Genomic DNA, 144,179 nt, shown 5'->3' with positions numbered 1-144,179 from the left:
ACAGGGCAATTGTGATAAAAACTGCATGGTACTGGTATAGAGACAGACAAGTAGACCAATGGAATAGAATTGAAGACCCAGAAATGAACCCACACACCTATGGTCACTTGATCTTCGACAAGGGAGCTAAAACCATCCAGTGGAAGTAAGACAGCATTTTCAACAATTGGTGCTGCCACAACTGGTTGTTATCATGTAGAAGAATGCGAATCTATCCATACTTATCTCCTTGTACTAAGGTCAAATCTAAGTGGATCAAGGAACTTCACATAAAATCAGAGACACTGAAACTTATAGAGGAGAAAGTGGGGAAAAGCCTTGAAGATATGGGTACAGGGGAAAGATTCCTGAACAGAACAGCAATGGCTTGCTCTGTAAGATCGAGAATTGACAAATGGGACCTAATGAAACTCCAAAGTTTCTGCAAGGCAAAAGACACCGTCAATAGGACAAAAAGACCACCAACAGATTGGGAAAGGATCTTTACCTATCCTAAATCAGATAGGGGACTAATATCCAACATATATAAAGAACTCAAGAAGGTGGACTTCAGAAAATCAAATAACCCCATTAAAAAATGGGGCTCAGAACTGAACAAAGAATTCTCACCTGAGGAATACCGAATGGCAGAGAAGCACCTGAAAAAATGCTCAACATCCTTAATCATCAGGGAAATGCAAATCAAAACAACCCTGAGATTCCACCTCACACCAGTCAGAATGGCTAAGATCAAAAATTCAGGTGACAGCAGATGCTGGCGTGGATGTGGAGAAAGAGGAACACTCCTCCATTGTTGGTGGGATTGCAGGCTTGTACAACCACTCTGGAGATCAGTCTGGCGGTTCCTCAGAAAACTGGATATAGTACTACCGGAGGATCCAGCAATACCTCTCCTGGGCATATATCCAGAAGATGCCCCAACTGGTAAGAAGGACACATGCTCCACTATGTTCATAGCAGCCTTATTTATAATAGCCAGAAGCTGGAAGGAACCCAGATGCCCCTCAACAGAGGAATGGATACAGAAGATGTGGTACATCTACACAATGGAGTACTACTCAGTTATTAAAAAGAATGAATTTATGAAATTCCTGGCCAAATGGATGGACCTGGAGGGCATCATCCTGAGTGAGGTAACACATTCACAAAGGAACTCACACAATATGTACTCACTGATAAGTGGATATTAGCCCAAAACCTAAGATACCCAAGATATAAGATACAATTTCCTAAACACATGAAACTCAAGAAAAATGAAGACTGAAATGTGAACACTATGCCCCTCCTTAGAAGTGGGAGCAAAACACCCTTGGAAGGAGTTACAGAGACAAAGTTTGGAGTTGAGATAAAAGGATGGACCATGTAGACACTACCATATCCGGGGATCCATCCCATAATCAGCTTCCAAATGCTGACACCATTGCATACACTAGCAAGATTATGCTGAGAGGACCCTGATATAGCTGTCTCTTGTCAGAGTATGCCTGGGCCTAGCAAACATAGAAGTGGATGCTCACAGTCGGCTATTGGATGGATCACATGGCCCCCAATGAAGGAGCTAGAGAAAGTACCAAAGAAGCTAAAGGGATCTGCAACCCTATAGGTGGAACAACATTATGAACTAACCAGTACCCCGGAGCTCTTGACTCTAGCTGCATATGCATCAAAAGATGGCCTAGTCGGCCATCACTGGAAAGAGAGGCCCATTGGACACGCAAACTTTATATGCCCCAGTACAGGGGAACGCCAGGGCCATAAAAGGGGAGTGGGTGGGTAGGGGAGAGGGGGTGGGTGGCTATGGGGGACTTTTGGTATAGCATTGCAAATGTAAATGAGCGAAATACCTAATAAAAAATGGAAAAAAAAAAGATATTTACTTTATTTACATTTCAAAAAAAAAAAAAAAAGACAAGATGTCTTTTCTAGAAGTTCTTATATTGGAAATTATAGATAAAATCTTTTGTAACATGATGTTAATTGTCTGAGAATATGTTTCCCATCTGTACCTTAAATACTAGATTAATTTAAAATGTTAACTGTCACTAAACAACATTAATAACTATTTTTCATTCCATTTTTTCATGCAGGTTATTGAAGACTAAATAAATAGTCTGATGTTATGCTGGGCATGGTTGTGCACGCCTTTATTCCCAGCACATGGGAGGCAGAGACAGGTGGATTTCTTAGTTCGAGGCCATCCTGGTCTACAAAGTGAGTTCCAGCACAGCCAGGGCTATAGAGTGAAACTCTGTCTCACAAAACCAAAATAAATAAATAAATAAATAAATAAATAAATAAATAAATAAATAAATAAATAAATAAATAAATAAATAAATAAATGAAATAAAAATTAAAAATAAAAATAAAAAAGAAATCTGATTTTATTGTGTGAATTGAAGCATTTAAAATTAATGCAAAATGTAACATATGATTACTCCCACAATAAAGATATCCATAAGATATCTTATGTGATAAAATGTTTTAGCAGTGAACTATATTTTAACAGAGAGATCATTGAGAAGCCCTTAACTTGTGTCCTTTATTATCTGAAATAGGGTGTATTATGTGTATGTATGTATATATGTATGTATGCATTGTATGTGTGTGTTTTTCTGTGAGTGTATTTGAACTTTGTGAGGGTGCGAAGAGAAAGCATTATGAACCAAGCAGTCCAGGAATGTTTGGGTGGGGAGTCTCCTCTGGAGTTATACATCCCAGTATTTGGCTATATTTGAAGACAGCAAACTCTAACAATAGTCTTGCTAATATCCCCTTCTAAATTTGAATCATATCTCTACATCCATTGCCCACATTGTTGCTGTATGAACAATATGGATGCTGTAAATACAAACTCTGCCCTTGTGATTCAATAACAATCTCAGTTAACTACTAAGACATCTCTTTAGATACTCTTTGGTGAACACAGACAAATAATAAAATTCTTCTAGTTTTAGAGCTTTATGATAGCTATGAATTTCAACAAGATATCATAAGGACCTCTTAATGATTAGAGGTTTGGCAAAGGTAAGTGCTTGATCATGGACCATTTTCCACTTTGGTTAATGCCTCACATGTTGAATTATGCCATATTAGAATATACATGAATATTTGTCTTAAGCATTACACAGTATAAGAAAATAAACAGAATAGGAAAGTGAATGGAAGATAGTTTTGACATTACTAATTAATTTACAAAATTATTTTTAAGATGGAATTTAAAAAGAGAGATAGTAATGGTTAGTGAATTTGTTAAAAAAAAACGAAATTTTTTGTGTAGAAAATAATTGTCTACACTAGATCTTTAGGCTAGTCTGTTCCAATAGTGGAAAATAACTGGTTTTGGTAAGACATAATTTTTATTTGCAGTATTCAGTAGGCTAATGCAGAAAAATCATACTTTCCAAGGAAATTTGAGCTATGTAGTGAGATCCTATGGCTTAATAAGTGTTCTATTAATACAAGATACCATCACCAGGAAAATATTGTAAAATGAAACCATTTAATCATGACTTGCTTACAGTTTCAGAGATTTAGTTCATTCTTACTGTGGTGGGAGTGCAGTAGCATGTAGAAGACATGTTAATTGAACAGTAGTGAAAGAATCTTCAGGTAGAAAGAAGAGAGAAACTCTGGTCTTGTAATGGACATTTTGAAATATCCAAATAATACCCAGTGTCAATGCTTCCAAAAATGTTATACCAATTTCAACAAGGTCATACTTATTCCAACAAGGCCATACCTGCTAACTTTTTCAATAATGTTACTCAGTACTTATTCAAATATATGAACCTTATGGGGGGCATCCTTATTAACACTGTTTCTAAATACTTTTTTTTAATTGGACACTTTACTTATTTGCATTTCAAATCTTATCTCCATTCCATGTTTTCCATCTACAACCCCTATATCCCATCTCCCCTTACCCTGATTCTATGAGGGTGCTCCCCCAACCACGTACCCACTCCTGCCTCACCGCTCTAGCATTAGGCATAGAGTGTGGAATAACCACGATACAACTCAAAAACTACATGAACTTCAGGAGGAAGTAAGACCAAAGTGTGGATGCTTCCATCCTAATTAAACCGGGGAACAAAATAATCAAGGGACGTAGACGATGGGAGGGAATTGTGAAGAAGAGAAGAGGGGGGGCAGAAAAAGAGGGGAAGAATCAGGTATGGGAGAAGACAGGAGAGTTGTTCAGAGCGTCAGGACATTGAACAGGGGTGTATAGCAACTGGGGGATGAGGAACTGTTGGTAAAAAACAGAAAGTCCCAGATGCTAAGAAAGCAAGGGCTTCCCAGGACTCCAGAAGGATGGCATTAGCTAAAATACTCCCACAAAGGGGACGGGAAAACCTGTCGAGACTAAATATATTTTTTAAAGAGAGATAATAAAGTATTCTCTCCCTTCCTCTTTCTCTGTTTCTGTCTGTCTGTCTCTGTCTCTGTCTCTCCCTCTCCTTTCCTTCATCTCTCCCTCCATCCCTCCCACTCGGTGTGGAGTGGTATGGTGGTGGTGGTGGAGGTGGAGATGGTGTGTGTGTGTGTGTGTGTGTGTGTGTGTGTGTGTGTGTGTGTGCATGTGAACACACACATGCCTGTGAAGAAATGCCATGGAGTGCATATATAGGTCAGATGACATCAGAAATCACTTTTATTTCTCTACAATATAGGACATAAGAGTCAAACTCAGGCTGTCAGGGTTGGCAGGAAACACTTCACCAGTTGAACCATCTCTACTGCCCATAACATAAAGGTCTATATCTATTTTTGTTTAGTCTACATATAGTTAGCTGACTATGGATTTACTTTCTTGCTGTATCCTGGCATAAAGACATTCTTCATATTTCTTGAGTAATTGAAAGAAGGAAAGAAGGAAAGAAGGAAGGAAGGAAGGAAGGAAGGAAGGAAGGAAGGAAGGAAAGAAGAAAAAAAAATTATAATTTAGAAGTGGTATGTATTTTAAAGGATGTGATATTTGAAAAATAATTGTCCCACATATGTTCAGATATATGAACTATTGGCTCCTCCATAGTCTGAGATATAAGAACTCTTGGCTTCCCCAAACCCTCAGAAACATTAGTATCCCAGGTGGTGCTGATTGATAAGATTATGGAACTCGTATGTCTTAAAGCCTTGCTGGAGGAAGTATGCCAATAGAGACAGGCTTTGAGAGTTTATTACATCTCCCCACATCCAGTTCCCTCTCTGTTTTCTGTATGTGGCTGGAGATGTGATCTCTCACCTTGCTGCTATCCCTGCCCAGTGCCTCTCCTGCCATTGTGAACTATCCCTCAATATTAAACAAAAAAATAAAAATATCATAAAATAAAATAAAATCCCGATCTTCCATAAATCACTTTATGTCATAGTATTTTATCACAACAAGGTAAAAACTAAAATTGAAGACTTCCTTGGAATGTAAGCTGCTGTACATTAAGTTAAAATTATGAAGTCATGTGGCAAATCAATGATATTACTGAAAAAGGACTACTGAAATCCCCATAATATTATACATTAGCAAGTAGTATAGTAGAGATGTTACTTTCAGAAATGTACTATGGTTATTTAAAGTATTACTATTAAAGAAAAAAATAGATAAATGGTATATGAGAACTCTATCCTGACAATGTTTCTGAATATATAAAATTAATCTAAAACCAAAATTGAAGATTAAATAATTAAGCTTGATATATTTCTTCCTTTTATGAATATTCAGTAGGGACGTATAATTTAGGAGAAATAACAGATGTTTCAAGCCTTTGTTTCATAAGGCTTCTGCTACTCTGAAAATGTTTATGCAAAATGAAACGCCCAAAATAAAAATCAGTAAAGAAAATTGTATTTAAACACTGACATTCTTATTATGAACCACACATATGTAAAAAAATTAAAATAGTAACATAAATATTTATCTTGCTAACATTTAAAATATTGAGTAATGAAGTATTTGTGCATATTTTACTGTCTTGAAACAGAATCTCAAAAACTACCTTAGGTTGTTTTTTTAACTCAAAGGCCTCATGTCTTAGTCTTCCAAGTATGGCTGTAGCTATGAGTATTAACTACCACACCAGCAAGAATTGTTTTAGATATTTACAAGAAAACTATTAGCTGGGATATAGGTATCTGCACCGTAGATTTTCTAAGAGAAAGAAGAATAAAATATTAATAAATTAGAATATGTTAAAAAAATTCAGTTTTGTTGCTCATTTCCTGAACAGAAAAAAAAAATCATGATTTATATACCATATATCCAGGATTATGTGTATAAGCTTGTGTGTATTTGTGTGTGTGTGTCTGCACACACATGCACAGGCACACACTTGTGCACGTATCTAACTTATTTCTAAACATATAGCTTACATATAACTCTTCAAAATAAAATATCAGTTAACTCACAAAATGTCATGTTTACAAGATATTAGTTCAATTTTTAGGGAAGAAACCTAGATGTCAGAAAAGTTAGTATTTTTTTTTATATTATGAATATAGTTATATACCCTTGAGTATGTTTGACTTTTTCCCTTTAACATAGAAATGAATAATGGTTTGAAAAGTTGGTACTCTTTTTCAAACTTTTTGTTTGATCTTCCTGAGTTTTAAATCATGCACCCAGTCCCACTTATCTCCTCATCACCTTGTATCCCGCTTCTACCATTGCAACCACCCCAACAGAATAAGAATCTCACTGTGGAATTTGTAATGCCACAGTGTATATCCCACAGTGTGCCCTTATATTTACACTTCTTTGTTTCCAAGTTGTTCATTTTAATGAGTCTTAAGAGGTCTCTGCCTTCTACTATACTATCAGTACTAATGCATAACTGTAACTCCTCTCAGATATCCTGTTGTTGCCCTTTGTCATGAAGATCCTGTAGTATGGGATCTGTAGGGTGGCCATTTTAATCTACTTCAGCAGTTCACCAATGGGGGTCAATGTTGTGGTGGGGCAATTCAAACCCCAGGATCTGGGCCTGAGAGGGATCTGGCTAATCAGACCACCAGCTCTGCCACACTACCACCATCTGGGAGAGCTTTCCTGCCCTTCCCAAGCTTCCCTTTCAAAAGTTGCAGCCAACAAGGGGCAGAAACAACTTTCATGCTACCATACCCTCAGTGCTGTCTCATTTGTGCCCCTGCCATTAAAGCCAGATTTATTGTGCTGCCCAGACAAGGTAGAGGGGTCATACTCTACAGTGCTACAGCAGATAAGGAATGTAGCCAGGTCTCTAGTTCTCACTCCCTCTGAGCATGCTCAACAGTAACCCCCAAACCAGGGCCAGCTCCTCCCTGCTGCTCAGATGAGGTGCATGGCCTAATTTCCCAAGTGCTGCAAGAAGTGATTTGGACATTATTCCTGGGCTCATGACCCCATCAGGGACAGCTCTCCTGCCAACGGTGGTGAGGGCAAAAGAGAGGGAAGGGGTCTCTCCTTTGTCCAAACCACTGCACAGCACACAAGAGGCAGGACCAGTTTTCCCATGCCCATGCCCACCAGGCAGCTGATCAGAAAGCCCAAAATCTAGGGCCAGCTCTACTCTGCTGCTCAATCAAGGAAGGCTGTCACTAGAAGCAGGTTTTGAGATCATATATGCTCATGTCTGGCCAGTGTGAAGACAGCCTCTTTTTGCTGCCTGTGGATGAAGATTAGGAGCTCTTGGCTTCATGTCCGGCTCTAACAAAAGATCTTCCTGAAAACTTCCATGCTTCTCAGCAAGACAATAATGAAATTAACCTCTGAAACTGTAAGTCAGACCCATCAAAGTTCTTTGCTTTATAGGAATTACTGTGGACATAGAGTCTCTTCATAACAACAAAACCCTAATTTCGACACCTTCCATCTTTACACTCCAATTCGTTCTCTAAATTTCTTTCTCACATTCACATTTTATTTTATACTCTATGATAATGATTAAAACGTCCAGGTAATAGTAAATAAACAGTAAATTACTAAGATTTCTTTTTGTGAATCTATTCAACATTTTATCATTTTTATCATAAATGTAACACTGTTCTTGTTTCGAATACAAATAAAATCTCAAAGTAAAATGAACTGTAATAAGAGGATATTAGCCAAAGAAGTTCAGATTTCCTAGGATACAATCCACAGAACTCAAGAAACTTAACAACAAAAAGGGTTCAAGTGAGAATGCTTCAATCAGACTTGTAAGAGAGAAGAAAGAAATCACACGAGGCAGAGAGAGAGAGAGATAGAAAGACAGAGAGAGAGAGACAGACAGGGAGAGAGAGAGAGAGAGAGAGAGAGAGAGAGAGAGAGAGAGAGAGAGAGAGAGAGAGAGAGAGAGAGAGAGAGAGAGAGAGAGAGAGAGAGAAAGAGAGAACTGGGTGGGAGTTGAGAGGGGGAGGAAAAAAATGAACACATTCAGGTATGGGAAGGCAGGAGAGAAGCCGTGAGGGTTAGCAGCTCTCCCAAATCTGACTGCCCAGAGCATAGGAGGAACTCTGGCCAGATGTGGGCTATCCTCCCTACCCCTCCTTCCCCTGCCCTCATTAGTTTCCACATATTTTGTTCTAAATTTTCATTTTTTAATAAGTCTATGACAATCCTAGAACTGAGGTATCACAAAACTGGTTCATCCTTGTTTTCTGCAATGATCACTTTTCATAATATTAAAAGAGCTGGAGTTCTATTCATCCTTCCATGTTAAAATTAACTAGGTCCTAAGATTGCTGTTTTTACTGACTGCATGTGCTGCTGTTCCCAGTCCATGTCTCCATTCAGAGATCAAAAACCCACAGCTCCCTTATGACTTGACTAGGACAATTGAGAATCCTGAAATGGGATACTGGGCCCAACTGGCTAATAAAGAAAAGCCACTTGGGATGTCATGGTTTCCATATTTAACGTTTGATCTGTGCCGGCTGGCTGATAACTCATGGCCTGACACCCAACAGATTTTACAACATACATACACTAAGTAGACTTAGGGAGATGATTTTATATGTCTGGGGAAAAGAGAACTTTGACATATGGGGAACCAGAACAATTCTATTATGCTTTTTGGGGTTGTGAAACATCGGGATGGAAGGCATCAATGGAAGATTTTATCACAGTCACCTGACAGGGTAGGAAATCTGAAGTTCAACTTAATTTCACTAGCCTAGGAAAGAAGGAAAAGGGCTGGGAAACTGGGAAACCTTGTTGCCTCCGATTTTATATTATTGGGGGGAAAAAGCTCAAACTCATTTTCACAATTAGTCTCCTGATAAAACCAATAGTAAACCCCCTGAATGTGACTGTATGACCAAACCGAATTCTGGCAAACACTAAACCTATAGCAAGAGGTCTTGCCATGAAAAACCTATGCCAAAGTCTGTTCTCAAACCAGTGTTTGTTGACCTCCCAGTCCTTCCCCAGCAGGCTCCCCGCCCCCGTAGATCTGCTCTGGTCAAGGATGCTAAAAACCTTTCAGATTTTGACCAGTTCCCAACCAGAGCTAACCATCTTCTGCTGGCTGTGTTATTATGCCAGAAACCCTTTTTATGAAGATGTTGGATTTATGTCTAAATATAAAGAGTCTGAGAGAGACACTGCATGCATATGGTCCCAAGAGAAGAAACTTAACCATATAGACCATATCAGGACAGGGGACCTTCCTGGGAAAAGTTCCCTTGTCACATTTGTAACCAAAATACCCCCATGGTGCATTCCAAATGGGTTATTTCCCCCGAACTGGCATGGTGGGCCTGTTCAATAGGGTGGACTCTGTGTGTGCATGGAGAGGTTCTTAATTCCCCTACTGCAAAGGAGTTCTCTATTCTAGTCCAATTGGTGCCATGCATAACCTATTATGCAGAGGAAATAGTGCTGAAGAACCTAATAGGGCATGTTGGAGGAGACCTCAAAAGACAGAAGAGAGAAACTATTTCCCTAACATTGGCTATAATTTTGGGAGCAGGCCTACCTGGTGCAGGCACTGGGATAGCAGCCCTAACATTGTAAGAGAATAACTATACAGCCTTAAATTAGATACAGATCAAGACAGCCAATGCTTAGAAAAATCCATTGCACACCTAGAGTGAAATGTAGATTCCCTGGCTGAGGTAGTTGAACAGAACAGACAAGGGTTAGACTTTGTGTTCCTGCATCAGGGAGGCTTGTGTGTTGATGTATTCAAAGAAGTTGGTTTTATGTAAATCACTCTGGCATCAAAGAATTACTAGCTAAGGTTAGAGAAAGCATAGAGAGGTGCCAAAGAGAACAAGAAAACTCCAAAATCTGGCATCATTCCCTATTTGATAATTCCCAATGGTTAACTACTCTCATTTCCACAATTACAGGGTCCCTTATAATTTTTTTTTGTTGCTGCTCACATTTGGGCCATGCATAATTAAAAAGCTTTTGCAGTATATAAAGCAGAGATTAGGGACTATTCAACTAATGGTGATGAGGTCCCAGTACAAACCAGTTAGCACAGACGATTTAGGCCTATAAAGAATCCAAGATTGGCCTCTAGGGTCACCAAAAAGAGGGGAGAATGTTGTAACCCTCAGATTACTAATACTAGAGAGACTTCAGTGTTGTAGAGACAGAGGCTCCCATCCTCCTTTCCCCCTTCCCCCTTCCCCTGTGGCTATGCAGATAGCAAACAGGTGGTTTCTGTGCTGCATCCTCCTGCAGCAGACTGGGCTGCCTCTTCCTCCCCTAGAGTTACAATGAAAGGGCCCATAATGAGGACACATTCTCTCTGCCTCTGTGTCTGCAAAAACCAAAACCCCTGCTGGAAAGAACTCCAAGTAACTATCCTTGAGACCTTAGAGAAAAATCAAGCTCAAGGGACACCATGGAAAAAGTAAAAGGTAAGCAGATGTCAGGTCACAGACAGATAAAACTGGCCATAAAGTTAGTCCTTGAACAGACACTCATTACCGCCCTCCCACTTCAGTACTATTACACCTTCTAGTCACCTTTTCTGTAAATATTTACACAATTCCTATACTGTATATAAACCCAATGTTTTTTGGATTCAGGGTCACTTGCCAGCATTCATGCAGTAAATGCTTGTTGGGCAAACCAAGGTTGAACTTGAAAATAAGACTTTTTGTGTGAGTTTCAGTAGAGTTTGTAATTCTTTGGCTCATCTGGGTTTCCTGTGGACCCAGAGCATAACATACTTAGCTGTCAAGAAAGAGGACATCAAAAAAAAATCCAAAACCAACTACAACAACAACAACAACAAAAACAACAACAACAAAAAACAAAAACAAAAAACAAAACAAAAAAAAAAAATGAGGACATCCTGAGATTAACAGGCATACAGATGGAACCAGAAAATACCATGGTTAGTGAGGAAACTCAGACACAAAAGAACATTCATGGTATGTATTCACTAACAAATGGATATTAGCCAAAAACCCAAAACCAAACAAAACCAAACCAAACAAACAACAAAAAAAAATACAGAATACATAGGATACATACAGTCCACAGAACTCAAAGAGCTCAACAAGCTGGCGTACCCAAGTGAAGTCGCCTCCGGCCTAATTGGGAGGGAGAAGAAAGCAACCACAAGTTGGGAGGGAAGAAAGAACATGGAAGGGAAAGTGGAAAGGGGTAGAGTGGGGGATGGTTTCTGATCTGGTATTGGATAAGGGAAAAAGACTGAAGCCTTGAGGGCCAGCAGAAATAAGGGAAATAGGCAAACTCAGGAAATAGGATGTTTCAAGGATGCCCTATAATGCACCAGAGACCTGGGAGGTGAGAGATTCCAGCTTCCGGCTATTATAAATTAGGCTGCTATGAACATAGTGGAGCATGTGTCCTTATTACAAGTTGGAACATCTTCTGGGTATATGCCCAGGAGAGGTATTGCTGGATCATCCTGTATTACTATGTCCAATTTTCTGTGGAACCACCACACTGATTTCCAGAGTGGTTGTACCAGCTTGCAATCTCACCAATAATGGAGGAGTGTTCTTCTTTCTCCACATCCCCGCCAGCATCTACTGTCACTTGAATTTTTGATCTTAGCCATTCTGACTGGTGTGAGGTGGATGGAATCTCAAGGGTGTTTTGATTTGTATCTCTCTGATTATTAAGGATGTTGAACATCATTTTGCTTCTCATACATTCTGTATTCCTCAGTTGAGAATTCTTTGTTTAGCTCCGTACCCCATTTTTATTAGGGATATTTGATTTTTTGGAATTCATCTTCCTGAGTTTTATATATATATTGGATATTAGTCTCATATATGATTTAGGATAGGTAAAGATTCTTTCCCAATATATTGGTTTTCTTTTTGTCTTATTGACATTGTCTTTTGCCTTACAGAAGCTTTGCAATTTTCTGAGGTCCGGTTTGTGAATTCTTGGTCTTACAGCACAAGCCATTGCTCTTCTGTTCAATAATTTTCCCCCTGTGCCCATATCTTAATGGCTTTAATCCACTTTCTTCTCTATAAGTTTCAGTGTCTCTGGTTTTATATGGAGTTCCTTGATCCATTTAGACTTGAGCTTCTTTTTCTTTCTTTTCTAGATCTATTGGATTTTTTTGCTAACATTCATTATAGAACAATATGTGAAATGTTTGTAAAAAACATTCCTAAATGTTCCATAACCTTCCCAAACACTGTCTCTAGCTGGAGACCAACTATTTAAATATATTAGCCTACTCACAATATTATATATTCGAATCATAATAAGACTGAAGCTATGGTGACAGCTAGAGGCGTAAATTGCTTCTGAGTAAAATTTTCATACTAAATGGACAACTTTAACCATAGAACAGGCACTAAGTTAACATGTCAGTGGTGGGCATAAATATACCACTTCTTGTTTAAACGTGTACACTGTGTTTAAACTGTAAGATAGACTTTGCAACACCTATTCTCTTGTTTGTCTTCACAATATTTTATTATTGAACAAAGCTTATTTGTATGAATTTTATTACTTGTCTAATTGGTTGTTATATAGAGATAGGTTGCCAGGCATATTACTTCTATGACTTCTACCTTTGTGATTGCTAGTCTTAGTTGTTAACTTTACTGAATATTGAATTAACTAAAAGTGAATAGCACTGGATATAAGTGATTTTTGGTTCATTGCCTCATTTGAGGTCTAAAAACCTATCCTAACTCTGGGACACATATTCTTGTGCTAGCCTATGTAAAGCACATAGAAGACCCCTTTGGTTTTTGCCTGCTTGTCTTCATTCTCACAGGTATGCTTGTTCTTTTGAAGGTTTTAGAGTATATTTCTTTGAGAGTCCAACATATACTGAAGAATATCTGGGAAATTCAGTCTTGTGGACAGAATATCTATTGGATTCCTTGACTTTCTTTCTATAGACATCTATTTTTAAATACCTGGGATAGACCACAGTATATAAATCCCTCTACAAACACACACACACACACACACACACACACACACACACACACACATAATTATTTCAGTTTTTTCTTTAAAGAATTTTGACTACCATACCTAAAATCTCTAAAATTAAATTTATCTTCCTATATCCAATTCCTTTCATGCTCCTGTTTTAAAGATATTCGAAACTATGACATACTATCCATTTTACTAATTGTTTTATTTATTTATGTTTCAAATATGATCCCCTTCAGCATACACCCTCCATGAGGCCCCTACCACACTTCCCTCCTCTCTCTAAAAGGTTTCACTTCCCACCCACCTCTCTCTAGAATTCCCCTTTTCTGGGGACATAAAGCTTCCACAGGACAAGCACACACCCTCATCGCACTGAGGCCAGACAATGCAATCCTCTGCTACATATGTGTAGTAGGGGTTATGGACTAGTACATGTATGCTTTTTGGTTGGTTGCTTAGTACCTGAGAATTCTGGGAAATCTAGTTTTTTCATGGTGTTGTTCTACCTATAGGGTTGCAATTCCCTTCAGTTCCTTCAGTCTTTGCTCAAACTCTTCCATAGGGGTTCCTGGGTTTAGACCAATGGTTGGCTGTAAATATCTGCATCTGTCTCAGTCATTTGATGGCATAGCCTCTTTTAGGACAGTCATGCCATGTTCCTGTCTGAAAGCATATTTTGGTCAATTAACAAATGGGAACTCCTGAGACTGAAAAGGTTCTGTAAGGCAAAGGACACTGTCAATAGGACAAAATGGCAACCTAGTAATGGAGAAAAGATCTTTACTAACCCTACATCTGATCGACAGCTAATATTCAAAATATACAAAGAATTCAAGAAGCTAGACTCCAAAAAACACCCTAATGAAAAAATGAGCTCTAGAGCTAAACAAAATTCTCAATTTAGGAATCTCAAAAGCCTGAGAAGCACCTAAAGAAATGTTCAACATCCGTATTTATAGTGAAATACAAATCAAAACCAAACTGAGATTACATCCTAAACCAATCAGAATGGTTGAGAACAAAATGTCAGGTGAAAATAACTGCGAGAGCAAATGTAGATAAAAAGAACACATTATCTTTGCTAGTGGGATTGCAAAATGTTTTCCAGATTCCATAATCTGGAAAATATTCTGGCATTTCTTCACAAAATTGGAAATAAGTCTATCTGAATACTCATATATACAACTTCTGGGCATATACCCCAAAATGCTCTACCATATCATAAGTAAACCTTCAGTGTTTACACAGCAGCCTTAATTATAATAGTGGAGGTTCAGGGACTATGCAGAACTTAGGAAATTAATCTGAACAGATGAGAAGGTACACCACAGATCCAGACAGCTTCTGGGACAGGCGGAGCCACAGAACTGCTGAGACAGCACCCTTTTCGGGCCGCAGCCAGCCAGCCACCAACCCAACCAAAGGACAGGTATCTGCCTGGTTCGGAAGGCCTCAGACTCAAGAGCAGCAGGTGCAACCTTTGTTCTGGTACGCCACCGAACTTAGGAACTAAGTCTGCACATTTCAGAGTGTGCACCACAGAAGCTGACAGCTTCTGGGACCTGCCAAGCAACACAGCTTTTGGAAAAGGTCCTGTTTTGGGCCCACTTCTTCAGCCAGGAGGAGGTCCAAACACAAATTAATCTGTGCACCTTCCCTGTAAGAGGAGAGCTTGCCAGCAGAGAGTGCTCTGAGCACTGAAATTCAGAGGAGAGAGTCTGTCTCCCAGGTCTGCTGATAGACGGTAACAGCATCACCAGAAGAACAATCTCTAAACAGAGTCAACTATAACAACTAACTCCAGAGATTACCGAATGGCGAAAGATAAATGTAGGAATATTAATAACAGGATCCAAGACCACTCACCATCATCAGAACCCAGCACTGCCACTTCCACTAGTCCAGGGCACCCCAACACACCCGAAAACCTAGACCCAGATTTAAAAGCATATCTCATGTGATGTTAGAGGACATCAAGAAGGACTTTAATAACTCACTTAAAGAAATACAGGAGAACACTGCTAAAGAGTTACAAGTCCTTAAAGAAAAGCAGGAAAACCCATCCAAACAGGTGAAGGAAATGAACAAAAACATACTAGACCTAAAAAGAGAAGTTGACACAATATAGAAAACTCAAAGTGAGGCAACACTGGAGATAGAAATCCTAGGAAAGAAATCAGGAACCATAGATTTGAACATCAGCAACAGAATACAAGACATGGAAGAGAGAATCTCAGGTGCAGAAGATCCCATAGAGAACATCGGATCAACAATCAAAGAAAATGGAAAATGCAAAAAGATCCTAACTCAAAGTATCCAGGAAATCGAGGACACAATGAGAAGACCAAACCTACAGATAATAGGGGTGGATAAGAAAGAAGATTTTCAACTCAAAGGACCAGCAAATATCCTCAACAAAATTATTGAAGAAAACTTCCCAAATCTAAAGAAAGAGATGCCCATGAACATATAAGAAGCATACAGAACTCCAAATAGACTGGACCAGAAAAGAAATTCCTCCCTACACATAATAATCAGAACAACAAATGCACTAAATAAAGATAGAATACTAAAAGCAGTAAGGGAAAAAGGTCAAGTAAATAATAAAGGCAAGTCAATCAGAATTACACCAGATTTTTCACCAGAGACTATGAAAGCCAGAAGATCCTGGACAGATGTTACACAGACACTAAGAGAACACAAATTACAGCCACGGCTACCATACCCAGCCAAACTCTCCATTACCATAGATGGAGAAACAAAAGTATTCCATGACAAAAACAAATTCACATATTACCTTTCCACAAATCCAGCCCTTCAAAGGATAATAACAGAAAAAAAAATACAATGAAGGGAACCTTGCCCTAGAAAAAACAAGAAGGTAATACTTCAACAAACCTAAAAGAAGACAGCCACAAAAACAGAATGTCAACTTTAACAACAAAAATAAGAGGAACCAACAATTACTTTTCCTTAATATCTCTTAATTTCAATGGTCTCAACACCCCAATAAAAAGATATAGACTAACAAACTGGCTACACAAACAAGACCCAACATTTTGCTGCTTACAGGAAACTCATCTCAGAGAAAAAGATAGACACTACCTCAGAATGAAAGGCTGGAAAACAATTTCCCAAGTAAATGGTATGAAGAAACAACCTGGAGTAGCCATCGTAACATCCGATAAGATTGACTTACAACCCAAAGTCATCAAAAAATACAAGGAGGGTCACTTCATTTTCATGAAAGGTAAAATCCTCCCAGAGGAACTATCAATTCTGAATATCTATGCTCCAAATACAAGGGCAGCCACATAAATTAAAGAAACTTTAGTAAAGCTCAAAGCACACATTGCACCTCACACAATAATAGTGGGAGACTTCAACACACTACTTTCACCAATGGACAGATCAAGGAAACAGAAAGTAAACATGGACACATTGAAACTAACAGAAGTTATGAAACAAATGGATCTGACAGATATCTACAGAACATTTTATCCTAAAAAAAAAGGATATACCTTCTTCTCAGCACCTCATGGTACCTTTTCTGAAATTGACCACATAATAGATCACAAAACAGGCCTCAACAGATACAAACATATTGAAATTGTCCCATGCATCCGATCAGATCACCATGCACTAAGGCTGATCTTCAATAACAAAATAAATAATAGAAAGCCAACATTCACGTGGAAACTGAACAACACTCTTCTCAATGATATTTTGGTCAAGGAAGGAATAAAGAAAGAAATTAAGGACTTCTTAGAGTTGAATGAAAATGAAGCCACCTCATACCTAAACTTATGGGACACAATGAAAGCATTTCTAAGAGGAAAACTCATAGCTCTGAGTGCCTCCAAATGGAAGCTAGAGAGAGCATACATTAGCAGCTTGACAACACACCTAAAAGCTCTAGAACAAAAGGAAGCAAATTCACCCAAGAGGAGTAGATGGCAGGAAATAATGAAACTCAGGGGCAAAATCAACCAAGTGGAAACAAGAAGAACTATCCTGAGAATCAACCAATCGAGGAGATTGTTCTTTGAGAAAATCAACAAGATAGACAAACCCTTAGCCAGATTCACTAGAGTGCACAGGGAAAGCATTCTAATTAATAAAATCTGAAATGAAAATGGAGACATAACAACAGATCCTGAAGAAATCCAAAAAAAAACCATCAGTTCCTTCTACAAAAGGCTATACTCAAGAAAACTGGAGAACCTGGATGAAATGGAGAAGTGTCTAGACAGATACCAGGTACCAAAGTTGAATCAAGATCAGGTTAATAATCTAAACTGCCCGATATCCCCCAAATAAATAAAAGCAGTCATTAATAGTGTCCCAACCAAAAAAAGCCCAGGACGAGATGGGTTTAGTGCAGAGTTCTATCAGACCTACAAAGAAGATCTACTCCCACTTCTGCACAAACTATTCCACAAAATAGAAACAGAAGTTACTCTACCCAACTCATTATATGAAGCCACAATTACTCTGACACCTAAACCACAAAAAGACCCCACAAAGATAGAGAACTTCAGACCAATATCACTTATGAATATTGATGCAAAAATCCTCAATAAAGTTCTTGCTAACCAAATCCAAGGACACATCAAAACAATCGTCCATCCTGACCAAGTAGGTTTCATCCCAGGGATGCAGGGAAGGTTCAATATATCCATCAACGTAATCCAGTATATAACAAACTCAAAGACAAAAAACACATGATCATCTTGTTAGAAGCTACGAACGCATTTGACAAAATCCAACACCCATTCATGATAAAAGTCTTGGAAAGATCAGGAATTCAAGGTCCATACCTAAACATGATAAAAACAATCTACAGCAAACCAGTAGCCAGCATCAAAGTAAATGGTGAAAAGCTTGAAGCAATCCCACTAAAAACAGTGACTAGACAAGGCTGTCCACTCTCTCCCTACCTATTCAACATTGTATTTGAAATCCTAGCCAGAGCAATTAGACAACAAAAGGAGATCAAGGGGATACAAATTGGAAAGGAAGAAGTCAAAATATCACTTTTTGCAGATGATATGATAATATGTATATGGGACCCTAAAAATTCCACCAGAACATCCTAAGCCTGATAAATAGCTTCAGTGAAGTAGCTGGATATAAAATTAACTCAAACAAGTCAATGGCCTTTCTCTTCACAAAGGACAAACAGGCTGAGGAAGAAATTAGGGAAACACCACCCTTCTCAATAGCCACAAATAATATAAAATACCTAAGCGTGACTCTAAGGAAGTAAAAGATCTGTCTGACAAGAACTTCATGCCTCTGAAGAAAGAAATTAAAGATGATCTCAGAAGATAGAAAGGTCTCCCATACTCATGGATTGGCAGGATCAATATAGTAAAAATGGCTATCTTGCCAAAACAATCTACAGATTCAATGCAATCCCCATCAAAATTCCAACTCAATTCTTCAACGAATTAGAAAGAGCAATCAGCAGATTCATGTGGAATAACAAAAAAACCTAGGATAGCAAAAACTCTTCTCAAGGATAAAAGAACATCTAGTGGAATCACCATGCCTAACCTAAAGCTGTACAACAGAGCAATTGTGATAAAAACTGCAAGGTACTGGTATAGTGACAGACAAGTAGACCAATGGAACAGAATTGAAGACTCAAAGAAAAACTCACACACACATGGTCACTTGATCTTTGACAAGCAATCTAAAACCATCCAGTGGAAAAAAAGTCAGCATTTTCAACAAATGGTACTGGCACAACTGGATGTTATCATGTAGAAGATTGCAAATTGATCCATTCTTATCTCCTTGTACTAAGGTCAAATCTAACTGGATTAAAGAACTCCACATAAAACCAGAGACACTGATACTAATAGAGGAGAAAGTTGGGAAAAGCCTCGAAGATATGGGTACAGGGGAAAAATTCCTGAATAGAACAGCAATGGCTTGTGCTGTAAGATCGAGAATCGGTAAATGGGACCTCATAAAATTGCAAAGCTTCTGCAAGTCAAAAGATGCCTTCAATATGACAAAAAGACCACAAACAGATTGGGAAAGTATGTTTACCTATCCCAAATCGGTAAGGGGACTAATATCCAATATATATAAAGAACTCAAGAATTTAGACTCCATATAATCAAATAACCCCACTAAAAAATGGGGCTCAGAACTGTACAAGAATATGCCCCAGTACAGGGGAACGCCAGGGCCATAAAGGGGGAGTGGATGGGTAGGGGAGTGGGGGTGGGTGGCTATGGGGGACTTTGGTAAAGCATTGGAAATGTAAATGAGCTAAATACCTAATAAAAATGGAAAAGAAAAATAAAGAAAAAGAAGTATCATAAAATTCTGAAATATATAATCTAAGGTTGCTCTTTACGTTCTTGAAAAATATAAAAACAAAAGTTATAGTAAGAAATAATAAAATCAAAGGCAGACATGAATGTGAACTAGAGCACAGAATAAGGCAACTCAAACAAAAATTACATTCTTTAAAAGCTTAAAATAATAAAATCAAATAAAAAGTGTAAAATACAAACGGGTGTGGTGAGTGGGAGATGCAAGATATACAAATGACATGAGAAAGAGAGACCAAGAGAGATGAAAAAAGGATTTTGGAGCTCTCCCAGGAACAGAAGGAAATTTGGAGATGTATTGCTTTCTCTTTGGCCCATACAGGAGACATCCATAATTCTGGTTACATCAAGTTCTCTACCCTCTCTGTATTGTCTGTGTTTGATGCACCAGTCTTTCCATGTGTCAATTCCTGTCTGTTTTTGTCTTGTTTTCTGAACAACTGTTGTTATATTTCATGTTGAATAAAAACAGGTAAAACTTAAAAAAAAAAAAAAAAGATTTCTCACCTAAGGAATACTGAATGGCAGAGAAGCACCTGAAAAAATGTTCAACATCCTTAATCATCAGGGAAATGCAAATCAAAACAAACCTAAGATTCCACCTTCACACCAGTCAGAATGGCTAAGATGAAAAATTCAGGTGACAGCAGATGCTGGCGGGGATGTGGAGACAGGGGAACACTCCTCCATTGTTGGTGGGATTGCAGGCTTGTACAACCACTCTGGAAATCAGTCTGGCGGTTCCTCAGAAAATTGGACATAGTACTACCAGAAGATTCAGCAATACCTCTAGTGGGCATATATCCAGAAGATGCCCCAACTAGAGGCATCTTCTAAGAAGATGTGTCCATCTAAGAAGGACACATGCTCCACTACGTTCATAACAGCCTTATTTATAATAGCCAGAAGCTGGAAATAACCCAGATGCCCCTCAACAGAGGAATGGATACAGAAAATGTGTTACAGTTACACAATGGAGTACTACACAGCTATTACATAGAATGAATTTATGAAATTCCTAACCAAATGGATGGACCTGGAGGGCATCATCCTGAGTGAGGCAACCCAATCACAAATAAACTCTCACAATATGTACTAACTGATAAGTGGATATTAGCCCAGAAACTTAGGATACTCAAGATATAAGATAAAATTTGCTAAACACATTAAACACAAGAGAACGAAGACCAAAGTGTGGACACTTTGCCCCTTCTTAGAATAGGAAACAAAACACCCATGGAAGGAGTTACAGAGATAAAATTTGGAAGTGTGACGAAAGGATGGACCATCTACTGATTGCCATATCCAGAGATCCATCCCATGATCAGCTTCCAAATGCTGACACCATTGCATACACTAGCAAGATTGTGCTGAAAGGACCCGGATATAGCTGTCTCTTGTGAGAATATGCCAGGGCCTAACATACACAGAAGTGGATGCTCACAGTCAGATATTGAATGGACCACAGGGCCCCCAATGGAGGAAATAGTGAAAAAACTCAAGGAACTAAAGGGAACTGCAACCCTATAGGTGGAACAACAATATGAACTAAGCAGTATCACGGAGCTCTTGTCTCTTGCTGCATATGTATTAAAAGATGACGTAGTTGGCCATCACTGCAAAGAGAGGCCCATTGGACTTGCAAACTTTATATGCCCCAGTACAGGGGAACGCCAGGGCAAAAAAGGGGGTGTAGGTGGGTAAGAGAGTGAGGGGGGGCTTCGTATGGGGAACTTTTGGTATAGCATTGGAAATGTAAATGAGCTGAATACCTAATAAAAAATGAAAAAAAAACTGACTGACCATAAATTTCACCAAAGTAGCAGGTTGTAATTTTAAGAAATAAAAACAAGTGGATGTACCATTAAACAAAGAAAAAAAATTATAATAGCTGAATGCTGGAAACAACCCAGATGCCCTTCAATGAAAAATATATACAGAAAATGTGGTACATTTACCCAGTGAAAGACTACTCAAGAGGCAGGCAGATTTCTGAGATCAAGGGCAGCCTGGTCTACAGAGTGATTTCCAGGACAGCCAGGGCCATACAGGGAGATCCTATCCCGAAAAAACAAAAACAAAAAACAAACAAGCAAACGAAAACAAACAAACAAATAAAAACAAACAAAAAAAGACCACTCAGCTATTCAAAATGAGGATATCAGTTTTTTGTTTTGTTTTTGTTTTTCTTTCCAGGAAAATGCATGGAAATAGAAAATACCATCCTGAGTGAAGTAACCCAGACACCAAAGGAGATATGTATGAATATATGGTATGTACTCACTGATAAGTGGATATTACCCAAAAAGTTCAGAATATCCATGAAGAATTCACAGACCATATGAAGCTTAAGAAGAGGGAAAGCCCAAATGTGAATGCTTCAATCTCCAATCTCACTTAGAACATGGAACAACATAATCATTGGAGGCAGAGGTATGGAGGGACATGTGTGAAACAGGGGAGGTGGAGGGAAGAAAAGGAGGCAATATCTGGTATGAGGGAGACAGAAAAGAAGCCCTGAGGGCCAAGAGAATGAATGGAAATATCTAGTAGTGTGACATGGGGAATGGGAAGAACCACTACTAAATCCCAGACAGCATGGTTGTGGGAGGCTCTCAGGACCCAATGAGGATGACATTAGACGAAATGCCCAACAGCAGTGTGAAAGAACCTGAAGAGACCCTTTCAAGTACAACGTAAAATGGTTCTATTTGAATATATAGAAACGTTCATATAATTTTTGCCCTTAGATATGCATAGGTATTGTATTATATTGTTTCATGTGTGGTAAATTATGATTATGAGGGCATATCTCTGATGTAGATCCAATTTGATTATGGTGATTTTTTCTAATGCAGTATGAATCTTTTTTCTACTAAGTTTGCAAACCTGGAAACCACTTTTGAAATGAGAGAAACAGCTTCTGAAAGTTGTCCCATGACCTGCACGTTCATGATGTGACATATGCAACCACAGAAATGAAAGTATATACAGAGAAACACAATGTAGTTACATTTACAAAAGAAATTCTGTAGTCTGGTAGAACTCATTGTTAAATCCATTTAGTCCTGGACTTTTATGGTACTTTCCCTGCCATGCTACCATTACCACATTTCAAGAACATGAGTTCTTATATTGGTTTTCTTTTATCCCCTTCATTTAAATATGTAGGTAATATATACCTATAATTTTTTTCAGTTTCTTCAAGATTTTATACTATTTGTATTATTATTTCAGAATATTATCTTATGTTTCATTGCATTTCTTTGGTATATGTTGGACTATATATGGTTTTGTTGACTTCTGTACTGTACTGTCCTTAGCAATAAACTGCCATCTAGTAGTATCATTTCTACCCCTGAGAATAGAACTACCAACCACCATGTCTTCCATAGTCCACATTTAAATTTTCTACAAAATTTGTGACATGTTCACTCCTCTAAGTTATAGATTATTTTACTCAAACTTTCTGCATAAGATTACTCCAGTGACTCAGAATTACAATTCCTATGATTTTTGAATCTGCACTGTAGCTCAATCTGTAAGGAAGAAAAAAAGAAAAAAAAAAGAAAAACACATCTCAAGATGGACTCAGGTTGAGCATCCAGAGAAATGTAAATGATGTAATGGATTTTTCTCTTCTTTAAGAGAGAATCTATGTGATGAAAATATCTTTGTAACTGATTCAAACAGTAAGAGATTGCATTTCTGGCTCAGACTACATGTTTATGTGTGTGTTTGTGTGTATAAATATATATAATGAATTTTATTATGCTTGAGGTGTGCAGTTTCCTTCTAACTTGTATAATCCATGTGATTTTTCTTAAAGGTGAAATTCTGGTATTTATATTCATTGTTCATAATAAAGGGTGGAATTTTTTAAATATCATATTTGCATTTCTAAGCACATGCTGAATTTACAATGTTGCTTTTCTTAGATTTGCAATTTGTGTTATTTTGACTTTGTTTTTTACCTGTCTGACTTCCAGAGATGAATATTAATTATCTATATTGTTTCCCAAGTTTTCCTGACTCTAAGCCTAATATAGATATAATATTTCTATATTGTATGTAGAAAGGAAATAAAAATTACCAACTATCCCTGTATTATCCAATTAGAATGAATTCTAAAATTCTCGAAGTATTAATTGTCATTTCATTGATGAGATGAAATATTTGAATTTAGATTCTACTTTCTGAAAAAAAAGTCCACCTATCTCTTTTATTCATTTTTATTTTGCTGTTTCTCTTCCAGAAGTATCTGCTGTGGCCAATTTCTGAATCTTTAAAGTTTTGCAACACTGGCTGGATTGGCTCTGGACATTCCTCACCATCAAATTTGGATTCAGTTTTTCTTCTTGGCTCAGTTGTTTATTTTCCATTCATCTTTCAAATTACTTTGTTATTTCATGTGAATTCACAGCTGGTCACTTGATATTAAGTAACTAATTTGGTTCCTTTTTTGGCAAAAAAAATAAATCAGTCACTATTTATAACAAATTTTAGATTAATAAAGTCAGTGGCTTTTATAAAAATTATGAACTGAATTGTAGTGAGTTTGACCTAATGCTGCTTTTATTATAATTTTCTGCATGTAAAACACTGAGGGATTCTGCTCTGAGTTGGTTTTGATTGGTAAATAAAGATTCAACCAGGTAATGGCTGGCCAGGGCAGACAGAGGTAGGACTTTTAAGGTTCCAGAGCTTAAAACAGAGATGAAGTAGTACAAAGGAGATCCATCAGGCTGGGAGAAGAAGAGGTGAAATGCCATACCTGAGAAGAGTGGAGGGCAGGAGTCAAAGCCAGCATTTGAAGGTGCTGGAGAGGGCGCACAGTCGTCTGACTACTGCCAGGTACACACAACACTCGCCAAGCGATCTTAAGACCTCTGGTGAGTGGAACTAAGCATCTGCTCCAATCCAACCTCACGGGACTTGACACTGCATTAGTCAGGGAAGCAAAAACCTGGTCTGAGTAGGGGCACAAGCCCCTTTTGGTCCGAGCAGCACCAGGGTAGCTAGGGCTCACAGTCGGCTGACTACCACCAGATACGCACAACACCAGCCACGCCATCTTAAGAATTCTGAGGATTGGGATCTGCCCAGCACAGGAGCGCTTTGCCGAGTATTGGCAACAGACATCTTAGTTCTGGGACCATGCCAAGTGTATCCTGCACAGCTCCAGAGAATACCAGATGGCGAAAGGCAAACGTAAGAATCCTACTAAGAGAAATCAAGACCACTCACCATCATTAGAACGCAGCACTCCCATGCAACCTAGTCCTGGGCACCCCAACACAACCGAGAAGCTAGACCCAGATTTAAAAGCATATCTCATGATGATGATAGAGGACATCAAGAAGAACTTTAATAACTCACTTATAGAAATACAGGAGAACACTGCTAAAGAGTTACAAGTCGTTATAGAAAAACAGGAAAACACAGCCAAACAGGTGATGGAAATGAACAAAACCATACTAGACCTAAAAAGGGAAGTAGACACAAGAAAGAAAACACAAAGTGAGGCAACGCTGGAGATCGAAACCCTAGGAAAGATATCTGGAACCATAGATGCAAGCATCAGCAACAGAATACAAGAGATGGAAGAGAGAATGTAAGGTGTAGAAGATTCCATAGAGAACATCAGCACAACAATCAAAGAAAATGCAAAATGCAAAAAGATCCTAACTCAAAACATCCAGGAAAATCCAGGACACAATGAGAAGACCAACCTACGGATAATAGGAGTTGATGAGAATGAAGATTTTCAACTCAAAGGACCAGAAAACATCTTCAACAAGATTATTGAAGAAAACTTCCCAAATCTAAAGAAAGAGATGCCCATGAACATACAAGAAGCCTACAGAACTCCAAATAGACTGGACCAGAAAAGAAATTCCTCCCGACACATAATAATCAGAACAACAAATGCACTAAATAAAGAGAGAATATTAAAAGCAGTAAGGGAGAAAGGTCAAGTAACATATGAAGGCAGTCCTATCAGAATTACACCAGACTTTTCACCAAAGACTATGAAAGCCAGAAGAGCCTGGACAGATGTTATACAGAAACTAAGACAATACAAATTCCAGCCCAGGCTACTATACCCGGCCATAGTCTCCATTACCGTGGATGGAGAAACCAAAGTATTCCAGGACAAAACCAAATTCAAAAATTATCTTTCCACAAATCCAGCTCTTCAAAGGATAATAACAGAAAAGAAGCAATACAAGGATGGAAATCACACCCTAGAACAAGCAAGAAAGTAATCCCTCAACAAACCAAAAAGAAGACAGCCACAAGAACACAATGCCAACTCTAACAACAAAATAAAAGGAACCAACAATTACTTTTCCTTAATATCTCTTAATATCAATGGTCTCAACTCCCCAGTAACAAGACATAGACTAACAGACTGGCTACACAAACAGGACCCAACATTCTGCTGCTTACAGGAAACCCATCTCAGGGAAAAAGACAGACACTACCTCAGAGTGAAAGGCTGGAAAACAATTTTCCAAGCAAATGGTCTGAATAAACAAGCTGGAGTAGCCATTCTAATATTGGATAAAATCGACTTCCAACCCAAAGTTATCAAAAAAGACAAGGAGGGACACTTCATACTCATCAAAGGTAAAATCCTCCAAGAGGAACTCTCAATTCAGAATATCTATGCTCTAAATGCAAGGGCAGCCACATTCATTAAAGACACTTTAGTAAAGCTCAAACCACACATTGCAACTCACTCAATAATATTGGGAGACTTCAACACACCACTTTCATCAATGGACAGATCATGGAAACAGAAACTAAACAGGGACACAGTGAAACTAACAGAAGTGATGAAACAAATGGACTTAACAGATATCTACAGAATATTTTATCTTAAAACAAAACAATATACCTTCTTCTCAGCACCTCACAGGACCTTCTCCAAAATTGACCATATAATTGTCACAAAACAGGCCTCAACAGATACAAAAATATTGATGTTGTTCCACGTACCTATCAGACCACCATGGCCTAAGGCTGATCTTCAATAATAACATAAATAATGGAAAGCCAACATTCACTTGGAGACTGAACAACACTTTTCTCAATGATACCTTGGTCAAGAAATGAATAAAGAAAGAAATGAAAGACTTTTGAGAGTTTAATGAAAATGAAGCCACAGCATACCCAAACCTATGGGACACAATGAAACCATTTCTAAGAGGGAAACTCATAGCGCAGAGTGCCTCCAAGAAGAAACGGGAGAGAGCACATACTAACAGCTTGACAAAACATATAAAAGCTCTAGAAAAAAAGGAAGCAAATTCACCCAAGAGGAGTAGACGGCAGGAAATAATCAAACTCAGGCGTGAAATCAACCAAGTGGAAACAAGAAGAACTATTCAAAGAATTAAAAAACGAGTAGTTGGTTCTTCGAGAAAATCAACAGGATAGATAAAAACTTAGCTAGACTCACTAGAGGGCACAGGGACAATATCTTAATTAACATAATCAGAAATGAAAAGGGAGACGTAGCAACAGATCCTGAAGAAATACAAAACACCATCAGATCCTTCTACAAAAGGCTATACTCAACGAAAATGGAATAACTGGATGAAATGGACAAATTTCTAGACAGACACCAGGTACCAAAGTTAAATCAGGATCAAGTTAACGATCTAAACAGTCCCATATCCCCGAAGGAAATAGAAGCATTCATTAATAGTCTCCCAACCAAAAAAAAAAAAGCCCAGGACCAAATTGGTTTAGTGCAGAGTTCTACCAGACCTTCAAAGAAGATCTAATCCCAGTTCTGCACATACTATTCCACAAAATAATAGTAGAGGGGACTCTATCCAACTCATTCTATGAAACCACAATTACTCTGATACCTAAACCACTGAAAGATCAAACAAGTTAGAGAACTTCAGACCAATTTCCCTTATGATTATCGATTCAAAAATCCTCAATAAAATTCTTGCTAACCGAATCCAAGAACACATTAAAGCAATCATCTATCCTGACCAAGTAGGTTTCATCCCAGGGATGTAGGGATGGTTTAATATACGAAAATCCATCAACGTAATCCATTATGTAAACAAATTCAAAGACAAAAACCACATGATCATCTCGTTAGATGCGGAAAAAGCATTCGACAAGATCCAAAACCCATTCATGATAAAAGTCTTGGAAATATCAGGAATTCAAGGCCCATACCTAAATATGATACAAGCAATCTACAGCAAACCAGTAGTCAATATCAAAGTAAATGGTGAGAAGCCAGAACAATCCCACTAAAATCAGGGACTAGACAACGCTGCCCACTTTCTCCCTACCTCTTCAAAATAGTATTTGAAGTCCTAGCCAGAGCAATTCGACAACAAAAGGAGATCAAGGGAAGACAAATTGGAAAAGATGAAGTCAAAATATCACTTTTTGCAGATGATATGATAGTATAAATAAGTGACCCTAAAAATTCCACCAGAGAACTCCTAAGCCTGATAAACAGCTTCAGTGAAGTAGCTGGACATAAAATTAACTTAAACAAGTCAATGGACTTCTCTACACAAAGGACAAACAGGCTGAGAAAGAAATTAGGGAAACAACACCCATCTCAATAGCCACAAATAATATAAAATACCTAGGTGTGACTCTAACTAATGAAAGGAAAGATCTGTATGACAAGAACTTCATGTCTCTGAAGAAAAAAATTAAAGAAGATCTCAGAAGATGTAAAGATCTCCCATGCTCATGGATTGGCAGGATCAACATTGTAAACATGGCTATCTTGCCAAAAGCAATCTTCAGATTCAATGCAATCCCCATCAAAATTCCAACTCAATTCTTCAACGAATTAGAAGGAGCAATTTGCAAATTCATCTGGAATAACAAAAAACCTAGGATATCAAAAAGTCTTCTCAAGGATAAAAGAACCTCTGGTGGAATCACCATGCCTGACCTAAAGCTTTACTACAGATAAAAACTGCATGGTACTGGTATAGAGACAGACAAGTAGACCAATGGAATAGAATTGAAGACCCAGAAATGAACCCACACACCTATGGTCACTTGATCTTCGACAATGGAGCTTAAACCATCCAGTGGAAGAAAGACAGCATTTTCAACAATTGGTGCTGGCACAACTGGTTGTTATTGTGTAGAAAAAATGTGAATCGATCCATACTTATCTCCTTGTACTAAGGTCAAATCTAAGTGGATCAAGGAACTTCACATAAAACCAGAGACACTGAAACAGCAGGAAATAATCAAACTCAAAACAATAAAAAAATCAAAGAGAACAAGACAAAGAATCAGGAAAAAAAAATATTTGGTTCTTTGAGGAAATCATCAGGATGGACAAAACTTTTTTCAAAACTAACTAAAAGAAAGAGAGCGAAAGCATACAAATTAACAAAATTAGAAATGAAGAGGAAGACATAACAAAAGACACCGAGATCATTGGGTTTCACATCAAAAACCTGTACTCCAGAAACATGGAAAACCAAAATAGAAAAAATAAAAAGGACAATTTTCTCAATAGATACAATTTGGTAAAGCTGAATCAATATCAACTTGAATAGTCCTATAGCCAAAGGAAATATAACCTGTCATTTTATATCTCCCAAACAAAACCAGACAAGGTCAGATGGTTTTAGAGCAGGATTATACCATACTTTCAAAAAAGTGCTAATACTGATACACAAAATATTTCACTAGATAAAAACAGAAGGAAAGTTGACAAAATTTACTTTATGGGAATACAGTCAATGTGAGACTTAAGTCCCACAAAGACTCAACAAAGAAAGAGAATTTTGGACCAATTGCCCTTATAAACATCGATTTAAAAATACTCAATAAAATACTTGTAAACAGAATTCAAAGATATATGAAAAATATCACCCATATGATGAAGTAGAGTTCATTTTACATATCCAGGGATGGATCAACATACCAAACTCTTTCACTGTAATCTACCATGTAAGCAAACTAAAAGGAAAAAATACCGCAAAATTATCATAGTCAATGTTGAAGAAGACTCCAACAAAATCCAACACTCCTTGATGATAAATTCTTAAAGAGATGAGGGATACATGTCACATGCTTGAACATAATAAAGCCAATACATTGAAAGCTGACACCCAATATCAAAGTTAAAGGAGTGAAAAAAAATATTCCCTAAAAAGCAATAATATGGTAAAAGTATATATTCTCTGTATCTATTCTGTATAGCCCCTGAGGTTTTAGCAACAACAATAAAGAAAGGAAGAAGATCAAGGTATACAAATTGAAAAGGAAAACGTCAAACTATTGCTATTCAGATACAGTAGTATACATAAGTGACATGACGCAAAATTAACTGAAAATAAAGAGTATACTTCCTAAAAACAGTCTCTCTTCCTATTGATGCCTGATAAGGCCATCCTCTGCTACATGTGCAGCTGGAGCCATGGGTCCCTCCATGTGTTTTCTTTGGTTGGAGCTTTAGATCCTGGGAGCTCTGAGGAGTCTGGTAGGTTGATATTGTTGTTTTTCCTATGATATTGCAAACCTTTTCAGCTCCTTCATTCTTTCCCCTAACCTCTACATTGGGGTCCCAAAGCTCATTCTGATGGTTGACTGCAAGCATCCACATCTGTGTCGGTAAGGATTTGGCAAAGTCTCTCAGGAAACATCTATATCAGGCTCCTCTCAGCAAGCATTTGTTGGCATCTGCAATTGTGCCTGGGATTGGTGGCTGCATATGGGATATATCCCCATGTGGGGCAGTCTCTGGATGGCTTTTCCTTCAGACTCTGCTCCACTCTTTGTCCCTGTATTTCATTTCAACATGAACAATTCTGGGTTAAAAATTTTGAAAATTGTAGGGCACCCATCTTTCAACCAGACCCAATTCCTAACCTCTGGATATGGTTTCTACAGATACTTTCTCCCCTTTGTTGGGGATTTCACCTAATGTCATCCCCGTAGGGTCCTGTGATCCTCTTGTTACCTGGAATCTGGAACTTTCTGTTGGCTTCCCCCAGTTCCCTATCCCTAGTTTCAAGCTGTACTACAGAGAAGAAGCGAAAAAGACTGCATAGTATTGGCATAAATACAGATAGGTTGATCAATAAAATGATGTGAAGACACAGAAGTGAGTCCATACTTATGAACACTTGATTTTAACAAGACGCCAAAACTATACAATGGAATAGATGAAACATTTTCAACAAATGATGCTGGTAGTATTGGATATCTGCTTGTAGAATACTACAAGTAGATCCATATCTATTACCCTTCACAAAAGTCAAGTCTAAATGAATCAAAGATCTGATCAAGAAACCCTCATATACTAAGTCTGATAAAAGAGGAAGTGGAGAATAACCTTGAAATCTTTGGCACAGGAGATGACTTCCGAAACAGAACTCTAGTAGTTCAGCCACTAAGATCAACAATTAATAAATGAAACCTCATTAAACTGAAAATATTTTGTAAGTCATAGGACACTGTCAATAGAACAATATGTCAGCTTATAGAATGGCTTAACCAACTCTATATCTGACAGAATGTTGATATCCAAAATATATAAAGAACTCAACAAATTAAATATCAAAAAAGCAAATAATACATTAGAAATTGGGAACAGTGCTAAGCAAAGAATTCTTGATAGAGGAATCTAATGGCTGAGAAGCACTTAAAGAAATGTTCATTATCCTTAGTCATAAGGTAAATGAAAAATGATATGACTGAGATTTTATCTTATAAACATCAGAATCGTTAACATCTAAGACTTAAATGACAGCACATTTTGCCTCAGGGACAAAGACAGACACCACATCAGAGTAAAAGGCTGGAAAACAATTTTCCAAGCAAATGGTCTGAAGAAAAAAGCTGGAGTAGCCATTCTAATATCAAACAAAATCGACTTCCAAACCAAAGTTATCCAAAAAGTCAAGGAAGGACAGCACATTATGTTGAGGTTGTGGAAGAAATGGAAGACTCCTTCATTGTTGGTACGATTTAAACTTGTACAACAACTTTGGAAATAAATTTGGTGGCGTAACAGAAAATTGGGAGTAGTTGTATCAAAAAAAAAAAAAAGAAAATCAAAACAAAAACAAAACAAACAAAAAAAAACAAACAAAAACAAAAACAAAAACAAAAAAACAAAAAACAAAACCCCCCAAAAAAAACAAAACAAAAAACAGCTATAACACTCCTAGGTATATACCAAAAGGAAACTCCATCCTACCCCATAAGAGTACTTACTCAATAATGTTCATAGAGACATTATTCATAATAGCCAGAAACTGGAAACAACCTAGATATCCCTCAATCAAAAAAAGAATAAAGAAAATGTTGTACACTTACACAGTGGAATACTTCACAGCTATTAAAAACACAGACAATTTGAAATTTGTACAAAAAATAGATGGCACAAGAAAATATCACCATGAGTGAGGTAACCTAGACCCACATAGGCAAACATTGTACATATTCACATATATGTTGGTACTGATTATAAACGATAACAATGTTGTAATCCAAATATGCCAAAAATGATATCTCACTGAGATTGGAATATAGACTAGGCATTTTCATTGGACATGGGGATAGCACTGGACAAGAGTTGGTGTTTGGATGCAAACCAGAAGGATCATGTTGGGGAAAGAATTGAGGTAGGGAGTACTGGAAGAGACAACTGAATTGGGGGAATTCATCTCTGGAATGAGCTAGAAACCTACAGAAATAGAAATTCCTCAGAATCTCAGACAGTGAATTGAGGGTAACAAAAACTAACCCTCTTTGCAATGGGTAATATGAAGCCTGAAATGTCCATCTCCTGTAACCAGGAAAGATTTTCAATGGAGGGAATGGGACACCAGTCCTAGTATAAAAACTTCATCTTCCAATTTCTCCTGCTACAAGATGTGCAGGGGTAAAGATAGAACAAATATTGAGGGGATGGCCAACCAATGACTGGTCCAACTTGAGATCTATGCCAAGAAATAGAGCACATCCTTGATACTGTTAACAATGTTCTGCTATACTGGCAAATAGGAGTCTAGCCTAACTGTCATGAGAAAGACTTCAACTAGCAATTGATGGAGGCATATGCAAGAACCACAGCCAAAAATTCATTTGACTTTAGGAAATCTGTGAAAAAGGAAGAAGGTTTACTGGAGTCAAGGAGGTCAAGGAAACCACAAGAAAATTCACAGAATGAACTTACCTGAGTTCTTGGGGCCACACAGACACTGAGCCAACAAGGTAGCATTCATGAGAATGACCTTGGCCCTTGGCACATATGTAAAATTTATGTAGCTTGGGATTCATGTGGAACTCTTAACAATGTGAGAACAGTCTCTCCCTGTCTCTGTAGCCTGCCTTTGAGACATTTTCAGCTGATTGAGCTGCCTCTTCTCGCTTTAATAGGAGAGGATGTTCCTAGTCTGTAATTTGATATGACAAGCCAGTTTTATATCAATGGGAGGTCTCTCCTTTTCTGAAGAGAAAGAGTGGAGGAATGGATGTGGGGAAGGTGAGCTCCTCGGAAGGACTTCAAGAAGAGGAGGGAGGGGAAGCTATATTTGGGATGTATTTTCTGATTACAGTTTCCCCTAACAGTTACTCCTTCTAGTTCTTTCCCACTTCTCCTCTAATCCAGATTACTACTGCCTGTCACTATTTAGGAAACAAATAGTTATCTAAAGAATACTAATGAAATAAACCAAACTAACTGAATAGGACAAAACAACCAAAGAAAATAAACAAATGCACACACACACACACACACACACACACACACACACACACACACACACACACACACACACACACACAAACATATATAGATACAGAAACACAAATTCACATACTCTATCTAACCAAAACCCCAAACCAGAAAACATAATATACACAAAGAACCTGTATGATAGGAAAGCAAACAAACAAAATACCCAAAGTTAACTTTCTTAGACAAAGAGGCTCTAAAGATGCTGTCTTAGGGTTTTACTGCAGTGAACAGGCACTAAGACCAAGGTAAGTCTTATAAAGGACAACATTTAATTGGAGCTAGCTTACAGGTTCAGATGTTCGGTCCATTATCATTAAGGTGGGACATGGCAGCATCCAAGCAGGCATAGAGTTGGCACAGATGAGAGTTCTACATCTTCATCTGTAAGGCTGCTAGTGGAAGACTGACTTCCTCACAGCTAAGATGAAGGTATTAAGCCCACACATATAGTGACACACCTACTCCAAGACCACATCTCCTAATAGTGTCATTCCCTGTGCCAAGCATATACAATCACAGATATCATTAAGTGGAATCCATACTCAACAATGCTTGAATGGCCAAGAACCTGAAACTAGAAATGCCAGGGATCTAGAGAAAGACCAAATACTACTATTCTACTAAAGGAGTATAGCAGTTAAATGACTCCTGTTGATATTTTGCTATACTCACAGATCTGTATCTTGCTCATTCATCATCACAGAAGTATTCTCTTGCAGCAGATGGAAACAAATACAGAGACTTGCAGCCAGATAATATGCAAAGCCTGAGGGACCTTCTAACATTCACTCCTACAAGGGAGGTCACCATCAAATCTCCACCTCAGTGTTCAGGAAACACTGTAATAAAAGACAGAAACAGTGTAGGATCATAAAAACTATCTTGATTGTAACTACTAGAATTTAGTCCTAGCTACCCACTTTTATTAAAAAACTAACATCAATGAAATTTATATTGTAGAGTTGTTTCTACAACAGAAAAAACGATCTACATTTGGGGTTGGTCTTCCTATTTCACATAATCAAATCAGGAAAAAAAAATCCTCACAGGTGCCCCAAATTCCCAGAGTTTTAGTGAATTCCTAATATTATCAGGGATACAACCAAGACTAGCCATCATAAGTATACCTCTTGTCAATAAGACATACAATCATATCTCCTTATATTATATTAATTTCCAAAGGAAAGCAATAGTTATGCCTAGCATAGTATCCAATATCCAATATCCAACTGCAAATAAAGTATATGAATTTCCAGGGCAGAATCATGCTTAACATGAGATAAAATTTCATATACAACTACAATCATATTTTATCTTTTAGAATAGATTACAATTTCTTAATTGTAACACCATATAAAATCAAATTCAAAGCATTGTTTACTTTCAAAGTACACTGACATGATTATACATTCTCATTCAAAATAAGAGGAAAAGAAACATAAACAGGGAATACTGGAAAAATCAAGATCAAATCTAGCTAGACCAACCCCAAATCCTAAATGTATGTACATTGTGGCTTAAATAGCACTTCCTATCTAGTTTCATGCCTACAATATATTTCTCTGTCTTGGGCTGGTTCCATTCTTTGTGTGTAGCTTATTTTGAGAGATATCCCACAGCTGTGGACCTTCTTACATCCTGAGTGCTATATCACAATATAGGCTTCTCTTTCATACCTTCACAAAAAGCCTCTCTAGGCATCTATTCAGGGACTTCGCTGCAACCTGGATGCCCTCAGTGTCTTTTCATAACCACATAGGAAGACTCCATGGCTCTTGTACTTCTGTATCCTTCATTAATCTGACGAAAGAACTACATGGTGGATTTTGCCAAGTTCTTTTGCCTGCTTTAGATAGAATCTGCCTGCTTCCTTGAATACTTTTTCATAAATTTGATATGTTGCTTTTCTGCTATAAACAGACAAATCCTTAGGACATTTCTTTGCACAAGTTGCAGGATTAGCTTGGTGGATTCTCACCTCCAGGAAACAATTCCCTTTATTACATTACTCCTTTCAACACTAGCTATGCCTCCCACAAAAAAATTTCTGGTGCTCTTTTTTTCTCCAAACTTAGTTCTAGCTCATCCCTTGAAGAATGAGTACAATCAGGAAAACAAAAGACAAGAAGCATTAGCGATGTGGGAATAAAGTACAGCTCTACTGCTGGTGGGTGTTTAAGTTGGTACATCCAGGATAAAATCAGTGTGGAATTTGCTAAAAATATCTAAAAATAGAAATAACTGGTGACTCACCTATATCACACTTGAGTGTAGAAAAGATAGCATGGTTATCTAGTGATACTTGCTCAGTCATTTTTGTTGCTTTTTTTTTTTCAAAATATCTAGGAGATGCAATCAGTTGTAACTAAATTTGCTAGAGAGTATATAAAACTTGAAAATACTATATAGTAAATGTGTTAACTCAGGCCTATAAAGAGAAATACTATGTGTCTGTAATCACATTTGGTCTAGCTTCAAGTTTTAGATTTTATGTTTAACTTGGAGTATCTGTGGAGATAAGGAACCCCAAAGTGGCACATGGCATGGAAGAAAGGATGAAGCCTTTATGGAAAGAGGGAATGACAGAACACATGCAACATAATAGGAGGAGGAAACATTAGAGATTACAAGTTTAGGTAAGCATGAGGATAGGATTATGTCTGTTATCCCGTTAAGGAATGCCACAATTTAGGAAGTTTATTTAAAATATTACAGTTTAGTGGCATTACTCTTGGTTACAGTCCAACACTTGATACTACAACACTTTTTGAAGAAACCACATATTCGAGTAATAGAACATGAATAAATAAAGTTATAACCAATCTTGAAATTTAATTCTTACGGCTTGCTGTTATATAGTGGCAGAAAGTTCTGTTTATGCTACTAGCAGAGAAAGTAATCAAGCATATTACACATCTGTGATCCCTGACAACAAGATTAGTGACTCATTTGAAATATACTGTGTACATATATATCATCTAGGTTTAAAGTAATATATTCCTGTTGTCTATTTTTCTGTGTTTACTTCTAGATTATAGGAACTATTTTACTGTTACCTAGAACTGATTTTAGAACGAGGAGAGAATACTTTGTCTTAATAATTTCATGCCTACCTAAACATAAATACACAATATTGTTTAAAAATAATAGTTATAAATATTTTCTATCTGCATTGGGTAGTGCCATAATAAGTTCATATTTCAAACTACTGATTAATAATATGAAACAAAAAATGCTAAATTTTAGGATAGATAATTATAATACTTCATAAAGTTGTCAACAAGTTACACAGGGAAGGAGAAATAGAATACATCGGTTTCTCCATCTATGGTTATTGAGATTTTGGCCAGGTATAGTAGCCTGGTCTGGCATTTGAGTTCTCTTAGTGTCTGTATAACATCTGTTCAGGCTCTTCTGGCTTTCCTAGTCTCTGGTGAAAAGTCTGGTGTAATTCTGATAGGCCTCCCTTTATATGATACTTGACCCTTCTCCCTTACTGCATTTAATGTTCTATCTTTTTTTAGTGAATGTGTTGTTCTGATTATTACGTGTTGGGAGGAATTTCTTTTCTGGTCCAGTCTATTTGGAGTTCTGTAGGCTTCTTGTATGTTCATGGGCATCTCTTTCTTTAGGTTTGGGAAGTTTTCTTCTATAATTATGTTGAAGGTATTTGTCGCCCCTTTAAGTTGAAAATCTTCATTCTCATCAACTTCTATTATCTGTAGGTTTGGTCTTCTCATTGTGTCCTGTGTTTCCTGGATGTTTTGAGTTAGGATCCTTTTGCATTTTGCATTTTCTTTGATTGTTGTGCTGATGTTCTCTATGGAATCTTCTACACGTGACATTCTTTCTTCCATCTCTTGTATTCTGTTGCTGATGCTTGCATCTATGGTTCCATATATCTTTCCTATGGTTTCCATCTCCAGCGTTGCCTCACTTTGGGTTTTCTTTATTGTGTCTACTTCCCTTTTTAGGTCTAGTATGGTTTTGTTCATTTCCATCACCTGTTCGGATGTGTTTTCCTGTTTTTCTTTAAGGACTTCTACCTGGTTGTTGTGTTTTCCTGTTTTTATTTAAGGACTTGTAACACTTTAGCAGTGTTCTCCTGTATTTCTTTAAGTGAGTTATTAAAGTCCTTCTTGATGTCCTCTATCATCACCATGAGATATGCTTTTAAATCCGGTTCTAGCTTTTTGGTTGTGTTGGGGTTCCCAGGACTAGGTGGGATCGGAGTGCTGTGTTCTGATGATGGTGAGTGGTCTTGATTTCTGTTAGTACAATTCTTACATTTGCCTTTCACCATCTAGAAATCTCTGGAGCTAGTTGTTATAGTTGTCTCTGGTTAGAGCTTGTTCTTCAAGTGATTCTGTTAGCCTCTATCAGCAGACATGGGAGACTAGATCTCTCCTCTGAGTTTCAGTGGTCAGAGCACTCTCTGCAGTCAAGCTCTCCACTCATGGGAAAGGTGCACAGATATATGGCCTTAAGACCTCCCTCCTGGCAGAAGACGAAGGCCCAAAACAGGACCTGTCCTGAAGCTGAGTTGCTTTGGACTTTCCCAGAACGTGTTAGCTTCTGTATTCTACACTCTCACATGTCCAGAAAACTCTCGAAGGAGTCCTGGAACCAAGATGTCTGCAGCTGATGCTCAGGCAAAGCACTCCTGCACTGGGCAGACCCCTTTCCTCTGGCTGGGAAAGTGGCCAGATGTCTGGGATCTGTGCAGAATAATCTCAGCTGGGTCCCGGAACCAAGATATCTGCTGCTGATGCTCAGTCAAAGCGCTCCCTCACCGGGTGGACCCCTTTTTTCTGGCTGGGACAGTGGCCAGCTGTCTGAGGCCCGAAAAGGGGGCTGCTTTAGAAGCTCTGTGGCTCCCGCCTCTCCAAGAAGCTTTTGGCTTCTGTAGTCCGTACTCTCACCTGTGCAGAATACACCAGGCGGGATCCCAGAACCAAGATGTCTGTTTGCCGATGGTCAGGAAAAGCACTTCTGCCCCGTGCAGACCCCCTTTCCTCTGGCCAGGAAAGTGGCTGGATGTCTGGGGCCTTTGCAGAATACACACGGCAGGGACCTGGACCAGTCTGGCGGTTCTTCAGAAAATTGACATCGAACTACCAGAAGATCCAGCAACACTTCTGGGCAAATACTCAGAAGATGTTCCGATGTGTAATAAGGATTCATTCTCTATAATGTTCATACCAGCCTTATTTATTTATTTTGTTAATATTTTTATTATTACATATTTTCCTCAATTACATTTAGAATGTATATTTAGAAAGTCCCCCATAACCTCCCCTCCACTTCCCTACCCATGCATTCCCATTTTTTTGTCCATGGCATTCCCCTGTACTTTGGCATATAAAGTTTGCATGTCCAATGGGCCTCTCTTTCCAGTGATGGCCTACTAGGCCATCTTTTGATACATATGCAGCTAGAGTCAAGAGCTCCAGGGTACTGGTTTTTCATAATGTTATTGGAACAACAGGGTTGCAGATCTCTTTAGCTCTTTGGATACTTTCTCTAGCTCTTCCATTGGGGGCTCTGTGCTCCATCCAATAGCTGACTGTGAGCATCTACTTATGTTTTTGCTAGGCCCCAGCCTTGTCTCACAAGAGACAGCTATATCCAGATCTTTTCAGCAAAATCTTGCTAGTGTATGCAATGGTGTCATCGTTTGGAGTCTAATTATGGGATGGATTTCTGGACACTGCAGTCTGTAAATGGACCATCTTTTGTCTCAGCTACAAACTTTGTCTCTGTAACAGTCTGGCTGTTCCTCAGAAAATTGGACATGGTACTACTAGAGGATCCCACAATACCACTCATGGGCATATATCCAGAAGATGTCCCAACCGGTAAGAAGGACACATGCTCCACTATGTTCATAGCAGTCTTATTTATAATAGCCAGAGGCTGGAAAGAACTCAGATGCCCCTCAACATTTGAATGGATACAAAAAAATGTGATATATTTACACAAAGGAGTACTACTCAGCTATTAAAAAATGAATTTATGAAATTCCTAGGCAAATGGATGGACCTGGAGGGCATCAACCTGAGTGAGGTAACACAATCACAAAGGAACTCAAATGATATTTACACACTGATAAGTGGATATTAGCCCAGAAACTTAGTATACCCGAGATATAGGATACAATTTGCAAAACACATGAAACTGAAGAATGAAGACCAAATTGTGGACACTTTGCCCCTTCTTAGAATTGGACACAGTCACCAGCCTTATTTATAATAGCCATTTGCTCGAAAGAACTCAGATGTTGCTCAACAGAAGAATACATGGATACAGAATGGATACAAAAATTCTGGTACATTTAAACAGTGGAGTACTATTCAGCAGTTAAAAACAATTAACTTATGAATTTCCTAGGCAAAAGCATGTATCTGGAGGATATCTTCCTGAGTGTGGTAATCCAATCACAAAAGAACACATATGATATGTAATGACTTATAAGCAGATATGAGCCCCCAAACAGACTACTCAAGATACAATTTGCAAAACGCATGAAACTCGAGATGAAGGAAGACCAAAGTGTGGATACTTCATTGGTTCTTATAATGGGGATCAAAATACCCATTGAAGGAGTTACAGAGACAGTTTGGAGCTGAGAAAAAATAAAGGACCATCCAGAGACTGCACCACTTGGTGATGCATCACATAGACAACCACCAAACCAAGATATTATTGCATATGCCAGCAAATTTTTTGACAGGACCCTGGAATAGCTATCTCTTGTAAGGCTATGCCAGTTCCTGGCAAATACAGAATTGGATACTCACAGTCATCTATTGGATGGTACTCAAGGCCCTTAATGTGGAATCTAGAGAAAATACCCAAGGAGCTAAAGGGGTCTGCAACCTTAAAGGAGGATCAACAATATGAACTAACCAGTAACCCCCTGAACTATGTATCTAGTTGCATATGTGGCAGAGGATGGCCTAGTCAGCCATCAAAGAGAAAAGAGTCACTTGGTCTTGTGAAGATAATATACCCAAGTACAGGGGAAAGCCAGGGCCAGGAAGCAGGAGTGGAAGTTGGCAAGCAGGGTAGGGGAAGGTATAGGAAACTTTCAGGATAGCATTTGAAATGTAAATGAAGAAAAATATCTAATAAAAATGAGTTAAAAAATATAAGCAAAACCTTATATTAGCACGTTAAAAGCACATCCTAAAGATCGCAAACACAAAGAAGAAATGACACCCAAAAGAAGTGGTGGCAGGAAATAGTAAAACTCAGGGTGAAAAAAAATAAAATAGAAAGAAAAATACAAATAAATTTTTGGAACAAATATTGGTTCTTTGACAAGATCACTAAGATCAACAAACTATTATCCAAGTTAACTAAAATAAAAAAGATAATATCCAAATTAGCAAAATCAGATATTAAATGGGTGGGGACATAACAACAGACACTTGATAGGTCAGAAAGTTTTGCAAAGTGCTTCTTCCTCCTAGAAGCACACTTGCTCAACCATATTAATTGCTGCTGTATTCATAATTATCTGCAACTGGAAACAACCTACATGTCCATAAACTAAAGAATGAATAACATATATGTTATATTTATACACTGGAACATTACAAAGCTGTTATGAAATGGATGGAAACAGAAAAAAACAAAAAACAAAAAACAAAAACATAACCTGAATAACGTATCCCAGTCCCAGGAAGATAAATATGCTATGTGTTGATTTATATGTTGACATTGACTGGGCTGGATAGTTTTTTGTCAACTTGCCACAAAGTAAAGTCCCCTGAGAGTAGGGAACCTCAATTGAGAAAATGTCTCCATAAGATTGTTCTGTGCAGGCAAGACTGCAGGGCATTTTCATAATTAATGATTATTGGGAAGTATTTCTGCCCATTGTTGATACTGCCATCAATGTGCTTGTGGTTCTGAGTTCTTTATGAGAAAGCATGAAACCATGGGGAACTAGCCACTAAGCAGAATGCTGCAGACACTCTGAGCCCCTTTGTCTGCGTGGAATGGATTTCTAGTCACAGGTGGGCAAAGCGTTGGATGAAAAGATAGACAGATACACACAGGAGAGGTTGTGTAGAATCTGAATGTAATGTGTCAAATTGAGCATCAAACTTTTTATACAGAAGAGAATAGGGAAGTTGGGTGACACACAAGCAAGGTACAAAGAGGTTACTGGATTCTTACAGAAAACGGAGGAATACAAACACAGAAGGTCTGGCAGGAGACACCTGGGATACAATTCATTGTTAACAACTGAGATTAAAAAGAGCTCCACCAAAGATCCACTTAATCTTAGAAGCCAGGGTCAATGGCTTCATGCCCTTGCTATAGTTCCTATTTTAGTCTATTGTATAGTCCATCTTCCCCCTAGGCCATTGTAAATATGCGTAAATGTGTAGAACTCAGCAATCTATAGTTCTAAGTATGTACTCTGCTTCCTCCTTAGGTCTCAAACTTCCTTCTTCCTAGATGATGATAAATTCCTGTGTAGGGCAGTGACTTAGCTTTTATTCAAATTGGTAGTATAATACCAGAGGCAATTCTGAATGTCACTGAATAGGCACCATTCTTACTGAATTCCAAGCCCATTGTCAGCTCAAGGACTTTCTAGGACATTGGAACACTGGCAAAAGCTTAGCTATATCAGAATTCAATCTTTAAAAGCACTTATAATAAGATAACACTAAAAGAGAGCATGTGGATCCATACACCAGACTAACGCGGGAATAGGGGATGAGTATATGGGTTAATGAGAAGTCCAAAACTCCAGAAGGTGAGCTTCCATGAAACTCTTTGCCTCATGAGCACTTCCAGGCCTCTAGGCCTGTCAAGCTGACTTGACTGGTGTGCGTGGCAGCAGCACCCATCCACGGTCTCTGTATCAGCTCCTGACTCTAGGTTCCTGGCCCATTTCAATTCCTGTTCTGTCTGTCTTCAGATGATGAATAGCAATGAAGAAGTGTAAACCAAATAAGTCCTACCCTCCTCAACTTGTGCTTGGGTTATAGTTTTTGGTGACAGCAATAGAAACATTAAGAAATTCTACATTACATATGTGATGGCTTGTCTACAATCTGTAGATCCAGTGAAGTTAGGTATAGAGGAAGGGACTTGGGTGCATACATGGATGCCCATGGTATGGAGAAATAGAATGGATTTTATTAGTGGACAAAGGTGGACAAGAAGGAGAAGATCAGGTGGCATGGTGGAGGGAGATGGGGTTGAATAAGGAAATGCAGGAAGAGATATTTGAAAGAGAAGTATTTGATGAATGATGACTTAAAGGGGGAGGAACTGAAAATGAGAGGATGGGAGGTAGTAAAAGAACCGTGGGGAGTAAAATATGGGGGGAGTGTAAGCAGGGTCTATTAAATGAGAAATTAATATGATTTTTAATTTTACTAGAATATTAAGCATGGCAGAGGGGCTCCCAGGCATGTACATTTTACCTCCAAAATACTGGGCTTTGATGGATTCTTGGTGAGGTGAACCACTTAAAAGCTCTTACCACTCTTAAACACTTAAAAGCTGGTACCACTCTGTTACCACTCATGCTGTTGTAGAGTTTCTCTCTACTTACTGCCCACACATCACATCCCTCATAATCTATGGATTGTAAGAAAATTTAAGGGGGATTCCAGCCCCTCACTGGGCAATATCATTGCCACCCACAGTGTTAGTTAGATCTAACTTTCTCAAGGATTGCAGCTGATGCAGATTAATACTTCAACCATGATCTTGGAAAGAATAACTACAAAAAACATGCCTTTTTTTTTTCAAAGTCACGCTGGTGTTCAGATGATTATTATTTCCTTGTACCTATTTCCTCATTCTGATTCCTGATATGATTTAAGAAAAACATGGTTAATGAACAGATGTGTACCCTGAGGATTCAAAGTAGAAAGGGATGATAGGTTTTTATATAAAAGTTTAGTTTTGTGATTCTTTTAAGATTTTTGAAGGATTAATTTTTGAGATAGATAAAAACTAATCCTTTCTGTATAACAGCAAATTTCAGTCTACCTGTAAGAGAAACTGGCTGAAAAAAATTACCTTACTTGCTTACAACTTGTTAATCTATAACAAGGTTTTTAGTTAGAAATGTGTGTTGGTTCTTGGGAATAATATTGGATATTTATAAACATAATTTATAAATAGCTCATCATAAAAGTATAGTGAGAAGATGCTTTTCCTCATATATACTCATAATTATTCACTATAAGAAAATAGAAAGTAACCAGTATAAATTTTATACTAAATGAAAGATTGTGCAGAGATATATAAGCAGTGTGAGAAAAATAAAGTTGGTGCTTTGTTCCATCCACCAAATATGAGTATATATGGAAAGTGGTTGAAGTTTGCACCGTCCAACAAATGTGTGTGTGTGTGTGTGTGTGTGTGTGTGTGTGTGTGTGTGTGTGATGGTTTGTGCTTCTTAAAGCTTGCTTCTTCTACCATGTATGTAAATGTGTCTTGCCTGCTTTATATGCCATCTAACCAATATCCCCTCCTTGAATCATTGAACACTCTATCACAGCTACTCTTGGAAAGACAGAGAGACAGCAAACACACAGAACCCTACTGGGCATAACTTGAACATGTGTGAGACCACCCACCTCCTCCAGTGACACCCTTCCTCCAACAAGGAAACACCTAGTCCATCAAGGTTACTCATCCTAATACAGCCTATGGGCAAATGGGAACCAATTATATTAAAACTACCACACCTACCTAGCTACATGCATGCATATATTCATGCATAAGAGATAAACAGAGAAAGAGGGTGAGAGAAATAGAAAGAAAGAGAGAGTGATAGGTAGATGATAGTGAAATAGTTGCATACATATATACATAAATACATTCAATAATTACTTCATACATACATACATACATACATACATTCATACATACATACATATATAGATGACAGATAGACAGATAATTATATGTGAAATTAATCTAAACACTAAAGACATTAATTCACACACACACACCCTGAGCATTGTTTACAATCCTCAATTAAGACATAAAGGTTGGACATTGGAACTACAAAGACATATAAAACAAACCCACAAAACCCACAATGTTCATTTGGTGTGCATAGATTTGATTAATATCTAGGATTTCCTTTTTTTCTGTATATTATGAGTGATTACACCCTAAAATCTTTCTCAAACTTGTTCATTATTTTAGTTACTACTGTGTACAACCTGATACTTATAATCCACTAGATAGTAATGTTACAGAAGGTGTTTATTGTGCTGAAGATATTCAGCCATACCCCTCAGCTCCAAAATATATCCTTTAAAGACACATAGTAAGGAACGATCTTCCAAATGACCTCAAATGAAACTGTCACCTGGTGGAAAATAACACAGCACAGGAAGAAGTTTACACATAAAATTTATATTCATGTGAATATTGGTCAAAATGATTATAATTGTAAAGTTGAATTACATAGTGGTATGTCTTTGAAACAATAGGAAAAAATGATGCGCATACATTGTGTTTTCCAAAAAGAGTAGGAAATGTAAAACATTTAAACAGTGGGATGTTGGTTTATAATGCCAGGAGATGACTAACATAGCAACAGACTAATAAAGTATCCTCTTCAAAAGTTAAAAGAAAACAGCAACAACAAGAAGAGAACAACTATCACAAGGAACCATGTCATCCGTGGCATCTTCAGGAGGATGTGCAGCAATCTGAACATTGTTCCAAGGACGTTAGTAGATGTCTAGTTCTTTATCAGCCTGACAGATTTGTTTTCAACCATATATGTCTGTATACTAAGTTTGGAAACAATCCATCGATGATGAGTGACCTAAAGATGATGAGTTCTACTCCCCACTCCCCTTGCTGCTCTGGAGACTTCAAACCTGAGGGGAGGAATGTTATATTGATGAGTATGAGAATGCTCAATGCCTCTTTGTCTACATTGTGTAAATTTGGCATCTCTTTAAGTGAAGTATAAGACCTGCTTAGGCCAGAAGGTACAACTAGAGGCCTGTTGAATAAAGATGCTACTATAGAGACCCTATGTAATGACAGAGGTCTTTCTGAAGTACACTTGGACAGAGGTGGAATTTAAGATCCAATTATTCAGAAATGGCATGTAGGCACTATTGTTGGCCTTAGTGTCATACCGAGAACACCCCCAACACTAATCAGAGATGTATGGCTAGTGGTCAGAAGTGAGCAGGTATTGGACATTGGGAAGAAATGAGACCCTATGAGCCATGAAAAATAGATAGCACATCAATGGTCAGAGGGGAAATACACGAGGGCATCTTTGTGAGAATTTGGAAATCTAAAACCCCTTTGTACAGGTAAACTAGTATGTTTGGTTGGGTAGAGTTCAAATTTGCATGTTCTTTCCTTGACATGAGATCAAAGACACAACCTACCTCATGCAGTGGAGCCCATTCCAGGTTCTTCCTAACAGCTAGCAACTCCTCATCAGAGACTAGAGCATCTGTCCACTGTAGTAAATGTGGTGCCGGATCAGGAAGCAGTCTGAGCACTCATCAAAAACCTGGCTGACAGTTCCACACTAGTTCTCCTTCTCAGGCATATGTTCATCTCCTGGATCTAGGTATGAATGGTGAGGAGTACATCATTTTAGTTTCTGCCTTGAGGAAATGAGCTTTTGTTCTGGGCTGTACTTCTTAATGTTCGGCTCAGGTACTTTAAGCGTGGGTGGTCTGGAGGTTCATTTGGGAGTTAAAATTGGAGGGGGGGTGTCTAAGTGTCTGCATCAGAGGAGAACATTGCAAGGTCATTATTGGTCAGAAAGGCATATCTGATGACCACTTGGGGAAAATGAGATCTGGGACCCCTGGTAACTAGGAGTCAGTAGATTGAAATCCTTTTGATCAAAGCAGAAGGATCTGAGGCCCAATTAAATAGACTTAGTAAGTTTACTCCCATAAGGGCATATTTAGAATGTCTGAGAACCCTTTGGGTATTGGTGGACTGTAGCTCTCTATTAGAACAGGGAGGGCTGGTAGATCCTTTGGTGAAAAGTAGAATATTTCAGGTATAGTCTAAAAGCCAATTCAGTAAAAGACAGTAAGTGGAATACTTTGGGTAAGGGGAGACATATGCAGTATCCCTATGTGCAGGAGAAGAATTGTTTCTGCCTGTCTCAGGATTAGTGATAGATCTAAGATTCTCTAAAATAGGAGGATGGTGATAGGAGCTTCATAGGATTGAATAGAATAGTTTTATCCTGTTATTCCTTTGTCTGCAGCACTATTGAGCAGAAATTGAACACTGATTGATACCTTGAGAATTATAGGACGTTCCAGGTACTTACTCCGTCATCAGCTCCAAACATGAAATCACAATCAAGAATACACATCATCTGAATGTCTCTGGTAGGCATGACAACAATCTTAGAAGTCTTCTAAGAGGGTGTAATGTAGTAGTTTCTGGTTTAGTGTCTTCCTTAAATATATGTCCATCCACACATTCCTCTGCATGGAGGCCAGGATGTCTCTGTCTAAGGGAACAAAACAAAGATAGTAATCTGATTTACCCTTACCTTGATACTCTTCTGTTTGAGATTTCAGTCCAGAGTTTTCTGAAATCTCTTAGGTCAGAACAGTGCTTCCCAGACCATGGAAATTAGAAGTTTTAGGTAGGACATACACTGTGAAGATGGTGAATCTGGGGGATTTCCAAAAACACACTGTGCTCCACACAGGTTGGAGCACTCTCTGTTGTGAATGTCTAAATCTTCTAAGTAAGATAGGGGAGGAGCTTGGGCAGTTTTGCACAGAAGTAGGATAGTTGTGCCCTTCATCAAAGAGGTAATGTGGCAAACTTCATGAGAATAAGGAAGTTTAAGCACTCTGGTCATAAGCAGCATTTCTGTGACACTTTGCAAATGTGAAATTCTAAACCTACTGGTAAGAGGGGTAAAATCTCTGGCTACTTTCAATAAATAAGAAAGACCATTTCACATTGGAGAAAATGCAAATACCTTCTGGAGAAGAGGGAGTTCCAGTATTGCTTGATCAGCTTCCAAATCTTTTTTGCAGAATTTAGGAAATCCATATATTTTATGTCTTGTGTGGACAGCAGGCAGCAATTGTTTCAGTATTCCAACAGGTTGGATGGTTATCTTTGGTCTATGAAACCTTTAGTCAGATGACATAAGAGCAAGGCCACTTTCCTTGAATGGGGGAATGTCCTCGAATATTTGTAGCAGGAAGAAGTTTGGAAGTAATCTTAGACAGTTGGGATATAGCAGGCACACATAGTCAATACGACAAGATCTATTTACACTTTACAAGAGAGCATAGGTATGAGTCCACCACTGAAAATAAAAGGAAATATTTCATTCCAATGTGGGCATTTGAGAAGGCTTTGTTGCCCAATAGACAGAGGGAGAACAGGAAATATGTATGACTAGATGTGGTGTGTCTGAGGCTCCCATAGGGAGAGGGAGAGGCACTGAAGCCCTGGTATGACTGGATGACATTTATAGACCTCTTTGACAGAGGATGTGAATTTGAGAACTGCTGGAACAAAAAGATTCATTCTGGTGCCCCTTTCAAATGAGGAGTCCGATGTGAGACACAGTTAAATGGAAATTTTTGCCCTCCATCAGATAGAGAATAGTTTGTGATTCTTTCTAGTCAGAGAGGGTAATTATTGAAGACCTTTTGGACTGGAAGTGAAGTTTGGGGCCTGGGGCAAGTAGAGATGATCTCAGGCCCATCAAGCTTACAAGACAGATATTGGACCCTCATGTATACAGAGGGTGCATTTGATATATAATGGACACAAATTAGTGGTCTAAGTATTGATGTTTAGGGGTAGAAGATTAAAGCAGAATTAGAGTCTGCTTAATGTCCCCAACCTCTTTAGGGTTAAGGGAGTGACCTAGCCTACCTTAAGCAGGAGAGGTAGGACTGCTTCAAAACTTAGAAGAGTCCCATCTTCACATACACCTTGGTAAGCCTGGCAGCAATACAAGCATTATGCATTCGGCATGACAGTAAGTCTCTAAGCACTCTTGAAGCTTATAATCAGTTATATGGGTGTTTGCATGAAGGATGGTACGAAGGATAGATGACCTAAGTTTCAGGCTCTGTTAATGCATGGCAGAATTAAGTGAAGTATAATTTCCTAGAGACCATGGTTGGAGAGAAATGATCTAAAGCTCATGAATGGAGTGTTATATTTGAGGCCCATATGTATGTAGGGATGCTCTTAGGATACCTGGATTTTGGTACCCTTGGGAAAAATGAAAATTCTGAGATTCCAATAGTAAACTCCAGTCATAATTATAACTGACCTTGGTCAGAAATGGAAGGTTTTGGGTATTGTTGGTAACAGCAGAAGGTCATGAAGGCCACCTATCCCAAGTAAAATTCTGATGACCCTTCATCCAAAGGTGATGGTGTGAGATACCTTGAAAACAGGTTGAGTAGCATTTGTTCATACCTGCAACTTCTATGGCCTTCCTGAACTGTTTTGCTTAAAAAGAAAATACCTGGGGTTGGAGAGATGATTTAGTGGTTAAGAACACTGACGGCTCTCCCAGGGCTCCTGAGTTCACAAACATCTGTAATGGTATCCAGTGCCCTCTTCTAATGTGCAGGCACACATGCATAGAGAACACTGTATATATAATAAATAAATAAATACTTAAAAAAGAAAGGAACAAAGGAAGGAAGGGAGGAAGGAAGGAAGGAAGCAAGGAAGGAAAGAAGGAAAAAAGGAAAGAAGGAAAGAAGAGAAAGAAATTAAGGAGGGAAGAAAGAAGGAAGGAAGAAAGAAAGAAAAAAAGAATGAAAGAAAGAAAGAGAGAGAGAGAGAAAGGAAGAAAGAGAGAGAAAGAAAGAAGGAGAGAGAGAAGGAGGGAGGGAGAGAGAGAAAGAGAGAGAGATAGAAAGAAAGAATCAGTTAGTGAGAGAGAGAAAGAAAGAAAGAAAGAAAGAAAGAAAGAAAGAAAGAAAGAAAGAAAGAAAGAAAGAAAGAAAGGAGGGAGGGAAGAAAGAAAGTAAGAAAGAAAGAAAGTAAGAAAGAGAGAGAAAGAAAGAAAGAAAAAGAAAGAAAGAAAGATAGAGAGAGAAGGAAAGAGAGAGAAAGAGAGAGAAAGAAAGAGAGCGAGAGAGACAGAGAGAGAGAGAGAGAGAGAGAGAGAGAGAGAGAGAGAGAGAGAGAGAGAGAGAGAGAGAGAGAGAGAGAAAGAAAGAAAGAAAGAAAGTATGTAAGTGAGTTTCAGGCCATGATTAACAAAATAGCAGGTCAAGTCACCTCACTGTGCAAAAGGGAAAAATCTAGTTTATCTTGGGTAGAGGGAGAACAGAATGGTAGTGCATTGTTTGCTTCCATCTAGTCTCCCCACCTTCCATTATCCATATATTGTATATACTGTTGGGAAGAATACAAGGAACAATTAGCACACTCGTCCAACAGCGAGAGTGTTTGTCTGACCTGAGGTTGTATTTGTCTGAACCTATCTATAACTGAGAGACAGGAACACAGCATTTCTGACAACTAACTCTAGGAAGATCGGATGTATATTACTTTTCCTTTCTATGTTCTACCCTCTGCCCTACACTCAGAAACATGTGAGAGCCCACTGTGAATTTGCAATTGTGTTTGCCTTGCAATCTTTCTAATAGAGAGTGGCACTGAGGTAATATGAGTTTAAGTCAAGTTTAAGGTGCCCTTGAAATGAATACACTTGGGCATCCCAAGAGGCAATATCTGAAGCTCCTATGACTACAGGTAGAATAAATGAGACCCTCTTGGCCATAGGATCCAAACCTGAGGTCTCTGTCAACATTGCTCCATGGCACATACACTATTGGCCAGCAATTAGATGTCTATGTTCCTTGAGGTTGAAGGAGGAAATTATAGCCCCCTTTTGTACTACAATGAACTGCATGTGAGTGGACATAATTCTACCTTTTTCAGTGGGAATGTCATGAAGCTTACTTGGTCTGGGGCATCTTTTTTTAATTAGATATTTTCTTTATTTACATTTCAAATATTATCTACTTTCCTAGATTGCCCTCTGAAAATCCCCTATGCATTCCCCCTCCCCCTGCTCCCCAACCTACCTACTCCTGCTTCCTGCTCCTGGCAATTGCCTATAATGGGGCATAGAGCCTTCACAGGACGAAGGACCTCTCTTCCCATTGATGACCTACTAGGTCATCCTATGCTACACTTGTGGTTAGAGCCACAAGTTCCACCATGTGTTTTCTTTGATTGGTGGCATAGTTCCAAGGAGCTCTGGGGGGTACTAGTTAGTTCATATTGATGTTCCTTCTATGGGGCTTCAGTCCCCTTCAGGTCCCTGGGTATTTCTCTGGCTCCTTCATTGTGGACCTTATGCTCTGTCCAATGGATGACTGTGAGCATCCACTTCTGTATTTGGCAGGCAGTGGTTTGGGGCATCTTTTGTCACAAGGGAAATGACTGAGTCCCACTTTCAACGAAACTGAAAGTTTGAGAGTTTTTTCACTAAAGTAGTACTTTAGACAATCTTGGGCAAATAGAGAAGGTCTGCAGGAGGCTTAGTCATAGGAGGAATGTCTGACATTCTCTTCAGTGAAAAACAAAACAAAACAAAGGACTGAGGTAACTTGGGAAGAGAGGAAGTACTGTGAACTTAGGAGTAAGAGAAAATAATGAGACATGGTTGTACAATGGTATGCATTAGAAAAAACTTGGAGAGGGGGTAAGTGCCATGCAACATCCTGTTATGCCTGAATGTCCCTTTTACCTTGATCAGTAAAGGAAGTCCCTCCACTGCTCTTCAGCTTCCAAATCTTCCTTAGTTGGTAAAAGTTTCACATCCTGTGTTTAGTCTGGGGGAGTTCAGACAACAGTCCAAGCCTTTTGAAACAGCCTGGATGTCTGTCCCTGGCTAGGTTGCCTCCTTCAGTTTGTCTTAATATGTACATATATAGGCAACAAAAATTCAATTAGATTGCAAAGCATAACATAGGATCCAGTCAATAATTTTATATATAGGACCTGGTACCACAAACCAGAGAAAAACAATATATTTCCCCTGCCATCTTATAAAAGGGAAATGCTTGAATCTTACTTAATTAGAGAATATACATTTGATATAGTTCAAAGTCATAAGTGAATGCTTGAGGATACAAGGCACCATGCACTATTATTCTAATGGCATTTTTGGAATAAAGAAAAGTGTGACCTTCCTTTGGTCAAACACAGTGGTTAATGCTCCCCTCCCTTGCAAAAGTGAACAAGATCCAAGGCCATATTTTGGGGGAAGGAAAAGACTGAACCTCACTCAGCCTCACCCAGGTTAGTTCTCTTGGCTACTTCAAAAAACAAGGAGTGTGAGAGGAATCTGGGGAACAGAGGAGTTCTGAGAACCTCTTCTCAGAATGGTAAGTTCTAAGACCGCCTTCAACAGAGGAGAAATCGTGAATGCCTTAGTTCCTAAAGTAGAGGTCCCCAAGTCATATTTTGCAGGTCAGAAATATCCAGTTCACCCATGGTCTGCAGGGGAAGTTTCTAGGCTTCATTGCGTACTGGAGGAATGTTCAGCCTCTGCCTCACTAGCTTCCAAGTATTTCCCCCATATGCATACCCTGTGTAACATCTTTGAGAGTCCAGTCAGTGGTCACAACAATCTCCCAGCATAAGTAGTTATGCAAGCATTGATGTTTCCTCGAGGCTGTGTTCAGCTGCACACATCTGTGAATAAGAGATAGGAATGGTGCATTTTGATGACCATTTTTGAGGCACAGGATATGAGAGCCATTTTCAGATTTCCATTTTCTGTCCTATGATCTAAAAGGATCGAAAATGTGAGGTGTCATTGGTCGCATATGTATTGTATGGATATGTTTAAAGCAAACTTAATTAATAGGGGTATTTGTGAGGCACAGCCAGAAGAGAATCTCTGGTGGTTCAATAATTGCACAGATGGACCTGAAGTGTCCTAATACAGAGAGTAGAGGTCTGAAACGCCCCTTTGACACAGGAGCTAGTTCTCAGAGTCCTTTCAAAAGTCTTTGATTTCCCAGGACCCCCTTTGCAGAAACTGAAGTTCTAAAATCCACTTGGTGAATTGAAGTAGACAATAGGCCCAGATTCCTACTGGGAAGAAAGGGAATGTTAGATTCTCTTTTATGTAGAATGAGTGGTGTAAGTCTCCTATGGTCTGACATCCCTTTAAGGAAAAATGATTCAAAGCTACTTGGTATGATTAGTAATATTCCTTATAAGGCATAATACATGTTTTAGGCGACATTTGACAAATAGGGTCTAAGGCAATGTTAGCCCTAGGAGAGTTCTGACATTCTATTCAGTGTAGTGAGAAAAAAATGAGTTACCATGGGGAAATGTGTGCCCCATGTAAGAGAGGAAATCTCGAAGGCCCTACTGAAAGAGGAGGGCAGAATCCTCTTGAGGCAGAATGTGAAATTGCCATATACACTTCTGTCAAAGGTAAAGGTCCCTGGTACCTTATAGAGTGGAAAATGTTTCCAGCCATGATCATAAGTTTCCAATTCTTATTCAGAGTTTTGTATTTTCATAGTTTGTGTTCATTCAGGAGAGACAAGGTAGCAACATATTTTTTTCTTCCAAAGGCTTTGAATGACTTTTGATGACTTTGTTCATCTATCCAGGTCTAGGCAGAATTAATGAAATTATTACATTTCTATTGACTTGCCTAAAGGCAGATGGCACAGGTACTTTGCTCTGATTTGTAACTTGGACTATGGGACCTCAAACCAGAGTGGATTAGGGTACCTTGTTTACAGAAGGAGTCACTTTCGGAAATATGGCTGATCAGCTAGGTATAAACCTACTTTGATGTATACATTCACATATATACTTCATATATGTGAATGTCATTTTTGAGAAAGAGAATATGTTCGGTGGATAAGGAAGAGCAGGAAGGTCACAGAATCCCTCAGGAAAAAGTTTACCTTGGGAATTGGAAGATGTCAAAAATAACTTATCAAGTGCAAATGTCCTCATAATCCAGAATACCCATGTGTTCTGAGACTTTGAGTTTTGCTTGCCAACAATCAGAGCATTTTTCTTACAAATTGTTTGGTAAACTCTAGCTCTATGTTCCCCATAAGCTGTACAGCAGCATCCCAGGCATAGGCACCAAAATGGAATTGATCCATTTCAAGTGACAGGCTTAAAATTAAAAATTAAATTAGGGTTCATATAATTACTGACATGCCCTGGACATCATTTCAGAGTGTTTGGCATCCCTTCTTTTATTTGAGCATGCCTGGCCATCCAGGTCTGAAGGGAAACTTTAGGACCTCCTAGAGGAATAGACCTCATGGTTCTATGGATAAAAGTGGATTTTCTGAGGTAAGCATAGTCAAAAGAAATTGATTTAAAGTTTCCTTGAGGAAAAAAAAAAGAAAGAAAAAAAAAAGAACATTGGCTTGATTTTTTTCATGTCAGTGGCTTTTCAATAGGCTCCATAAGCAGCAGAATTTGTATTAATCCCCGGTCAAATTTAAGGGTGAATCTATATTTCCCTAATTCAAAGATAAAATGAAAGTTTCTTCCTTGACAGAGTATCTATGTCAAAGATTCTTCATTGAAACCTTTTTGAACCTAGAGTTTACCTTGAACTCTGCAAAACTCTGGGAAACATTAGAAAAAATATCTAAGGTTCAGTCCATAATATCAGCAAGTTTTGTGGGATTCCTCGACCTAAATGAAAGTCCAAGCCTGCTTTTGACAAACTGGTATGATCAGAGGCTCCCTTTGCTTCAGTGGGAATATGTGATGCCTCCTTAAGCAATGGTAGAAGGAGTGAGTAGCCCTCGGGGAAAGGAGGTGCTGATATCCTTGTAACAGGAGAGATGATCAGAGTATAAAAATCCCCATAGTATTTTGAGCAAAAATTATTTTGCTTACCTTAGCTCATGAGGTCCTAGCATTGCCACACCTTCTAACAGTTCTTCACATCCTGGGGTATCCATATCCTTAGCTGAATTAGCAAGGCACCAAATAGAGATACCATGATTCATGAAAAGCTTGGGATTGTATCCTCAGCATGCTTGCCTCCTAAAAATATGTTCAACCAACCAGAACTGAGTTAGAATGATGAATTCACACGATGTCATGTGACTATACTCAAGGAAGTGGCATAAGGTTCCAGGATTGGCCTCCTCCTCTTGATTTCTGTGAACTTTGAGCAGAGGGATCAATTCTCCTTGGTCAGAGGTAAAATATCCCATGGGTTCCTGAACAGAAGGGATTTTTATGAGAGCCCATTGCATCAAAGGTGAACATTTTATGACCTTGATCATCACAGGAAGGAAAATACTCTAGGTTTGGAAAAGAGAAAGTCCCTCAAACCTGTGTGACAGTAGGGGAGTTGTCCTGTTCACCTTCTGTAGAGGAGTTTGTTCCAGACACTCCAGGCCTCCACATCTTCAGAGAACTCTAAAAAATTCTTATCTCTGAGGACTCTATGCAGATTTGACAGCATTCAGAGGTTTCTTCTGACAAGTCGGCTCATATTCCCTAGATTTGTTCCCTATTAAACTTACAAGGAAGCACACAGGTGTGGTTGTAGAGTACAGTTACCTTTCTGATGATCAGCTTAAAGAGAGCCTTGGATCCAGGCTGAGGTTTTCATACATTGGCCATGGGACTTGACTCTGGAGTTCTCTGAGGTTTGTTTTGTTTGTTTGTTTTTGGTGGTAAAAAGTATATTCCCTAACCAATAAGGTCTGAGGGAGAAGCTCTTAGTTGAGTGGTAGACCTGAGTCCACCATGAACAAAGACCAAAGCTGTTGTGTATTCTTGGTACCAATGATTCAGCCTGAAGCACACTAGAGCTGAGCCTGAATATTTGAGATAAACTTCTCACTCACAAGGTCAGTTCTATACCTTGCTTCATCAGAGAGGCATGTCTCAGACCCTTGCAGTGCAGAAGGAGGAAGAATAAAGCGTTTTTCTCAAGGCCGGCTGACCCCTTTGGCATATGCATAATGTCAAGGGATACTATGGTTAGAGGAAGGAAGGTTTAGGCCCTCTTCAAAATATAAACCAACTGGGTGTCAGCCCCCTTGAAGTTATGGGATACTTTACATCTGAGGGGGCCTGACATGATGGAGTTGATATTTATGCTGGAGGTATAAATTATCCTGGGTCTAGCAGGGTACATCTGAGTCCCCATTGTAACTTCATTAATGCTATTGCATGCTGATAGTAAAAGAGCCATCTTCGTGGCCTTCTTAAAATGTTGTTGAGGTCTGAAGTCCTTTGTTTATCATGTCATATGGATCAAGGCATCTTCAGTTATTGAGGACCTATGTGACACCTTTGTTCTGAAGTGGTAATTCTGAGGGGAATTAAAGAATTTCTGAGTTTTCTGGTTCTCATATGTTAATGCTGCCTTCAATACTGGGGAGTTTCTAACAATTTGATTTTGGGGGTTACATCTGAAACCCCCTTGAGTTATTGGTGGAAGTTGTGGGTCACATCGGTTCTTTTTCATGTGTGTGGGTATACTGATATTGTCTTCAGACACACCATTAGGTGGCATCGGGTCCCATGACAGATTTTGTGAGACAACAAGAGGTTACAGAGAATTGAACTCAGGACCTGTGGTAGAGCAGTCAGTGTTTTTAACTGCTGAGCCATCTCTCCAACCCCAGCACATTGGTTCTAGACATGTAAGTTGAAGTTCACTTAGGCTATTGGGGATGATCTGAGGATCCCTGGTTAAGAATGGGCAGATCAGAAGTCCCCTTGGTCCATACAGTAGTTTATAAGATCTGTGTTTCTTAAGCTGTAGGTCTGAACCTTACCAGAGAAGAATGCCTGGAGTGTTTTTGAATTCCTAATTTAGACAAAGTGTACCTGATGATTCCTTGAGCCACTGAGAGTGATTTAAGCTCCACTTCAAGCATGGGGGGAACGTGTGAGTCTTCTTGGTGCTGAAGGAATAATTCTGAGGTTTCTGTGTCAGAAATAGGACTTGGAGGACCCATTGACAGAGTGATAATGTTGATGTATCCACAAACAATCTATAAAGGATGCCATCCTTTAGAGGCAGAAAGGTTCACACCATGTTGGGGAAAGTAGAAATGCCAAAGACTCTTGTATCTGTACAAGATCAAGGGTCGATTTGGAGAGGAGAGAGGGCCTGAATATTTCATTATCGAGGCTTCCTGGGAACCTAGAACACGCATATCATGCAGGACATGGAACAGCTTAATCAATCTCCAGTATGCTAGGAGGCACTTCACAGCTAGTTCTCCTGATAAATCTGCTGACTGCTTCTGAAAATGGCAAGGCTTTCTCGTTTCTGCTGGCCAACTTAATGTCTATGTCCTGGATTTATGAACTTGCTGGCTACTCTTAAGCTCTGAGACTTCAGGCACCGGTGTCCTGATCCTTGGACAGAGTAATTAGGTCAGAGGATCAGAATAAGAAGCACTTGGTGCACCTTAGATCAAGGGAGTCGAATTGTCATGGACTAGACCAGATCTATTAGGTAGGTCTAGGTCCTCAATGATCAGAAGAATCACATAATACTATCCATGAGGTGAAAATTATATAGCACATACTTCTGGCTACAATTGTGAGCTACTCTTAATCAGAAAGGGGATTCTTGTCCTGCTTTTAGTCACAGGGGCATAGATGATGCTTCAATGTGCATCTGAGGCAGCTAGGAGTGTAAATTGTAAGTTTGATAGACTGTTGATGAAAAGAAAATGTTCTAAATTCCTGTTGCTCATAAGGGGCACAGAAAGGGAAAATATGAGGGCAGCTTCTGGATCAAAAAAGAACTGAAAATGCCAGGGTAAGAGAGAGTAGGGCCCAGGTCACCCTCTTGAGATAGACTGCCTAACAGGTTCCATTTGGCAGGCTGGGAAGCTCTGGTGCGTCCCTGGGCAGAAGGGGTAAGTCGGAAGCAAGGAGTAAGTCGTAAGCCTCCTAGAGCATTTTCGATATCTCTTTTGTCATAAAAAGTATCTGTGAGGCACAGTTTTTTAGATGGGGCATTTGAGAGGCCACCCCTTTCAGCCTGAAGCATTCTGAGACTTTCTGAAACAGGGATCACATAGCCAGAGTCCCTCTGGTGAGAACTGGAAAGTGTGAGTCCACATTGGTCTGATTGAAAAGGTCCGACACCTCCTTTAGGAGAGCGGAAAGAACAACAACTCCCCTTTTGCCGTGCAATCCTATTGAGATTGATTTTCATATGACGTGTATAATTGTGGCCTCCTAGGACAGAATGGTCACAAAGGGGGGACCCAAATTCATATAGTAATGACACGTCTCTCCAAGGACAGGAGAGAGCAGGTACCACATCCTCTGCTTGAAGTATTGTACGTCTGTAATATCTTCGCATAACAGGGAATGTTCCAAAAGGGAATGTTTTATTCCCTTTTGGAGGTATAAATCCCCATAGGATAGGCACCAAAGCTATGGGCTCCAGTTTGGCACTTCTGCAAGGTTTCTCTCCCTCTTGGACATTAGGAATATGTTTTGAGCCCTCCTTAGTAGAAACAGAGTGCCTAATAACCTCTTGGGGTGATGATGAGAGTTTCACACCTCTTCGGGGACTGTCTCCATCTGGAGATGACTCAATGCATTCTTGATCTGTAGGGGAAGTTTGCAGGGCTCCATGGGTAACAGAGGCTTTCCTCTGTTTCCTTCTGGTAGAAGTAGCATGTCTGGGAATCTCATGAGGAGAGGTGGGATGCCTGAGGCTGTATTCATGAGAAAGAGTGGTTTGCATGCACTCTTCTGTAAGGATGGAGGATGGCTTGTCAACCTCATGCTCTGAATTGGAAGCTTGGGTGTCCCATTGGTCAGAAGGGGCTTTTTCTGATGGGGTTTCAGTAGACATGGATGGTCTGTGAATGCGTTGGGTTGATAGGGGACTTCGGAGGCCCACCTCATGAGATGGTGAGCATCTGCAGGCTCCTTTAGCAGAATCAGAAGTGGCGAAGTTTATGTTAGTCACAGTTTTAAGCTTTACACCTCTTTTCTTAGATTTGGAAGCTCTGACCCACATTTTGGAAGAATGGCAGTGTTTCCAGCCCTCATGTTTTGAGCGCACAGATTTCAGACCCTCTTGATCTACAGATGTAGGGCTTGGTCTTGTTTTCCGCAATTTCGAAGGTGTGGGGCAATCTCCTGGAGGAAAGAGAATGACTGAGACCTTTTTTACAAAGGATACTAGATCTGAAACTCAATTGTGATGATTTTAAGGGGGAGATGCTCCTTTGAGGAGTAGAGGTAGGACTGGATTTCTTTTCTGCATACTTGGAAGATGTGAGGCTACTTTCAGCAGAAGAGATACATTTTAAGGCATCAAGTTCTGAAAGGCAGTATCTGATATCCCCTTCAGGAAATGGGACATGTTTCAATATCCTTTGGTTAGATTTGAAATGTCTAGGGCACTTCTTGAGATAAGAGTAATTTCTCCGGCCATCTTCATGAGGAGGGGTAGGAATAATGTCCCCTTTGGCACAAAGGGACAGTCCCTTAAACTCTGTTGAAAAGGAAGTATCCACGGTTTCTTGGGGAGATGGGTCAGGTTTTAGCGGCCCCTTGGCTGGTTGAGAAAGTTCTAGACTTTCCTGGGGAAATGCTGTTGTTCTCAGGATCCCTTGTTCAGATACTAAAGGGCCCATAGCACCTTCATTGGGTTTAAAAAAAAACAGAGACCCTAACACAGATGCCAAAGCTTCTGGAGTCCCTGGCACAGATTCTGAACTCTTAGAAATGGATTGTGTATATGTCAGAGGTTCTTCTGCCTCTGGACTAAGTGGTGAAGGAGCTGGTAATTTGGGAGAATCTTGTGTTGCTGACAAAGATTCTTTGACCTCTTGGGTGACAGGTGGTATTTCTGCACTATTTTGCATACATGCCCGTGTTTCTAGTGTGTCCTGGGAAGAATCAGAAAGTCCAAGATCTTCTGGATTTGATGGTGAATATCCTAAAGCCTTTTTTTCCAAACAGGGTCCTGGAGGCTCTTTAGGTAACAAGGAATTTTCTGTAAGCCCTTGGGAAGATATTGATGTTTCTAGTACACCTTGGGCAGACAGGGAATGTCTCAAAGACATTAAGACAGAATGTGACACTTTCAAATCCAATTGGAGAGATGGTGAAGGTCCTAGACTCACTATGGTAGAGGCTGAAAATTCCAAAGCTCCTGGTGAAGCATTGGACATTCCTGGCTTTCCATGTGTACAGGTACACCCTTCCAGATTCCCCTGTAAAGACAGGCAAGGGCCTCCAGCAGATAACAAAGCTCCTAGATTCACTTGAGCAGATAGGTACATTGCAAAGGCTCTAGGGCAGATGGTACAGATCCTAGTGTTCCCCGTCCAGATAAAGAAATTACCATGGGTCCTTTGGAAGAATGCATAGATCCTGAAGGATCTGAAGCAGATGGATCTGTTTGTTGAACCCTTTCTGGAGAATTCAAGGACTCATTTGGTCCCTGGAATAAAGTTAAAAGTCCCTCTGTAGGTTTAGAGAGATCTAAAGGCTCTTCTGTGGAAAGTGAAGGATCCAAAAGGCTTAGGGAAGAAAATGAGGAACTAAGTTGAGCAGAAATTGCAATTTCCAGAGGTGATTCATTGGATACCACATTTCCTGGGGTAACTGTTGAAAATTTTTGTGCACCTGATGCAAATGATGAATATCCTAGAGTCCCCTGTGGAGGTGGCAAAGGATCTACAGAGCCTTGTGTAGTTGCTGAAATCCTCAGAGATCCCTGGTCAGATCTCAAAGTCCTTGCTGTATTTTGAGCAGGGTGCATATATCCCTGACACACTGGGAAAGATGGTGAGTCTGCTACTGTGTAGTGTTTAGATGTGGACTGAGTTCCTATAACTTGTGTATGTAAAGAAGGACTTGAAAACCTTTTGGAAGATGTAGAATGTTGGGTAGACCTTTGTGGACATGGGGACATATGTACAGTACCCTGTGCAGAGAGACCAGGACTCACACCTCCATGAGCAGGATCAGAAGATGCTGGAGTCCCTTGTTCTAAGGAGGAAAGACCCAGAGGATTATGAGAACATTCAGAACATTGTGATGTATTCATCGTTGCATGGGCTGAGATAGAAAGTTTCAGAGGCCCCTGGGCAGATTGCAAAGGTGCTAGATACCCTTGGGCAAATGGGAAAGACTCTGCACCTCCTTGAGTAGAAATGGAAAGTCTACGAAGTGTAGGAGGTGATGGGGCCAAAGTACCTAGAGCTGCCAAAGTAGACTGAGAAGATGCTACAGCCTGCCTCACTTGTGGAAAAAGGCTTAAAGCACTCTGTGACTCTTCATATTGTGCCAATATCCCTGTGGCATCTGTTGAATTTTCCAGATTTCTTTGGTTGGGGATAAAAGAACTTTGCATGGGCAAAGTTCCCTCTTCTGACCTGGAAAGTACCTTTGGCTTTTGAAAAGATGACAATGTTTCTAGAACCACTGGAGTAGGTACAAGATGCTCCTGAACACCCAGTACAGGTGGGCAATGTCCTATATCTGATGGTGAAGGATAAAAGGTTTCTTGAGATTTCTGGCTAAGTAGGGAAGTTCCAGTGTCCCTTGGGAAATCTGGGGATCTTTGTGCAAAATGACGGGCAGTTGGAGAAAATCCTACATCTGTCTGACAAGAAGTTGGATGATGCAAAGTATCTTGAGCAAATGAAACACTTTGTGTATTCCCCTGTTTAGAAATGGGAAGTTTTAGAGACCCTTGAGCAGAACAGAAATGTCCAAAAGCCTCTTGATAAAATGAAGAGCCTAGGGTTCCCTGTGAACCTAGGGTTCCTTGTGAAGATAAACAAATTCCCAGAGGCATCTGATCAGATGACACAGATTCTGACAGCAACTGAGTATTTTGGGGAGACGCCAGATGTCCTGGAGTGGGAAGCAAAGTTCCCACAGTCTCCTTTGCAGACAGGGACGCTCCTACTGTGGCTTCTGGAGATAAAAAATCCCCTCAGTGCCCTGAGCAGATGTGGAAGACTCTAGAATTGTTTCTTTAGATTTAGTCACTTCTAGACGACATTCTTCCGATATCCCAGAGTTCCTTGCTCAGATCTCAAAGATGATGGTGACACCTGTAGTGATGTAGTAAGATCCAGATGCAGTCCAGACCATTTGCTTGGAAAATTGTTTTCCAGCCTTTTACTATGAGGTAGAATCTGGTTTTGTCCCTGAGGTGGGTTTCTTTTATGCAGCAAAATGCTGTGTATTGTTTATATAGAAAGTCTGTTAGTCTATTATTTTTATTGGTGAATTGATTCCAGATTAAGGCAACTTCAGACCAATTGCTCTTATGAATATCAATGCAAAAATACTAAATAAAATTCTCCCCAAACTAAAAGATCTATTAGGTCCTTTTCTGATAGTCAAAGCTGCAATGAGAACTGCCAGTTTTCCAAGTGTCACTGACTTATTGCTCTTAGATAGTAACTAGGCTTTCTCCTACTCAGAGCACATTCCAAGAGGTTGTATAACAATTAAACAAAGGTCATCAGAAGGGAACTAATGATTTATTATAGGTTCTAGGGTAAAAGATAAAATATGGATTGGGTTTACCTATACAAAACTTCACTAACATCTTAGTTATGGTTTGATACCTTCAGTGAACCTGTTGATCTGAGACAGTTGGTGAACTTTGTAGCATGTGGTCATGTATTCTGAAATATGTATAAGTGCTGAGGACAAAGAGACGAAGAAAATCGAGAGAGAAGATTTTTTTTTTTTTTGCCTTTCTCCACTTGACTATTTTTTTTTTCCTTTTGCCCACTTGGAAGAATTTTTCCCTTTCCCCACTTAGGATATTTCTGCTTTTCCCCTTATATAACTTTCATAGGAATTTTTTATAACTTAGTAATAACTTCTATAATCACTTCTCTAAATTCCTTCTCTTCCAGTGACATCTGGCTAGTAGGCTCAAAATTAGAGCCCAGCAATTCCTGCTGAGCTAGAAAAAAGGCTGCATTGCTTAATCCTCCTCTGTTAGGCTACAGGTGTTAATCACCTAAGCCAGCCTACCCTCAGAAAGACCCAGTACTTTTTAGAAGTTATCATCAGCATTTTAGTACAATGAGAGAGCTAGAAAGCCCTGGGACACTTACATTTTAAAGCCATTGCCAGGGTCCTACTCTGTGACTCCACTGCTATCCTGGGTCAGAGCCATCCTGGACCTCAAACTCTAATATAGAGAAGAAGTGAAAAAAACAAACAAAAAAAAAAACTACATGGTACTGATACAGAGACTGACAGATGAATCAGTGGACTAGAACTGAAGATCCAGAATGAAAACCAAATATTTATGGACACTTGATTTTTGACAAAGAACCAAAAAAAAAAAAAAAACGATGGAAAAAAGAAAGGATTTTCAATGAATGGTGCTGTTCTAATTTGCAGTCTGTATATTGAAAAATAAAAAAAAACCATACTTATCACCTTGCACAAAGCTCAGTTTCAAGTTGAACACGATTATCAACATAAAATAAGATACACTGAATCTAATAGAAGATAAACTCATTGACACAGAGAGGGAAATGTCCTAAACACATCTCCCATGGTTCATGCTCTAAGATGAACAATTCATAAATGTGACCTCATGAAACTGGAAAGCTTCTGTAAGCAAAGCATATAGGCAATGAGACTAATCATCAACCTACACACTGGAGAAAAAAAATCTTAACAAACCTCACATACAATAAAGGGCTAATATACAAAATATATAAAGAATTCAAGAAACGAAATTAACCAATCAAATATGGGGTATATATCTAAATAGAGATGTCAATACAGAAGAGTCTAAAATGGCTAAGGAGCACTTAAAGATAATAATAGTGACACTTAAAGATCATAATTGTGCCACATCCCATGGGCAATAGATATTCTAATCAACACACTGCATCATAGGACATAAAGAAAGATACTGCATGATTGCATTCCTCTATTCACAGGTGCTACATACCTACACCCTTATATGCACACACACACACACACACACACACACACACACACACACACATGCCCATTGGATATGCAAGTGCATACAAATATATTTGTCTATTTACTTACTTACTTACTTACTTACTTACTTACTTACTTACTTAGTTACTTATTTACTTAATTTGTTTTAAATTTGTTGGGTAAAAACTTTCTGCATACACATAAATGAGTTTTAGCAAATTCATCCATATCTTCTCCTCCTTGAATTGTTGCCCATTTCTGCTGTATCACTTTTATCCTTAATTACATTTTCATTTTTGTATAGAAGGCTGTGTAGTGCCATGCCCCAAGCAATCGCTGAGAAGAGCCATGCATGCCACGTGCAATCGCCATTATAAATCAGTATTTACATGTTTCCATTGACACCTGCAATGGTGTAATGTTTGCCACATCTTTAACAGGGGAAAAAGCCTCTCATGTTATACAGCACTGCCTAGAAGTGTGGAGTGCTTGGGGTAAGCCCACAATTCTTAAAACGGATAATGGGTCAGCATATACTTCTACTAAATTTCAACAATTTTGTCATCAAATGGATGTCACTCACTTGACTGGCCTTCCTTATAATACTCAAGGACAAGGCATTGTGGAATGTGACCACCACACACTCAAGTCTTATCTTATAAAACAAAAAGGGGGAGTTGATGAGACTCTGCCCTCAGTGCCAAGAGTAGTGGTATCTATGTCTCTTTTCACACTTAATTTTATGAATCACGACGATCAGGGATGTTCTGCAGCTGAGCAACATAGCTCAGACACTGATAGACCAAAATGAATGGTCAAACAGAAGGATGTTTTAACTGGTCTGTGGAAAGGCCCAGATCCTATCTTAATCAGATCCTGGGGAGCTGTTTGTGTTTTTTCACAGAGTGAAGACAACCCATTTTGGCTGACGGAATGACTCACCTGCAGGATATTCACCAAGGATGGTGCAGAAGATGCTGACCTCCCGAGGACTGTTCCTGATCCTGACAATGCTGAACTTGTCTCAGGTTCCTAGTGAACAGATATGTGCTATTCTCTCGACTTTCCCTAAACCAATGTCAGTTTGCCATGATGCTATAGTTTTTCCAAAATTCTTTACTACTAATAAAACAGTGGATTTGCCATATTTACCCTATGTTCCCACCTGAGCACCATTATGAGAAAATCACTCTTTACTAGAACAGGGTTCTTTATGTTTTCAAATTAATGGACCAGGAAATTGTATCAATCTCCCAGCCCGAGATTTAGGGAAGTTTAATGAGCACCAAGGAGGTTGGGTGAGCACAACCCAAGATACTTCCAATGTAGATATAACCTTTACAAATCGGACCTTTTGGCATTTGGCAATTTGGGTTAATGGTACATTTCTACCACCTAACATTTCAGACAAAGAACATCCCCACCAAACAAAAATAGCCCCTCATTGTATCTTGGAAGATGAAAGGCTGATCCTGCCTTTGTCTGATTGTCGATCCTCCATCACTTGTTGGGCAGATCAGAGTAAAACTTTTTCCTTTTCTTCCAACATGACAGATGACCCAGAGAAGGAATTTGTTATGAAAAAGAGATTTTTCATACTGGACTTTAGAATGCATCCCTTTCACATTGGGTGCTTTGTGGAGCCAATGGCAGTTGTACAGAACTAAATCCTTTGAATTTTATCCAGGGAGGAGCAGTTGGAAAGGCTTCTTTTACTGGCATCTCAAGATTTGCTCAACATTGGGGAATACATGATGCCTCCCAGGATTCTTATGAACATACTAATATCAGTGTAGAGATCACTGGGTTCAATAAAACTTTGGTAAACCAGATTAATTATACATCTACCCCAGTCTGTGTTTACCCCCCTTTCTTGTTTATATTCTTTCAAGTGATTCATTTGAAGTCTGTTCCAATGATTCTTTTTGGATTTCTCAATTTTGGGATGTAACAAAGAACACCCGTGCCATGGTGGCACGGATCCCACTTTGGATCCCTGTTCCAGTGGAAACACTCTCCACCTTGAAAGTAAATGGGAGAAATGCCCTAAAGATACATGAAGTACACACTAGATTATTTAAAAAATGGAAAAATTAGGTGATAAGAGCAACTGTTGTTTGGGCAGTGGTGGCTTATGCATTTAATCCCATTACTTGGGTGGCAGAGGCCAAGAATTTGTGAGTCCGAGACCAGCTTGGTATAAAGAGTGAGTTCCAGGACAGCCAGGTCTACACAGAGAAACCCTCTCTAAAAAATTAATAAAACAAACAAACAAACAAAAAGCACCTGTTCTATGAAGAGGACCGGGCACAATGCACCCTCATAGTGGCTTACAATTTATGCACAGCCACAGTTTTAGAGAATCACTGCTGTCTTTCAGCCTCTGTAGGCCATAGAGGCATAAATGAGAGAGAGGGCATGAGCACTCTAGCACATAAGGGAGAAAAAGGGGCTGGGCAGCCTAGCACATAAGTGATGGAGAGAGGGCCTGCACATCCTAGCACACTCTTGTAATCAAGCTCACTACTAGGTAGGTCAAGGTGGGAGTTTATCAGGGATTGTAGGTAATCTGGATGTTCTCTTCTGATCTATTAGGACAGCATGGACTCTTTTGTTGTGGATATGTACATACAGAAAAAGTGCACACATTTTAATTTTTATGCACATAAATAAATTACAAAAAATTACAGTTGAAATTAGTAGTGCCATTTTCACTGCTTTCATGTTACACATTTGTTCATGTTTTTCAAGTCTGCAAATGCTTATCAACCTAGAAACTGGAAATCATTTGTCTTAAAGATGGTAGCTTATTTCCACCTCCTGAGAACTTCCTTCCAATCAATGGTACCTGGTACTCCATGACAGCATACACAGGGTATATTCAGGCAAACAGTGAAATCCCTGGATAAGACCTGTTGTCTCCATCTGGCATCACAAAGGGTCCTCAGGGTACTCCATCTGGGTCTCTCCTGATAACGTTTTGTTTGTTTGTTTGTTTGATTGTTTGTTTCTTTTTTTTTGGTTTTGTTTTGTTTTTGTTTTTCTCTTTGTTTTGTTTTTTATTTGTTTTGTTTTTTATTTGTTTTGTTTTTTGTTATGTTTTTTGTTTTTGTTTTGTCTTTTTTTTGGTTTTTGTTTTGCTCTGTTTTTGTTTTTGTTTTTGTTTTTGTTTTTTGTTTTTTGTTTTTTTTTTCATTGAGCAGCCAAGCAAAGAAGGGTGCGGTTGTGAAGAAGTTCACTTCTGAATGACCTGGAACTGATATCCAGCTTTGATTAGGGTATTTGGACTATTAACGGATGTGTGACTGGTGGGAAATCTCAGTCCCAGGAGGCCACTATGTGAGGAAAGGCCTCCCGATCAGCATTTCCTATGGCTTCTGAGGGTCAAATGAAGGAGGAGGATCATATTCATTGCACAGGATTGAAAAGGCCAGGGGCTTAGAGGATTGTAAACCCTTGGAAGACACAAACTTGGGGCCTAGGGGGAGGCTCAGAGAGCCGGCTGCAGGACTGGGGGTCAGGGGATCAGGATGCCATTGGTGAGGAGTCTTGGCGATTGTCCTATGTGCTGTAAGAGGCCTTAGGGTCGAAATTGGCACTTGTCCTGTGTGTAGTCCAAAATCTATTAGAAACACACTGAGGATTCCTCTACCCTCACTGTCTTCTCTAGTGTGTATTCCTTTGGTAGAGACTGTATGGATACTGCAGAAAATGGAGTGGCATAGGAAGAATAAATGAAAAGAATAAGAGCAGACAATGCAGAAGATTCATAAGTCTTCTAAGATGGATTCTGACCACAGATCCTCCCCTCTAATTCCCCAAGTATTTCTATTAAAGACTTGCACCATGGAGATCAGCCTTTACTCTCAGTTTTCCTTCTGTAGGATGGGTTCTTCGTTTGTAGCTCAGTCTGTCTTGGTTTGGGCTGGCCTTGGACTTACAATCTCCAGATATTTGAAAACCTAGGCTTCCCCAAATCCCTGCTTTCTCCAATATAAGGTCTTTCTATGTGGGTGCTGGTGCTGGTGGGTGTTTATTGTAGAGGGAGCTTTGGGTCTTCTCAAATGAATATGCAGTTACCATATTCATTATCTGTCTTGATAGCAGTGTGAGTTCATTTAAAGATTGAGACACACTGATAAACAAAATTGCTAATGTTTTGTTTAAAAAGAATCTGTGGGAAATAGGAACAAGATTCAGATGACTCAGAAGTTAAATGCAAATACATTTTGCTCATCGTCTTTGGGTAGTTAAGAAGTCTCACATATTCAAGGCTGGCCTTTTTCCCCTTATTTAAACTGAGATCTGACATATTGTTAACTCTGGTTCTAAAGGAGTTTTTTAAAGAAGTAAGTTAAAGAAGATTTTAAAACAATGTTGTGAGGGAGAGGGACATGATAAATGGGATACATGGAGGAACTGGAAATGGAAGTGCATGTAATTATTTCATTGTTGATATTTTTAACTACTTAAATGATACCTTTGGATTCAGATTAATAAGATTTTTTTCTTTTTTTTCCATTTTTTTTTAACTAAGAAGACATTATAGTTTTTAAGAGAAGAATGGTTCTTAAGAAAATGATGGTGATTCCAAAGGAAGATTACTTATTACTTTTGGACTTTGATGATGAAAAATACGACATAAATATTTCGGAGGAGTCAATTTTTGAAGGTTATTGCATATTCAGGGTTGGGTATTAATTGCGTGTCCTGCAGTTCACTAGACTTTTACCTAGTCACCTGAAATGGAAGAAGTCTTTTCTAAGAGATTTTATATACTTCATTTGAAATTTTATATATATTATTATACCCGAGTTTTAGCAATACATATAACTACTCTTGGCACTGTAGTCACAATATGTTGATAAAAAAAATTGTTATTATTTTGCTACCAGAAAATACCTGAACATTGTTATAATAATATGTTTGCAAAACTTGAATTTATTTCAATACAAATTACAAATAATTTATTTCATTCTTTTTTATTATTTATTTATTTATTTATTTTTTACATTTCAAATGTTATTCTCTTTTCTATTTTCCCCTCCAAAAATCCCAATCCTCTCCCCTCTCCCTGCTCTCCAACACACCCACTCCCAATTCCTGGCCCAGGCATTCCCAAAACTTGGTCATAGGAAATTTACAAGAACAAGTGTCTCTCCTCCCATCAATGATTTACTAGTCCATCCTCTGCTACATATGCAACTTTTGATGGAAAAGATCTGCTTTCCATCAGAGCCTGAATTTGCCCATCTAATGGTAAAAAGGCAAGTCCCAGCTCCCTATCAGTAGTAAAGAAATGTGGAAACACTTGTGCACTGTGCATGACAGGCATGGGCAGGGGAAAGGTGGACATAATACCCCAACACAATTCCCCTGATATACTAGGAACCAGGATCTCCAGTAGAAGTGTCAGTATCCATCTTGCTTCAGTTTTCCCTCTTTTGTCCACATCTTCTGAAGGGGAGATCCTTTAGATGAGGCATTCTGGAACCCAAAGAGGTTTGTCATCTTCCTGTGGAAAGACACCATTAACTCCCCAGGATCTTATTAAAATAGGATCCGGGCCTCTCCATTTTCTGGTTAAGACATCTTTCCATTTGATCATTTCTCTAGATCTGTTTGTTTCTGGACAGTGATGATCAGCCGCAGTGTGGCCTTGTTCATCAATATTCAAAAAATTAAGAGTAAAGAGTACCATGGAGATGGCCACTCTCAGTGTTAAGGGCAGGGCCTCATCGACTCACTTTTTCTGTTTGATAAGGTAGGTTATAAGAGTGTGGTGGGCATGTTCCACAATGCCTTGTCCCTGTATGGCAAACCAGTTAAATAAGTTACATTCCTCTGGAGACAGAACTGTTGAAATTTTTGAGAGGTGTAGGCCAGTCCATTATCTGTTCTAAGAAATTTGGGTTGTCCCCAAGCACTCCAAGCTTCAAGGTAATGTTGAATTACATGTGAGGCTTTTTCTTAGTAGAGGATCAGTTTTACTGCCCTCTTTTCTCTCTCCCCTTCCTTCTGAATCCCGGGGAGGGCACTTTTTCTTAGACATGTCTTTCTTTTTTCGAGCTCCCATTCTCTCATTCTGTTAGGTTTCTGACATACTGTCCTGAACCTCTTCTAGTATTCCCTATCCCTCCACATTGGCTGGTTGGCAGGTTTCATCCTCTAGACAGTTTTTCATCAGCTTCCAAATTGCCTTGGTGCCCAGGAGTAAGACTCCCTCTTCTTGCTTATGGTCAAGGTCTCTTCCTAGCTTATTCCATAAGGCTACAGTTAGAGACCCTGAACAATAATACCAGGGAGAAATGCGATCCACCTCCTCAACAAAGCTCTGCAGCATATGGGAGGCAACCTGCAGGTCATGTTGCTTTAGCACTGCCTGTAATGCGGTGATCACTGACTGTGAGGAGCCCATGATAGAGTGAGTGCCTGCGGCTGATCTACACCTGATTTATAGTGCTCCTTAAGCAAAGTGAAAGTAAACACAGCACTCTGCTCCCTTATCTATGGAAGGCTGAGAAGATACCTCAGTGCTGCCACTTATCTATGTCTGACTGACAAAACCTCATTTTTCAGCACCAGCCGCGATGGACCTCAAATTTCAGCACCAGCCTCGATGGAAGGAATAAGAAACAGAATGAGGGCCAGGGCAACCAAAACTAGAGCTTCTACTGCCCCTTCCTAGGTTGCATCTAGATTAAGACTGAAATCAAAAGGGATAATAGGTTCATGATCAGACATACCTCTCCGAACTTACCTTTTCCCTGCAGTTCTGAATCCACCCCTTCTCCAGGGGTTCTCCTCAATGCCAGAGATGTTGATCCTGGGTTTCTGGCACCAGATGACCCACGCTACCATCTTGCCAGCAAGAACACATGCAGGACACTCGAATCTTTCTGTAGTAAAGCTTTAATACATCTCGAGAGATAGATGAACAGCTTCAGGACAGGAGACCCAGAAAGCAGAAAACCCCTCCCTTATATAGGCTGCGAAGTATAGTTAGAAGTACAGTTGGGGACGTGCACCACCGGGATTGGATGCCCACCATCAGCCTGAAGACGCCATGGAAGAGGTAGGGCTCAGGTAATGGAAAGATATCCTGATGCCTGAGCCCATTCACCATGAGCAATGGTGACAATGGTTTTGTCAGCACCATCTTGTAATGGCGACCTTGAGGTCGGCTCCTCACAGTGGTAGAAGTAATTACAGGGTTTATCTGATCCTGATTTGAATTTGTTACCTGATATCTGTCTAGATAAGGGTCCATTTTATTCAGATTTTTCAGTTTTGTTGAGTACACCCTTGTGTAGTAGGATCTGATGATATTTCAAATTTACTAAATTTCTGTTGTTATTTCTCCCTTTTGATTTCTTGTTTTCCTAAATTGGATACTGTTGTGTTCTGTATTTAGTCTGTCTAATGGTTTATCTTTCTTGTTGATTTTCTCAAAGTACAATCTCAATTTTGAGTTTGTTTGATTAATTTTGTTTTGTTCCTTTGTTTCCACTCGGTTGATTTTAGCACTGAATTTGATTATTTCCTGACTTCAACTCTTTTTGGGTGAATTTGCTTCCTTTTGTTTTATAGTGTTCAGGTGTGATCTCAACCTACTCCTATATCCTCTCTCCAGTTTCTTTTTAGAGCCATTCAGAGAGAGCTATGAGAGTCCCTCTTATGGCTAATTTCATTGTGTCCCATAACTTGCAGTATGTTGTAAACATTTTCATTAAACTCTAAAATTCTTTAATTTATTTCAATATTTCTTCCTTGACTGTTTTGTCACTGACTAGATTTTTATACACATTCCACGTGTATGCGGGTTTTAAATTATTCATATTATTGTTGAAGATCAGCCTTAGTCTGTGGTGATCTGATAGGAAGCATGACATTATTTCAATAATTTTATATCTGTTGAGGCATGTTTTGTGACTGAGTGTGTGGTCAATTTTTGGAGAAGGCATCCTGAGGTGATGAGAAGAAGGGACATTCGTTTGTTTTAGAATAAAATGTTCTATAGATATGAACTAAATGTATTTGTTTCATAAATTCTGTGAGTTTCACCATGTATCTTTTTAGTTTTATTTTCCAGGATCTGTCCATTAATGAGGGAGGGGTGTTGAAGTCTTCCAATATTATTGTGTGTGGTATAATGTGTGTTTTGAGCTTACTAAAGTTTCTTTTATCAATGTGGATGTCATTGCATTTGGAGTATAAATGTTTAGATTTGGGAGTCCATTTTGGTAAATATTAACTTTAATGAATATGAAGTTTCCCTCCTTGCCTTTTTTAATAACTTTGGGTTGAAAGTCATTTTATTTGATATTAGAATGACTGCTACAGATATTTATTGGGATCAGTTGCTTGGAAAGTTCTTTTCCAGCCTTTTAGTCTGAGGTAATGTCTTACTATGTCCTTGGTGTTTGTTTCTGGTGTGCTGAATATTTCTTACACATCCATTTTGTTATTCTATGCCTTTTTACTGGTGAACTGAGTCCACTGATATTAAGAGATACTAAGGAAAAGTACTTGTTGATTCTTGTTATTTTTGTTATTAGAGTTGGAATTTTGTTCATGTAGCTATCTTCTTTTAGGTTTCCTTCAAGTTTAATTTCTTGCTTTTTCTCGAGTGTAATTTCCCTCTTTATATTGAAATTGTCCCTTTATTATCGTTTAAAGTGCTGGGTGCATTGTTTGATATTTTGTAAATATGGTTTTGTCGCAGTATATCTTGTTTTCTCAAGCTATGTTAAAAGAGTTTTGCTTCATATAGTAGTCTTGGCTGGCATTTCTGCTCTCTTACATTCTGTATGACATCTGCCCTAGATTTTCTGGCTTTCATAATCTCAGGGAAGAAGTTATGTTTTATCCTGATAGCTCTTACTTTATATATTACTTGACCATTTTCCCTTACTGCTTTTAATATTCTTTCTTTGTTTTGTGCATTTGGTATTTTGACTATTATATGATGGCTGGATTTTTTTTTTTCTGGTCCAAATCATTTGGCGTTCTGTAGGCTTCTTGTAAATTCATGAGCATATCTTTCTTTAAGTTAGGGAAGTTTTTTTTTTTCTATAATATTGGTAAAGATATTCAATGGCCCTATAATTTGGAAACCTTACTTCTCATCTATACCTATACCGAATTTCATGTATGTAATTATGTCATTTCTAAAAGCTGTTTCAAAAATTCACATGGGCAGTATTTCCTGAGAAATTCAAATCATTAATACTTTATTCCCTTTTACTAATATAGCATATTATGTTTCCATTTTCTGTTGTCCATATAGTACAGAGCCCAGCATTTGACAAAGATGAAAATATATCACCTCAGATAGAAACAGATGAAGATACGGTGTAATATTTGCAATTTTTTTCCCATTACAATAGAGTACTTCAAAAGTGGTGTGTGATCCCTTGACTGGAGAAGTAGATTCAGGAAAAAGAGCAATTCAGGATCAGATGCTCTTATATGTGTAGCTCAAGACCAGATTGTGGTCCTTTAGACCTTGTGATCACAAAAACATAGCAACTAGTACAATACAACCCTCTGCATGAGATGTTCCCAGATATACACACACATAAAAAAGGAGAACCATTATAAAAATAAAAGAGGGACCATTTGGGAAGAAGAAGGATCTCAGCAAGGGTAGTACAGTTATGAAGAAGTGCTGTGGGGTGTAAATGTATGAATTGTTTAAAGTAAATATTACAAGTTTTTTTTGGAAATCTACCATGTATTTTATATGGATATGACATTTGGTTCAAACCAAATATTATATATTTATTAAAAATAATTAAAATAATTTTCTGTGTAAAGTTTTGTGTGTGGTAGAAAAAATGTCCTAATGTGAGACTTCAATTTAAAATATATCTCCCAGGAAGGTAAAGCCCCTAGACGTTCCCCATGCTTGTTTTCCCTGATCTCTGAAAATACAGCTAGGAAGAAGCTCTTTGTTCTCTAGCCAGAAAAAAAGCTTTTTGTTTCTATACTTTACAACCAGTGATGCCTGCCTTCCTGTGCCAAGGAAAAGGAGATAAAAATTCAGAAAGAACTCATTCCCCACTCCTGCCTTGTAAATTTCACCAAGAACAACAGGAAGAGAAGAACTCTCCTGCCAACATTTCTCAACTCCTCTCAACTCTCCTCCAACTCCTCCCAATTCCTCAGCTAGCTGTTAAAAGCCCCTTACTGTCACAGCTCGGTGTCAAACTCCCCTGCCCTGCTAGGCAGAAGGACTTTGTCCTCAGCTAGCTAGTAATAAAAACTCTTGCATTTTGCATCAGTTGTGGTTTTCTCTTGGGTCACTGGGGTGCTGGCCAGCTCATCCCGGGACTTGAGAGGAGGCCCAGCTTCTGAGGTCTTACATTTGGGGGCTTCTCCACCAGGATTTGTGGCCTACCCCAATTCTCAGAGATCCTGCTTGGAGGTAGTATTCTATCTTTGTCTGTATCTTTGTCTCTATCTTTTTCTATAACTTTCCTCTATCTTTGTCTCTATCTTTGTGTGTCAGCTCTGTTTGAATTCACTATTCTCGGTTTACAGTTGCACATGCTCGTGAGAGCTACGAACTCACTTTCCCAGATGGAAGAGGGTTACTGACAGAAATGTCAGGAGAAACCGGCTGCCACCCTGTGGGACATCCCAGGAATTCTGAGGGAGTTCCAGGGATACCTGGAGATCTCCTATCAGGGTGCCAAGTGAGAGTGTGCTCACTCAGCTGTCTTTTTCTGTTACTGGGTACCAAGTGAGTGTGTGCTCTCTCAGCCATCTTATTGGGGCCTGGTCTTGGTTATTGTAATCTTTTTATGTGTATATATTGGTTTTTTTCCTCTGTATGTAACTCTGATGATGGGACCAACTATTAGCATGCCCCTTGAACTGACCCATGAGCACTGGACTGAAATTACAACTAAGACTCACATTCTCTTTGTGGATGTCTGAAATAGATTTTAGATAACTTTCTGCCCTACAGAATGACCAGCTTTGAGGTTAGTTGGCCACTAGAGGGCACTCTTGGTTTGTTTCTGTTTTCAGCTCTTAAAGTTGTTTTACAGAGGGGACCAAGGTCTCAGCCAGATTGAGTGCCCTACATTCTCATTTAGAAAAAAAATAGCACAGGATCCCCCCTCTCCCATTCTGTTTAAAGCCTTGGGTTCAAAAGAATAATCCAGGCTACCCAGTCCTGGCCCTCTGCCTCCCAGAGGGACACTGGGTTAAAACTGGTACAGGTTGAACTGTAGCCCTCGGTTTCACCCAAGATCTATCCAGAGGTAGAAGAACCTCCAAAATGGCATAGCACACCAACCCCATATTCCCAACTGGTCCCCTCCAAGAACTCTCAACAGGGTACCACTAGATATTTGGGGAGGTAACCAGTTGCTAAACCCAAGGCCAGCGAGCTCGAAGCCCAGAGTAACCAGACTCAACCATTGCACTGCCTTTATGTACTTATGACCCTCCTCCAGCAGACCCCAGACAACTGCAGCCCCTTCAGTAATGGCCTTTTTCCTCCTCTGATCTCTATAACTGGAAGGCAAATCACACACCCCTTCATTGAAAACCCCTCTAGCCTTGCTAATCTAATAAAATCTCTCATATTCTCTCTTCAACCTACCTGGGATGACTGTCAGCAGCTTTTACAGGTTCTTTCACCACAGAGGAGAATGAGAGGATTCTCAGAGAAAAGAAAGAGCATGCTGGGGGCCAATTGACTACCAATAAAACTTCTGAATGAAATAGATGCAGGCTTCCCTCTGACATGTCCTGACAGGACTGGCCATATGGAGCAATTGACAATTTTCTGCTGGGCTCTGATAATAGGATTGAAAGGAGCTGGCAGGTACCCCACCATTTTGGCCAAGGTAAGAGAGATCCTACAAGAGAAAAAGAGCCGCCAGCAGTGTTTTTAGAGTACCTCTTAAAGGTATAGAAGTGTTACACTACCTTTGACCCTACTTCAGCGTGCCAGCAGGTTACAGGTGTCATGGCTTCTATAGGGCAGTCTTCTTCTGACATTAGGAAAAGTTTACAGCATCTAGAGAGTCTGAAATCATTATCTTTACAACATCTATTTAAGGATGCAGAGAAAGTGTACCATAAGAGAGAGACTGACAAGCCAGCACCAGGGCACATTGGGCTCAGATTCTGCAGACACCCCTAAGGTCCCCAAAAGACCCTCAATGGGATCATAAGACCTCTGGTGAATGGAACACAACCTCTGCTCCAATCCAATCTCACAGGATCTGAGACTGCATTAATTAGGGAAGCAGAAAAACTGGCCTGACAATGGTCACAAGTCCCTCTGGTCTATGCCAGCACCTGGGCAACATTTTGGGCAGAGTATGAGGACAGCCTTATGGTCCTCACAGAAACATCCACAAGATCTTAAGACCTTTGGTGACTGGGAAACAACTTCTGCTCCAATCCTATCATGCAGGACCTGAGACTGCATTAATTAGGGAAGCAGAGAAACCGGTTTGACCAGGGTCACACATCCCTTCCAGTCCATGACAGCACTGGGCACCTTGGGGGCAGAGTCTGTGGACACCCCAAAGGTCCCGACAGGACTCTCCATGGGATCTTAGTACCTCTAGTGAGTGGATCACAACATTTGCCAGGAGGAAGGTTCGAACACCAGATCTGGGCCCCTTCTCTGCAAGAGAAGATCGTGCCTGCAGAGAGTACTCTGAACACTGAAACTCAGGAGAAAACTAGTCTCCCAGGTCTGCTGATAGAGGATAACATAATCACCGGAGGAACAAGATATAACCAGAGACAATTATAATAACTAACTCTAGAGATTACCAGATGATGAAAGGCAAACATAAGAATCTTACTAACAGAAAACAAGCCCACTCACCATCATCAGAATTACAGCACTCCCACCTCACCCAGTCCTGGAAATGCCAAAACACCCGAAAAGGTAGTCCCACATTTTTTTTTTTTTTTTTTTTTTTTTTTGGTTTTCGCAGCATTTGTTTTTTTTTTTTCTTTTTTTTTCCATTTTTTATTAGGTATTTAACTCATTTACATTTCCAATGCTATACCAAAAGTCCCCCATATCCACCCACCCCCACTCCCCTGCCCACCCACTCCCCCTTTTTGGCCCTGGTGTTCCCCTGTACTGGGGCATATAAAGTTTGCAAGTCCAATGGGCCTCTCTTTCCAGTGATGGCCGACTAGGCCATCTTTTGATATATATGCAGCTAGAGTCAAGAGCTCCGGGGTACTGGTTAGCTCATAATGTTGTTCCACCTATAGGGTTGCAGATCCCTTTAGCTCCTTGGCTACTTTCTCTAGCTCCTCCATTGGGAGCCCTATGATCCATCCATTAGCTGACTGTGAGCATCCACTTCTGTGTTTGCTGGGCCCCGGCATAGTCTCACAAGAGACAGCTACATCTGCGTCCTTTCAATAAAATCTTGCTAGTGTATGCAATGGTGTCAGCGTTTGGATGCTGATTATGGGGTGGATCCCTGGATATGGCAGTCTCTACATGGTCCATCCTTTCATCTCAGCTCCAAACTCCGTCTCTGTAACTCCTTCCATGGGTGTTTTGTTCCCAAATCTAAGGAGGGGCATAGTGTCCACATTACAGTCTTCATTCTTCTTGAGTTTCATGTGTTTAGCAAATTGTATCTTATATCTTGGGTATCCTAGGTTTGGGGCTAATATCCACTTATCAGTGAATACATATTGTGTGAGTTTCTTTGTGAATGTGTTACCTCACTCAGGATGATGCCCTCCAGGTCCATCCATTTGGCTAGGAATTTCATAAATTCATTCTTTTTAATAGCTGAGTAGTACTCCATTGTGTAGATGTACCACATTTTCTGTATCCATTCCTCTGTTGAGGGGCATCTAGGTTCTTTCCAGCTTCTGGCTATTATAAATAAGGCTGCTATGAACATAGTGGAGCATGTGTCCTTCTTACCTGTTGGGGCATCTTCTGGATATATGCCCAGGAGAGGTATTGCTGGATCCTCCGGTAGTACTATGTCCAGTTTTATGAGGAACCGCCAGACTGATTTCCAGAGTGGTTGTACAAGCCTGCACTCCCACCAACAATGGAGGAGTGTTCCTCTTTCTCCACATCCTCGCCAGCATCTGCTGTCACCTGAATTTTTGATCTTAGCCATTCTGACTGGTGTGAGGTGGAATCTCAGGGTTGTTTTGATTTGCATTTCCCTGATGATTAAGGATGTTGAACATTTTTTCAAGTGCTTCTCTGCCATTCGGTATTCCTCAGGTGAGAATTCTTTGTTCAGTTCTGAGCCCCATTTTTTAATGGGGTTATTTGATTTTCTGAAGTCCACCTTCTTGAGTTCTTTATATATGTTGGATATTAGTCCCCTATCTGATTTAGGATAGGTAAAGATCCTTTCCCAATCTGTTGGTGGTCTTTTTGTCTTATTGACGGTGTCTTTTGCCTTGCAGAAACTTTGGAGTTTCATTAGGTCCCATTTGTCAATTCTCGATCTTACAGCACAAGCCATTGCTGTTCTGTTCAGGAATTTTTCCCCTGTGCCCATATCTTCAAGGCTTTTCCCCAATTTCTCCTCTATAAGTTTCAGTGTCTCTGGTTTTATGTGAAGTTCCTTGATCCACTTAGATTTGACCTTAGTACAAGGAGATAAGTATGGATCGATTCACATTCTTCTACACGATAACAACCAGTTGTGCCAGCACCAATTGTTGAAAATGCTGTCTTTCTTCCACTGGATGGTTTTAGCTCCCTTGTCGAAGATCAAGTGACCATAGGTGTGTGGGTTCATTTCTGGGTCTTCAATTCTATTCCATTGGTCTACTTGTCTGTCTCTATACCAGTACCATGCAGTTTTTATCACAATTGCTCTGTAGTAAAACTTTAGGTCTGGCATGGTGATTCCGCCAGAAGTTCTTTTATCCTTGAGAAGACTTTTTGCTATCCTAGGTTTTTTGTTATTCCAGACAAATTTGCAAATTGCTCCTTCCAATTCGTTGAAGAATTGAGTTGGAATTTTGATGGGGATTGCATTGAATCTGTAGATTGCTTTTGGCAAGATAGCCATTTTTACAATGTTGATCCTGCCAATCCATGAGCATGGGAGATCTTTCCATCTTCTGAGATCTTCCTTAATTTCTTTCTTCAGAGATTTGAAGTTTTTATCATACAGATCTTTCACTTCCTTAGTTAGAGTCACGCCAAGATATTTTATATTATTTGTGACTATTGAGAAGGGTGTTGTTTCCCTAATTTCTTTCTCAGCCTGTTTATTCTTTGTATAGAGAAAGGCCATTGACTTGTTTGAGTTTATTTTATATCCAGCTACTTCACCGAAGCTGTTTATCAGGTTTAGGAGTTCTCTGGTAGAATTTTTAGGGTCACTTATATATACTATCATATCATCTGCAAAAAGTGATATTTTGACTTCCTCTTTTCCAATTTGTATCCCCTTGATCTCCTTTTGTTGTCGAATTGCTCTGGCTAATACTTCAAGTACTATGTTGAAAAGGTAGGGAGAAAGTGGGCAGCCTTGTCTAGTCCCTGATTTTAGTGGGATTGCTTCCAGCTTCTCTCCATTTACTTTGATGTTGGCTACTGGTTTGCTGTAGATTGCTTTTATCATGTTTAGGTATGGGCCTTGAATTCCTGATCTTTCCAAAACTTTTATCATGAATGGGTGTTGGATCTTGTCAAATGCTTTTTCTGCATCTAACGATATGATCATGTGGTTTTTGTCTTTGAGTTTGTTTATATAATGGATTACATTGATGGATTTTCGTATATTAAACCATCCCTGCATCCCTGGAATAAAACCTACTTGGTCAGGATGGATGATTGCTTTAATGTGTTCTTGGATTCGGTTAGCGAGAATTTTATTGAGGATTTTTGCATCGATATTCATAAGAGAAATTGGTCTGAAGTTCTCTATCTTTGTTGGGTCTTTCTGTGGTTTAGGTATCAGAGTAATAGTGGCTTCATAAAATGAGTTGGGTAGAGTACCTTCTACTTCTATTTTGTGAAATAGTTTGTGCAGAATTGGAATTAGATCTTCTTTGAAGGTCTGGTAGAACTCTGCACTAAACCCATCTGGTCCTGGGCTTTTTTTGGTTGGGAGACTATTAATAACTGCTTCTATTTCTTTAGGTGATATGGGACTGTTTAGATGGTCAACTTGATCCTGATTCAACTTTGGTACCTGGTATCTGTCCAGAAATTTGTCCATTTCGTCCAGGTTTTCCAGTTTTGTTGAGTATAGCCTTTTGTAGAAGGATCTGATGGTGTTTTGGATTTCTTCAGGATCTGTTGTTATGTCTCCCTTTTCATTTCTGATTTTGTTAATTAGGATTTTGTCCCTGTGCCCTTTAGTGAGTCTAGCTAAGGGTTTATCTATCTTGTTGATTTTCTCAAAGAACCAACTCCTCGTTTGGTTAATTCTTTGAATAGTTCTTCTTGTTTCCACTTGGTTGATTTCACCCCTGAGTTTGATTATTTCCTGCCGTCTACTCCTCTTGGGTGAATTTGCTTCCTTTTTTTCTAGGGCTTTTAGATGTGTTGTCAAGCTGCTAGTATGTGCTGTCTCCCGTTTCTTCTTGGAGGCACTCAGCGCTATGAGTTTCCCTCTTAGAAATGCTTTCATTGTGTCCCATAGGTTTGGGTACGTTGTGGCTTCATTTTCATTAAACTCTAAAAAGTCTTTAATTTCTTTCTTTATTTCTTCCTTGACCAAGGTATCATTGAGAAGAGTGTTATTCAGTTTCCACGTGAATGTTGGCTTTCCATTATTTATGTTGTTATTGAAGATCAGTCTTAGGCCATGGTGGTCTGATAGGATACATGGGACAATTTCAATATTTTTGTATCTATTGAGGCCTGTTTTGTGACCAATTATATGGTCAATTTTGGAGAAGGTCCCGTGAGGTGCTGAGAAGAAGGTATATCCTTTGGTTTTAGGATAAAATGTTCTGTAGATATCTGTCAGGTCCATTTGTTTCATAACTTCTGTTAGCTTCACTGTGTCCCTGTTTAGTTTCTGTTTCCACGATCTGTCCTTTGAAGAAAGTGGTGTGTTGAAGTCTCCCACTATTATTGTGTGAGGTGCAATGCATGCTTTGTGCTTTACTAAAGTGTCTCTAATGAATGTGGCTGCCCTTGCATTTGGTGCGTAGATATTCAGAATTGAGAGTTCCTCTTGGAGGATTTTACCTTTGATGAGTATGAAGTGTCCCTCCTTGTCTTTTTTGATAACTTTGGGTTGGAAGTCGATTTTATCCGATATTAAAATGGCTACTCCAGCTTGTTTCTTCAGTCCATTTGCTTGGAAAATTGTTTTCCAGCCTTTCACTCTGAGGTAGTGTCTGTCTTTTTCCCTGAGATGGGTTTCCTGTAAGCAGCAGAATGTTGGGTCCTGTTTGTGTAGCCAGTCTGTTAGTCTATGTCTTTTTATTGGGGAATTGAGTCCATTGATATTAAGAGATATTAAGGAAAAGTAATTGTTGCTCCCTTTTATTTTTGTTGTTAGAGTTGGCATTCTGTTCTTGTGGCTGTCTTCTTTTTGGTTTGTTGAATGATTACTTTCTTGGTTGTTCTAGGGCGTGATTTCCGTCCTTGTATTGCTTCTTTTCTGTTATTATCCTTTGAAGGGCTGGATTTGTGGAAAGATATTGTGTGAACTTGGTTTTGTCGTGGAATACTTTGGTTTCTCCATCTATGGTAATTGAGAGTTTGGCCGGGTATAGTAGCCTGGGCTGGCATTTGTGTTCTCTTAGTGTCTGTATAACATCTGTCCAGGCTCTTCTGGCTTTCATAGTCTCTGGTGAAAAGTCTGGTGTAATTCTGATAGGCCTTCCTTTATATGTTACTTGACCTTTCTTTCTTACTGCTTTTAATATTCTATCTTTATTTAGTGCATTTGTTGTTCTGATTATTATGTGTCGGGAGGAATTTCTTTTCTGGTCCAGTCTATTTGGAGTTCTGTATGCTTCTTGTATGATCATGGGCATCTCTTTTTTTATGTTTGGGAAGTTTTCTTCTATTATTTTGTTGAAGATATTAGCTGGCCCTTTAAGTTGAAAATCTTCATTCTCATCAATTCCTATTATCCGTAGGTTTGGTCTTCTCATTGTGTCCTGGATTACCTGGATGTTTTGAGTTAGGATCCTTTTGCATTTTGTATTTTCTTTGACTGTTGTGTCGATGTTCTCTATGGAATCTTCTGCACCTGAGATTCTCTCTTCCATTTCTTGTATTCTGTTGCTGATGCTCGCATCTATGGTTCCAGATCTCTTTCCTAGGGTTTCTATCTCCAGCATTGCCTCGCTTTGGGTTTTCTTTATTGTGTCTACTTCCCCTTTTAGTTCTAGTATGGTTTTGTTCATTTCCATCACCTGTTTGGCTGTGTTTTCCTGCTTTTCTTTAAGAGCCTGTAACTCTTTAGCAGTGCTCTCCTGTAAATCTTTAAGTGACTTATGAAAGTCCTTCTTGATGTCCTCTATCATCATCATGAGAAATGTTTTTAAATCTGGGTCTAGATTTTCGGTTGTGTTGGGGTGCCCAGGACTAGGTGGGGTGGGAGTGCTGCGTTCTGATGATGGTGAGTGGTCTTGATTTCTGTTAGTAGGATTCTTACGTTTGCCTTTCGCCATCTGGTAATCTCTGAAGCTAGCTGTTTTAGTTGTCACTGTTAAGAGCTTGTTCTTCAGGTGACTCTGTTAGCCTCTATGAGCAGACCTGGAGGGTAGCACTCTCCTTAGTTTCAGTGGGCAGAGTATTCTCTGCAGGCAAGCTCTCTTCTTGCAGGGCAGGTACCCAGATATCTGGTGTTCGAACCAGACTCCTGGCAGAAGTTGTGTTCCACTCACTAGAGGTCTTAGGATCACGTGTGGAATCCTGTGTGGGCCCTTGCGGGTGTCAGGCGACTCAGCTGGCAAGGTAGCCCGGGGCTCGAGTGGAGTGGAAGGGGTTTGTGCCCCAGATCAAGCCCGGGTAGCCTGCTTCCCTATGTACCGCAGTCTCAAGTTCCGCGTGATTGGATTGGGGCAGGCACTGTGATCCACTCACCAGAGGTCTTAGGGTCCCGTGGGGAGTCCTGTGTGGACCCTTGCGGGTGTTGGGCAAGACTCTGCTGGCAAGGTAGCCCGGGGCTCCAGTCTCGAGTCGAGCGGAAGGGACTTGTGCCCCAGATCAGGCCCGGGTAGCCTGCTTCCCTATGTACCGCAGTCTCAAGTTCCACGTGATTGGATTGGGGCAGGCACTGTGATCCACTCACCAGAGGTCTTAGGGTCCCGTGGGGAGTCCTGTGTGGACCCTTGCGGGTGTTGGGCAAGACTCTGCTGGCAAGGTAGCCCGGGGCTCCAGTCTCGAGTCGAGCGGAAGGGACTTGTGCCCCAGATCAGGCCCGGGTAGCCTGCTTCCCTATGTACCGCAGTCTCAAGTTCCGCGCGATTGGATTGGGGCAGGCACTGTGGTCCACTCACCAGAGGTCTTAGGGTCCCATGGGGAGTCCCGTGTGGGCCCTTGCGGGTGTTGGGCAAGACTCTGCTGGCAAGGTAGCCCGGGGCTCCAGTCTCGAGTCGAGCGGAAGGGACTTGTGCCCCAGATCAGGCCCGGGTAGCCTGCTTCCCTATGTACCGCAGTCTCGAGTTCCGCGCGATTGGATTGGGGCAGGCACTGTGGTCCACTCACCAGAGGTCTTAGGGTCCCGTGGGGAGTCCCGTGTGGGCCCTTGCGGGTGTTGGGCAAGACTCTCGGTAGTCCCACATTTAAAAGCATATCTCAGTTTGATGGTAGAGGACATCAAGAAGGACTTTAATAACTCACTTAAAGAAATACAGGAAAAAACTGCAAAAAAAGGTAGAAGAACTTAAGAGGAAGCACAAAAAATCCCTTAAAGAATTGAAGGAAAACACGACCAAACAGGTGATGGAATTGAATAAAACCATCCAAGACTTAAAAAGTGAAGTAGACACAATAAAGAAACCCCAAAGTGAGGCAACGCTGGAGATAGAATCCCTAGGCAAGAAATCTGGAACCATAGATGCGAGCATCAGCACCATAATACAAGAGATGGAAGAGAGAATGTCAGGTGCAGAAGAATCCATAGAGAACATTGGAACAACAATCAAATAAAATACAAAATGCAAAGAACCCTATCTCAAATTATTGAAGAAAACTTGTCAAACCTAAAGAAAGACATGCCCATGAACATAAAGAAGCCTACAGAATTCCATATAGACTGGAGCAGAAAAGAAATTCCTCCTGACACATAATAATCAGAAGAAGAAATGCACTAAATAGAGATATACTGTTAAAAGTAGTAAGGGAAAAAGTTCAGGTAACATATAAAGGCAGGCCTATCAGAATTACACCAGACTTTTCACCAGAGACTATGAAAGACAGAAGATCCTGGACAGATGTTATACAGATACTAAGAGAACACAAATGCAAGCCCAGGTTATTATACCCAGCCAAACTCTCAATTACCATAGATGGAGAAACCAAAGTATTTCACGATAAAAAACAAATTCACACATTAACTTTCCATGAATCCAGCCCTTCAAAGAATAATAATAGAAAAATATAACAATACAAGGAGAGAAACCACACCCTAGAAAAAGCAAGAAAGTAACCCCTCAACAAACCAAAAAGAAGACAGCCACAAGAACAGAATGCAAACTCTAACAAGAAAAATAATAGGAAGCAACAATTACTTTTCCTTAATATCTATTAATATCAATTTATTCAGTTCCCCAATAAAAAGACATAGACTGACAGACTGGCTACACAAACAGGACCCAACATTCTGCTGCTTACAGGAAATCCATCTCAGGGAAAAAGACAGACACTATCTCAGATTGAAAGGCTGGAAAATAATTTTCCAAGCAAATGGTATAAAGAAATCAGCTGGAGTAACCATTCAACTATCGATTAAAATTGATTTCCAACCTAAAGTTATCAAGAAAGACAAAGAAGGACACTTCATACACATCAAAGCTAAAATCCTCCAAGAGGAACTCTCAATTCTGAATATTTATGCTTCAAATGCAAGGGCAGTCCCATTCATTAAAGAAAGCTGAAAGCACACATTGCAGCTCACAAAATAATAGTGGGAGGCTTCAACAAACCACTTTTATTAATGGACATATCGTGGAAACAGAAACTAAACAGGGATACAGTGAAACTAACAGAAATTATTAAACAAATGGACTTAATGGATATCTACAGAACGTTTTATCCTGAAACAAAAGGATATAACTTTTTCTCAGCACATCATGGTAAATTTTCAAAATTGACCATATAATTTGTCATAAAACAGGCCTCAACTGATAAAAAATATTGCAATTGTCCAAAGCAACCTATCAGACCACCAAGGACTACGGATGATTGATCTTCAATAACAACATAAATAATGGAAAGCCAACATTTACGTTGAAAATGAACAACAGTCTTTTCAGTGATAACTTAGTCAAGGAAGGAATAAAGAAGGAAATTAAAGACATTTTAGAGTTTAATGAAAATAAACCACAACATTCCCTAACTTATGAGACTCAATGAAATCATTACTAAGAGGGAAACTCATAGATTTGAGTGCCTCTAAAAAAGAAACCAGAAAGAGCACATACAAGCATCTTGAAAACACATGAAAAATCTCCAGAATAAAGGAAGCAAATTCACTCAAGAGGAGTAGATGGAAGGAAATAATCAAACTCAGGGGTGAAATTAACCAAGTGGAAACAAGAAGAACTCCTTAAATAATCAATCAAAGAGGAGCTGGTTCTTTTAAAAAATCAACAAGATAGATAAACCCTTAGCTAGAATCTTATAAGGCACAGAGACAGCATCCTAATTATCAAAATCAGAATTGAAAAGGGAGACATAAAAACAGATCCTGAAGAAATCCAAAACAACATCAGATCCTTCTACAACAGGCTATACTCAAGAGAACAGGATAACCTGGACAAAATGAACAAATTTCTAGAGAGATAACAGGTACCAAAGTTAAAACAGGATCAAGTTAATGATCTAATCAGTCTCATGTAATCTAAAAAAATAGAAGCAGAAGCATGCATTAATAGTCTCCCAACCAAAAAAAAAAAAAAATGCCCAGGAACAGATGGGTTTAATGCAGAGTTCTATCAGGTCCTTCAAAGGCAATCTAATTCCAGTTCTGCACAAACAATTCCAAAAAATAGCAGTAGAAGGTACTCTACCCAACTCATTTTGTGAAACCACAATTCCTCTGATATCTAAACCACAGAAAGATCCAACAAAGATAAAGAACTTCAGAACAATGGCCCTTATGAATATCGAAACAAAAATACTCAGTAAAATTATCCCCAATCATATCCAAGAACACATTAACAATTTCATTCATCCTTACCAAGTAGGTTTTATACCAGGGATACAGGGATGGTTTAATATATGGCAATCCATCAACATAATCCATTATATAAACAACCTCAAAGACAAAACCACATGATCATCTCATTATATGCAAAGAAATCATTTAAGTATATCCAAAATCCATTCATGATAAAAGTCTTGGAAGGATCAGGAATTCAAGGCCCATACACAAAAAGGATAAAGGCAATTTACAGTAAACCAGTACCCAACATCAAATGAAATGGTATGAAGCTGGAAGAAATCTCACTAAAATCAGTGACTAGACAAGGCTGCCAACTTTCTCCCTACCTATTCAACATTGTTCTTGAAATCCTAGACAGACAATTTGACAATGAAAGGAGACCAAGGGGATATATTGGAAAAGAAGAATTCAAAATATCACTTTTTCCAGATGATATGATAGCATATATAAGTGAACCTAAAAATTCCACCAGAGAAAACCTAAACTTGAAAAACAACGTTGGTGATTTAGCTGGGTATAAAATTAACCAAACATGTCAATGGCCTTTCTCTTCACAAAGAATAAACAGGCTGAGAATGAAATTAGAGAAACAACACCCTTCTCAATAGTCACAAATAATATAAAATATCTTGGCGTGACTCTAACTAAGGAAGTGGAAGATCTGTATGATAAGAACTTCAAGTCTCTGAAGAAAGAAATTAAAGAAGATCTCAGAAGATGGAAAGATCGTCCATTATCATGGATTGGCAGTATCAACATTGTAAAAATGGCCATCTTGCCAAAAGAAATCTACAGATTCAATAAAATCCCCATTAAATTTCCAACTCAATTCTTCAATGAATTAGAAAGGGCAATCTGCAAATAATTTGGGAATAAATAAAAGTTAGGATAGAAAATGTCTTCTCATGGATAAAAGAACCTCTGGTGCAATCACCATGCCTGACCAAAGCTGTACTACAGAGCAATTGAGATAAAAACTGCATGGTACTGATATAGTGACAGACAAGTAGACCAATGAAATAGAATTGATGACCCAGAAGTGAACCAACACACCTATTGTCAATTGATCATCTACAAGGGAGCTAAAAGCATCCAGTGGAAAAAAAAACTGCATTTTCAACAAATGGTGCTGGCACAATTGGTGGTTATCATGTAGAAGAATGTGAATCAATCTATTCCTATCTTTTTGTACTGAGGTCAAATGTAAGTGGATCAAGGAGCTCCACATAAAATCAGAGACACTGAAACTTGTAGAGGAGAAAGTGCGGAAACACCTCAAAGATATTGAAACAGGGGAAAAATTCCTGAATAGAAGACAAATGGCTTGTGTTGTAAGATTTAGAATTGACAAATGGGACCTCATAAAGCTGCAAATCTTGTAAGGCAAAAGACAACTTCAATAAGACAAAGAGGCCACCAACAGATTGTGAAAGGATCTTTCACTATCCTAAATCAGATAGGGAAATAATATCAAATATATATAAAGAACTCAAGAAGGTGGACTCCAGAAAATCAAATAACCCCATTAAAAAACGGGGCTCAGAGCTAAAGAAAGAATTCTCACCTGAGGAATACCGAATGGCTAAGAAGCAACTGAAACAATGTTCACCATCCTTAATCAGCAGTGAAATGTAAATCAAAACAACCCTGAGATTCCATCTCACACCAGTCAGAATGGCTAAGATCAAATATTCAGATAACAGCAGATGCTGGCAAGGATGTGGAGAAAGCAGAAAACTCCTCCATTGTTGGTGGAATTGCAAGTTTTAAATCAACTCTGGAAATCAGTCTGGCGGTTCTTCAGAAAATTGGACATTGTACTACCATAGGATCTCACAATACCTCTCCTGGGCATATATGCAGAAGCTGTTCCAACTAGTAAGACACATGCTCCACTATGTTCATAGCACCCTTATTTATAGTAGCCAGAAGCTGGAAAGAATGCAGATGCCTATCAACAGAAAATGGTTACAAAATTATGGTACATTTACACAATGTAGTACTACTACTAATAGTACAGCTATTAAAATGAATGAGTTTATGAAATTTATAGGCAAATGGTTGGACCTGGAGAGCATCATCCTGAGTGAGGTAACTCAATCACAAAAGAATGCTAATGATATGTACTCACTAATAAGTGGATATTAGCCCTGAAACCTAGAATACCTCCAAGATATAAGATACAATTTTCCAAACACATGAAACTCAAGAAGAACTAAGACCAAAGTGTGGACACTTTGCCCCTTCTTAGGATTGGAAACAAAACACCCATGGAAGGAGTTACAGAGACAAAGTTTGGAGCTTAGACAAAAATATGGACCATCTAGAGATTGCCATATGCAGGGATCCATCCCCTAATTAGTCTCCAAACACTGACACCCCTCCATACACTTGTAAGGTTTTGCTGAATGGACCCTGATATTGCTGTCTCTTGTGAGAATATGCCATGGCCTAGCAAACAAAGAAGTGGATGCTCACAGTAAGCTATTGGATGGAATCACAGAGCCCCCAATGGAGGAGCTAGAGAAAATATGCAACTTTGTGGTGGCCAGGAAGCTGAGTTCCTGAGGAAGTAAAGTTCTTGCAGAAGCATGGTAGGGAGAAGTCTCTGTGGAGGTAGTTAGTGAACTATTGAAAGATGGTTAATCCTGGTTCAGCTGGTGGTCCCAGTGGGATGATGGTGGAGGGATGGAGGTGTTACTAAAGAAGAAAGGAGAGCAGGTGACCCTCATTGGCTCCTGTGGTTAATGCTTCTGTGTTCACAATATACTTTACCCAAGAAAAACAGAGAACTTTTTCGCTATGGGCAGGAGATATGGGGAGGAGATCACCTAGCAGAAACTAGGAAAGCTAGGGAATTGGAGACCCTCAAAGTATTCTTGGGGCCTGGGGATGTGAGTTGTGAGTAAACTGGGGGTCAGTTAGTGGTGAAAACAGAATAGATCCTTTTCTGTAATGCTGCTGCCCGCCAGGAATTCATTAAAAACAAACTGAAGACTAGTCTTCATTTTCCTTTACCTGGTTTTGAAAGACCTGATTTTCAAAATTTGCATATATATGTGCCAAAGTGCTTCCAAATCCAGAGGCTCCTCTCAACCTCAGAAGAGCTGGTACTTCAGACATGATTCAGGGAAGGCTGTGTTTATGTATGTGTTGTTTTGGTATAGGAAGGTAAGCTCTAACTCTATATTTCAGTATTATCTCAAAGGACATGTGCATAATAATAGCTATGGTACTGTAATCTGTAATCCCAGCACTTGTCAGTTCAATACAGGAGGATCATGGCCTTTGAATGTCCATAGCTACATAGTAAGTTTGAGGTCAGCATGAGTAATGTAGGACTGTCTCAAATAAACCTGTCCCCTACAAATCAAACAAAAATATAATGTTAACATAAAGATATAAAAATAGTAAATATTTCTGTCAGTTCAGTAGGAAAATGTTGACCAGAAATATGAAAATAAATGTACATTTGGAATTTTTTTACTATATTTTTGAAGGGAAAACTATTGAAATCTGGATATCCATAGAGTTTCCTGTTTAGAACATTATCCTGACAGCATATAGCCCAGAACTGGTAAGAAGCAAAGCTTGGAGAATCACAGGAGTTGCCTTGCCCAGACTTTAGAGATGGCAGCAAATAACTGTAAGTATCACCTGTTATTTTAGACTGAGGAAGTGCAATTGATGATGACATATTCCAATATAATAATAGAAAAACAAACAAACAAACAAACAAATAAAAAACTATTATTTCTGTTTTAGATCTTGGCAGGGCCATTCTAGCCCCATCGTTTGACAAAACACAACACAGTTCAGAAAATTGTTTTGATGACATCAACAATTGTCAGACTTAAAATCTATCAATGTGGGGCTACCTTGCCAGCAGAGTCTTGCCCAACACCTGCAAGGGCCCACACAGGACTCCCCACGGGATCGTAAGACCTCTGATGAGTGGAACACAGTGCCTGCCCCAATCCAATCGCTTGGAACCTGAGACTGTAGTACATAGGGAAGCAGGCTACCCGGGCCTGATCTGGGGAACAAGCCCCTTCCGTTCCACTCCAGCCCCGGGCTACCTTGCCAGCAGAGTTGCCTGACACCCGCAAGGCCCCACACAGGATTCCACACGGGATCCTAATACCTCTGGTGAGTGGAACACAGCACCTGCTCCAATCCAATCGCACAGAACCTGAGACTGCGGTACATAGGGAAGCAGGCTACCCGGGCCTGATCTGGGGCACAAGCCCCTTCCGCTCCAGTAGAGCCCCGGGCTAACTAGCCAGCAGAGTCGCCTGACACCTGCAAGGGCCCAAACAGGATTCCACACGGGATCCTAAGACCTCTAGTGAGTGGAACAGAACTTCTGCCAGGAGTCTGGTTCGAACACCAGATATCTGGGTACCTGCCCTGCAAGAAGAGAGCTTGCCTGCAGAGAATACTCTGCGCACTGAAACTAAGGAGAGTGCTACCCTCCAGGTCTGCTTATAGAGGCTAACAGAGTCACCTGAAGAACACGCTCTTAACAGTGACAACTAAAACAGCTAGCTTCAGAGATTACCAGATGGCAAAAGGCAAACGTAATAATCCTACTAACAGAAATCAAGACCACTCACCATCATCAGAAAGCAGCACTCCCACCCCACTTGGTCCTGGGCACCCCAACACAACCGAAAATCTAGACACAGATTTAAAAACTTTTCTCATGATGATGATAGAGGACATCAAGAAGGACATTCATAAGTCACTTAAAGAATTACAGGAGAGCACTGCTAAAGAGTTACAGGCCCTTAAAGAAAAGCAGGAAAACACAGCCAAACAGGTAGAAATCATTAAAGAAAAACAGGAAAACACATCCAAACAGGTGATGGAAATGAACAAAACCATAGTAGAACTAAAAGGGAAAGTAGACACAATAAAGAAAACCCAAAGCAAGGCAACGCTGGAGATAGAAAACATAGGAAATAGATCTGTAACCATAGATGCGAGCATCAGCAACAGAATACAAGAAATGGAAGAGAGAATTTCAGGTGCAGAAGATTCCATAGAGAACATAGACACAACAGTCAAAGAAAATACAAAATGCAAAGGATCCTAACTCAAAACATCCAGGTAATCCAGGACACAATGAGAAGACCAAACCTACGGATAATAGGAATTGATGAGTATGAAGATTTTCAACTTAAAGGGCCAGCTAATGTCTTCAACAAAATAATAGAAAAAAACTTTCCAAACATAAAAAAAGAGATGCCCATGATCATACAAGAAGCCTACAGAACTCCAAATAGACTGGACCAGAAAAGAAATTCCTCCCGACACATAATAATCAGAACAATAAATGCACTAATAAAAGATAGAATATTAAAAGTAGTAAGGGAGAAAGGTCAAGTAACATATAAAGGAAGGCCTATCAGAATTACACCAGACATTTCACCAGAGACTATGAAAGCCAGAAGAGCCTGGACAGATGTTATACAGACACTAAGAGAACACAAATGCCAGCCCAGGCTACTATACCTGGCCAAACTCTCAATTACCATAGATGGAGAAACCAAAGTATTCCACGACAAAACCAAATTCACAAAATATCTTTCCACGAATCCAGCCCTTCAAAAGATAATAACAGAAAAGAAGCAATACAAGAAAAGAAATCACACCCTAGAACAACCAAGAAAGTAATCATTCAACAAACCAAAAAGAAGACAGCCACAAGAACAGAATGCTAACTCAAAACAACAAAAATAAAAGGAAGCAACAATTACTTTTCTTTAATATCTCTTAATATCAATGGACTCAATTCCCCAATAAAAAGACATAGACTAACAGAGTGGTTACACAAACAGGACCCAACATTCTGCTGCTTACAGGAAACCATCTCAGGGAAAAAGACAGACACTACCTCAGAGTGAAAGGCTGGACAACAATTTTCCAGGCAAATGGACTGAAGAAACAAGCTGGAGTAGCCATTTTAATATCGGATAAAATCAACTTCCAACCCAAAGTTATCAAAAAAGACAAGGAGGGACACTTCATACTCATCAAAGGTAAAATCCTCCAAGAGGAACTCTCAATTCTGAATATCTACGCACCAAATGGAAGGGCAGCCATTTCATTAAAGACACTTTAGTAAAGCTCAAAGCACACATGGCACCTCACACAATAATAGTAGGAGACTTCAACAACCACTTTCTTCAATGGACAGATCTTGGAAACAGAAACTAAACAGGGACACAGTGAAACTAACAGAAGTTATGAAACAAATGGACTTAACAGATACCTACAGAACATTTTATCCTAAAACAAAACGATATACATTCTTCTCAGCACCTCACAGGACCTTCTCCAAAATTGACCATATAATTTGTCACAAAACAGGCTTCAACAGATACAAAAATATTGAAATTGTCCCATGTATCCTATCAGACCACCATGGCCTAAGACTGATCTTCAATAACAACATAAATAATGGAAAGCCAACATTCACGTGGAAACTGAATAACACTCTTCTCAATGATACCTTGGTCAAGGAAGAAATAAAGAAAGAAATTAAAGACTTTTTAGAGTTTAATGAAAAAGAAGCCCCAACTTACCCAAACATATGGGACACAATGAAAGCATTTCTAAGAGGGAAACTCATAGCTCTGAGTGCCTCCAAGAAGAAACGGGAGAGAGCACAAACTAGCAGCTTGACAATGCATCTAAAAGCCCTAGAAAAAAAGGAAGCAAATTCACCCAAGAGGAGTAGACGGCAGGAAATAATCAAACTCAGGGGTGAAATCAACCAAGTGGAAACAAGAATAACTATTCTAAGAATTAACCAAACGAGGAGTTGGTTCTTTGAGAAAATCAACAAGATAGATAAACCCTTAGCTAGACTCACTAAAGGGCACAGGGACAAAATCCTAATTAACAAAATCAGAACTGAAAAGGGAGACATAACAACAGATCCTGAAGAAATCCAAAACACCATCAGATCCTTCTACAAAAGGCTATACTCAACAAAACTGGAGAACCTGGACGAAATGGACAAATTTCTGGACAGATACCAGGTACCAAAGTTGAATCAGGATCAAGTTGACCATCTAAACAGTCCCATATCACCTAAAGAAATAGAAGCAGTTATTAATAGTCTCCCAACCAAAAAAAGCCCAGGACCAGACGGGTTTAGTGCAGAATTCTATCAGACCTTCAAAGAAGATCTAATTCCAGTTCTGCACAAACTATTTCACAAAATAGAAGTAGAAGGTACTCTACCCAACTCATTTTATGAAGCCACTATTACTCTGATACCTAAACCACAGAAAGCCCCAACAAAGATAGAGAACTTCAGACCAATTTCTCTTATGAATATCGATGCAAAAATCCTCAATAAAATTCTCGCTAACCGAATCCAAAAACACATTAAAGCAATCATCCATCCTGACCAAGTAGGTTTTATTCCAGGGAAGCAGGGATGGTTTAATATACGAAAATCCATCAATGTAATCCATTATATAAACTAACTCAAAGACAGAAACCACATGATCATCTCTTTAGATGCAGAAAAAGCATTTGACAAGATCCAACACCCATTCATGATAAAAGTTTTGGAAAGATCAGGAATTCAAGGCCCATACCTAAACATGATAAAAGCAATCTACAGCAAACCAGTAGCCAACATCAAAATAAATGGAGAGAAGCTGGAAGCAATCCCACTAATATCAGGGACTAGACAAAGCTGCTCACTTTCTCCCTACCTTTTCAACATAGTACTTGAAGTATTAGCCAGAGCAATTCGACAACAAAGGGAGGTCAAGGGGATACAAATTGGAAAAGAGGAAGTCAAAATATCACTTTTTGCAAATGATATGATAGTATATATAAGTGACCCTAAAAATTCTACCAGAGAACTCCTAAGCCTGATAAAAACCTTCGGTGAAGTAGCTGGATATAAAATAAACTCAAACAAGTCAATGGCCTTTCTCTATACAAAGAAAAAACAGGCTGAGAAAGAAATTAGGGAAACAACACCCTTCTCAATAGTCACAAATAGTATAAAATATCTTGGTGTAACGCTAACTAAGGAAGTGAAAGATCTGTATGATAAAAACTTCAAATCTCTGAAGAAAGAAATTAAAGAAGATCTCAGAAGATTGAAAGATCTCCCATGCTCATGGATTGGCAGGATCAACATTGTAAAAATGGCTATCTTGGCAAAAGCAATCTACAGATTCAATGCAATCCCCATCAAAATTCCAACTCAATTCTTCAACGAAATGGAAGGAGCAATTTGCAAATTCGTCTGAAATAACAAAAAACCTAGGATAGCAAAAAGTCTTCGCAAGGATAAAAGAACTTCTGGTGGAATCACCATGCCAGACCTAAAGCTTTACTACAGAGCAATTGTGATAAAAACTTCATGGTACTGGTATAGAGACAGACAAGGAGACCAATGGAATAAAATTGAAGACCCAGAAATGAACCCACACACCTATGGTCACTTGATCTTCGACAAGGGAGCTAAAACCATCCAGTGGAAGAAAGACATTATTTTCAACAATTGGTGCTGGCAAAACTGGTTGTTATCTTGTAGAAGAATGAGAATCGATCCATACTTATCTCCTTGTACTAAGGTCAAATCTAAGTGGATCAAGGAACTTCACATAAAACCAGACACACTGAAAGTTATAGAGGAGAAAGTGGGGAAAAGCCTTGAAGATATGGGCACAGGGGAAAAATTCCTGAACAGAACAGCAATGGCTTGTGCTGTAAAATCAAAAATTGACAAATGGGACCTAATGAAACTCCAAAGTTTCTGCAAGGCAAAAGACACCGTCAATAAGACAAAAAGACCACCAACAGATTGGGAAAGGATCTTTACCTATCCTAAATCAGATAGGGGACTAATATCCAACATATATAAAGAACTCAAGAAGGTGGACTTCAGAAAATCAAATAACCCCATTAAAAAATGGGGCTCAAAAGTGAACAAAGAATTCTCACCTGAGGAATACCAAATGGCAGAGAAGCACCTGAAAAAATGTTCAACAACCTTAATCATCAGGGAAATGCAAATAAAAACAACCCTGAGATTCCACCTCACACTAGTCAGAATGGCTAAGATCAAAAATTCAGGTGACAGCAGATGCTGGCGTGGATGCGGAGAAAGAGGAACACTCCTCCATTGTTGGTGGGATTGCAGGCTTGTACAACCACTCTGGAAATCAGTCTGGCGGTTCCTCATTAAATTGGACATAGTACTCCCAGAGGATCCAAAAATACCTCTCCTGCGCATATATCCAGAAGATGCCCCAACTGGTAAGAAGGACATATGCTCCACTATGTTCATAGCAGCCTTACTTATAATAGCCAGAAGATGGAAAGAACCCAGATGCCCCTCAACAAAGGAATGGATACAGAAAATGTGGTATATCTACACAATGGAGTACTACTCAGCTATTAAAAAGAATGAATTTATGAAATTCCTAGCCAAATGGATGGACCTGGAAAGCATCATCCTGAGAGAGGTAACACAGTCACAAAGGAACTCACACAATATGTACTCACATATAAGTGGATATTAGCCCAAAACCTAGGATACCCAAGATATAAGATACAATTTGCTAAACACATGAAACTCAAGAAGAATGTAGACTGAAGTGTGGACACTATGCCCCTTCTTAGAATTGGGAACAAAACACCCATGGAAGGAGTTACAAAGACAAAGTTTGGAGCTGAGATGAAAGATGGACCATGTAGAGACTGCCATATCCAGGGATCCACCCCATAATCAGCATCCAAACGCTGACACCACTGCATATACTAGCAAGATTTTATCGAAAGGATCCAGATGTAGCTGTCTCTTGTGAGACTATGCCGGGGCCTAGCAAACACAGAAGTGGATGCTCACTGTCAGCTAATGGATGGATCACAGGGCTCCCAATGGAGGAGCTAGAGAAAGTACCCAAGGAGTTAAAGGGATCTGCAACCCTATAGGTGGAACAACATTATGAACTAACCAGTACCCGGGAGCTCTTGACTCTAGCTGCATATGTATCAAAAGATGGCCTAGTCGGCCATCACTGGAAAGAGAGGCCCATTGGACACGCAAACTTTATATGCCCCAGTACAGGGTAACGCCAGGGCCAAAAAGGGGGAGTGGGTGGGTATGGGAGTGGGGGTGGGTGGGTATGGGGGACTTTTGGTATAGCATTGGAAATGTAAATGAGCTAAATACCTAATAAAAATGGAAAAAAAAAATCTATCAATGTGCTTCAAACTTCTCTCATCTTCTGGGGTTATACATGGTGGCATTTGTGAGACCTCTAAATGATCCCTAGGATTAGGAGCATAGTGTCTAGTGTTGGGAGTGGATATATAGACTGGAGAGATAAAATGGGAAACATGGTGATCCTTGGATTGCCTGTGTCACATATCTTTGCAGTTGTGGTAATAGATTCAGTGCAGATTGCCAATACCGTCTATGAGCACTACCCTAGCACACAGTACAGTGCTTTCTTTTCTTTTTCAGGGCTTTTGCCTGTGACAGGGAATGTAGCTTGGATACTACTGGGTGGTGTGTGGAAGAAAACAATCAGGGAGATGCCAGTTAATAGGCTAAGCTTCAGACCACATCCTTCCAATGGATAACTAGGGTCCAGTCTAGATGAATTACTGGATCCCCAGGATACATGAATAGAATGCAGTATTCTAGAGTAGTATCCAGCTTAATGATACTTCTGTTGCTCTTGTGTCTTTCTCTCTTCTGTATCCCCCAAGTTCATTCCGCTTTCTTGGCATGACTCACAAATGAGCCTTTGTGTATTAACCTCTGGTAAATGAGAGGAGTTGTCTGAATAGAGATGAAATATTGAACCATGGCAAACACAACTGTGGAAATGGAAACCATCCAGGGGCAAATGTTGTAAAATTAACATAGTCTGTGAAAGAAAAATGCTTTTGCTTTTAGAAGGAGAGTGAATGGAGTTTTTCACTAAGCTGGAAGGGGGCTAATAAAGGCCTTTTTTACTAGAGAATTTAATAAGAATTAACCAAAACACAGGTGCAATTTTTCTTACAGGAGGGAACTGGATAGATGGGAAGAGTTTGGCTAGTATAAGGTTCTTAATTTAATGACTTTTGAGGTCTTTTTTCGAAATCATGATCAATAAATTCTGCCCTCTGTGACATTTCTACTATGTTTGTTTGAAAGATGAATAAACTAGGATACATGGATATAGCTTTATAGTATAGGTCTTGAACTTTCATGATGTGACAATTAAATCTGTATGATCAGGACATATTCTAGAGCTCTGCATTAGGCACACATAATCTATAGCTCCTGGGGACATACACACAAATGAACAAACATGACTTTATAGTGTTTCTTGTTTTCAGAATGGAATACATTTTATAAATAATCTAAAGCAATAGGTTCAGTTTCTATGTTCTTAGAGACAGAACCTTAAAGACCCTAAAAACTCTAAAAAATAAAAAAATAAAAAAGAAGACAAAAGAAAAGAAAATAAACTTGAAGCTTTAAATAAACAATAAAAACCCTAAAAAAAAGAAAAAAAATAAATAAAATTTTTGAAAAAAATTAAACTAAAAGAACCTGAAACCCTAAAGAAAGAAAAAAAAAAACATACAAAAATTAATCAAAAAAAAAATTCAAGATATTCTACAAAGACCCAGAAAAACATAAAATCATTACAACAAACAAAGAAATAAACAAACAAAGAACAACAACAATCACACTAAGGCAAAAAAAAAATAATAATAAATAAACTTGCCAAATACACTGAGAACAACCCTAAATTCATTTAAAAACTGTAAAAAAAAATTTAAAAAAAAATATAAAAATAAAAACAAACCTAATACAATAAAGCAAAACCTAAAACCCTAAAACACCCTAAAATTATTAAACAAACACTAAATGACTCAAAAAAGCTATTTTTAATTCTTAATAAACATTATTTAAAACACTAAAATTCTATAAATAAGAAAACACAAGAACACTAAAAAGACCCTAAAAATAATTATAAAACACTAAAAATAATCCAAAAATTCTACAAGTCTAGATCACTAATGAGACAATAACAAAAAAGAAAATTAAAAAAAAATTAAAAGATACAAAACCACCACCCCAACAACTACAAACTCTACTGCCTTAAAAAATCACCAAAAACACTGGAAAAGAAAATCATTTTACAAACCTTAAAAAAAAAAAACCAAAAAAAACAAAAAACTTAAAACAATTTTTAAAAATTCCTTAATTAAACTTAAAAAAAAAAACTAAAAAAGAAAGAAAAACCCTAAAATTCTAAAACAATCTCAACAACATAAAAACACCCAAAAGAACTCTAAAACCCTAAAAAAGTTCCTTTAAAAAGTTCTAAAAACACATCAAAACTCACACATCAAAACTCTGAAACTCCAAAAAAAACTTGAAAACCCGCTTAAAAATACAAAACAAACAAAAACAAACAAACAAACAAGCAACAACAACAAAAAACCTACAATACCCTGAAACCCTAACTAAAATCCTGAGACATTCAAAAGAATCCTAAAAAAATAAAAATCCAGAAAAAAATAAAAAAAATAATAATAATACCTACAAAACCCTGAAACATTAACTAAAATCCTGAGATATAAAAATAATCCTAAACCCTTAAAAAAAAAAACAAACACACACACACACACACACACACACACACACACACACACAAAAGGACACAAAAAACTCTTTAAAAAATCCTAAAACCCTATAAAACACTAAAAGTATAAAAAAAAAACCAAAACAAAACAAAACAAAACAAGAACAACAAAAACACAAAAAACAATTATCCTAAAATAATTTATAAACCCTAAAAAGCCCTAAAACCCTGAAATACCTTAAATTTCTAGGAGAAATCAAGAACATAAATAAATAAATAAATAAATAAATAAATAAATAAATAAATAAATAAATAAATAAATAAATAAATAAATAAATAAATATACATAAATACATAAATACATAAATACATAAATACATAAATACATAAATACATAAATACATAAATACATAAATACATAAATACATAAATACATAAATACATAAATACATAAATACATAAATACATAAATACATAAATACATGAATACATGAATACATGAATACATAAATACATAAATACATAAATACATAAATACATAAATACATAAATACATAAATACATAAATACATAAATACATAAATAAATACATAAAATAAAATAAAATAAAAATAAACCGCACCCCTATCCAAAACAAAACAAAACAAAACAAAACAAAACAAAACAAAACAAAACAAAACAAAACTAAACTAAACTAAACTAAACAAAACTAAACTAAACTAAAAAATACTAAAAAGCCCGAAAAGAAGTCTAAAACATTAGAAAAATTAAATCAGAAAAAATACTCTAGAATCTTTAAACAAATAATGAAATAGTCCAAAAATAAAAAAAAAGAAAGAAAGAAAGAAAGAAAGAAAAAAAGAAAAATAAAAGAATAATAAAATTCTGAAAACACACCTATCAGTTAGGCAGGCATTCAACGTACAGAGTTTAGCCTGCTTCTGAGTGCTGGTATTAAAGGGGAATAAAACTATACATGACTCCTTTTTTGTTTGTATAATTGTTTTCTAAAAGTTTTTTTTTTTTTTTCTGGTGGTGAGTGTATATGTGTGATATGTGTGTGTGTGTGTGTGTGTGTGTGTGTGTGTGTGTGTGTGTGTGTGTGTTCTCCAAAGAGGTCTTCAGATCGTTTAGAACTAGAATTGCAGGTGGTTGTGAACAACCATGTGGATGTTAGAAATTGAACCCTGGTCCTGTGCAAAAGCTATCAGTGGGCCTAAGCAGTGAGCTATCTCCTCAGTCCTTTCTGCTTGCTCTAATCTCTACTTCACTATTCATCTTGCCCAAATATGTCTTTAATTTCTACTTCTTCTGTCTGTTTTTATGTGATGAATTCTCCTTTGCTTTCTCTTGTTTCTCCAATTACTTCACCAAGATTCTGCATTGCCTTTTGTTTTGGAAGATTCTCGAGGAATCCTAAATCCAGACTTTAGGGCAGTTATTTAAAATTCTTACTGGTGGTTCTGACAATGGTTTCCTCTTTTTTTTTTTTTTAATTAGGTATTTTTTCATTTACATTTCCAATACTATCCCAAAAGTCCCCCCATACCCACCTCAACCCCACCACCATCACCACCATATCTTGTCCCTGGCATACCCCTGAACTAAGGCATATAAAGTTTGCAAGACTGATGGGCCTCTCTTTCCAATGATGGCCAACTAGTCCATCTTCTGATACAACTGCAGCTAGAAACATGAGCTCTGATAAGTTGCTAGAAAAATGAGCTCTGCGGGGTTTCTTTAGTTCATATTGTTGTTCCACTTATGGGATTGCAGACCCCTTAAGCTCCTTGGGTACCTTCTCTACCTCCTCCATTCCTGTCCCTGTGATACTTCCAATAGCTGACTGTGAGCATCCACTTCTGTGTTTGCTAGGCCAAGGCATAGCCTCACAAGAGACAGCTAAATCTGGGTCCTTCCAGCAAAATCTTGCCAGTGTATGCAATGGTGTCAGCGTTTGGAGGCTGATTATGGGATGGACCCCTAGGAATGGCAGTCTCTAGATGGTCCATCCTTTTGTCTCAGCTCCAAAGTTTGTCTCTGTAACTCCTTCCATGGGTGTTTTGTTCCCAATTCTAAGAAGGGGCACAGTGTCAGCACTTTGGTCTTCATTCTCCTTAAGTTTCATATGTTTTGAAGATTGTATCTAGTATCTTGGTTATTCTTAGTGTCTGGGCTAATACCCACTTATGTTACCACTAGGGTACTGGTTATTCTCCTCTGCTTCTTATTAGGTCACAGTGATTTTCATTTTGATCTCATTTGTCTAATATGCCAGCATGCCCTGCTTATAGACTGTGGTACAACAGATGTTTAACTTTCATAACTATTGGGTAGTGTTTTGATTTTTCTGCGTTTGCCTGATTAAATAAAGAGGATTATTCCTCCAGCCCATAGTGACAGGCATGCTTTAGAGAAGTCAGGACTAATGGTCCTCAATCTTCAAAATTTTGTGAATCTTTAATATACAGCTCCACAACAATAATGTTATTTCATTGCAACTTCATAAATATAATTTTGCTATAGTAATTAATTGTAAAGTATATATCTTATAAACAAGATATATGATATGTGACACTTGTGAAAGGATTGTTTGAACACTCAGAGGAGTCTCATTCCATGGTTTGAAAACCAATAATTTGGACACAATGGGGCTACTGCTTCCAATGTAGACTGTTTATCCTGTGTTGCTGTTCAGAAGTCTCCGTACTTTGAAGGCAATGGGTTTTCCCAGGAAAGGCTTCTTCTGAGTCCCCAAACTTCTGTCAACACCTGTTCACCTTGGTGATGATCACTGATGTATCAAATGACCATACTTAGTAAATTACAGTAATACAGTTTTCTTTTCCTCCCTAGAAAGTGGAGATTCTAAAAATATGTCTACTAGCTAAAAGCAGTGATGGTGCTCTTCCTAGGGATCCCTTACATAGTGTCCATTTATATCCTCCTTGGATGTTCCTCTCTGATCTATACTCACCATCTATGCTGCTTCCTCTCATGAACAGCACACATGATAACACTCAACCCATCTGATCTTCAGTCAGCAGAAATATACCAGTTATATTTCCCATATGGCCCAGTTGCTCATGATTCTGAGGCATAATCATACATGTTGCATTGCCAAACAGAATGAAACTAATTGTCTTGTATATAATGAACCATATTTTGTATGACTCTTTTCAGGAGTCTGTATATTCAATGATGAACACATCATCAGCAAATGAATGAATTCTTGTGAGATGATGTCATCACAGAGGGATCCAATGGGCTAGAAAGAGAAAAGAGGCCGCCAAACTCCATTTCATAATTAAACCTTTTATATAACAGCATTATTAAATGATTTTTATATGTAGGTCATATCCCTCCTGACCCATTCAATTTCTTCCAAATGTATTCACACCTGGTGTTAATCTTCAGAAAATTATTTTGGGGAAACACATGTGATTATTTCAACATCTATAGTAGTGTGGGGGCATTATTCTCCCTACGTCATATACACTTAAGATCTTTAGATACCTCCTTCCCTGTAAAAGCCTAGCAGCTCACTGAGTTACATGTGCATTTGATGATAAATGATACACAAACATTGAAGCAGCTTACCATATCCTGTCACCCATATCAATCTCAAAATAGCAAGAACCACAAGTGAGTAGAAAAATAGAAATACATTTTATAGTGTCTTTAACTAAAATCCCCAAATTAATCAAAATATTATTTGGATTCTGTTACTTTATAACAGTGTTTTTAAGTGTACATGTCACTGGCCTTTTCTGTGACCCTTTGCACAGGTTTATAGTGTCCTTTTACCATCTTCATCCTCCCCACTATCCTCCATTGCTATCTGATCTCCCCCATGCTGCTGCCCTTACTCTTCCAAAACACCTCCTATTTTTAATGTCCCTTATTAAATTTATATTTTCTCAATTGTCATTTTGAGATTTTCTTGTCTAACCTAATATATAGTATTTTACCGTTCCATCCATTTTTTTGGAAACAAAGCCCTGCACTAATACACATAGATGAGAAATATATTAATATCTCTCTCTCTATCTATCTCTCTCTCATTTTAAAGCCATTCATCCAGTAGATGACGTCTAAAATCACTCCATAGCATGTATGTTTCATACAGTGAGGCAATCAATATTGATGATATGGATATGTAGTGGTCCTTCTTAGATTTTGTGTGTGTGTGTGTGTGTGTGAACTTAAATCAACCTGGGAAGATAGAATCTCAGATAAAGAACTTCCTCCATCACATTGGCCTGTGGCCACAACTTAAGGAATGATTTTTTTGATGACTGTTGTTGAAGGATCTAGCTCTCTATGTGTAGTGTCATAACCTGTGAAGAGGATGTACAGGGTGTGGTGGGGACCGTCGAAAGTACTGAAAAGGATTTTTTTTGAAGAACTGAAGATCTATGTGGCATGAACAATTAAAGTGTCCTCTAATTTGTAAGTAAATTTTATACTTACCTGTGTCCAGTATTCTGTCTACACATATTTCAAAAGTAAAATTACCTCATCTATTTCATCCTTTTTTCCTGCATTTAATCTATGAAATTCCTTATAATCAGAAGTGCTGGTAAATTTTAAAAACCTTTAAAATATGACTGGGAGATATCAGGTTTGTTTTAAGTTTATCACAACTTTGTAAGCATGCCCAAGATCTATGTTGTCCTCTTACTTTCCAAATAATCCATAATTCACGATTGCCATTGGTTTCAATACGTCAATACATGTCATTTAACCCTGTCAAATTCCAGCTTTGTTTGCATAAAAATAGTCCTCCTCTAACTGTGGGTTTTCATAAAGCGAAAATTGGTGTACTATCCAGTGTGCTGCCTCAAAGTGTCTGGCAATATTTATGATAAGAAGCACAGCTTAAAGATAACCAAGGGAAAGGTTGGAACATGAAAAATAACCACCATGGATGTTGTCAAGTCAGAATCCGAAGACTTTCTCAAAACGAAAATTAAAAACAAAAATGAAACAAAACATAACACACACCAAACAAATAAATAAAAATCCAACAACCAAACAATAAAAACAATGCAAGGGTGAACTTCTTGGGCAGAATATTATTCAGATCATCAGGCCTTTCAGTTGGGATTTCATTTTTTTTATTTCTAGGAGGCCATATGAAAAGGTAAAGCTGAGATCCTGAAAATTTTTGAGTGTAACTAGGGAAGGAACCAGCCTGAGACTGTTTCTATGATGTAAGTTGAACTAGTGTGATGTCACAGAGCACTGGCTGGAGGTTGTGCATCTATTCCACTTTGAGGAGCTAGAATCCACTGAAGGTGAGTTCACTATCTTCACAGTGGTGTGTCAAAGCAAGGTCATTTTTCCACAGTCTTTTGGTGCTTGGTCTGTATCAGGAGACAGAATCTTGATGACTAGGATATTTTTCTTTGGGTAAGTGCATTTATGAAGTAATTGGGACCCTCATAGCTAAAGAAAGCTAATAATTTTCTCTCCTACAGTGAGGAACTGTACATACTACTTTCCCAATGTTTATTAGCTAGGGAGATGGATGGTCTAGATTAGTTTATCTCCTGAATTTATTATCCTTGCTAACAATATCTAGTTCACAATTCCACTAAAATGCCAAAATTCCTCTTTTTCCATGTGCACGTTAGAAGATATTAGTTCTACATGGCTGATATTGCCTTGATTGTTGAGTTCTTCTTGAGTTCAGAGATGCAATGGCTTCATCAAATAATCCTGAAGCTGGGTCAGGAGAAACAATAAAGAAGGACAGTGGTGTGCTGTGTCCCTGGGCAGATATTTGTGAATGCAGGCACTTAGCTCAGAGCTTGCATGTACAAGAGAGTCATGGTAACCCCTCTGGCCTTTTTTTTCTTGATCATTGGGGGGTAATAGTCATAGCATCACCTAAATTGACATAGAAAATCAAGGAGAGGGTCCTCATCAGCGGCAAATTAACTCAGGGCTGAAGAAATAAATGTTGATCTGAGTATGTTATTCTGAGCTCTAGAGAATTACTTGTTAATTACACTATTTTTATATCCTTGTTTCCTTTGTTACTTTGTTTATTTGTTTCTTTGTTTGTTTTATGCTTGCTTGGTTAATTTTTTTTTTTTTTTGAGTTTCTGTATGTTTAGATTTGGCTGTCAGGATACTCACTGTGTAGACCAGACTAGCCTTTATTTCACTAAGATCGGACTCACTCTGCCTCTTGAGTACTGTGATTAAAGATATGGGTCACCACCACCTCCTATTAACTTCTCCATTTGATTGTTTGTTTTGTTATTTTTTTGTTTGTATTTCTGTTTTGCTTGTTTTTTGTTTGATTTTTTTTTTACTTACTGTTGTTGTTGTTGTTGTTGTTGTTGTTGTTCTTGAGACAGGGTTCCTCTCTATAGAACTGGCTTCCCTGGAACACACTTTGTAGAACAGGCTGGTCTCTAACTTAGAAATCTGTCTGTCCTTGCCTTCTGAGATCTGGGATTAAATGCATGTACCACCATAGTTGACTTATTAACTTCTTATTTTTATAAAATTGATTTTAGAAGCTCAAAACTCTTTAGCATAGTATTTTTCACCTGCTCAGAAGTTCTCTTAGAGAAGAGACTTGGTACAGCATTCACTCTCAACCCATGACCATTGCCCATCAGGAACTCATATATATGACAGAGGCAACAGCATTGTGTCTGGTGTAAACGGGCAAGATCTTCAGTCCCAGGCAATGGGCAAGTATGATATTTGAAGAGAGAATAGAAGCCACAAGACAGTGTGATCTACCAAAACAGGTCTACAGCCAGGTAGAAGACAATACCTCTGAAGAGTCTGAGCATGACATCACTCAAGAAGAAGAGTAGGAGGAAGCCTTCTTCCCAGGCCCTGGGGAATATTGTTGGCTGCAGAATTTCTCACGGTTGGAAGGAAGGTAACGAATGACCCTGTCACCCATTGGAAGGCCATCATTTTAGGTCAACTGCCAACAAACCCTTCTTTTTATTTGGTGAAGTATGAAGGAATTGACAGTGTCTACGCACAGGAGCTCCACAGCGATGAGAGGATTTTAAATCTTAAGGTCTTGCCTCACAAAGTAGTTTTTCCTTAGGTGAGGGATGTCCACCTCATCAGTGCCCTGGTTGGCAGAGAGGTACAACACAAATTTGAGGGGAAACATGGCTCTGAGGAAAAAAGGAGTGGGATGGTGCTAGCCCAGGTGCCATTCTTAAATGACTGGTTTTACATTTCCTACAAGAAGGATCCGGTCCTCTATGTCTACTCGCTCCTGGATGACTACAAGGAAGGTAACGTCCACATCATTCCAGACACCCCTCTGTCTGAGGCGAGATCAGTTGATGACAGTGACTTCTTAATAGGTACCTGGGTGCAGTACACCAGAGATGATGGTTCCAAAATGTTCGGAAAATTTGTTTACAAAGTTCTAGCCAATCCTACTGTGTACTTTATCAAGTTTCATGGTGACCTACATATCTATGTCTATACTCTGGTGTCAAATATCACTTAAATTGAAAAAAAAAACACGAAGTACAGAAATGTAAACTTATAGGAATGAAAAAAATGTTTTTTTTCCTGTGTTGGGTACCTATGGGTCTTTGACAACCTCAGTATTTTTGTTAATAAAATTTGTTTTGTTCTAAAAATTAATATTTGTGACATGACATGCTTTTAGTTAACACTTTGTTGAAAGAGATGGACTATGGTGTAAAGAACATCAAAGGAAGATGAAAGTTGCAAGTCAGGCTGTGAACAGTGCATACATCTAATATCACACAGGCTAAAATGGACAGGACTTAGCTGCTGTGGTCTGCATATTGAGCAAGGAATTGGAGATATGACTTCCAGGAGCAGGGATGGCAGCAAAAGATGGATGTGTAGGAAGTAAGGGAGAAAGACAGGACATAGGTAGAATCTCTGGTATGAAGTCTGAGGGAGAAACAAAACTTTGGGGAAAGAGTGATAGATAAAAGGAATGTGGCCTTGTTACACAAAGTGCAACCCAGAAAACTGATCCAAAGAGACTCACAAATCAGACAAAATCAGGTTTCATTTGAATAATGAAACCTAATGAAACTTGTCTCTCATTTTAAGATGCATTATCATTATTTATATGGGTGGGAGTAGGGCATGAGCTTGAGAGTACAGGTGACCACAGAGACATGAGTTATCAGATCCCATGGAGCTGATTGTTAACCATTGGATATGAATTCAAGAAAACAAATTTAGTTTTTTTGCAGTACAAAATTGCTCTTGACAACTTGGTCATCTCTCTAATCCCATTAAGATAATTTTTTAAATAATCCAATATTAACATGCAGAAGAGAGACCTGGAAGTAGTTAAGAAAGATTAAATTGATGGTGACCTTTAAAAACAATAAAGGACACACAGACAAGTAGAGGACACTGAGGGACAAATGAATTCTAAGATGCAGTTCTTAAAATGTGAAGGAGGAGACCCAGAAGAATAGAAATTTTCTGCAAATAGTTAAAATTGGGCATATCCACATTAGGTACTTTGGTTTCTTAACAAATAGGTAGCCGATCAGGACAAAGAGTAATTTAAAAGAGAAAATGAGTATACTGTGAGATAATATATGGCGGGGAATGAATCCTGAGTGTTTTCCCTAAGCACTCTTTCCCTGAGATGAATCCTGTGATTTTTGGAGGTCTCTGTTGAGTGCCCCAGATGACCATCAAAATGCTCCCACACTGGCCTGGTCCTGCTGGCTCTCCTCCAAACATCTAACTACCAACATACCTATGTACCATTTCAGCATGTCTATGCCCTGGGATTTCAGTCTTAAATTTACGTGTGACCTCATTCTCAGAAAACAATGAAGGTGTATTCAATGAATATATGCTGACCTCTTTTCTATGCCAGTTCTCATGGATTTCAAATTCTATGAGGTTGCCCACTATGTTGGTCACTTCTCCTGAGTAGCCACTGTGCTTCATGGGGGTCTTACTGGGTCCCATATGCACTCTGAGTGTTTTTTTGTTTGTTTGTTTGGTTGGTTGGTTGGTTTTGTTGTTGTTGTAGTTTTTTGTTTGTTTGTTTGTTTGTTTTTGTTTGTTTGTTTGTTTTTGTTTTTGTTTTTGTTTTTATTTTAGGCAGGCTTGTCATGGACTCAGTCATTTGTGTTTTTTCTCTAGAATAAGTTTGAATGCCAAATGACTTGAAAATACTCTTTATTGTTGATTAATTTTGATATCTGGGAGAGTTTCTGTGCTAGCTGGTTGTCTTAATTAGGGTTTCAATGCTGTGAAAAAACACTATGACTAATGCAACTCATTAGAAACATTTCATTTGGGCTTTTCAACATTTCATTGCAGTTTCAGAGGTACAAACCACTATCATCAAGGCAGTAAACATGCAAGTGTCTGGTCATATGTGGTGGTGGAGAGGAAGCTTAGAGTTATGCTTCTTGATCCAATTGCTTCCAGGAACAAAGAATCTCTTCTGCATGCAGGGATTGTGTCTTCCACACTGAGCAGTTCTTTAAAGCCTCACAGTGATATGCTTCCTCCAAAAAGGCCACACCTATTCTTACAAGGACACACCTCCTCATAGACCAACTACATTCACAGTGCCAAACTGGTTTCATAGCAACTTGACAAGATCTAGAATCTTCAAAGTGGAGGAGCCTCAGTTGAGAAAATGCCTCATTAAGATCAAGCTGTTAGAAATTTTCTTAATTGGTGGGAGAGGAGCCAGTTCATTGTGGGTGGTGACATCCTTGTGGTGGTAGTCTCGTGCTCTTTATGAAAGCAAGACTTAAGGAGCATTTCAATAAGCATCACCACTATATGGCCTATGCATGAGCTTCTGGCTCCAGGATCCTGTGTTGTTTCAGTTTCTTTCCCAACTTCTTTGATGATGAACAGCAATGTGTAATATAAACTGAATAAAACTTTTGCTATGGAATTAGCTCTTTGGACATGGTATGTCCTTACAACTATAGAAACCTTAAGTTAGACAATTTCTTAGAGAAACAAAATATCTAATAGTGCCACTGTCACTTATCCTATAACGAGAAATAATGTGTAGATGTTTTATTTTAATTTAAATGTAAGATATTATCATGTATATTGACATGTATTTTGTTCTAGTTTGCTTCTTTCTCACACTGAAGAATACTACAATCAACAATAACTTGGGAATATAAGGGTTATTAGATTACAGGTTACAGACTATAACTACAACAATTAGGTAACATTGGGTCTACACTTAGCATGCCGTTTCTAGGAAAAAAAAAAAAACTTAAAGAATTAAGCCGTTTCCTCTGAACCTGACATGTTACTATCACTAATGAGTCACATTCATATCAATCATTTTCATCACTGTTACATAATACCTCCTACATAAATGAAAGAAGGATCCATGATCACATGAATATGAAAGGGGCATGAAGCAGCACAACTGTTCAACTTATTGGCAGCCAGTCAGCATTAACACAAGAAGGGACCAAAGACAATAAACAGCTTTCAGGACATGCCCAAATGACCACGTTCATTTACCATTTTCTTACCCATTCCATGCACGTCCATTGATTGATTAACTCATTGATTAAAGCCCTCAGGTTCCAATCACTTTTCAGAGTGCATATTGTACTACCTATGAACATTGTACTGTGGACCAAAGCCTTCATTAAAGACCCATGACTGACATTTCAAAACAATTTAACCACAGAATTCTTTATTTCACACAAAGTGATAGGATCCATCTATCTGTTCAAGGATATCTCTGTTTTGTTCAAAAAGAAGAAAAATGCAATGCAAGTTCAGGATCTTGATCCCCCATCCATGCATCTTAAACCCATAGGGGGTAGCCAGAATATTAGGTCAGAAGTCTAAACTTCACTTATACTACAACTAACTCTGAAGATATCTAGCAATCTCCAGTTCCTTTCTGTTACTTACCCACACCAAGTCTGCATTAAGAAATATGGTCTAGTGTGAGATAGTTTCAGCAGTTAATTGCAAAATCCCACTATGAGTTGAGTTGTATGTAAAATGAGACATCTGTAATATAGACACACTTGCATATTCACAAATACTCACAGAAAGAGGCAAGAACTAGAGGAGCTGAATCTTAGAAATCCTCAAGGAAGAGAATGAAAATCTTGTAAGGCACAGAGGTAAGAGATAAACTGTGTCTTTCTGCACAAAATCAGGCCATTCTGTCTTCCATCACTGAATGGGGAGGGCACACTATCCCTCATCACTATCTGATAAGGTATAAACAGTTGATGAGAGATGAATTGTCAGTTTTCATCAAAGGTATTGCCTTTGAAGGTGATAGATTGCCCCTGCTCTAGTGGAAGCCAGATGTCCAAGAGTTTATGGGAAACACAAGTGATTTGAATGGGTTGTAACAAAGGGGAGAAGACGGATATGAAGTTGGCAGGAGGAATTAGGTGGGAATGGGCCATGTTTTGTTCTGGGAGGAGTTACTAAAAGAATTGGAAAGTAAATTCCATCAAAATATTTGTATGCAATTCTCAAGGTATTTAGGAACGTAGTTCTTAATATACCACATATGTACTGAACACATACAGACCACTTATATTGCCATCTTTTAAATAACAACTTCGTATACAGAAGTTTCATTACATTGAGGGAAAAAGTAATCCAGGGTTATTTAAAATAAAGAAGAATCTGTGTAGATGGCCCAGGGGTAAAGCCAAGTGTTTGGTCAAACTTTCACCTGCAACACAGGTGCTTAGGAATGAGAATGGAAGAGACAGAAGGATGACTGTTGCTTCCTGAATGTCAGCCTCACTCCTAGTTCAGCAAGAAACCCTGTCACGAGGGGAAAATTAGGGAGTGAATTAACAGAAAACAGTATACCCTTCCCAATCCTCTGCACTTACCTGTATATTTCTGTATGCATACACACATCAATATGATTACTGTATAAAAGAGGTTACTTTGCATAAATTATAGGCAAAAGCAATGTTGTTTTAGCCTAGAGACCTGAAGACTTTTATATCATTAGGGTAGTAGAGAAACTCTCCAGATATAGAGGATTGATATATCTTCTTCCTGTGCAAAGGAAACCTCAGTTAAGTGTGTGTGTCAGTGACTCCATACATCTTTCCTCCTCTAGATTCCTATTTATAACACAGAATGGTCTATAAATAATGAAAATATGAAAATAAGACTTTTTCAGGGTGTTTTGCTTGTTTTAAAATCATATTTATAGTATTTTACTAAATCGAGAGGAAATCTTCAGCTCCAAGGAACAATGGACTCAATCCTGTTGACTTCTTTTTTATCCCATTATGAATAGGAATTAATTGTACATCAACATTTCCCACCATTTGAACTAAATCAGTAATAAGGGATATGTTTCCATACAAATAAGTAATGCCAATGTGGTTAATCAAGTAGAAATGTGTGTGTGTGGGGGGGGGGTTAGGATGCCTTTGGATTATTTGAGAATGATGGCTGATCAGAAACTTGTTATGCAAATAACCCTAACCTGTGAGAAATGAAAAGTAATGATATCAACTATACTACCAAGTGTCATGGCCACTTATTACTTGATATCATTTTCTTTATCATTACATGTGTCCTTTGAATAACTTTGGGCCACAGATGATCACATATTCAAATGTGTTAGTTTTCCAGGTGATGGGCTGTTTAGAATAAATTAGGAGTTGTGTTATTATTAAAGGAATTTTGTCACAGAGCCGTGAATTATCAAAAAGCCATCAGTCTCTCTCTCTCTCTCTCTCTCTCTCTCTCTCTCTCTCTCTCTCTCTCTCTCTCTCTCTCTCTCTTTCTCTCTCTCTCTTCCTCTCTCTCCCTCTCTCTCTTTCTCTCCCTCTTCCTCTCCTTCTCCCTCTCCCTTTCTCTCTCTCTCCCCCTCTCTCTCTCTCCCTTTCTCTCTCTCTCTCTCTTTACCCTCTCTCTATCTCTCTTTCAATTATCTCTGCTATCTACATCATAAGTTGTTTGCACTCAACTACTGCTCTACATGTTTGCCTCTGTGTTGCTATGGTGTCTATCTTGAAATCCTGGACTTGCCCTGTGGAACTGTAAGACCACAATTAAATGTTTCCTCTTATAAGTTGGTTTGGTCATGATGTCTCTCACAGTAATAGAACAGTAACAAAGACATACATACTCCTGTTTATTTTTTGAAACATTCTTTATTTCATTCATTAAAATTACCTTTTGTCCATTGAACAGTTTTAAGAATAATGTTAATGGGCCCAAATAAATAGTACCAATAGGTGTGGCACTATCAGGAGGTGTGAAATAGTTTCATTAGATGTGACACTGGAGTAGTTGGGGCACTGATGGAGATGTGTCTTTGTTGAGTGGGTCTGATCTTGTTAGAAGAAATGTAACAATGTGGTGGTAGGATTGGCGGTCTGCTGTCCTTAAGCAATCCCCAGTTTGACACAGTCTCCATCTGCTTCCTGTATATCAAGACCTAAAACTCATCTCTTTTTCCAGCACTGTCTCTGTCTTGATGGCTACCATGTTTCCAGCCATGACAATAATGGAGTAAACCTCTGAAAAGAAGTTACAAAGTGTTCAAGATTTACTATGATCCTGGTGACACTTCATGGCAATAAAACCAATACTAATATTCACATAAACACTCAAAAACACATTTTATCTTTTGTGGGAACAGATTTTAAGGCCCTCTGCCTAACTGCTTGGACGCTATTCATTTCCAAGCAGCTATCAGATGAAGATGTAGAACTCTCAGCTCCAAATGAACCATGCCTGCCTGGATCCTGCCATATTCTTACCTTGATGATAATGGACTGAATATCTGAACCTGTAAGCTATCCCCAATTAAATGGTTTCCTAGTAAAACATGCATTGGTAAGTGTGTCTGTTTACAGAAATAAAATCTTAACACACACATGTACATATACACCTAGATATACTGATTCACAGACACACACACATGGAAACATGCACACACACACACACACACACACACACACACACACACACACACACACAAACACAATCATTTACAGGGACTTTAGATTTAGCCAGTACCCATGCAATTTCATTGGGGTGTCGAATACATGTGTTTGTGGAACATGACTATTGGTCTTTCTTTTAGGAATAATGTGGACAAAATCTGCACACTCACTTCATTCCTCTTCAACATCAGAAATCTCAATTTACAGAAAGTGAGATAATGAGAAGTAGTTTTAGATAACTCTTTTTTTTCTTCTCTGAGTAGCTTTCACTTCAAGTCACAAAGGAAAAATAAACATAACAGGAAAGAAATTCATATTCAAATGCCCTTGACAACCTCATAATACATACTCCATAGTGAATATAAACTTTTAAATTAGAATTCCCACGGAGATGAGACACTTGAAAAATCCTTACTCTCAGATAGGCTTTGGTATTTCATTTCTTTGAAAAGGAACACCAATTTAAAAAGACAAAAGCTAGATTGTTTTGTGCACGAGTTGAATCAGAAACATTTGATAATGTGCATACAGGGACTCACCACATTTTTACAAATATATATATATATATATATATATATATATATATATATATATATATATATATATATATATATATATATATATTGAGAGGGTGAAAGGAGACATCTGGAGATCCATATGCCCCTTATTAGCATTAAAAATTCCTGATGTCAAGTAATAACCTTTAGCAACAACAGTAACAACAACAATAAAAACAACAACAAGAATAGATGATCAATAGAAGGAACTTTTTTTATTTAAATAACCTGCCATTTAGCGACAGAAAGAGGGGGCATGATCCATCTGGGATACTTTATAGGTGCTTTTTACAATTACCACTAAAATTTTAAAAATAATATGGATTTTTAAAAAATGAAATTGAAGTAAAATAGATTTTTCAGCTGTTATAAGGGGTAAAATGTGTTCTAGAATGAAATAAAGAGTGTAACAACTACTTGATTTTTTAATAAAGAACATCCTTATAACTCATGTGTCAGTAAGTATCAGGATTATATTGCAGTTGATTTTTTCAGTCTAGAATAATTTTAATGTGTTTGAATCGTTTCCAGTTGTTAGAATGGTTCTCAGAATTTTCAAAAGTCAAGAAGAAGACACCAGTAATTCCTCACTTTTGTTTCAGAAGTCTTAGTTCCTTTTCTCAAGAGTCCCAGACATTCCAGGGAAGGGTTTGCGACATCCAACAACTTCTGAGACCATAACCTCAGAGGGAAGCTGCCTTTCTCAGTAAAGAGAACTTGGAAAGCTGAAAGATCCATCAAATCGCTTTAGAACAAAAGTGGCAGCTGGTTCACAGAACAAGGTATCATTCAGTTACTCAGCCAAGAACTAATAGGATTTGAAATGACAATAACACAGAGTAATAAAAACCACAATGCAGTTGTAATTCAATTGCATATACTTTGGACAGAGAAAGCAATCAAATCTTGGGATCTCTCTGCTCAGCCGAATGAAACTTTGGGTCATGCTGCAGATGTCCCAAGTTCATGGCTCAACACAGATATTGGAAGTCTCTGGGAAACTAGAACTACATCATGTAAGTGCTGTGAGTCCAAAGACATGATATCAGAAATTGTTCATGTCCTCATCTTGCTTGGAATTGAAAAAAAAAAAACACATAGCACCAGAAGTAATAAGAAGTTCATTGTATCAATGTCAACAGGTAAGCACTACTAACAAATATCTGTTAAGCATTGAATTGTTACCAACACAAATGAGGAGATAATTTTTAAATTTAAATGCAATAACATTTTAATAATTCGTAGTAATGTTAAGTGTCCAGTGTGAAACTTTGGGTGTAGGGGAAGTTGGTGAAGTGAGAGAGAACATGGCAAGCCAGAGGTTCTGTGCTCTCTGAAGGCTGACATGGGAGAATTGAAGGATACTTACCAGGCAGCCCTGGTTGTGCATCTGGCTGTCTAAATCCACTGACACTACACGGATGGGGGTGGACTTGGGGAAGACAATAGTAAAAGATTCTTAGTCTCTGACATCCCACATTGAGCCTAGAAAAACATAGACAGTCTATGGTTTTAGAGCTTTATTTTAGAGAGCCGGTAGAAAAAAAAAGTGTAAAAAGATTGTTAGACTTGCCATGGCAAAAAGTAGAGATGGGGAAAGACATAGAAGGAAGGACAGAAAGCAAGTTAGATAGTAAGAAAGGTGAAAGCTTAGAGGAAGAGGTAAAAGCTTAGAGAGAGTAAGGATTGTAAAAGTTAGAGAGAGAGAGAGAGAGAGAGAGAGAGAGAGAGAGAGGAAGAGTCTGAGGTAGGGCCAAGTAGCCTCTCATATATCGGGCTTGTTATCTTGTTGTTGCTAGGTAATCTAATCTGAGGATCAGAAGCTTTGGTCATTTTGTATGTGACTGGTGGCCATTAGCCTCTCCTGTTCGGCGGTGCCTGTGGGTTTGGGAACCTCACCAGGGGCCAGGGTTCAAGAAGTACTGTGGAAATGCCTTCCTTCCCAAGTAGGTGAAAATTACCACCCATTTGGTTTCATCAGGTTTAAGGACTTCAGCATGACTGCAGACCAGACATTTTGTACATATCCCAATGCCCCAAGCTCAAGGATCAAATTTAAATCTGGCATCCAGATTTTGTGGTTTCTTAGGCAGAACAACAGCACAGAGGATGTGAGTTTTAAACTCTTGAGACTCCCACCATAAGAAATCAAGGCATGGAGGTGGGGTGGGATAAAATGATCTTAGAAGAAATCTGTAAAACAGTGAAAGGACAAATGTAAAAACTCATATGGAAAAGATCAGCAACAGGGGATGCCTCAGGAGACCATCCTTGTTTTCATAATTTGGCAAGACAAAATTCAAATGACCAGTAGTACTGGAGGAGAGTCTGTGAATGCATCAGGGAGGGTAGGGTAAGGGTAGGAAGGAGTAAGTGAGGGTGAGAAAGAGAAAAAAAGTAGAAGGAGAAAAAGAAAGAGAAGGAGAAATATATGGAGAGGGAGAGGAGAAGAAGGAAGGGAAGAGGAATGGGTGGAGCAGAACACAAGGAGAAGAAGGAAGAAGAACAAAAGAAGAGGAAGAAGAAGAGCAAAAAGAAGGAGGAGAACAAAGAGAAGGAGAATGAGAAAAGGAGAAAGTTAAATGAGGAGGAGAGAATTTTGGAATGAGAATAAGAGAAGGAGGAAGAGAAGGCAAAGTCGAAGGTATAGAAGAAGAAGAAGGAGAAGAAGGAGAAGAAGAAGAAGAAGAAGAAGAAGAAGAAGAAGAAGAAGAAGAAGAAGAAGAAGAAGAAGAAGAAGAAGAAGAAGAAGAAGAACAAGAAGAAGAACAAGAACAAGAACAAGAACAAGAACAAGAACAAGAAGAACAAGAAGAAGAAGAAGAACAAGAACAAGAACAAGAAGAAAGAAGAAGAAGAAGAACAAGAACAAGAACAAGAAGAAAGAAGAAGAAGAAGAACAAGAAGAACAAGAAGAAAGAAGAAGAAGAAGAAGAAGAAGAAGAAGAAGAACAAGAACAAGAACAAGAACAAGAACAAGAACAAGAACAAGAACAAGAACAAGAAGAAGAACAAGAAGAAGAACAAGAAGAAGAACAAGAAGAAGAACAAGAAGAAGAACAAGAACAACAAGAAGAACAAGAAGAAACAGAAGAACAAGTAGAACAAGAACAAGAAGAAAGAAGATGAAGGAAGAAGAAGAAGGAAGGAGAAGAAGGAGGAGGAAGAGGAGGAAGAGAAGGAGGAAGAGGAGGAGGAAGAGGAGGAGAAAGAGGAGGGGGAAAAGAAGGAGGAAGAGGAGGAGGAGAGGGAGAAAGAAGAATAAAGGTGAACAGGAGAGGCAAAGGAGGAAGATGAAGAGGAAGAAGGAGAAGGAGGAGAAGAAGAAGAAAGGGGAGTAGGAGCAGAAGAAGAAGAAGAAGAAGAAGAAGAAGAAGAAGAAGAAGAAGAAGAAGAAGAAGAAGAAGAAGAAGAACAAGAACAAGAACAAGAACAAGAACAAGAACAAGAACAAGAAGAACAAGAAGAGGAAGAGGAAGAGGAAGAGGAAGAGGAAGAGAAAGAGGAAGAGGAAGAGGAAGAGGAGGAAGAGGAAGAGGAAGAGGAAGAGGAGGAAGAGGAAGAGGAGGAAGAGGAAGAGGAAGAGGAAGAGGAAGAGGAAGAAAGGGGAGTAGAAGCAGAAGAAGAAGGGAAAGGAGAAGGAAAGGAGAAAAGAATAAGGAGGAGAAGGATAAGACGAAGAAGGATAAAAAGTAGAAGAAGAAGAAGGAAAACAAGGAGAAGAAATTAGAAGAGATGAGAGGCATAGATAGACAGAGACAGACAGAGAAACACAGACATACAGAGTGAGACATGCGCATAAACATTCACACAGAGACACATACTTAGGCACAGAGACAGAAAAATATACATAGAAAGAGAGACATGCACGGAGACATTCACAGAGATACACACATTCACACAATTTAATTAAGAAGTATTTACAAAAATATATCTATGAAATTACGAGGATATTAAGTACTAAGTTATGTGAGCATTGAGGAGGAATGAGATCCAACCGAATTTTGCAAGTGCTGCAACTTTCTGCATGCTTCCACACAGCTTTAGCTGTGGGAGTATCAGTTATAGGGCTGTAACTTTTGTTTTCTTCATTTATAATTTACTGTGAATCTCCTTTCTCCCCCATTCAATATGGTCAGTAGTTTCCATGTGGAAGGACTTTCCAATGCATGGCATCTAGTGAGAAAGAGAAAACACTTTAAAAAAAGAGTCTCTATGCTAGAGCCAACTGTACAAACAATTCGTAGTTCTTCTCCAAATGCAGGGCTCAAGTAACACAGAGGCTCCTCTAGCTGATACACAGATCTTAAGTTTGGCTCCACAGCAGCACTGGAAACTGAGTGACAATTCTCACTCAGGTCATAAAGCTATGGAGCATTCCAATTTATTGAGTTCCAGAGAAAAAGTCATTTGGAAGCTTATCTCCCTAAAGGTGAAGATTGCGCTGAAACACATGAAAAGTGAGAATAATATTAAATATGAAAAACATTCCGCACACACATTAAAAAAAATACATGTAGGCAAAATAGACAGCAATCTATTGGACACAATACCCACATACACACATCTACACACACCCACACACACCCAGAGAGAGAGAGAGAGAGAGAGAGAGAGAGAGAGAGAGAGAGAGAGAGAGAGAGAGAGAGAGACAGAGAGAGAGAGAGACAGAGAGAGAGAGAGACAGAGAGAGAGAGAGAGAGAGAGAGAGGGAGAGGAAGAAAGAGGGAGGGAGAGGGAGAAGGAGAGGGAGAGAAGGAGGGAGAGAAGGAGGGAGGGAAGGAGGGAAGAGGGATCGAGGGAGAGGGGGGATGGTGAGGGGAAGGGGGAGGGGGAGGGGGAGAGCTGGAGAGACTGATGTACACTTACAATACTTTTTTTTTTAGTCAAGTTTTCAAAATTCCTGTCACAATCAATGTACAAGAAGAATTGTATATGGCAAACACATACCAGGGACAGACTGTCATGATAACGACAGCATAGGAGGAAACAACAACTAGATCTCTGGGATTGAGAGCCTGAATGGGCCCTTCTCACATTTGGTTGGATTTAGAATCCAAGATTTAGTTCAGAACCACCCAGCTCCCTCCTTCTTGCCCTGCGGAACTACTTCTGCTAGGGCACAGTCACAAAAGTTCCATAACATTTCTAGACAGTTTTCCCAGTTTGAGACAACTGAGACTGTGGGAGAAATACCTCCCCCCCCCCAAATCTTAACTAAACTAAGCCACGCAACTGCAAAATATTTTTGAAAACAGTTTAATTTCAATTTTGTAAAGAGAACAGAGAGCTCTACTTTGAAATGGACTGAATTAGTCTTTAGGTTCCATTGTGCACCCTAAATGAAATATAATGTAAAAGATTCTGTTTTCTATGTAGCAAGTGAGGGCAGAAAAACAACACACTAATGGAGATAAAATGCAAAAAAAAAAAAAAACTGGTATATATAGTAACAATTCAAACTGACTTTGTGAAAAACAATGTATTCATACACGTTAACTGTTCTATTGACCACAGTGTCATTCATCATTGTGTTAGGTGATACAATCTAGTGATTAATCATCAGGGTTTGACAGAAAAATTCTTAGGCTCAATACACCAGACATTAGCTGGAAAATGATTTACAAGAATGTAATGCCCTTTGGTGTCTTCTCAGTGAATCTGTTGCATGGATGCCTTGTCTTTGGTTATTTTAGTTGTTGGTGTTGTTTTAAAATAGAAATATTGAATGCAAAAGCAAGTGGCAGGAGCCCAAAGGTCTTTGCATCCTCTCTTTCTCCTTCCCATATCTTTCTAATTTTCCCCATCCCCACATTCATTCAAAAATACAGAAGTTCAAAAAAGAAAGAAACTCATTCATCATCTTTACTTTGTGCTTGCATGCTGGTTGCAATTATCTTGTAAGCATTAAAAATCAGGCTAACATACTGCCTATGTTCAATAGGGTTTCATTGATGTGAAGAGACATCATGAGTCAGGCAACTCTTTTTTTTTTTTTTTTTATGGGGGTTCACAACTGTCTGTACTCTATTTTTTTTTCTTTCCATTTTTTATTAGGTATTTAGCTCATTTACATTTCCAATGCTATACCAAAAGTCCCCCATACCCACCCACCCCCACTCCCCTACCCGCCCACTCCCCCTTTTTGGCCCGGGCGTTCCCCTGTTCTGGGGCATATAAAGTTTGTGTGTCCAATGGGCCTCTCTTTCCAGTGATGGCCGACTAGGCCATCTTTTGATACATATGCAGCTAGAGTCGAGAGCTCCGGGGTACTGGTTAGTTCATAATGTTGATCCACCTATAGGGTTGCAGATCCCTTTAGCTCCTTGGGTACTTTCTCTAGCTCCTCCATTGGGAGCCCGAGTCAGGCAACTCTTATAGGAAAAATTTAATTGAGGTTGTCTTAAAGTTTCAGAGGGTCAGTACATTATTATCTTGGTAGGAAGCATGAGAGCGTCCAGGTAGAGGAAGTGCTGGGGAAGGAAATAATTGGTCTATATCTTAGTCTGAAAGCAACCAGGAGAAAGCTTGTGGCCACAGGTAGCAAGGAAGAGGATCGATTTTCGTCACTGAGCAGAGATTGTGCACTACATAAAAGCAAGCCTACACAATGATACACTTCCTCAAACAAGTCAACACCTTGTAATAGTGCCACATCCCATGGGCAAAAGATATTCTAATCAACACACTGCATCATAGGAAAATGGCAGAGAGACATAAAGAAAGATACTGCATGATTGCATTCCTCTGGTCACAAGGGCTATATACCTACACGCTTATGTTTACACACACACACACACACACACACACACACACACACAAACACACACATACACACACATGCCTATCTGATATGCATAATAATAATGTGCAGTCTAGGGTCCTGCACGATTGGATTGGACCAGGCACTGTGTTCCACTCACCAGAGGTCTTAGGATCCCGTGGAGGATCCTGTGTGTGTCCTTGCGAGTTTCCACAGAATCCCCCGGGCCAGGGACCATGGTGCTCCCTTGATCTACTTCTGTTGTCCTATTGCTCTGGCTAGAATTTCAAGTGCTATATTGAATAGATAGGAAGAAAGTGGGCAGCCTTGTCTAGTCCCTGATTTTAGTGGGATTGGTTTTTGTTTCTCTCCATTTAGTTTGATGTTGACTTCTGGTTTGCTATATACTGCTTTTATTATGTTTAAGTATGGGCCTTGAATTCCTGATCTTTCCATGACTTTTTTCATGAATGGGTGTTGGATTTCGTTAAATGATTTCTCAGCATCTAAGGAGATGATCATGCGGTTTTTGTTTTTGAGTTTGCTTATATAGTGGATTATGTTGATGTGATTCCTTATATTAAACCATCCCTGCATCCCTGGGATGAAGCCTACTTGATCATTATTGATGATCTTTGTGATATGTTCTTAGATTCAGTTTGCATGGACTTTATTGAATATTTTTTCTTCGATAATCATAAGGGAAATTGGTCTGAAGTACTCTATTGTGTTGGGACTTTATATGGTTTAGTTATCAGAGGAATTGTGGCTTCTATAGAATGAATTGAATAGAGAACGTTCTGTTTCTATTTTGTGAAATAGTTTGAGAACAGTTGGAATTAGTTCTTTTTTGAAGGTCTGATAGAACTCTGCACTAAACCCATGAGAATGGTCCTGGGCATTATTTGGTTGGGAGACTATTAGTGACTGCTTCTATTTCTTTAGGGGATATGGGGCTGTTTAGATCTTTATTCTGATCTGGATTTAACTTTGGTACCTGATTTCTGTCTAGAAACTTTTCCATTTTCTCCATATTTTCCAGTTTTCTTTATTATAGCCTTTTGTAGGAGGATGTGATGATGCCTAGGATTTCCTCAGGTTCTGGTCTTATGTCTCACTTTTCATTTCTGATTTTGTTAATTAGGATGCTATCCCTGTGCCCTCTAGTTCGTCTTGCTAAGAGTTTATCTATCTTGATAATATTTTCAAAAACAGGCTCCTGGTTTGGTTGATACTTTGAATAGTTCTATTTGTGCCCACTTGGTTGATTCCAGCCCTGAGTTTGATTATTTTCTGCTATCTACTCCCCCTTGTAAATTTGCCTCCTTTTGTTCTAGAGCTTTTAGGTGTGCTGTCAAGCTCTTAGTGTGTGCTCTCTCTGGTTTCTTTTTGGTGGCACTCAGAGCTTTTGGTTTTCTTTGTGGGACTACCTTCATTGTGTCCCATAAGTTTGGGTATATTGTCCTTTCATTTTCATTAAACTCTAAAAAGTGTTTAATTTCTTCTTTATTTCTTCCTTGACCAAGTTATCATTGAGTAGAGTTTTGTTCAACTTTCACGTGAATGTTGGCTTTCTATTATTTATGTTGTTATTGAAGATCAGCCTTCATCCATGGTGATGTGATAGGGTGTATGGGATACTTTCAATAATTTTGTTGAGTCCTGTTTGGTGACTGATTATATGGTCTATTGTGGAGAAGGTACCATGGGGTGCTGAGGGGAAGTTATATCCTTTTGTTTTAGGGTAAAATGTTCTGTAGATATCTATTAAATCCATTTGTTTCATAAATTCTGTTATCTTCAATGTGTCTCTGTTTAGTTTCTATTTCCACGATCTTTCTATTGATGAGTGGGTTGTTGAAGTCTCCCACTATTATGGTGTGCAGTGCAATGAGTGATTTGAGCTTTACTAAAGTTTCTTTAATGAATGTGGATGCCTTTGCATTTGGAGCATAGATATTCAGAACTGAGGGTTCATCTTGGAAGATTTTAACTTTCATGAGCATTAACTGTCCCTTCTTGTCTTTTTTGATAACTTTGGGTTGTAAATTGATTTTATTCTATATTAGAATGGCTACTCCAGCTTATTTCTTCAGATCATTTGCTTGGAAAATTGTTTTCCAGCCTTTTACTATGAGGTAGTATCTGGTTTTGTCCCTGAGGTGGGTTTCTTTTATGCAGCAAAATGTTGTGTATTGTTTATATAGCCAGTCTGTTAGTCTATTTGTTTTTATTGGAGAATTAATTCCAGATTAAGGTAACTTCAGACCAACTTCTCTTATGAATATCAATGCAAAAATACTCATTGAAATTCTCCCCAAACTAAAAGGGCTATTAGGTCCTTTTTCTGATAGTCAAAACTGCAATGAGAACTGCCAGTTTTCCAAGTGTCACTGGCTAATTGTTCTTAGATAGTAACTAGGCTTTCTCCAACTTAGTGCACATTCCAAGAGGTTGTATAACAATTAACCAAAGGTCATCAGAAGGGAACTAATGTTTTATTATAGGTTCTAGGGTAAAATATAAAATATTGATTGGGTTTACCTATGCAAAACTTCACTAATATCTTAGTTATGGTATGATACCTTCAGTGAACCTGTTGATCTGAGACAGTTGATGAACTTTGTAACATGTGGTCATGTATTCTGACATATGTATAAGTGCTGAGGACAAAGAGACGAGGAAAATCGAGAGAGAAGATTTTTTTTTTTGCCTTTCTCCACTTAGACTATTTTTTTTTCCTTTTCCCCACTTAGAAGAATTTTTCCCTTTCCGCACGTAGGATCTTTCTGCTTTTCCCCTTATATAACTTTCATAGGAAATTTTTTATAACTTAGTAATAACTTCTATAATGACTTCTCTAAATTCCTTCTCTTTAAGTGACATCTGGCTAGTAGGCTCAAAGTTAGAGCCCAGCAATTCCTGCTCAGGTAGAAAAAAGCCTGCATTGTTAATCCTCCTCTGTTAGGCTACAGGTGTTAATCACCTAAGCCAGCCTACCCTCAGAAAGACCAAGTACTTTTTAGAAGTTATCATCAGCATTTCAGTACAATTTGAGAGCTAGAAAGCCCTGAGACACTTCGATTTTAAAACTGCTATCCTGGCTCAGAGCAATCCTGGACCTCAAACTCTACTATAGAGCAGTAGTGATAAAAACAAAACAAAAACAAACAAACAAACAAACAAACAAACAAACAAAAACCTACATGGTATTGATACAGAGACTGACATATGGATCAGTGGACTAGAACTGAAGAACCAGAAAGTAAACCACACATTTATGGACACTTGATATTTCACAACGAAGCAAAAAAAAAAAAATACAGCAGAGGACTGCCAGGTCTGGGTTTAGTCAGAGAAGATGCACCAAACCCTCAAGAGACTGGAAGCCAGAGACAGTCTCTTGGGTAGGTCTGGTGAGGTGGGGGTTGAAGAAAATTTTGTGTAAATGGTGGGCAGTGGTATGGGATGTGGAACCGTCAGAGGGTGGACATGGATGGGTATAACACCTGGAGTATGAAGAAAAGATTAAGTAAATCAGAAAAAGCTAAATAAATAAATGAAAAAAAAAATAAATAAATAAATTCTTAATGAACACTGGCTTTTAAAGGTTTCTTTCTTTTGAGTACATTCTCTCTCTCTTTCTTTCTCTCTGTCTCTCTCTCTCTCTCTTTCTCTCTCCTTTTTCCTCTTCCTTCTCTTTCTATTTCTAACTTGCTGATTTGCTGCAGAATATTTGTCAACAGTCACCTCTTATTCTAACTATGTTTAGAAGGGAATGAGTCTCTGCCTCTTTAAGGTATCTAAGGGAGCTTTTTTTTTTTTTTCTACAAAATTAAAATGAGAGTATTGGCTTGGAATTTACCCAATGCTTGTTTTGTAGTGTGTAGCAGTTTCCTGATACTTCCAGAGGAGTTCCTATTGGTTGAAAAATTTGTGTCTGTGCATCAGAGGGAGAAAAATAAATGGAGAAAGAGAGGATAAGGTGGGAGTACTCATTGTTTTTTAATTGCTGAGAAATAATCTATGCATTAGACACACCTGTGCTTTGGTCATTTCCCAGATAAAACACCTGCTTATAGCTAACAACAATTACAAACAAATATATTAAAAATATGTAAGTATATATTTGTGAGAATATGTTTTCCATTGATTTAATTATCAGAAATAATATTTTTCAGTCCTATACTTAATTTGTGTAGCCCCTAGATATGAATCCCTGAAATATGTGTACTTGGGCTTTTGAAATATACTGAGATAGCTATCCAGGCTCTATTCTAATCTATCAGAACAATGTATGTCAGTTATAATAAGTATCTAATATCCCTAACATAAGTACTGAATAATATATAGATAAAGCAAGACATCAAACTTTAGCCCTTAGAGATGCCCAGACAAAGATAGCTGATAATAAATAGCTCTGAAAAGATAGTTAATAAAATTTATATTTGTCCACTTTGGTGAAGTAAAACCCCTTTGCACAGATATTTCTTTCATGATATAGAATAGAGGTCCTAACTGTCATGGAACAGATTTATATAGTTGGTCAAGGAATTCTTTACATGATTACAAAACAGGTCGAATATTCATGGCATAGTCTTTAGTTGAATTGAAATTTATAAAGAGAAATTTGACAAAAAATAATATTATTCTATGGGTAATTTCAAAAAATAGAATGGTTTGCACGGAACAAGTTTGTATTGGAAGGATTAGAAGCTCCAAGCTATCCTTGGTTACATACTAAGTTGGGGCCAGCCTAGGCTATATGACATCCTGTCTGAAAATAGGAAATTACTGGAACCAGTAGTTTATCTTTATGAATCCTGTACTTTGGAGACTGAATCATGAGCAAAATCAGAAGTACAAGGACTATCATTACCAGAAAGTATAAAAAGAATTTCTTCAAACAAAAATAATTTAAGAGTTATACTTAGGGGCGTGATTAAGTTGCCAGGGTATAAAAGCACTTTGAGTTTAGAGTGGTCAGTAATGAGGAGTGAGTATTGCTCTTGCACAGGACTCACTTTGGGTAGCTCACAGTCACCTTTAGCTTGAGCTTCAGGAGGCCTCTGGCACCTGTGGGCATGTGCATTTACTTACATACGTATGTATGTACCAACACACCACACACACACACACACACACACACACACACACACACACACATTTAAATAATAGGGAAAAGTACTTTGCTTTATCTATCAGTTTAAAGGAAGTTTGAGTTGAATGTACTTAAAAGAGGTGCCTCATAACCAAAGTATGAAATCTGCTAGTCTTCCACAAATTAGGTGACTTAGAGCCACTAGCCAAATAAATTACACCCTATAAAATCTAATAACCCCATTAAAAATGGGTCTCAGAACTGAACAAAGATTTCTCACCCGAGGAATACCGAATGGCAGAGAATCACATGAAAAACTGTTTAACATCCTTAATCATCAGGGAAATGCAAATCAAAACAACCCTGAGATTCCACCTCACACCAGTCAGAATGGCTAAGATGAAACATTCAGGTGATAGCAGATACTGGCGCGGATGTGGAGAAAAAGGAACACTCCTCCGTTTTTGGTGGGATTGCAAACTTGCACAACCACTCTGGAAATCAGTCTGGGGTTCCTCCGAAAATTGGACATAGTACTACCAGAAGATCCAGCAATACCTCTTCTGGGCATATATCCAGAAATGCCCCAACTGGTAAGAAGGACACATGCTCCACTATGTTCATAGCAGCCTTATTTATAAAAGCCAGAAGCTGGAAAGAACCCTGATGCCCCTCAACAGAGGAATGGATACAGGAAATGTGGTACATTTATACAATGGAGTACTACTCAGCTATTAAAAAGAATAAATTTACGAAATTCCTAGCCTAATGGATGGACCTTGAGGGCATCATCCTGAGTGAGGTAACCCAATCACAAAGGAACTCTCACAATATGTTCTCAGTGATAAGTGGATATTAGCCCAGAACCTTAGGATACCCGATATAAGATATAATTTGCTAAAAACATTAAACTCAAGAGATCAAAGACCAAAGTGTGGACACTTTGCCCTTCTTAGAATATGGAAACGAAACACTAATGGAAGGAGTTACAGAGACAAAATTTGGAAGTGTGACGAAAGGATGGACCATCTAGTGATTGCTATATCCAGACATCCATCCCATGATCAGCTTCCAAATGCTGACACAATTGCATACACTAGCAAGATTTTGCTGAAAGGACCCAGATATAGCTGTCTCTTCTGAAACTATGCCAGGGCCTAGCAAATACAGAAGTAGATGCTCACAGTCAGCTATTGAATGGACCACAGGGCCTCCAATGGAGGAACTAGAGAAAGCACCCCAGGAACTAAGGGAACTTCAACCCTATAGGTGTAACAACCTATAGGGTTGAAGCCGGAGCTCTTGTCTCAAGCTGCATATGTATCAAAAGATGTTCTAATCGGCCATCACTAAAAAGAGAGGCCCATTGGACTTGTAAACTTTATATGCCCCTGTACAGGGGAACGCCAGGGCCAAAAAGGGGGAGTAGGTGGGTAAGGGAGTGGGGGTGGGTGGGTATGGGGGACTTTGGTATAACATTGGAAATGTAAATGAGCTAAATACCTAATAAAAAATGGAAAAAAATAAATTACACCCTAGACATGTAGAGCCATGAGGTACACTGGATAACTGTGGATAGAGATCGATGGTAGGGCTATTGGATTATGTAAGGGGAGGCTTAAATAAAACTGAGAGAGTCACAGTCTCATGTGATATAAGCTGGCTTTTGTTTGTGGTTGGTATTATATAGTATTATAATCCTTACTTGCTTTCGAGACATATTCCATATAGTTCCGACTGTCCTTTATCTCACTTAATAGCTCAATATGACTATGAACCACTGATCCTCCTGCTTTCATTTTCCAGAACAGGTAGGATTAAAGAGATGCCCTACTTGATGCAGTTTTAGAGATCAAACCCAAGGCTTCATGCATGAGAATAAAGTACTCTACCAAATCCACTTCCACAGCTGCAAGCCTTCTGTTAAGCTTAAAGTCCAAGACAACATTTCTTACCCTTAACACATCAGGCCTATGGCTGTATTCATTAAAGTCCTCTGCTGTCTAATTCAATATCAACTTCACACAAGCCTGAGCCATTTGAGAATATTGAATTTCAATTGAGAAAATAACCCCACCAAACTTTTGCCTGGAAAAGGCTTTCTTGAATTTTATTAATTAATGATCGCTATGGAAGGATATCCCAGTTGGCAGTATCAGCTCTGGACTGATGATACTGGATGCTATAAAAAAAAAAAAGTAGGTTGATCAAAACATGGGGAATATGCCAGTATGCAATTTTCCTACATGTCCACTACTTCAGGTCTTACCTGCTCCAAATTCCAGTCTAGGGTTTCTGGTGTGACTTTCATGTATGATGAATTACAAACTGAACTATGAACCAAACCATTTTCTCTCCAAGTTGATGTTGTTCATTATGTCTTATCCCCTAAATACAATCCCTACCTAAGGCAAGTTAGTATGCCATTGTAGCTCACATGTAATACCAAGTACTGAATGTTTACGGTGGGCCAGATAGAGCATAGAAATAGTGAACTTCACTGCTCATGATAATGCATACCTACTATCTATGTACATGAAAGACAGGAGGATGTGTGTAAGTTCAATGCAATGCTGAGCTACATAGGGAGGTTCTGAGACCAAAACAAAACAAAACAATAACAAAAACAAAGAAACACAAAACTAAAGGTTAATGAGATGCTAAACAAATAAAGCACTTGCTAAGCAATTGTGATGGCCTTCATTCCATTCTCAGAACATACATGAATGTAAAGAGGGAACTGCATTCAGCAAAGTGATGCTCTGACTTCCACATGTGCTCTAGATCAGCTATGCTACCACATAATAATAATAGTAGTAGTAGTAGTAGTAGTAGTAGTAGTAATAATAATAATAATAATAATAATAATAATAATGTGTTTTAAAAATGAAAAGAAAATTTATTCAGTCATATTATATTAGGCTTATAAAAAAACTAGCACTGAGGAAGAGAAAATGGAGTAGTATTGAAAGTTTGAGGCAAGCATGAACTGCATTAAGAAGGTTAGCACCTTATAACTTTCTGTAGGTATCCTGGCCAAAACAAGGTACATGAAAATTTATTTTACACACAAATTCAGATTATAGTCCATCACTGTTGGGGCATCAGTGCAACAGGAAGTAGCAGAAACTTGACACAAGTCAAGAGTACAGATCAAGGAATTGATGCGTGTATGGTTACTAGAGCTTAATCTGCTTTCTTTATTCTCATACACTCCAGAATCCCCATCGTAAATAATGGTGCCACAACAAGGGAAGTTCTTCCCGTAGAAATTAAAAGTAATCAAGATGCAGGCACACAACCATGCTCACAGACTAAGTAGTATAGACAATCCTTCATTCAGATTTTCCTCCCAGGCAATTCTATATCGTGTTAAGTATATAACATTAAACATCACAGCTTCTTTCATTTTTAACCTGTCACATAGACACATCACATTATGTTTTAGACATAACCTACCAACCCTTATTTCCAAAGTTCTCTGTGTGCTTAATAATGCAAAATACATTTCAACTTTAAAAGTCATCATAGTCTTTAAAAACTTTACCACATCAAAAAATGTATTGTGATATCTTGTAGAAAATTATGTTATTGCTATGTATAATAGAATAATGTAAAAGTTTTTATCACAAAATAAAAATAAATATCTAGGAATAGCATGTGATGACTATACAAAAAGCCAAAATCAAGCAGAGAAATGAAATCCTCCATTTCTGGGGCTTTTCATGGAGAAATCAGCTTTGGTGTCCCAATTCCTCTACATATGCTATCTTCAGCACACACATTTTCTCATCATTTAAACTGATTCCATTTCTCACCTCCAGATGTCCTTGTCCAGATATTAGATCATGTCCCATCATGCTGGCATTTCTAATACTCTGGAATCTTTACAGTAGCTTAAAATTTACCTTCATAACTTCATGCAACAGCCTCTTGGGGCTTCTTGCCAGGATTTAAACTCTGTCACACAGCTCTTGGCATCAGCTGTTCTTAAAGACTGTCTTAGTATTGCATCTTTCATTTGTTAAATTTAGAAAAATGTAGACATTGCCACCAAATTTTATGACTGGCCCAAGAGGTAACCTAGTTTCACTGGACCATAGCTGTAACATCATATCTAAAGTTAATGTATTTGAAAAGTTTGACCAAGTTTCATCAACACTAGTATCATTGGCGAAGGTAAAACATATAGAGTTCCCAAAGCTTTTTAATCATTCCCAATTCTAAGGTATGTTAATTGTAGTTTTAATCAAATTCAACATATATATTTTTAGTATTTTTATATATATTTATAGTAAGAACTTCATTGTACAAAGTTCCATTTCAAGGACTTGTGACTTTGTGATTAAAAATATGAACATAAGATGTTTAAAAAAAACATAAAATGTATGCACAATGAAATGTTTTGTCCACAGACATCCAAATTCTGTCAATGTGTCTCACATTTTCTAGCATACATTCTCCATTTAATGTTGCCTTAACTCAAGGGGATTAATGATAAACACTTTCTGAAAATATTTTTTCCAACTTCAATAAAATAAAATAAAATAATATAAAATAAAATAAAATAAAAGCCAATTCAGTTTAAAAGTATTCATTTCTGTTTGCTGGAAAACTCAAGTTGATCGTGCTGTGCTTTAAACTATTTCGAGTATTTGATATTCTCTCTACTTTATAGAGTTTGACTCACATCTTAAGGGTACTCTGAGAAGTTCTGGTAGATAATTTTATAGTATTCAGTCAAGTTCCTACAAATCCAAAGTAACCAAAATATCTTTAGAAATCTCCAACCCTTGAAAAAAACATATTATCTTGCAGATTTTATAGTATATACACCTGTACTGGCTAGTTTTATGTCAACTTGACACAGCTGGAGTTATCACAGAGAAAGGAGCTTCAGTTGAGGAAATGCCTCCATGAGATCCAACTTTAAGACATGTTCTCAATTAATGAACAAGGTGGGAAGGCCCTTTGTGGGTGGGACCATCTCTGGGCTTGTAGTCTTGGGTTCTATAAGAGAGCAGGCTGAGCAAGCCAGGGGAAGTAAGACAGTAAAGAACATCCCTCCATGGCCTCTGCATCAGCTCCTGCTTCCTGACCTGTTTGAGTTCCAGACCTGACCTCCTTAGTGATGTAAGCCAATAAATCCCTCCTTCCTCCCCAAATTGCTTCGTGGTCATGATGTTCTGTCCAGGAATAAAAACCCTGACTAAGACAACACCCTATCCTGTTACATATATTATGCTATTTTTTCTAAGCCCAGTTTATAGAGATAATTATGTCTGAACGAAAATAAAGCTCATTAATTTGAACAAAGAGTTTCAATAACAGAATTTACTGTAGTTTTGGAGGGATAATATGGTGAGTCAAAAAATGAGATTAACTGCCTTGTTGCTGCTCTAAGAACTTAAGAGGTTTTTTTGCAATGATGATTTGTAGGAATTTAAAAAGGTATACATAACTACATGTGTATTGTGTGTGTGTGAGAGAGAGAGAGATTATGATTAAGTAATTTGTATTATTATTATTATTAACAATTTTTCATACAATATATTTTGAGCATGTGTCCCATCCCTGAATAACTCCCAGATTTTTCCCAACCATCATACCCACCCAATTTAATGTTCTTTCTCTTTCTTTCTCTTTTTCTTTCTCTCTCTAAATGAAAAAAGCAAAAAAGCATGAATCAACAACAAAAAATCATGAAATCAAAAAGCCTCAGAAAATCACACACACACACACACACACACACACACACACACACACACACACACACACACACACACACCACACACACACATATACACACACACAAACAGAGAGAGAGAGAGAGAGAGAGAGAGAGAGAGAGAGAGAGAGAGAGAAAGCCAAAACAAACAACATCAAAGAAGTCCACAAAAATAACATGTGTTGCTCAACTATCTGTAGGTATTAGTCAACTCTGGAATGTGGTTGACATGCACAGCAGTATTCCATCAGAAAAAAAAAATGTTCTTTCATATGCCTGAGGGTCTCAATTTAGAACAGAGTCTATGTCCATTTCCCCATCTAAGTGTTGGGATCTCATCTATCTTGAACTTGTACAGGTTTCATTTGTGCTACCACAGTCTTGTGAATTCTTATGTTCAACACCATTTTGTCTGGAAGAGAATGAAGAGGAAACCATATTTTTATGAAACTTAGTAAATAAGTTTTCTCCACTTAAGAATAAGAACAAATTTGTTGTTAGAGTTATAACATCTGTCTTTTCTAAGTGACCATCTCATTACAGATATGTGTTCATTCCAACTATGAAATAACTAATATAATAATGTAAACATTATTCCAATATTGGTAAATATTTACAATTCAACTGATTTGGTAAATCAATTCAAAACTGACATTACCAAATTGAAAATTAAATAACTGTTTATTAAAATTACTAAAGTATAAAAATAAGTATGATTGCTATCAGAAAATATTGCCTTAATAAAATTAACATAAGTGAAGTAACAATTTTACTTAATATAGATTCTGTATCTCATATACATCAATACTATTTTAAGATATTATAGTCTTTATTTTATGCATCTGGGATTAGATGACATGCTGAATTTCAGTGCCTGAAATAATAATTAGAGATGGTAGATGACTGGAAGTACACTGGATTTGATTTTTATACTGATTGTGTTTTTATAATACTAATATTTAAATCCATTGGTTACTACACTAAAGCTTTTTGAATGACATTTTTTCAAATTTTAAAATCTTATACTATCACTTACACTACATAGCAAGGCATTATTCAACAGATTCTTACTTTTTTAAATTGTTCTTTGTGAATGACAATGATGTGTAAGAATTAAAATCATCAATAGGCTCACAAAATACCTACAATGTTTTTAATATGTTGAAGAAAATTTTATATTCTGCATGTGTTAGAAAAATATCTTAATGTTCATTAGACAAAGCCCTCGAAGGAATTAGGGTAATTTTTTTTTTCTTTGAGCTTAGAGATGGGTGAGTCCTTCAGTAAAATTTAGAATTTCTTTTACCATGAGCATTCTTGAATCTCGACTCTCCTGACCCATGAAAAAATTGAACAGGGTCTGAGAAACCACCTGAGGAGAGAATGGGGAACAAGAAACACAAAGAATGGACAGCAAGACAAAAAAAAAAAAACAAACAAACAAAAAAAAAACAAAAGAAAAAACAAACAAAAAAAAAAAAAACAAAAGAAAAAAACCTGATCAAGCTGACAAATTTTGTTTTTCCCAGGCAGGATTTATACCCATAGAAACAGGAAATGGGGAGTGAAAATGATGCAAAATCACATTGTTTGTGGGGGAATGCACCTGTTCGCCAATGCAGGATATTGACTAGGTAAAAAAAGTTCAGCAGGAGGAACAGAAAAGAGTGGGTTGCTAAGTACCTGTCCACAAGATCTATAGCTATTTGTTCTTACCTGGGACTAGTACTTTCCTACAGAGGCCTCAACTTTTCCCACAGAAATCTCAATTAAGATAGGACTTTTCCACTAAGGCCAAAACATTGTAAGTAAGGACTTCTGGCTGACAAGGCAGTTAACTTCACCCAGAGTCATTCCCAACACTTGACTGTAAATACTGCACTTGGAAATTAAAAATAATATTTATTTGGATGAGATGCAAGCATGAACATGTCTTGATTGGATTAACAACTTTTGGATTAGAATGGCTAGAAGATAAATACGAAAGACAAATTAAAATTAAGTTAACTATTGGGTAAGTAAACCTAATTAATATGCTTTATTGGCAAAACCAGAAACTAATATAGAGAAAACCATCAAAGTTTCAACATTAAGGTCAAAAAAGCTATGAAACAAAAACCTTTTTTAAAAGTAGGGATGTGAAAATTTTAACTTCTCATTTGTTTAGTGTTGCATGAGACTGTAGAAAAAATAGTGACAATGGGATAGAAGTCAACATAAGATTCAGAGTCACACAAAACATTAAAATAGACAGCATTTGAAAAATAAAAGTGTAATTTCAAAACTTAGTGAAACATTTATTAATAAAATACTTTTTGAAAGCATGGGGCAATGAGCGTTCTAAAGCCCACACTAAAACTTTAGCTTATCTTTGGAGTTATTAATAGTATGCCAAAATTGGCATGTCTTCCTTTGAGACACGGATGCTTTTGATGAAATCATATTCTCTCTAAAATTTTCATAACATCAACACTGCTGACAAGTATGAAGAATGCAATGACTTGACTAGCTATTGATGTTGCAGTAAGTTTGTACTTTATTTTAATTTATTTACATCCCAAATATTCCACCTCCTGATCCCACTTCCTACAGTTCTTCAACCCATTCTTCTTCCCCATTTCCTCTGAGAGGGTGTTCCATAAGCCACCCACCCCATCTCACCTCAACATATCCCACACCAGCATCCCTGATGCATCAAGTCTCTCCAGGATTCAGTCTATCCTTTCCCACTGGGCTGGAAAAAGCAGTACTCTGCTACATATGTGCCAGATTGCATAGACTAGCCCAAGTATGCTCTTTGGCTGGTGGCTTAGTCTCTCAGATCTTCCAGGGAGTTTGGGTTAATTGACACTCTTGGTAATCCTATGGGGTTGTCATCTTCTTCAGTTCATTCAAACTTTTCTCTAACTCTTCTGTATGCGTCCAATGATTAACTGTAATTATCTGCATCTGTCTATTAACTGGGGGTGGTCTTTCCAAGTTCCATCTCCCCACTGTTGGGCATTTCGGCTAAGATCACCACCGAGTTCCGGGAGCCTCTCACATCCCAGCTCTCTGGGACTTTCTAGAGTTTCTAAGAGCTCCCCACCACCAGATTACACGTCTGGTACCTGGATCAGACCCCCTGAAACTGGAATCATGGATGATTTCAACTTACAAAGAATGTGTAGAGAAAGAAATGTTTTCTCTGGAAGAGTACTGGCTATCACTCCTAACCACTGAGCAATCGCTCCATTTGAAGAATAGTATTTCTTTAAGACAAGATGTCTTGTCTAGAAGTTCTTAAATTGGAAATTATAGATAAAATTCTTTTGTAATATGATATTAAATGTCTGAGAATATGTTTTCGTCTTTACCTAAAATAATAGATTAATTTAAAATGTTAATTGTCACTAAACAACATTAATAACTATTTTTCATTCCATTTTTCATGCTGGTTATTGAAGACTAAATAAATAGTCTCATGTTATGCTGCGCATGGTTGTGCGCGCCTTTAATCTCAGCACACGGGAGGCAGAGGCAGGTGGATTTCTGAGTTCGAGGCCAGCCTGGTCTACAAAGTGAGTTCCAGGACAGCCAGGGCTATACAGAGAAACTCTGTCTCACAAAACCAAAATAAATAAATAAATAAATAAATAAATAAATAAATAAATAAATAAATAAATAAATAAATAAATAAATAAATAAAATTTTAAAAAATTAAAAAAGAAGTCTGATTTTATTGTGTGAATTGATGCATTTAAAATTAATGCAAAATATAACATATGATTATTCCCACAATGAAGATATCCATAACATATCTTATGTGATAAAATGTTTTAGCAGTGAACTATATTTTAACAGAGCGATCATTGAGAAGCCCTTAACTTGTGTCCTTTATTATCTGAAATAGTGTGTATTATGTGTATGTATGTATATATGTATGTATGCATTGTATGTGTGTGTCTTTCTGTGAGTGTATATGAACTTTGTGAGGGTGCGAAGAGAAAGCGTTATGAACCAAGCAGTCCAGGAAGGTTGGGGAGGGGTGTCTCCTCTGGAGTTATACATCCCAGGATTTGGCTATATTTGAAGCCAGCAAACTCTAACAATAGTCTTGCTAATATCCCCTTCTAAATTTGAATCATATCTCTACACCCATTGCCCAAATTGTTGCTGTATGAACAATATGGATGCTGTAAATTCAAACTCTGTCCTTGTGATTCAATAACAATCTCAGTTAACTACTAAGACATCTCTTTAGATACTCTTTTGTGAACACAGACAAATAATAAAACTCTTCTAGTTTTAGAGCTTTATGAGAGCTATGAATTTCAACAAGATATCATAAGGACCTATTAATGATTAGAGGTTTGACAAAGGTAAGTGCTTGATCATGGACCATTTTCCACTTTGGTTAATGCCTCAAAAGTTGAATTATACCATATCAGAATATACATGAATATTTGTCTTAAGCATTACACAGAATAAGAAAATAAACAGAATAGGAAAGTGAATGGAAGATAGTTTTGACATTACTAATTAATTTACAAAATTATTTTTAAGATGGAATTTAAAAATGAGAGATAGTAATGGTTAGTGAAGTTCTTAAAAAACGAAATTTTTGTGGAGAAAATAATTTTCTACACTAGATCTTTAGGCTAGTCTGTTCCAATAGGGGAAAATAACAGGTATTGGTAAGACATAACTTTTATTTGCAGTATTCATTAGGCTAATGCAGAAAAATCATACTTTCCAAGGAAATTTGAGCTATGTAGTGAGATCCTATGGCTTAATAAGTGTTCTATTAATACAATTTACCATCACCAGGAAAATATTGTAAAATGAAACCATTTAATCATGACTTGCTTACAGTTTCAGAGATTTAGTTCATTCTTACTGTGGTGGGAGTACAGTAGCATGTAGACAGACATGTTAATTGAGCAGTAGTGAGAGAATCTTCAGGTAGAAAGAAGAGAGAAACTCTGGTCTTGTAATGGACATTTTGAAATATCAAAATAATACCCAGTGTCAATACTTCCAAAAATGTTATACCCAATTCAACAAGGTCATACTTATTCCAACAAGGCCATACCTGCTAACTCTTTCAATAATGTTACTCAGTATTTATTCAAATATATGAACCTTATGGGGGCCATCCTTATTCACACTGTTTCTAAATACTTTTTTTTAATTGGACACTTTACTTATTTGCATTTCAAATGTTATCTCCATTCCATGTTTTCCATCTACAACCCCTATATCCCATCTCCCCTTACCCTGATTCTATGAGGGTGCTCCCCCAACCACCTACCCACACCTGCCTCACAGCTCTAGCATTAGGCAAAGAGTGTGGAATAACCAGGATACAACTCACGAACTACATGAACTTCAGGAGGAAGTAAGACCAAAGAGTGGATGCTTATGTCCTAATTAAAACAGGGAACAAAATAATCCAGGGACGAAGATGATGGGAGGGAATTTTGAAGAAGAGAAGAGGGGGAGGGGAGAAAGAGGGGAAGAATAAGGTATGGGAGAAGACAGGAGACATGTTCAGAGGGTCAGGACATTGAACAGGGGTGTATAGCAACTGGGGGATGAGGGACTGTAGGTAAAAAACAGAAAGTCCCAGATGCTAAGAAAACAAGAGCTTCCCAGGACTCCAGAAGGATGGCATTAGGTAAAATACTCCCACAAATACATCCCACAAAGGGGACGGGAAAACCTGTCAAGACTAAATATATTTTTTAAAGAGAGAAAATAAAGTATTCTCTCCCTTCCTCTTTCTCTGTTTCTGTCTGTCTGTCTGTCTCTGTCTCTATCTCTCCCTCTCCTTTCCTTCATCTCTCCCTCCATCCCTCACACTTGACTGTGTGTTGTGGTATGGTGGTGGTGGTGGTAGTGGAGATGGTGTGTGTGTGTGTTTTTCTGTGTGTGTGTGTGTGTGTGTGTGTGTGTGTGTGTTTGTGTGTGTGTGTGTGCATGTGAACACAAATATGCCTGTGAAGAAATGCCATGGTGTGCATGTATAGGTCAGATGACATTAGAAATCACTTTTATTTCTATACAATATAGGACATAAGAGTCAAACTCAGGCTGTCAGTATTGGCAGGATACACTTCACCAGTCGAACCATCTCTACTGGTGTATATAAAGGTCTATATCTAGTTTTGTTTAGTCTATGTATAGTTTAGCTGACTATGGATTTACTTTCTTGCTGTATCCTGGCATAAAGACATTCTTCATATTTCTTGAGTAATTGAAAGAAGGAAAGAAGGAAGGAAGGAAAGAAGGAAGGAAGGAAGGAAGGAAGGAAGGAAGGAAGGAAGGAAAGAACAATAAAATTATAATTTAGAAATGGTTTGTATTTTAAAGGATGTGATATTTGAAAAAGAATTGTCCCACATAGGTTCAGATATATGAACTATTGGCTCCCCTATAGTCTGAGAAATAAGAACTCTTGGCTTCCCCAAAGCCTCAGACACATTAGTATCCCAGGTGGTGCTGTTTGATAAGATTATGGAACTTGTATGTCTTAAAGACTTGCTGGAGGAAGTTAGCCAATGGAGACAGGCTTTGAGAGTTTATTACATCTCCCCACATCCAGTTCCCTCTCTGTTTTCTGTATGTGGCTGGAGATGTGATCTCTCCCCTTGCTGATATCCCTGCCCACTGCCTCTCCTGCCATTGTGAACTATCCCTCAATATTAAGCAAAGAAATAAAAAAATCATAAAATAAAATAAAATCCCTATCTTCCATAAATCACTTTATGTCATAGTATTTTATCACAACAAGGTAAAAACTAAAATAGAAGACTTCTTTGGAATGTAAGGTGCTGTACATTATGTTAAAATAATGAAGTCATTAGGTAAATCAATGATATTACTGAAAAAGGACTACTGAAATCTCCATAATTTTATACTTTAGCAAGTAGTATAGTAGTGATGTTACTTTCAGAAATATACTATGGTTATTTAAAGTATTACTATTAAAGACAAAATAGATAAATGTTATATGAGAACTCTATCCTGACAATGTTTCTGCATATATAAAATTAATCTAAAACAAAAATTGAAGATTAAATAATTAAGCTTGAGATATTCCTTCCTTTCATGAATATTCAGTAGGGACATATAATTTAGGAGAAATAACAGATGTTTCAAACCTTTGTTTCATACGGTTTCTGCTACTCTGAAAATGTTTATGGAAACTGATACGCCCAGAATAAAAATCAGTAAAGAAAATTTTATTTGAACACTGACATTCTTATTATGAACCACACATATGTAAACAAATTAAAATAGTAACATAAATATTTATCTTGCTAACATTTAAAATATTGAGTAATGAAGGATTTGTGCATATTTTACTGTCTTGAAACAGAATCTCAACAATTACCTTAGACTGATATTTTAACTCAAAGGCCTCATGTCTTAGTCTTCCAAGTATGGCTGTAGCTATGAGTATTAACTACCACACCAGCAAGAATTGTTTTAGATATTTACAAGAAAACTATTAGCTGGGATATAGGTATCTGCACCGTAGATTTTCTAAGAGAAAGAAGGATAAAATATTAATAAATTAGAATATGTTAAAAAAAATTCAGTTTTGTTGCTGATTTCCTGAACAGAAAAAAAAATCATGATTTATATACCATATATCCAGGATTAAGTGTATAAGCTTGTGTGTATTTGTGTGTATGTGTCCGCACACACATGCACATGCACACACATGTGCACGTATCTAACTTATTTCTAAACATATAGCTTACTATAACTCTTCAAAATAAAATATCAGTTAACTCACAAAATGTCATGTTTACATAATAATAGTTCAATTTTTAGGGTAGAAACCTAGATGTCAGAAAAGTTTTTTTTTTTCATATTATGAAGATAGTTATATACCCTTGAGTATGTTTGACTTTTTCCCTTTAACATAGAAATGAATAATGGTTTGAAAAGTTGGTACTCTTTTTCAAACTTTTTGTTTGATCTTCCTGAGTTTTAAATCATGCACCCAGTCCCACTTATCTCCTCATCACCTTGTATCCCGCTTCTACCATTGCAACCACCCCAACAGAATAAGAATCTCATTGTGGAATTTGTAATGTCACAGTGTATATCCCACAGTGTGCCCTTTTATCTACACTTCTTTGTTTCCAAGTTGTTCATTTTAATGAGTCTTAAGAGGTCTCTGCCTTCTACTATACTATCAGTACTAATGCATAACTGTAACTCCTCTCAGATATCCTCTTGTTGCCCTTTGTCATGGAGATCCTGTAGTATGGGATCTGTAGGCTGGCCATTTTAATCTACTTCTGCAGTTCACCAATGGGGTTCAATGTTGTGGTGGGGCAATTCAAAGCCCAGGATCTGGGCCTGAGAGGGATCTGGCTAATCAGACCACCAGCTCTGCCACACTACCACCATCTGGGAGAGCTTTCCTGCCCTTCCCAAGCTTCCCTTTCCAAAGTTGCAGCCAACAAGGGGCAGAAACAACTTTCATGCTACAATACCCTCAGTGCTGTCTCATTTGTGCCCCTGCCATCAAAGCCAGATTTACTGTCCTGCCCAGACAAGGTAGAGAGGCCATCCTCTACAGTGTTACAACAGGTAAGGGATGGAGCCAGGTCTCTAGTTCTCACTCCCTCTGAACATGCTCACCATTAACCCCCAAAACCAGGGCCAACTCCCTCCCTGCTGCTCAGATGAGGTGCATGGCCTACTCTCCCAAGTGCTGCAAGAGGTGATTGGGACATTATTCCTGGGCTCATGACCCAATCAGGGACAGCTCTCCTGCCAAGGGTGGTGATGGTAAAAGGAAGGGAAGGGGTCTCTCCATTGTCCAAACGACTGCACAGCAAACAAGAGGCAGGACCAAGTTTCCCATGCCCATGCCTACCAGGCAGCTGATCAGAAATCCCCAAATCTAGGGCCAGCTCTACTCTGCTACTCAATCAAGGAAGGCTGTCACTAGAGGCAGGTTTTGAGATCATATATGCTCATGTCTGGCCAGTGTGTAGACAGCCTCTTTTTCCTGCCTGTGGATGAAGATTAGGAGCTCTTGGCTTCACGTCCGGCTCTAACAAAAGATCTTCCTGAAAACTACCATACTTCTTGGCAAGACAATAATGAAATTAACCTCTGATACTGTAAGTCAGCCCCAGCAAAGTTTTTTGCTTTATAGGAATTACTGTGGTCATAGTGTCTCTTCATAACAACAAAACCCAAATTTTGACACCTTCCATCCTCACCCTCCAATTCGTTCTCTAAAATTCTTTCTCACATTCACATTTTATTTTATACTCTATGATAATGATTAAAACGTCCACGAAATATTAAATAAACAGTAAATTACTAAGATTTCTTTTTGTGAATCTATTCAACATTTTATCATTTTTATAATAAATGTAACACTGTTCTTGTTTTGAATACAAATAAAATCTCAAAGTAAAATGAACTGCAATAAGAGGATATTAACCAAAGAAGTACAGATTTCCTAGGATACAATCCACAGAATTCAAGAAACTTAACAACAAGAATGGTCCAAGTGAGAACGCTTCAATCACACTTATAAGGGAGAAGAAAGAAATCACAAGAGGCAGAGAGAGAGAGAGAGAGAGAGAGAGAGAGAGAGAGAGAGAGAGAGAGAGAGAGAGGGAGGGAGGGAGAGAGAGAGATATTGAGAGAGAACTAGATGGGAGATGGGAGGGGGAGGAAAAAATGAACACATTCAGGTATGGGAAGGCAGGAGAGAAGCCGTGAGGGCTAGCAGCCCTCCGTAGTCTACCAGCATAGGAGGAACTCTGGCCAGATGTGGGCTATCCTCCCTAACCCTCCTTCCCCTGCCCTCATTAGTTTCCACATATTTGGATCTAAATTTTCATTTTTTATTAAGTCTATGACAATCCTAGAACTGAGGTATCACAGAACTGGTTCATCCTTGTTTACTGCAATGATCACTTTTCATAATATTAAAAGAGATTGAGTTCCATTCATCCCTCCATGTTAAAATTAACTAGGTCCTAAGATTGCTGTTTTTACTGACTGCATGTGCTGCTGTTCCCAGTCCATGTCTCCATTCAGAGATCAAAAACCCACAGCACCCTTATGACTTGACTAGGACAATTGAGAATCCTGAAATGGGTTACTGGGCCCAACTGGCTAATAAAGAAAAGCCACTTGGGATGTCATGGTTTCCATATTTAATATTTGATCTGTGCCGGCTGGCTGATAACTCATCGCCTGACACCCAATAGACTTTACAACATTCATGCACTATGTAGAATTAGGGAGACTTTTTTATATGTCTGGGGAAAAGAGAACTGTGGCATATGGGGACCCAGAACAAATCTATTATGCTTTTTGGGGTTGTGAAACATTGGGATGGAAGGTATCAAAAAAAGATCTTTTCACAGTCACCTGACAGGGGAGGGAATCTGAAGATCAACTTAAGTTCACCAGCCTAGGAAAGCAGGAAAAGGGCTGGGAAACTGGTAAACCTTGGGGCCTCCGATTTTATATTATTCGGGGGAAAAACCTCAAACTCATTTTCACAATTAGGCTCCTGATAAAACCAATAGTAAACCCCCTGAATGTGACTGTAGGACCAAACCGAATTCTGGAAAACACTGAACCTATACAAAGAGGTCTTGCCCTGAGAAAACTATGCCAAAGTCTGTTCTCAAACCAGTGTTTGTTGACCTCCCAGTCCTTCCCCAGCAGGCTCCCTGCCCCTGTAGATCTGCTCTGGTCAATGATGCTAAAAAACTTTCAGATTTTGACCAGTTCCCAACCAGAGATGACCTTCTACTGCTGGCTGTGTTAATATGCCAAACACCCTTTTTATGAAGGTGTTGGATTTATGTCTAAATATAATGAGCCCGAAGGAGACACTGCATGCATATGGTCCCAAGAAGGCAGAACCTTAACCATACAGACCATATCAGGACAGGGGACCTGCCTGGAAAAAGTTCCCTTGTCACATCAACATATTTGTAAACAAAATACCCCCATGGTGCATTCCAAATGGGTTATTTCCCCCGAACAGGCATGGTGGGCCTTTTCAACAGGGTTGACTCTGTGTGTGCATGGAGAGGTTCTTAATTCCCCTACTGCAAAGGAGTTCTCTATTCTAGTCCAGTTTGTGCCATGCATAACCTATTATTCAGAGGAAATAGTGCTGAAGAAACTAATAGGGCATGTTGGGGGAGACCTCAAAAGACAGAAGAGAGAAACTATTTCCCTAACGTTGGCTATAACTTTTGAGAGCAGGGCTACCTGGTGCAGGCACTGGGATAGCAGCCCTAACATTGTAAGAGAATGACTATACAGTCTTAAATTAGATACAGATCAAGACAGCCAATGCTTAGAAAAATCCATTGCACACCTAGTGTGAAATGTAGATTCCCTGGCTGAGGTAGTTGAACAAAACAGACAAGGGTTAGACTTTGTGTTCCTGCATCAGAGAGGCTTGTGTGTTGATGTATTTAAAGAATGTTGGTTTTATGTAAATCACTCTGGCATCAAAGAATCACTAGCTAAGGTTAGAGAAAGCATAGAGAGGTGCCAAGGAGAACAAGAAAACTCCAAAATCTGGCATCATTCCCTATTTGATAATTCCCCATGGTTAACTACTCTCATTTCCACAATTACAGGGTCCCTTATAAGTTTTTTGGTTGCTGCTCACATTTTAGCCAGGCATAACTAAAAAGCTTTTGCAGAATATAATGCAGAGATTAGTGACTATTCAACTGATGGTGATGAGGTCTGTCATAGTCAGGATTTCTATTCCTGCACAAATACCATGATCAAGAAGCAAGTTGGGGAGGAATGGGTTTATTTGGCTTACACTTCCATACAGCTGTTCATCACCAAGGAAGTCAGGACTGGAACTCAAGCAGGTCAGGAAGCAAGAATTGATGCAGAGGCCATGGAGGGATGTTCTTTACTGGCTTGCCTCACCTGGCTTGCTCAGCCTGCCTTCTTATAGAACCAAGACTACCAGCCCTGAGATGGTCCCACACACAAGGGGCCTTTCCCCCTTGATCACTAATTGAGAAAATGCCTTACAGTTGGATCTTATGGAGGCATTTCCTCAACTGAAGCTCCTTTCTCTGTGATAACTCCAGCTGTGTCAAGTTGACACAAAACTAGCAAGTACAAGGTCCCAGTACAAACAATTTTGCACGGACGATTTTGGCCTATAAAGAGTCCAAGATTGGCATCTAGCATCACCAAAAAGAGGGGAGAATGTTGAAAACCTCAGATTACTGATACTAGAGAGACTTCAGTGTTGTACAGTCAGAGGCTCCCATCCTCCTTTCCCCCTTCCCCCTTCCTCTGCGGCTATACAAATAGCAAACAGGTGGTCTCTGTGCTTCATCCTCCTGCAGCAGACTGGGCTGCCTTTCCCTCCCCTAGAGTTACAATGAAATGCCCATAATGAGGACACATTCTCTCTGCCTCTGTGTCTACAAAAACCAAAACTCCTGCTAGAAAGAACTCCACGTACCTGTCCTTGAGACCTTAGAGAAAAAGCAAGCTCAAGGGACACCATGGAAAAAGTAAAAGGTAAGCAGATGTCAGCTCACAGACAGATAAAACTGGCCATAAAGTTAGTCCTTGAACAGACACTCATTACCCCCCTCCCACCTCAGTACTATTACACCTTCTAGTCACCTTTTCTGTAAATATTTACACAATTCCTATACTGTATATAAACCCAATGTTTTTTTGGATTCAGGGTCACTTGCCAGCATTCATGCAGTAAATGCTAGTTGGGTGAACCAAGGTTAAAATTGAAAATAAGACTTTTTTTTGAGTTTCAGTAGAGTTTGTAATTTCTGGGCTCATCTGGGTTTCCTGTGGACCCAGAGCATAACATACTTAGCTATTAAGAATGAGGACATAAAAAAAAAAAGAGAAAAAAAGAAAAAATAAAACCAAAACTAACAACAACAACAAAAACAAACAAACAAACAAACAAACAAACAAAATGAGAACATCCTTAGATTAATAGGCAAACAGATGGAACTAGAAAATACCATGGTTAGTGAGGTAACTCAAACACAAAAGAACATTCATGGTATGTATTCACTAACAAATGGATATTAGCCAAAAACCCAACACCAAACCAAACCAAACCAAACAAACAAAAAATACAGAATACACAGGATACAGTCCACAAAACTCAAAGAGCTCAACAAGCTGAAATACCCAAGTGAAGATGCCTCGGTCCTAATTGGGAGGGAGAAGAAAGCAACCACAAGTTGGGAGCAAAGAACAAACATGGGAGGGAAAGTGGAAAGGGGTAGAGTAGGGGATGGATTCTGATCTGGTATTGGATAAGGGAAAAAGACTGAAGTCTTAAGGGCCAGCAGAAATAATGGAAATAGGCAAACTCAGGAAATAGGATGTTTCAAGGATGCCCTAGAATGCACCAGAGACCTGGGAGGTGAGAGATTCCAGCTTCTGGCTATTATAAATAGGCTGCTATGAACATAGTGGAGCATAAGTCCTTATTACAAGTTGGAACATCTTCTGGGTATATGCTCAGTAGAGGTATTGCAGGATCCTCCGGTAGTACTATGTCCAGTTTTCTGTGGAACCACCACACTGATTTCCAGAGTGGTTGTACCAGCTTGCAATCTCACCAATAATGCAGGAGTGTTCCTCTT

This window comes from Mus musculus, chromosome Y (genome assembly GCF_000001635.26).
Source record: "Mus musculus strain C57BL/6J chromosome Y, GRCm38.p6 C57BL/6J".
NCBI classification, from domain to species: Eukaryota; Metazoa; Chordata; class Mammalia; order Rodentia; family Muridae; genus Mus; species Mus musculus.
Note: the sequence above shows the minus strand (reverse complement) of the source record.